The 144,179-nt window shown below is 46.5% G+C and overlaps 1 long non-coding RNA gene across 5 annotated transcripts; it reads right to left on the bottom strand.

Moving 5' to 3' along the window:
* Positions 1–25,897: 25,897 nt before the first annotated feature.
* LOC124096768 (uncharacterized) lies at positions 25,898–91,723 on the bottom strand. Of its 5 annotated transcripts, none has more exons than XR_009227358.1 (4): positions 91,574–91,723; positions 41,245–41,391; positions 27,896–28,883; positions 25,898–26,074 (listed from the first exon to the last, which is right to left on the bottom strand). It is a non-coding gene; the product is annotated as an uncharacterized LOC124096768 (long non-coding RNA). The 5 variants fall into 5 exon arrangements; XR_006852997.2 differs by having other exon boundaries at positions 27,446–28,883; XR_009227357.1 differs by lacking the exons at positions 25,898–26,074; positions 27,896–28,883 and adding an exon at positions 35,355–36,678.
* Positions 91,724–144,179: the final 52,456 nt, after the last annotated feature.

Genomic DNA, 144,179 nt, shown 5'->3' on the forward strand with positions numbered 1-144,179 from the left:
TCTCTCTTTTAATCCCACTCCTGCATTTCAAGTGGCCCCTTCTCCACAGCTACCTGGCTTCCTTGGGCACCTCTGGTAAGAGAGGAAGCAGTTAAGAGTATGAGCTGGGGTCAGTGTGGGCAACCTGCCCCCCTGGGCCCTGGAAACCCAGCAGCGCCTGAAGCAAACCCTCTTCCAAAATACTCATAGCAGGAGAGAGGGAAGGAGGGCTTCCGGGGACCTGGAAAGGGCTGAGTTTGTCCCGTGGCATAACCTCAAAGGCTCATTTAACCTACACCCCGGGTGACATGAGCCAGCGATTCTGCACCAGAGGGGTCACCAGCAGCCCGCCAGGAGCAAGTGCAAACCTCTTTTGAGGAACCCACTGTCAACACAGGTCCCAACAAGTTCTCACCGCCCAAACCATGAAGAAGGTGAGCGCGCAGTTTAAAATCCTGGCACACACAAGGAAATGTCACCGTGTGTAAGAGTTTAAAGAAGGAACAGATTAAAGGACCATTTAGTAACCAAAATAGCAGCATCGCAGTCATCATTATTCAGTCTATTAGTCAGAGTTCTCCATAAAGATGTGTGTGTGTGTGTGTGTGTGTGTGTGTGTCTAAGAATTTATTATGGGAATTTATTATGGGAATTTATTATGGGAATTGAATCATATGATCACAGGGTCCAGATATTCCCATGAAGCAGCCTGTAAACTGGAGAACCAGGAAGGCAGGTGTATTGCAGCCCTTTCAGCCCAAGGAGGGTGAACCTGAGGCAGGAGAAGGGATAGGTGCTGGGGTTAGGATAAGTCCCAGAGTCCAAAGGTGAACCAGGAGGTCCAGCATCTAAGGAAAGAAGATGAAGTCCCAGCCCCAGGAAAAAAGCAGGAAGGGGTGGGGAGGAGAGTGGTGTGTAGGGGAGAATTTCCCCTCCTCTTCCTATTTGTTCTATCTGTGCCTTCCCTGAATGGGACGGTGCCCATGCATGCTGGGGTGACTGCATCTTCTCTACTCATTCTAGTGACTCAATTGCTAGTCTCTTCCAGAAACACCCACACAGATATACCCAGGAAGACTGTTTTACCAGCTACAGGAGGGTCCCTTAACTCAGGCAAGGTGACACATAAAATCAGCTACCACACCCAGTTTAAAAGTCCGTTTAATATGTTTAATGGATTAAAAGAGGATCAAAAGTGTGACAGATTTATGAAGGGCAATCAAAATTCACTGGATAATTTGAAGAAGAACTAACATAACTTTCGTAAGTGAAAGACAATAATTGAAGTAAAAAACTCAAGATTGGGTTTGGTGGCCGCCTGCCTATAATCCCAGTGATTTAAGAGGCTGAGGCAGGAGGACACGGCAAGTTCAAGGCCAGCCTGGACCCCATGGCATGATCCTGTCTCAAAATAAAATAATATGGGCTGGGAATATGGCTCAGACATGGGGCACCCCTGAATTCACTCCCCAGTGCCACCAAAAGAAATAAACAATTAAAATAGAAGGGGAAATCGCAGATTAAGGCATTATCAGAACTAGAATATTTGACCAAAAACAGACTGAATTGACCCCGATGCCTAGAATGAGGAGGTCCGACCTACCACTGAAGCTGGCCCCAAAACAGGAGGTGGCATTAGGGAGGATACCAGGCTCACAGACGTCCCAGAGACTCGGTCAACAGGTACTTACATTCTCTATTGCTACATAACACCCACCCCAAAACTTAGGGGCTCAAACACAATATCAGTCATTTAATTTGAACCTACAATTTGGGCAGGACCTGGTGGGGACAGCTTGCTGCTTCTCCATCTCGGCTGGGGGACTCAGAATGGTAGCTTTGGTCAAAGTGGCTCGCCTGGCCGGTCAGGTGTGCAGGCTGTCAGCCAGGAGCCCAGGGACTCTCTGAGGATTGTGTGGGCTTCCTCACAAAGGGTGGCCAAGTCCCCACAGGGAGGGGCAGAAGTGCATGCCGCTTTCATTAGCTGGTGCTCGAAGGTGAACAGTGTCACTTCAACTCCCTTCTGTTGGCAGAGTCCTAACAGATCTGCCTGGATTCGCAGAGCAGAGGGAGTGGGAAGCTTCTTGAGCAATGGTTGTTCCTGGGCTCTATTTCTTTTCTGGAAATGCATCGGCTGCAGAGCACACCAACCCAGGGTCAGTGAGGGAGACCTAGGCAGGGGGTCACTCAAGCTGTGGTTGCTGGGCTCCACCTGAGTGGTGAGACCAGCCCGGGAGTCAGGGCATCTGCAGGAGATGTAAGCCTCGTGGTGACAACAGGGCAGAGATCTGGAGCTGTGGTGCCTGGATTTGAGAACAGGTTAGCAGTTGATGATCTCGGGCAAGAAAACGTAACCCCTCTCTGCCTCAGTTTCCCCATCTATTAAACGGGATAACCACTGTGCTTACCTCATGAGGCTGGGAGCGTGGGTCCTGGCTGAGTCCCTCCCTGGGATGGAGGGGGCCTCAGAGGCAGGAGAGGCAGGGACTGGTGGTGACTCCTTGTGATGCCAGGACCGGGTCCTTGGAGTGAGACCTGGGGTCCCTCAGCCCTGCCTGGGGGTCCTGCCGCGCTTGGAGGCGACACCAAGTAGTTCAAACACTGTAAAATTCCTGCAATGTGGTTTGAGCAGTGAGCAGTGAGGAGTCCTGAGGCCACAGAGATACAGAGCAGCTGCCTCCCTCACTGAGCAGCCACATGCAGCGTTTAATCAAAACTGCGGGGACATCCGAGAACGTCCACAGGAGGAGGGGGAGGGTGGCCATTTGTCTGTCAGGACTGGGCGCCCCTCAGAGACCAGGCACAGCCTGCCCTGCGTGTCCTCTGCCCTGCCTCTTCTCAGCAGCCCCCTGCTGTCACCTAGTCCCCCAGTGAACTGCTACAAGCCTCTCAACCTGAGGGGGCCACACTCCTCCAGCTTCTAGTATGTAAGGCAGTGTCCACCCAGCAAATGACTTTCTGGGCCTCGGTTTCCCCGTGTGGGAAATGATGAGAAGGGGCTCTCTCCCTCAGTGTTGTTGGGAGTGTCAAATGAGTCACCTGCAGGGGCCACCTGACCTTCACCCGCCCACCCTCCGCAGCAATTGAGGCTGAGCTGAATGCCATGAGGGTTGTAGGCCTGGTTTTCTGAGCCATGTCCTGCAAGGTGCCCCTTGAAAAAGTGGTTCTAAAGTCAGAGAAGCTGGGGAGACCCCGTGCTCCACGGACGCCCCTCCCTGCTCAGAAGGTTGAGATGCCCACGGCATGTTAAAGGTTCCAAGTCTTGCTAAGAAGAGTCGTGCTTCGTCTAACCCAGGGTTTTCTAAAACCTCACTGTGGAAACCTTTCTGAGTTTCACCCATTAGCCTCCTTGAGACAGTCTCTGGAAGACTCTGGGGTGGATAAACCACAAGACTGCTTAATCTTTATTAACTCATTTCTCATCAGAAAAATGGCAGTAATTAATACCCAGCTTTCAGACTGCTGAGGATCTGGCTCGCAGAGGGTGGGCAAGAAGTAGCAGATGTTGGGATATAGACAGGGATAGAGCTGCAAGGAATGACACTGAGAGACACAGACCCTGCAGGTGAGAACTGAGGCAGGGGACTGACCACAAAGGCTGGATGTGGCCAAGGGATCCTAAGTCTCCTGGATCAGCAATGGAGATTGTACTGGGCACATTTCACAATTATTTACAAGCACCTGCTATATACCAGGCATTCTTAGCCCCAGAGAATACTTTAGTGAACATGGAGTTTACACTATCAAACAAATTTTAATACGAAAGTAATATGTTGGACGATAAGTCCTATAAAAAAGCAAAGAGGTGATAGATGTTACGTTAAATAGGGTGGCCAGCAAATGGTGATGTGAGCGGCAAGTGCAAAGAGGCAAATGACTGTAGAACCACTGTCCCATCATCCCCATTGTCATTATAGACGACATCATCACTTTTAAACACCGCTCCCCACCCCCATCCCATTGGGCCAAGCACCTCTCAGGATTGGCTTTGCCGAGATGCAGTTCCAGGAATAGCCACAAGGTGGAGCAATAACTCTAACCCGGCGGGGGCTGAGAGTTTGTTAATGAACCCAGAAGACTTAATGTGAAGTCCCCTCCCTCAGATCCTCCCAAGGTTGCCGGTCACCTTGGGCTGTCTGCTGCCAGCAGCCACCAGTATCACATGGAATTGGCTTGTGAACTTGAGCATGTAGTTGGGGTCTTTGGCTCTCTGACATCTAGTGACTGGGAGAGCCCCCCGGGAAGCCATGTCGGAGAGTCGTGGACAGGCCCACAGTCCAGGTTCCAGGGCTCTGGGGCTGGGGTTGGCATGGCCATCAGGAGAGCAGTTCCAGGCCAGACCTGCCCTCTTCATGACTGCGGGCACTTTAGCACATCCATCTGCCTCTAGCCATGGGCAGTGGGTGAGGGAGCAGGAAGTGGAGAGCCAGCCCTAGGTTAATAATCCTGTTGGAGCCAGCACAGACCATCTGCATGTGGCTTATGACCTGCTCAATGCTCCCATCAGCTCATCTAAGCTTGAAGCAGGGCTACCTGGCAGGAATTCTGGGGACAATGGAACCCGCAGGCCCTGCCCCACCGTCCTCTGCACAGTGGCAAGGACTGGCCCCTGTGGCAGAAGCAGCCAAGACACCCATTTGGGGTCTTCCCTGAAAGAGCCCTGCCTGGCTTGCTCCCTCTGCGGCCGCAACTGGAGGACTGACTCTCCTCTGGACTCATCCAACAGGGAGGGTTTACAGACTCGGGTTTTCCTGATATTTGGTTCCCCCCAGTAACTTGGGAACTGATGTTGCAGGCGGGCTCCCCCCAAGGGTCCCAGGAAGAGAGGGGCAGGGTCTCCTCCAACCAGTTCTTTGCTTTTCTCTGGGAGGAAAAACTCATTTCTCCTTGCTCTGAGATTCCACCTGGAGTCTCTGCAGGGCTGGGGACAGAGGGGGAAGTCCCTCGCCCTGCTTTCCTCCTCTGCAGGTGCCCTGGCACCTGAGCCGGGCCCAGTGAAGGGCAATGGCCTTCATGTCTAGTGAGGGCCTGGCACGGCTTCTATCGCTGGCTGATCTTATTTATTCCACCGAACAGTTCTATTTGGTACATTTATCCTTTTTTATTTTATATTAATATCCTCACATAAAATTCCTGAAAATATCCTCATCGTAACTGTCAAGAGTGCATCAATATTTAAAGTAAAATACTCCTGGCTTTCCTAGCCCTCAGCACTCACCCGGATACCAACACATAATGGACTCTAATTAGCCAGTGGTGGCAGTTTGGTATTTATCTGTGCAAACTTAAATATATAGAGAGATTATATTAGTTATATATTTTAGATACTAAAATATAAATAATATATACTATATATGTTATTAAATAATCATAGATACTATGTAATTATATGTGTGTATATTTTATATATGTTATTTATCACGTGATAAGTACATATAGATAAATACTTTTGTTTTGCCCCCAAAGTCCTGGGAGCTGTGAAGTCTGGCTCCATTTCAGAGAAATCAGGTGGAGGCTGCCTTGGGCTCTGCTTACCAAGGAGTGCGAACACCCTATTCTTGGTCTCCTCATCAATCTCAATGTGCTAAATGAGCTTTATTTGAAAAGCCCCTGAGAGAGGCATGGCAACGCTTTCTAAGTTACTCAGCTGAAATCCTGGAGAGTCCTAGGGGTGTATGGAGGTATGTGATCCAGTTTCCCCCTGAGCGACCCTGGCCTCTATTTCAAGCTTGGATCAGGGATGTGGCTGCAGACCCTGTGCAGAGGACTCTTGCAGCCATTTCCTGTCAATGCAAGGAGCCCAGCAGAGAGCATGTGCCTGGCTGCAGGGAGGCTGGGTCTTGGGCTCTGGGAGCAGAGTAGGCGGTGCCCTGTGGACCCTGGGAGGCGAAGGACCAGATGTGGGCGCTATGGCCAGATCCCTGCTCACCCTGCCCCCAGCCTTCCTGACCCCTACTGAGTGTCTGCAGGGAGGTGATGCAGTCCCTCCCATTCCTTGCACCTGCTTTAGGAGGCGGGTACCATGCTGGGAGCCCCCTTGTGTAGATAGAGAAGCTTGGAGAAGGGAGGCCCCAGGAACAAGGCGCAAGAACACAGCCTTGATGGGACTGGAGCCTGTGGTTGAAATCCCAGCCTCAACCAGTAGCTCGTCCTTGTTCAGTTTATTCCTTCTTTCTTCCTTTCTTTTTTTGTACACGAGCAATACTGATTATATGTCAAATAAAAATGGCAGACTTCTTCAATAACCCCTCCTTTGGCGACCATCATTATCAGTTGAGTACATCCTTCCAGAAGTTCCTTCCTCACACAATCACATATACAGAGTCGCCATTTTAAAAATATAAAAAGGAATGCTTCCAATTTTTCTCCATTTAGAATGACCTTGGCTTTGGGTTTAACCCAGATAGCTTTCACAAGGTTGAGGTATGTTCCTACTGTCCCTAGATTTTCTGGTGGTTTGAACATGAGAGGGGCTGTATTTTGTCACATGCTTTCTCTGCATCAATTGATAGAATCATATGATTCTTTAAGTCTGTTGGTGTGATGGATCATGTTTATTGATTTCCATACGTGGAACCTTACATCCCTGGGATGAACCCCACTTGGTCGTGGTATGCTATTTTTTTAAATGTTTTGTATGTGATTTGCCAGAATTTTATTGAGAATTTTTACATCAATGTTCATCAGGGATATTGGTCTGAAATTTCCTTTCCTTGTCATGTCTCTGCCTCATATGATACTAGCTTCATAGAATGAGTTTGGAAGGGTTCCCTCCTTTTCTATTTCATGGAATAATTTGAGGAGTATTGGTATTAGTTTTTCTTTGAAGGGCTTGCAGAACTCTGCTGAGAATCCATCTGGTCCTGGGCTCTTCTTGGTTGGTAGGCTTTTGATGGTGTCTTCTATTTCCTTGCTTGAAATTGATCTGTTTAAGTTACGTTTGACCTCTTAACTCACGTTTGGGTTGATCATACGCCTCTAGAAATTTGTTGGTGTCTTCAAGCTTTTCTATTTTACTGGAATATAAATTTTTAAAATAGTTTCTAATTATCTTCTGTGTTTCAATAGTGTCTGTCATGATATTTCCTTTTTCATTACAAATTTCAGTAATTTGAGTTTTCTCCCTCCTTCTTTTCATTAGGGTGGCTAAGGGTTTGTCAATTTGATTTATTTTTTTCCAAGAAACAGCTTTTTGTTTTGTCAATTTTTTGAATTGTTTTTGTTTCAATTTCATTGATTTCCACCCTGATTTTAATTATTTCCTGTATTCTACTACTTTTGGTGTTGGTTTGTTCTTCTTTTTCTAGAGCTTTGAGATGTAATGTCAGGTTGTTTATTTGTTGACTTTTTTTTCTTTTAATGAATGAAAAAAAATTGGAAGCATTGCCTCTAAAAACTGGAACAAGACAGGGATGACCTCTTTCACCACTGCTATTCAACATAGTCCTTAAAACTCTAGCCAGAGAAATTAGACAGACAAAAGAAATCAAAAGGATACAAATACAAAAGAAGAACTCAAAACTATCATTATTTTCCAGACAACATGATTCTATACTTAGAGGATTCAAAAAACTCCAGCAAACTTCTAGAATTAATTAATGAATTCAGCAAAGTAGCAGGATATAAAATCAATATCCATAAATCAAATGCATTTCTATATATTAGTGATGAATCCTCTGACAGAGAAATTGGGAAAACTACTCCATTAGTACTCTCAAAAAAAAAAAAAAAAAAAAAAAAAAAAAAAAAAAAAAAAAAACTTGGGAATCAACTTAGCAAAAGAAGTGAAAGACCTCTACAATGAAAACTACAGAATACTTAGAAGACCTTAGAAGATGAAAAGATCTCTCAGGCTCTTGGATAGGCAAAATTAATATTGTCAAAATAATCATACTACCCAAAGTGCTATACAGATTCAATGAGATTCCAATTAAAATCCCATTGTCATTCCTTATAGGAATAGGAAAAGCAGTCATAAAATTCATTTAGAAAAATAAGAGACCCAGAATAAGCCAAAGCAATCCTTAGCAAGAAGAGTGAGGCAGGAGGCATCACAATACCAGACTTTAAACTATACTACAGAGCTATAGTAACAAAATGGCATGGTATTGGCACCCAAACAGACATGTAGACCAATGGTACAGAATGGAAGACACAGAGACAAACCCACATAAATACAGTTATCTCATATGAGACAAAGGCACCAAAAACATATATTGGAGAAAAGATAGACTCTTCAACAAATGGTGCTGGGAAAACTGGAAATCCATATGCTGCAAAATGAAAATAAACCCTTATCATGCACAAAATTCAACTCAGAGTGGATAAAGGAGCTAGGAATTAATCCAGAGACTTTGTGCCTAACAGAGGAAATGCAGGCTCAAATCCTCAACACATCGGATTAGGTCCCAACTTCCTTATCAAGACTCCTAAAGCTCAAGAAATGAAGAATTAATTTAAAATTAAAAATCAAGAATTAATAAATGGGATGGATTCAAATTGAAAAGCTTCTTGTCAGCAAAAGAAACAATCAATGAGATGAAGAGAGAGCCTATATTTTGGAAGCAAATTTTTGCTTCATGCATATCAGATAGAGCACTAGTCTCCAGGATATATAAAGAACTCAAAATACTTAACACCAACAAACAAACAAACAACCTAATCAAAAATGGGCTAAGGAACTGAACAGACACTTATCAGAAGAAGATATACAATCAATCAACAAGTACATGAAAAAATGTTCAACATCTCTAGCAATTACAGAAATCCAAATCAAAACTACTCTTAAGATTTCATCTCACTCCAGTCAGAATGGCAGTAATCAAAATACAAGCAACAATAAGTGTTGGCGAGGATGTGGGGGGAAGGTACACTCATACATTGCTGGTGGGACTGCAAATTGGAGCAACCAATCTGGAAAGCAGAATGGAGATTCCTCAGAAAATTTGGAATGGAACAACCATTTGACCCAGCTTTGTCCATACCCAAAAGACTTAAAATCAGCATACTACAGTGACACAGCCACGTCCATGTTTATAGAAGCTCAATTCACAATAGCTAAACTGTGGAAGCAACCTAGATGCCCTTCAATAGATGAGTGGATAAAGAAACTGTGGTATGTATACACAATGGAATATTATGCAGCATTAAAAGAGAATACAATCATGGCATTTGTAGGTAAATGGATGGAGTTGTAGAATATCATGCTAAGTGAAGTAAGCCAATCCCAAAACACCAAAGGCAGAAAGTTCTCTCAGATAAGTGGATGATGATCCATAATGGAGGCGGGGCATGGGAAAAATGGAGGCACTGTGATTGGGCAAAGGGGAGGGAGAGGAGGGTGCATGGGGACAGGAAAGATGGTGAAATGAGAGGGACATCATTACCTCAGGTACATGTGTGACTACACTTGTGGTGTGATGCTACATTGTGTACAACCAGAGAAATGTACAATTATGTACAATGAATCAAAATGCATTCTGCTATCATATATATCTAATTAAAATAAATTAATAACAAACAAAATAAAAATATAAAGGGATCACATTATACATACACTTCAAAGGCACTGTCCCTTTAGCAGTACTTCTTCCACACTCACATATCTGCACCTGCTTCCTTTTCTTATGGCTCCAGTGCTCCACCATACACCTCTGCCACAATGTCACTATTCCCAACTCAAGTTCAGTTTACTCCTCTGACAAAGAGATTAATAATAGTACCTGCCTCAAAGGATTATCGTGAGAGTAAGTGAGATAATACATGCAGGTTGTTCAGAATCAACCCTGGCACACACCCATGTCTATAGTAGGGGCTACTGCAGTCTTCACTAATACCCGTGTTATTATTGATGGACGTGGATATTTTTCCCAGTTTCTTCCATTATAAACAATGCCATCATGAAGAGCCTCCTACTGCTGTTTGTGTGTCATGAGAGTTTGTGGGTAGATTTCTGGAATGCTGGGACAGGAGATTGGAGGGTGAGAGAAGAGACACCAGGGCATTTTCTCCCTGCCCAGGGCCATGTCTGCGGCACTGCCATGTCCTCAGGCTCCAGCTCCTGCAGGGCGGCCCCACTCCCTGTGCCAGTTCTGCTGGGCTCAGAGGGCCCTCCTTGTCCCTGCCCCTTCAGCCCTAGGATGGGTGGCAGCCCCCTACTTTGCCAGTCTCTGGGTATTTTGTCGTCCCTGCCTGATCCCTCGACCCTGCCCACCTGGCTCTAAGCTGGCCCTTTGTTATCCGCCATCACTCAAATGGTCTGGGCTGAATTCTGTATGCATCCTGACACATTCTAGAAATTTCTAGAAATTTCCTATTCCTATTCTTCACCCATTTTCTGTAGGGTTGCCTTTATAATCATTTATTTAAAAAAACTTTCTGCATCATAAATATCACTATTTTGTTATGATATAAATATGTTGTCTTAGTTTTTATGTATCTTAATTTTTTTGGTAATGAAATACATTTTTGTTGTTGTTGTTGTTGTACTGGGGACTGAACCCAGGGGCATTTACCACTGAGCCACATCCCCAGCCCTTTTTATACTTTACTTAGAGACAGGGTCTCGCTAAGTTGCTGAGGCTGGCTTTGAACCCCTGATCCTCCTGCCTCAGCTTCCCAAACCGCTGGAATTACACTCTGTGCATGTGCTCAGGAAGGAATGGGGGAGGGGCATGTTGACAAAGGGAGGAAGGGGTGACTCTGTGAGCTGGACACCACTACTGCCCTGGCTTTCCCTAGGTGGTCATTCCGTCTCTGTAAAGAGCCCTGTGTGGTTTTAGTGCAGGGATCCATAATGCCCCTGCCAGTCACGCTACCCACAGGGGCTGGGGTTGCTGACAGGAGCCACTGCTTGGTGAACAGTCTCAATTACCTTGACCTTGACCCACCTCCTTCTTCTGCCCCTGGCATTTGTGAACTTCCAGGAGAGAAGTCTCTAGTCCAAGCCTCTAGGTGTGCTGCACCCCCACCCTATGCCGGAAGCCTGCAGGGACCTGGATCCTTCAAGACATGGAGATGCCCAAGGTTTACCTGCGGAGGGGGCTTCACGGGCAGTGGCGGCTCCTCCACCCTGTGCCTCTGGTGCACACACCCACACCACCTGCTCCTCCACCTCCTGCCAGACACAGCTCAGTTCAGGGCTTGGCACCAGACTGTGCACACTGCCACAGAGGGCCCCGCCAGTGCCTGGCTGGTATTGGACTTCTCTGTCACTCGTGCCCAGTTTGGGGGACTCCCAGGCCCTCTCATCCTCTCTGTGAAGCCTGCACCCTTCTCCTCCTGAGGTTCCTCCTGCCCCAGTTCCTTGGCAGCTCTGGACAAATCCAGCCGGCTGCCTGGCTTTGTCAGTCCAGTCACATACTGTGCTACAGTGGCAGAACCGAACCATTGTGACAGAGACCATCCAGCCTGCAAGACTGGAGCGAAATATTTGAAATACTCACTCTGTGGCTCTTGACAGAGAAGGGAGGCTGCCCTTCCTCTAGATGTTCTCCTATAAAGTGTTCTGAAGGGTGAGAGATCACTCTAGGCTCTCCTGCCCTTGACCCTGGGACCTGGTCAGTAGCTCTTCCAGGAGGAAGAAGCAGGTGACTCTTGTCCCCTCCTCCTGATGGTTATAGTGACACACCCAATGTGACCCAGTCTCTTGGCACTTTCACTGCCTGTGGGCTACAGATACCCTGGACACCCGTCACATCAACCCCTGCTTCAGACAGGCTGCGACCCTGTCCTGTGGGAGCTGGCCAGTGTGCCCTCGAGCCCTCCTGGGGACCAGGGAAAGCCATACCCGCCTTAATCCCTAAGACCCAAACTCAAATGCCATAATCCCCAATATTGAAATCCCCAAAGATCAAAATCCCCAAAGTCTAATCTCCCAAATCACAATCCCAAAAGATTAAAATCCAGAACGTTGAAATCCTGAAAGCCAAACATAAACCTCACAATTCCCACCGAAAGAAAAGGGGTGGCAGAGAGGGGCAGAGGCTGGGACCCAGGGAGGGGCAGAGGCTGGGACCCAGGGAGGGGCAAGCGCACCCTCAGTTGTACGCAGGTGGCTGCTGTGGTTCATGTTCCACAAGTACCTGGATGCCTGGCAATGCCTGGGAGAGGGGTGGGCAGTGTGTGGCTGAGGGGACAGGGTGGTGGGAAGGTCCACCATGCAGAAAGGGGGCATGACCCCGTCTGTACCCTCTGGGGGAGGTGCCTGCTCTGTCTCAAAGCAAGCCTTCAGGATGGAGCTTGAGACCAGAGGCCCCAGCGCCCACATCTGGGCATGCTCCATCCTGCGATGCTCTTTTCATGTGTCAAATCTTCTTCTTCATTTTTAAAGGTTATTTTCTCCCATTTTTTCTACCAACATTTTAAACTTCAGCATTAGTTTTTACAATTCACTATGCCATGGAGGTCACCCTTGCATCACTTCTAACGTGAAGGTGGAAATGGTGTGACAACTCTTTGGAGTTTTATTTTATGCATTTTTTGCAAGTCCAACTCAGCAAAAGTGCATTATTACCAAGGTGACTTTGTGCATAAGCACGTACGTAGAAATGTTGAAACTTGCCAACCAAAGGAGAGATATCCTTTTTGTGCATCTACAGTTGTGAAAAATGAAATTTCTCAAAATCCCTGTTGTTTGGACCAGGGGTCTAATATCCAATTGAATGCAGATCTTAACATAATCATATCATCTCAATGGCTTGCTGGCGTCACCTTTCAACCAAAAATGCCATGTGTCACTCCTACTTGGCTATGGCTCTCAGCATTGGACAACTGTTTATGTGATGGTGACCAATTGTGGGGTTTGGTGGGGATACCAGGGATTGAACTCAGGGGCACTTGACCACTGAGCCACATCCCAGCCCTTCTTTGTATTTAATTTAGAGACAAGGTCCCACTGAGTTGCTGAACAACCCGCGGTTGCTGAGGCTGCCTTTGAACCTGTGATCCTGCTGCCTCAGCCTCCTGAGCCACTGATATTGCAGGTATGCACCACGGTGCGGGGACCAATTGTGGTTTTGATTGATTTTGTCAAAAGACCTTGGTTGTCCACTGTGGTATTTCCAATGTCTGTAGTAATAAACCTGGGCATCCACAATCACCAAGCAGAGTGTTTTACCTTTACGCCTTTTGCTTTTGACCTATTTCTTTAAGAATATATTTTGCATCAGACCGTCCACACTGCCGGGTTGGCTAACCCGTGTGACTGCTGTTGTTAGTGTTCCTGAGTGTGGATTCTGCCAATCGGTCTGACATTGCAGCCTATTTTACTGTGCAAGGTGACCCATGAAATGTCATGTTGTATATATTTCTAAATAAATCCCCTTTCGAAAATGTAAATAAAATGACTTCTGAAGAATTTTGAAATTATTTTTGTCCATAATTATATTGTCGAGATTTTGAGATTTCAGGGTTTCAGATTTTATCTAAAGATCTTTCAAGACTCTGGGGAGTTTGCTCTTTCTGCATGTCAACATTTGGGACTATGGTGTTGGGATTGTCTTTGGGGATTGTGGCCCAAACCCCTCCTTTGATCCCGAGGCTCTAACCACCACCTATTTGGTGCCGCTTCTCCAATTTCTGTCCCCAGCCCCGACTTTCCAGGGACTCCAGACGCCAGGAACAGAAGCGCCCACTTGCCACAGCTGCCTGAGTGTTCAATGGCCTCTTGAGTTTAGTATGTCCCCAAGCAGAGGTTTTGATCCCCACGCCAAGCCTGTCCCTCTGCTTGTCCTCCCAGTCTCCGTGTGGCTTTGGTTTCCACCCCCTGCTCAGTCCACTAAGTCAGAAATCATTCCAAGTTTTCCCTCGTACTAGTCCCTGGATTTCTGGGATGACAGAGACGTTCCCTGTCTGTGTCTTCCAATGCAGTCACCACACGTGACCATTTAGCACTTAGAATGTGGCTAGTGTGACTGAGGGACTGGATTGTTAATTACAGCTAATTATAATTAATTTTAAGATAAAATGCCACATGTGGCTACCATATTGGAGACCGCCAGGCTCTGGAGCAGATGCCCCGTGGGCACAGCGTGCCTGGCACGGCTATGAGTCGGCTTTGCTCCTTCCCCCTCCTCGCTCTCCTCTCCTCCAGGGCTGCACCCCTCCCTCTGGGCCCCTCTTTCCCTTCTTGGGCCCCTCTCCTGCCCTTCTCCCCCACTCCCTGGCCTCAGGGGCCTCTTCCTCCAGGACCGCTGGCCTCCATGCCGACTCCTCGGCCAACTGAGCTGTCGCTGTAAATCAGCCCCGATAATTTGCCATCTGGTCTCAGCTCTTAGCAGAGAGCAGAGGGAGCCAGGTGGGTTCTGGCTGGAGATGGGCCGGGTAACTAGGCACCCGGGCAGCCAGGGACACTCCATCATGTCTGAGGCTGGCACTGCCCTCCTGTGACACCCAGTGCCAAGAATCTGTGCCAGATTCTGAGCAGGCCACCAATCACGGAGGCGCCAGGGGCCCAGCGGGTGGAGAGTGGCCGGGAGCCTGGCTGCAGGTGCCTGGAGCAGGCGGCAGATGGGTGGTGCGGAGGCAGCGGTGGTGAGAGGCTGCTGGGCAGCGACGGGAGTCTCCCATCGCCCCGCATCTGGGACCTCGCTATCCTCATTGCAGCTGTGGGGCCTCGGGCGGCTGCAGGAGGGGGCACCAGGGAGGAGCATTGGTGGAGAGCAAAGGATGGGCCAGCCTGGGGCACTGCTGCGCTTCATTGGGGGCCAGCAGGTATGGGGACGTCCAGGGCCACAGCTGGAGGGCAGCACCTTAGTCCTTAGTGAGGGTAGGACACTGAAATACAGTTTAGTGACGCATGGGGGAGTGGGCACTGCAGCTCCCGATTGTCCTCTTCCGAAAAAGCAGGTGGAGTGACTCAGGAAGCCCAAGTGACAGGCCAGCTCAGCTCCCTGCCCCAGCTGTGACACTAGGTGGTCTTCACCTGGAAGTGAAGACGTGGGACTTCTCCACTGATGGGCACCAAGTGGTAGGGCCAAGGAGGCCAGCCTCCTGCAGAGAGCGACGGTCCCACAGGAGGAAATCTCTCCACCCACATGGTGACCACACCCTGCCGAGGCAGTCTCCTTCCTGCCTGCTCCAGGAGGGACCCCAGATGACCTCTGTAGCCACCGTTTTCCACCCACAGGCCACTCCCGGGTTACCTGCAACTGCCCGTAGCAGCACGCCCTGGCCCATGCTTTCAGTGGCCACTGTGTCAAGATCTGCCCACGTGGCCAACAGAATGCTGGGAATGAGGAGCCCAGGGCGGGGGCAGCCCCTGAGCCACGGCTGATGCGAGTTGGAGGATGTGCACCCAGCTCCTTGTCACTTAGTGTGACTCTAAGGCGCATGGCCCCTGTCTCCCAGAGGCCCCAGTGGAACCCTACCTGGGTTGCCCACACGGTTGATCCCAGGCCCATCAGCCTCCCTCCCTCCCTCCCCAGAGTCCCTCCAGCCACCCTCTACCCTGGAGGCAGGCTCAGCTTCTTCTGGAGCCCAGACTAGAGCGGCTGAGAGACCCTCTAGGGACACCTTCCACCAGTCCTTCAAACTTTGTCTGACATCCTATTGGGCAGGATTAATCCAACGGCCACACCTCCCTACAAGATGGGTAGGAAAATAGACCTTATTTCACAAGTCTATGTGAGCAGCTAAATATTGGGGATACTATCACCAAGAAAGATGAAAGGAGAAGAATGGGACATCTAGCCCGTCACTGTCACAAATCTTGGCTGAGAATGAGAGAAGTCTGAGCTAGGAATTTCCACCAGGGCATCTGATGTGGGCCGAGGGGACTCTGTTATGTTCCCTTCCTCACGGAATTTCAGATTGCTTTTAGGGACTAGAGGACGGAACCCTTTGGGACAGGGCTCAACCCTGGGGCTATCAGTGAGTAGAGACAGCTGGACCCACCACCATGGAGGGTTTATTCTAATAGAAGAGACAGCTACTGAACAAACTGTCATGTAAACTACTAGCCCAACGATTGCGATGCACTAGGAAGGCCAAGTGCAGGTGCTTCCCCCAACCTGGAGCTGCAGTGTGTCTAACAGAGCTAGAAGCCACTCTTGTGGGGACCTGTCCATTCATGCAGTGCCTTCTAAGCATCCAGCTGCTGGGGCCTTCATTCACGGAGCCCACAGTGCCGAGGAGAAGACTCAGAACAAGGAGGCGAGGTGCTGTGTCAGGTACTCCGGAGACTTGGCTCCTGTAGCGGTTCCCCACCGACAGGTGAGGAGACTGAGATTTCAGGAGGGCAGGAATCTCTGTGCTACCCAGGGCACAGGAATGAATGACCAATCCCAGCAGATGGGACGGAGTCCAGCCCATCCCTGGGGCAGTCACTGGGCTGCGAGGAAGGAGTTGGGGATGCTGGCTTCCTAAGCCTGCAGGCATCTCCAGGCCCAGGGCAGGCTCATTTCTTTCCTTGATGGCGACAGTTTCCTGGGGCCTTTGGGGGAAGTAATTTTGAACGTAATGATTTCTTTTTACATATGTCTATTGACTTTTCTGCACGCTGCATTGATATTTCCTAACACTTAACCACCAGAACGGCCACTGACACCAAGGCGAAGCTACTGAGGATGCCAAATTCCAAACGTCCCCTGTTCCTTTTTACCTCTTTCTCTAAAGTTTCATCGGGCTGCTCATGGCAGGCTGGATGGACGAGGGAATTAACAGCTGCCACCCTGTGGCTGAGAGACGATGTATAAAAACCCCAGTGCCCTCCCCTCCAGAGAGCACCCGGGTCCAAGGAGCATGTTCTGCACTGCACCTGGTCCCAGCAAGCAGGATTCCACTGGGAATCTGCTCTTTAATGCAGATATTAAAGAGTTCCTTCTCTTCCCTTCCCCTTCCACACCCTTCCTCACGTTTCTGAACTCTCCTAGCTAAGGTACGTGCACTGGAGTCCTAGACTCAGACTAGTCAAGGACAAAAAGACAGAGGCATCGTTGCAAAGTGTATTCAAGTCCTATTTCTGCCACTCAGACCTGGGGCTGGTGACTTCAGTTTTCCTTGCCTCAGTTTTCTCATCTGTAAAATGGGTACAAAGACTGACCCTACCCCATAGCGTCATTCTGAAGGGTAAATGAGTGAGCACATGTAAAGCCTGGGCATGTTACAGTGGCCCTGGGAGGCGGGACTCCACCTCATGGAGCTTTGATTCCAAAAGAGAAGCCTGCTATTACACAAATGATCACATGGAATGTTAGTCAGTGTGGTTGTGTTGGTGGCACAAGGGGACAGCACAGGGTGCTTTATGTGAGATTAAAATCTCACATAAAAAAATGAGTACATATCAGAGTTGTCACAACATAGGCATGTGGCAAATGCTCAAATGTCATTTAACCAGGAGCCCCAGCAGGCTAGGGGACTTTGCAGGTTCCTCCCCTCAGGTGTGCTGGTCACTGCTCCCAACAGGTGGCAGCTCCACTCAAGTGACTCCATGGCCGACAGCCCTGGGCACGGCCAGCCTGGTTTCTCCATGCATTCCTGACCACGTGCTCTGGTGCTGAGTCTGGGTCCCAGGCCCTGGTCTCTGGTTCCTAGCCCAGGCTGGTGCCGTCCCTCAATGCACCGCTTCCCTCACTGCAGCCAAGGCTGTTGCTAGGCAGGGGCCTGAGACCCTGGCCTCTCAAGGCTCAGGACAGGTGGGGAGGTGGCGCCTGGAGGTGACCCTTCATAGGACCCGAGGCACCTGCTCTGGGCTCCTGTTCCCTTCACCTGAGCCAACAAGGGGTCCAGAGAAGCCCTGAGGATGCAGTTTCTAATTAGCCCTGATCTGCGAAGAGTGCGGTGCCCAGAGAAATGCGGGGAACCAGTCTTGCTGGGGTGGGGGCTGGGGTCCCCGGGTCCTCCTGGACCAAGGCCCTGCAATAGAAAACAGGACCGGAAGGTCGTGGACCAGGAGTCCAGGCCCGGCCTGAGATTAACTTGGCCATCTTGGATAGGCACGTCCCCTCTCTGGGGCTCAGTGTCCTCATCGATAAAAAGAGGGCTTTAACGTTCCCCCATCTCCGATTCCGGGGAGACGTCGCCAAAGATTCCAGGCAGGAGGCCAGATCATTAATACCATGATGTGCCACAGGATCTTCACCCACGGTCACCCACGGTCTAATTCTGCACAATGACCCTGTTATGTAATGACTTCCTCCTGTTTTCTAGATGAGCACACCGAGGCAGAGAAATTACATAACTCACCTAATGTCACAGAGTTAGCAGTGATGGCGCTGGGGTGCTCCTTTCCCTGGTAATGAGACCTCCCTGTTGCCTCCGGCCACTGTGGGGCACGTCCTCATTCTCGGCTTGAAACTCAGGCAGGGCGGGCAAGAGGGGACCTGGGCAGGATGGACCCAGCAGGAGGGAAGAAGAGGGCATGCTTGCATTTGCACATGCACAGATGGTTGCATGTGCACACGTGACCTGTGTGTTTTTGTGCACAGGCACGTGAACATATGTGTTTATGAGCCCATGTCTGTGATCACATATGTCACGATGCATGTGGCTGCACCTATGTGGCGTCTATAGAAGTCCAGGTTCCTCTGAGACACCCTGGGTGCCAGGCACTCTGGCCAGGTCTCACCTGGCGTCCTCTCCTCCTTTCGTCCCTCACCCCTTCCTTCCTCCCTCCAGCTCTCTAGGCAGAGTCACTGGAATTGGTTTTCTTTTGCAAGCAAAACAAAGCCTGCCCTTTCCAAACTCCAAATGCTTTTTCCTTCTGGAAAATCTATAACAATTAACCAGATCTGCCAGGAAAGAAAAACCCGGGACCTGCTGAGATGGCTCTAGCAAAGGCTGAATGTTCTCCGACGCTGGTTAAAAATTCAGAAGGAGCCCTGGCATATGATACGAGGCACAGTCTTTTACTAAAGAGATTTAATGGCCCACAATTCAATTTGAACTGAAAGAATCCCCCCAATGACTCCTTATAAAGTCTTCCCAAGCCCTGAGTCGATATCTGTGGGGCTGGTGAGGAGCAGCCATTGATTAGCTGTCTCTGCCAATGAGCACTACAAGCCAAGGAGGTGGGGGAGGGGAGACCCACACACCATTACCCAGTGGCACCTAATAAAATCGACACCTATTGACTGGCTACAGAGCCGTTCAGACCCAGTCAAAGGATGGCTAATGCAGGGTCCCGGCTGCTAACCAAATCCCCTGGGAGCCCCCGTGGACAAGTGAATCCAGAATCTTCTACCCATGGGCCCAGAAATGATGTTCCCCATCATTTCAAATCCAAAGATCCTAGGGAAGAAAGACTAGACCTGATCCTATAAGACCTGAGATTTCACTGTGTTTCCTTTTGTGAACCAAACTGGTTAGAAAGAAAAAATTGGCTAGGACACCCCACTAATCCCAGGACGTTGATTTGGCAGGCTCCGCCACTCCAGAATGCAACAAGGATTTCAGAGGGAGAAAATGATGATTCTGGACATCTAAGAAAGTGGTCACGATAAAGTCCATGCATTAAAATACACGTGCTATTCCAGGAAGAGCCACTTGGGTCCTCACTCAGAACGTGTTAACTCTTGCTTTGCACACAATTATACCTAACTTGATTTTTTCTGGTCGCTCGGGCCCTTTTAATACTGGTAAGCAACAAATAAGACTTAAGTGAGAAGAAGCCAGGTAGCAGTAAGAAGTAGTAACTGACCAGGAGAGTTAAGACCAAAGAAGGATGGCATGGAAATCTAGAACCTTCTAGAAGAAAGGCAGACACAAACAGTTCCTGAGTTCCTGATTCAGCCTACTCAGACGCCACGACAAACCATCACAGATGATGGCTTAATCAACAGACATTTATTTTCTTAGTTCTTGGGTGTCCAGGATTCAGGCACAAGCAGGGCTGGATTCTAGCACTTTCTGGCTGTATCCTCACATGGCCCTGTGGGAATGCAGACACACACAGGGCTCGGGTCTCTCTCTCTCTCTCTCTCTCAAGACACAGTTGTACTAGGGGAGAGCTCACCCTGGTGACCTCACTTAATCTTCATACCTTCCCTAAAGGCCATTCCCAAATAAAGGTGTACTGAGGGTTGGTGCCTTGCCGTAAGCCTCTGTGGAGACACGGTTCAATCCATAACAGTCCTTGAGGTCTGCTGTGCCCCACGTGGTACAAGAGATGCCCGTGAAGAGTTTGTCAAGAGCAGCCTTTAAATCATGTGTACTTTCCTTTAAGATGGCAGGGGACTTAAGGGGCACATTTTATGAAGATTTCCCTTCAAAAGGAAAAGAGTGTTTGCAGAAACGATGGCTTTTAAGACAGAGTTCCAATTATGGGAAAAGAATGTCACTCTTGTGAACGAGTTCTTTTTAAATGATCTCTATCAGGGTCCTGCCAGAGCTATTAAGAGACGTCACCCTCAAATTAGGATCATTTGAAGAGAGTTGACGAAATCTCCAAGATGTGTGAAGACTGGAGAGCAGAAGAAGAAGGCGGGGGGCCAGGGTGGTACCGATAGGGGGCTGCACCCCTCAACCTGAGGGCAGGTCAGTGGATTCTGAGGCAGAAAAGGCCCGGGGAGAGGGCTGTCCTGTAGGTGCTGGACTCTTCACCCTGGTCAGGTGGCCACATCACAGCGAGTCCTCAGGAAGTAACTACCTGAGCCTCTCTCCTCCTCCCTCCAACCTCCTCCATGGCTCCCCATGTGGTAATCCAACCAGAAGTCAGGCATCAAGGAAGGTCCCTGGGTGGAGTGTGCAGTTGGCCCCCAGGGGTGGAGAGGTGGCGTGGAGCCACGGGTGGAGGACGCTCTTGTCCCATCTTTCCTAGGATGCAACTTGGCTCTTCCACAGGTCACCTTGCCGTCCCACTGTGCCTCAAGCGCAGACTGGGAAGCAGGAGCTCCTCTCCTCACCTCTGGGCCCTGTTGGCTTCTCCTATGTCCCCACGGTCCCCTAAAGTGCTTTCCCAGCTCCCACCTGCCGTGTCCCACGATCAAACACACACATCCGTCCACATCCTCAAAAACAAGAAAACTCATTCCACACCACATGGAGCCCACCCAGCTCTGAGGTAAGCCCCGCCGACCCCAGGGACGAGCGCTCCTCGGTGGCCACCGCGTGGAGAACAGAGGCACCTTCCCACACCTGCGCCATTGATTCGCACCAAACTGCTCTAATTAGCACATCCCTCGCTATGATTAGGCTTCCAGGGAAGCATGCCAAATGCTATTAATTATGGATGTGATCTTAAATTATTCACTTGGAATGTTGTTGTTTTTTTCCTTGATGGGCCCCTTTCATTTCCCACTGACTTTTTGTCACATCCAAGAATAGATCCAATTAAGCCTCAAAAAGTTGAAGTTGGTTATGTTAAAGAAAAGGTAAACTGAACATTAATCCCCTCCCCCAATGACGGTATTGGGGAGGATCAGCAAGAGGAAACAGACAGACGTGGTTTCTTCTGTTCTTTCTGCAGCTCTCAATGGGCCATCAATGCCACCTTGCTCATTTCTGAAGGGAGCCTGGGTGGTGATGGCTTAGGCCAGTCCTGGGAAGCAGTTCTGGAGCCGAGGATACCTGTGCAAATGGTTGATGATTAGTTATACATGACAGCAGAATGCATTTTGTGGTGCACAACGTCTCATTCTTCCGGCTGTACATGATGCAGAGTCACACTGGTAGTGCAGTCATACACGTACATAGGGTGTGAATGTCCATCTCATTCCACATCCTTCCCACCCCTGGGCCCCCTCCCCTCCTCTCACTCCCCCCTGCCCAATCCAAAGTTCCTTCATTCTTTCCATGCCCTGCCCCCATTATGGATCAGCATCCACTTCTCAGAGAAAACATTCAGCCTTTAGTTTGCAGGGATTGGCTTATGTTGCTTAGCATGAAATATTCTCCAGTTCCATCCATTTACCTACAAATGCCATAATTGTATTCTCTTTTAATGCTGCATAATATTCCATTGTATACCACAGTTTCTTTATCCATTCATCTATTGAAGGGCACCTAGGTTGGTTCCACAGTTTAGCTATTTGTGATTGAGCTGCTGTAAACATTGATATGCCTTGCAGCACTGTAGTATGCTGATTTTAAGTTCTTTGGGTATAAACCCAGGAGTGGGTTAGCTGGGTCAAATGGTGGTTCCATTCCAAGTTTTCTGAGGAATCTCCATACTGCTTTCCATATTGGTTGCACCAATTTGCAGTCCCACCAGCAATGTATAAGTGTGCCTTTTTCCCCACATCCTCGCCAACACTTATTGTTGTTACTTGTATTCTTAATAGCTGCCATTCTGACTGCAGTGAGATGAAAACTTAGAGTAGTTTTGATTTGCATTTCTGTAATTACTAGAGATGTTGAACATTTTTTCATATATTTATTGATTGACTGTATTTCCTCATGTGCAGATGGTTGATTTAGGAGGCTGAAGGGCGGGCAGTGAGTGGGGCAGCAGAGGGGAGGCGGCCAGCCAGACTGCATTTCAGGGAATTTTCTTGCCTCGGCCCCATCCTGCTGAGCTCTGGGGCATCAATCACTTGAAATGTTTATTTCTAAGATGAAGAAGCTTGTGCGCTAGTCAGTCCTTGGTTCTGGACCACCCACAGCTGAAAGGGATGGAAGCCCCCAGACTTCAGCCTGCTGACCCCACACACAAAGTGAGCCTTCACCCTGAGTCTATTTCTTGCTGTTTGAACTTTTGGGTCTCGGGGGCTCTTGCTACAGAGCAATAGATAACCCAACCCAAAGGCAGTGCTTTGAAGAGGGTATCCAGTGGGTTGTAGGCCTTTAAGAGCAAATAGGCAGATTCTGGAGGCTGGGCACACAGAACCGCTAGAGGGGTCCTGGTCAGGACCACGCCACATCCACTAAAGGGGGAGAAACAGGACCATAGAACAGAAAATGGAGAGTGACTCAGCTTCAGCACCCCTGTCCTTTGGGCTGTTGAATCAGATGCTCTCAATACCCTGGGGACCCAGCCCTGTGACCTGAGTTTTGGGGGAGACACAAGTGAATCCTGTTGGAATTTTCCTCCAGCATCAGAAGCTGGTCTCATGGGACCATCAGTGGGAAAAATTTTTTTTGAGAGTGGCCAGATTAAATACCCAGGTGTGTGTCTGAATCGTAGTCGCCACAGTGTTCCTAAGTGTGAATTTTCCTGCAGAAGCAAGAACTCGAGCTGGTTGGGGACAGGAAGCTGAACTTGGGCTTTCTTGCAGATATGGAGGGTTTTTGTATTTATGAAAAACATTCTCCCATCTATTTGTTTATTTGACCCTTTGAAATAAGACTCTGAGCTGATACAACATTCCCATTTTACAAATGAGAAAAACCAAGGCTCAGGAAGCTCACGAGATTGGCTTACCCAAGTTCCTGAAAGACAGTGTGGTAAAGCCCAGAGAGCTGATGGCCACATGCTTCCCTGCAGCCAAAGTCTTCACCCGGAACCCTGAGTGTATTTCTTGCTGTTTGAACCCTTTGAGTCTCCGGGGCTTTTGCTACATAGCAAGAGATAACTAATGGCAGGACCTGTAGACCTGGAGACGGGCTTTCCTGGCTTCTCCTACGGCACACACCAACATGGCATCATAAGAAAATGAGCAGAAAACCTGGCTCCAAAAGCTTTTGAAAACAAAGGACTCTTTTGCTGAAGGTCCTGTGGAGGAAGGAGGAGGTAGACATGACATCTCACAGCAGAGAGCAAAATCCTAAAGAATCCTCTGTATCCTCCTCTTCCTCCTGGAAAACACTCTCTGGAGGAAAATCCCAACAGGATTTGCATGTGTCTCTACCGCAGCTCGGGGCACAGGTCTGGGTCCCCAGGGCATTGAGTGCATTAGAGTCAACAGCTCTCCAGCCCCTCTGCTTCTCCATCCTGTCCCCTAACTCTTCTCTTGGGTGGACTTATCCCAAGGTCCTTCCCCCACCTAGTACCCAGCACAGCAGAGGTGAGCCCCCGAGCAGCATGGACATCCCTGGATTGTGGGGCAGCTCTGATCTTTTAATAAGTTGGTCATTTTCACAGGGGTAAGAACAGTCATGGACAAATGGCGAGGTCACTGATAGCACCGAGGACCGTGTGTCTACCCATGGTAGGGGGTGACAGCTTCACAGAGGGAACAGCACCAGTACTGAGACGGGGAACCTCCCGAAGCAGGAAGGGTGTCCCGCAGGTTTGCAAACCATGCCAGGGAGGACGGCAGGCTCAGGTGGTCAGGCCCTGCGGCCCGTGCACCTCAACAAGGAGTTCGGGGGCCTCCTGCCAGTCAGGCTTTGAGACTCCGGGAGCAACGTGAGCTCACCCTGACCTTGGGTTATGTTTCCCTTGTTGGAACTCGGCCCTTCCTGGGTTCAGTTTGGTGGCTCATTATCGGTGAGGCCTTTGGCAGCAAGCCCCCTCTCTGGGCCTCAGATTACTCCTCTGCAACACAGGAGGCCGTGGGGGTGGTGCCTCTCCAACTGAGATTAGTTTAGAAACAACTGAAGAACTGGGTCAATCCCCAGAGAGGCTGAGTCCTAGAGCCTGGGAATCTCCATTCTAGTAAGGGACCCAGCTCTTCTGCTGCAGGGGGCCTCACACTGTAGTAGCTCCTTGGCTATCTGGAGGCTAAGGTTCAGCCTTCAGACACCCACCTTCCCGGGGATCCTGGCCAGTGAACAGCCTAGGGCATAGTTCTCAAAGTGTGGTCCCTCAGGCAGCAGCAGCCCACCTGGGGATTTGTGGCTGGTGTGGTTTGAACCTTCTGAAACAAGTTGGGAGTTTAAGCCCCATTGTAAAGTAGTAATAGGTGGAAAATGACTGTCATTATTTATTATTTTGATATGGGAATTGAACCCAGTACTATGCTACTGAGCTGCACCCCCAGCCCTATTTATTTATTTGTTATAGATGGACACAATATCTTTATTTTATTTACTTATTTATATGTGGTGCTGAGGATCAAACCCAGTGCTTCACACATGCTAGGCAAGTGCTCTACCATTGAGCCACAGCCACAGCCCCTTTTATTTATTTTTTAGAAACAGGGTCTCACTAAATTGCTGAGGCTGGCCTTGAACTTATGATTCTCCTGCCTCAGCCTCCCAAGTTGCCGAGATGACAGGCTGCCTACTATGGAATTTAGAGGTGAGGCCTCAGGGAGTTAATTAGGATTAGATGAAGTCATCAGAGAGGGCCCCATGATTGAAAACTGGGGACCAAAAGAAGAGAGAGACCAGGGCTCCCTGACTCTGCCATGCCACGCCCCATGCCACTTCAGGACCCTGGACTAGGGGCCAGAACCGTGAACCAGAGTCACCGTTTGTAACTTCTCGGGTCTGTGCTATTGTTATTAATGACAGGAAATAGACCAACACAGCAAGGCTTAGAAACTGGGGGGTGGGCAGCTCTTCATTGGAACAAGGCCTGCTGGGTGGTGCCCAGGATTGGGGAACACTGCCACTCTCAAGGAACCTCCCAGTGTCTGGAGCTAAGGCTCTAGGGTGGCCTGGATTGTCCTTGATTGGTCTCTGGGTCTCCAGAAAAAGCATCTGGGGAACAGCCAGCATCTCCCTGTGATCACCCAGAGACCCGCAGAGGAGTTGGGAGCCATTAAACCCTGGCCCAGCCCCCCTGCCTATTGGCGCCTGCTCTGTCCTGGCCTCTGGGTAGACCCGAGCTTCCCAGAAACTGCGGCTGGGTCAGGAGGGTCCACTTCCTTTTATTAATTCCTTCCCTCCAGCTGACATCTCATTTTCTCACTGGCAACCCGTGGAGCCTGGCTCCCTGCCTGCCAATTTCCCCTCCACTCCTCTGCCCATCAGGCCAGAAAAACAAGGCGATTAGAGCAGACCTCGGGCCTGCCAGCCTTCAGAAAAAGGAACCACCCACTCTGTTCCACCTTTCAAATACTGTTTAATCCTAGGGCAGCTGAGAGGGGGAAGGGAGGTTCCTGGCCTCCCACCCCCAGGCCTTCCCAGCCCCCCCCCCCCCAATTCCATGCTCCAGAAAACTCTTGCCCTTTCCTCTTAGGGTGTCGGAAATTCCACCATCCGTGCAGCGTTCCCTCTCTCAGGTCCGCACACGCTTCATTTATTCATTCATTCATTCAACATTTATTTACTGAGCGCCTTCGGGCTCTAGGTGCTGTGCTAGGAATCCAAGATGCCTCCGATGGCGTGTGACCTGAAAAACATATTTTAAGCCTTAGCAGACAAAGTGGGTCCCTCATCTCTTCATCAGAACTTCCTGAGGGCTGATCGGGAGACCTTGTAGGTAGAAAGGATGGGACTTTGGGGTGGAGAGAGAGAGGGGGCCATGGAGAAAAGTCTGAATTCAACTTAGAAATCTGTTAATTGAGCAATTAATGTGTCCCAAGACCTTCACTAGGGGCCTCAAGAGAGGCCACACAGAGTCGGATCCTCCCATTCCCGGGCTCCAGAGGGCATGCCCTGTGGAGCTCTCCCTGGAGGCATTGCTGTGTTGGGGGCAGAGTTCTGGCTGAGCTGTCAAGAGCTGACTGCTAGTTCCAGCAGGTTCTCTGACTGTGGCCTTGGAAAAGTCACTTTTATCTCTAAGTGTCCATAGATTCTCTCATGGGAGAGGGAACAGGAGTTGTTATAATTTCCCTGCTGGTAAGAACCCATGGGATAGAAATCGTGGCTGCATTTTGTAGACCGTGAGGAGCTGTAGATAGGTGCTAAATATATTCTTGTGAATAACTATGTGCCAGACACGATTTAGGCACTGGGGACCCATGAATGCAAGGGACGGGAATTCGTCTCCTCTTGGAGCTCCCAGTAGTGGGGAAGATGGACGAGGGGCCAACACAGAGTATGTTGGAGGAAAGGAAACGGAACTGGGAGCCAGGAAGCATGGGTGGGGGGCATGGCGGTCCTACACAGAATGGCCAGAGAAGATCTTTTCCTAAGTGACTAAGAGATGCTGGGGAGGAACTTCAGGGAGGGCCTGTTACGGTCCCACGCTGGTGGTGCCATGGGAGGTGGTGGAAACATCAGGAGATGGCCTAGAAAAGGTGCAAGAAAAGGTCATAGTGGGTGTCCCTTTGAAGGCTCCGAGTTGTCCTGATTTCTCCCTTTCTCTCTCTCTCTCTCTCTCTCTCTCTCTCTCTCTCTGAGCCTCCTGTCTGCCATGAAGCAAGCCTCTCTGCTCAGCCATGCCCTTCAGCCATGAAGCTCTGCCTCACCACAGGCCCCAGACAAGAGAGCCAGGGACCGTGGACTAAGCCTGTGAAGCTGTGAACAGAACACAATTTTTTTCTCCTTTAAGGCGATTTCCCTCAGGGATTTTATCACAGTCATAGAAAGCGGACTCACAGGCCCTGAGGTGGAAGCGTGCCTCAGAGAGCCACAGGGTTCCTAATGAGGGGAAAGCCCTTTGTTAGAGTTTCAGGAATTTTGCCAGCTACTTGTTAAATGCCGCCATTATTGAACATTATAGTCTGTCAACTAATGATTAAGCATTATATCAAAAAGAAAAGTAATAAATATTCAAAACTCATCGTTTCTTAGTCATTTAGCTGCACATTTTGCTCACCCACATGCTTCAGTTGGTGTAGAATGTTACGTTCTACGTGATGGTGGGAAGGTGAAGTCGGGGTTTGCCCGTGAGAATCTCGTCTGGACTCTGCGTGTGAGGACGTAGTGTTGGCAGGTAGATCTTGGCCATGGTGAGACCTCTGCATGGCGGGAATTAGCAGGACTCCCAGCCCCACCCTCTACCTGGGCTCCCTGTTTCTCTTGGAGCTCTCTCGGGGCCTCTGCTTTCCCAGGGGACTGCTGCCAACTGCTTGTTCCCACAGTTCAGTTCAGGAGCCAGTCTGAGCTGCCCAGCCCTGACCTTGCAGCCCCGGGAAGGATGATGATCACAGTGAACAGCTGTCGCCTTTGACAATTCTCTTCACAACCCTACCAGGCAGATGTGGTGATCGATGGTCCTCCTGTCATGGAAGGGGACTCTAAAGCACAGAGAGATTTAGTAACTCACCAGAATCAACCTGGTAACCCAGAGTCTTTGGTTGAGCCCAGGCCACTGGCTCCAGAGCCACAGAGCAAATCTTTGAGATGAGCCAAGAGGACCTGTTGTTAGAGAGCTTCTGCCGAGATGGGGAGATGGGGAGTGTCTGAGCCTTGAAGGACAGAGGGCGTCGTGCCTGGAAGAGGCGAGGCCCAGGGGGACGTTCCAGGTGGAAGGAACAGAAAGCACAAAGGTCCAGGGGGTGAGGAAGATGGAGTGCATGGGGGGAATGGTGGAACGTCTGGATTTAGCTGTCTTTCTTTCTCTACTCCCTGGAGAAGCCCATCTTCAGATGCTTCAAATTATAACTTTCTAAAAATAATTTATTTCTGGCCTTGGCTTGGCAGGGTAGTTCCTTGTTCAGTGATCAGCACTTCATTTGAGTGGAAGTGAGGTCAATTAGTTCTTTGCGCAGAGATTGGTGAATGAAATGCATGTGCCCTGGGGAGGAGGGGAAATGCCCGGATGGAGACTGGCTGAGCCAGCCTAGCCCGGGATCCAGCACTCTCCCCAGATCTGCCTTGGTGAGACCCAGGGGAGAGGAGGCCGGGAAGCGGTGGCTGGACATGGATGTACTATCCCCCTCTCCAGTAGCTCCTAAACTGCTGTCCTGGTCACAGACAGTGGACATCTATGGGTCACTCCTTATGTTATCCAACGTCCTTTGTAAGAGTCTCTACGGAGCAGAGTCCCCCAGAATGACAAATGGCTCTTTCTGAATTCTGAACAGAGACCACCTTCTTTGTTGGGAAAGTCTTCATCTCTCCGACATCAGCTTGCTCACCTCCTTTGATCTGTTTCCACCAACTCCATACCCTGGCCGTCGGCACCATGGCGATGGCATCCTGGAAGCTTGCTGTGGCCGCCAGTGGGAATGTCCACTGAGGCGGGCGTTTTCAATCTTCTTGTAAAAATACGCTTGGACAAGATGATTTAAATTTTTCTGTTTGCCTACAATCTTAAAAAGAAGACCATTGTTAGAACCAGCCCAGGGACTCCCGTTTCTCTAGAAGGTTCTGGGGATTTGGAAGATCTGGGTCACTGACCCCTCTGGGAAGAAGACAAAACCTCCAGGACTGAGGGTTCATGTTTGAGACTAGAGGACGCAAGTCGAGGCACGTTTGAGATTTTCAGGAGGAACGATGCTCCCGAGCAGGGCCCCCAACAGTGAAAGCGGGGTGCATGTGTCTGAGGGCCGGAGAAGACCTTCTGCACATGTAGTGATCGTAGGTGCTGGTTTCGGGTCTAAGACACCAATCAGTGCCCCAGTGTCCCCCGAATCAGAACCCTTAACTACATTGGATCTTTTTTTTTTTTTTTCCCTGAGCAATTGGGACATTCAGAGGTAAAGTTAGTGTCCAGCCAGTGACAGGACGCCCCGGCACCTGATTCATCCATTTCCCTGGTGGCCCCTTTTTTGGGTCCTTGTCAAGACTGTGCCTCAAATGGAATGGAGGCAGCACATGACACCAGAATATGAGTCTCCAAATCAACCCCCTCTCTACTGGAGACTCCGCGGGTGGCCCTGGAGAAGAGAAGCCATGGCCCAGCACCACAGGATCAGTCAGGGGGGCCTTGTCCCTGGGCCTGGTGTTGGCTTCCTCACCTTCAAGGCCCCTACATCACTCATGCTTCCCTCCTCCCCACGTGGAACCTCTAGTAAGCTCACGTCCCCGACACTTCAGGCTCCTCCACGTTCCTCAGGCTTTACAGCCCTCGGGTCCATCATCTGTCCACTGTTCTGAACATCTCTCCTTTCCTCTGTCCTTCCACCCACCCATCTGCCCACCCTTACATCTACCATCTACTACCTACCACCCATCTACTACCTATTCACCCACCCACGCACTCATCCACCCACCTATCCACCCACTCATCCATCTATCTACCCAATCATCCACTTACCCATCCATCTACCATCTACCACCTACCACCCATCTATTCACCCACCCACCCATCCACCTATCCACCCATCTATCAACCCACCCACTACTCATCCATCCACTCATCTATCTACCCATTCACCCACTCATCCATACATTCATCCACCCACCCACCCATCCTCCCATCTACTCACTCATCCACCCACCCATACATCTACCATCTACCACCCACCAATCCACACATCCACCCATCTACCCACCCATCCACCTATCCACCATCTCATCCATCACTCATCTATCCACCCATCCACCCACCCATCCATCTACAATCTACCACCTACCCATCCACCCACCCATCCACCTACCCACCCACTCATCCATCCACTTATCTACCCATCCACCCATCCACTCACCCATCCATCTACCATCTACCACCCACCCATCCACCCATTCACCCACCAGTCCACACATCCACCCATCTACCCACCCATCCACCTATCCATCCATCTACAATCTACTACCTACCCATCCACCCACCCACCCATCCACCTACCCACCCACTCATCCATCCACTTATCTATCCACCCATCCATCTACCATCTACCACCTACCCACCCACCCATCCATCCACCCACCCATTCACCTACCCACCACTCATCCATCCACCCATTCGTCCACACATCTCTCCCTCTCTTCATTTCTCCACCCTGTTCCACTCTGAGCAAACATTAAGCACCTCTCCATGCCAGGAGTGGGGCTAAAATTCTGCCCCTGGCTTCCAGCAGCCTTGGCCTCTGGTGGGGTGGATCTGCCATGGATGTGAGAGTGGTCAGGACCAGGTTTAGGGAGCTCAGGCTTCAGAGCCAGGCTATCTGGGTTTTGAATCCTGGCTCTACTGCTAAGCACTGTGTGACCTTGGACAAACTACTAACTTTTTCTGCATCTTCAGCTTCTCATCTGTAAAATGGCACTCCATTGTGTCCTCCTCCAAAGTGGTGGCTCTGCTTACGGATTGCTCCATAATAAAGCCATTTTCTCCACCCATTATCTGATGACTTTGTGGGGAGGTTACTCAGTCTGAATTTGGCTGGTTAGAGCTTCTTCTCCACGTGGCATCAACTCGGGCCATAGTCAGCTGGCCTGGAAGGTCCCAGATGACTTCAGGCATGTATCAGGCATCTTGGCTGGAATGACTGAAAGGCTAGGCCCCACTGAAACTGCAAATTAGAGTGCTCACTGATGGCCTCTCTAGAGCACGGCAGTCCCAGGCTAGACAGGCTGCTGCTGCTGCTTATTATTATTCATGGTTCTAGGTACTAGGGATTGAACCCAGGCATTCTACCACTGAGCTACATCCCCAGCCACTTTTATATTTTATTTTGAGATGTATTCTCACTACGTTGCCGAGGCTGGCCTCAAACCTGGGGTTCCTCCTGCCTCAGCCTCCCAAGAAGCTAGGATTACAGGCGTACCCAGCCTAATCAGGTTTCTTACTTCATGTCCCAGGACTCCCAAAAGGGCATGCCAAGAAATGGAAGTCTTGCCGGTCTTGAAGGCCTGATCCAGAAAGTGCCCCAGCCTATTTCTACCACATTCTACTAGTAAGAGCAGACGCAGGACTGGCCTAGATTCAAGGTGATGAGAGCAAGACTCCCTCTCCTTGTGAGAAGTGGGAAGACCCAGGGACCTTTCTTCAAGCTGCCACAGTTGCATAGAGACTAAATGAGTTAATTCAGGAGCAGCAGCTGGAGCAGAGGCTGGGGAGTGGAGGCCCCAGGTAGGTGGTATTTGCAGTCTTTCTCGTGGGTGATGTCATGGGAGTGTGGTCTTTGCTAATTTGAAGTAGATGTACACTGACAGTGATAGTCACTGACAGTTCACACGCCTCTTCTAGGACATCCTGGGACAGCAGAGGGGGACAAGGAGGGAGCCCTTGGAGGCCTCTCCCTTCACTTAAGTCGTGCCAGGTAGGCTTGGAGTGTCTACTCCTGCAGTGTCCTGGGCTCACGGGATCCAGCGCACAGACGTGATGCACCGGTGCCAGGCTGCCTGCCCGGGCCCCCGCCGCCCAGAGCTCACAGCCTAATTGGCAAGGGCCATTTCAACATCTTAGCAGAAAATGGAGTTTTTCTTTCCTTGATGTCGTGATTTGACTGGGAGTTAGCAAAGCATCAGTAGAATCCTAAATGTCTTCTTAAAAAAAAAAAAAAAAAAGAAAAGAAATCCAGCCTTCATCCGGGCCTGGCACCGGGCTCTGCTCTCCCTTTGTGGGAGAAAGATAAAACGCTCTCATGCGTGTCCTCCCGCCCGCGGACGGGCTGGTTAAACATCTCTGGTAATGGCTTAGTGGTGCCAAGGGTTTTATCTCTTCCCAGCAACAGTTCCTGCCTTTCAATGGCTTCCGTGGGGAAGAGACGTAACACACATGCAGAACACGGGCTCAGAGGCTGGGAGGAGGCCCTGGCGGGGGCAGTGAGACCACAGGGAACTCGCACCCGGTGCCAGCCAGGCCCTTCCTGTTGGCATCACCTTGTTTGGTCCTCACTAGATGGGGGTGGGGGAATGGGATGAGGATAGTTGAAAAACCCGGAGCCCAGAAAGGTTGCAGAATCTGCCCAAGGTCACGCCCACGGCGTGGGATGGAGCCGCAGTGTCCACTCCAGCATGTCGAACGTCTGCTTTTTACCCTGCAAGGAAGCACGGGGACGTCCCCATCTCTACCTCCTTGACCTGAACCCCATTACCAACTCGTGAACAGACCCAGGAGCTGCTGGCTGACATTCCAACAGGTCATCAAGTCACTGAGCCTGGCTCTCGTGGTGTGGCTGCACAGTGCTCATGAGCTAGCCAACGCTGCAGTGTTCAGAGGTGGAAAGATTGGATGATGAGGGCTCTGACCTCCTCAGTGGATTAATCCACTTGATGGATCGTAATTTGAATGTATTTACTGGGAGGTGGTAAAAATGACAGGCAGGTGGGTCCTAGTTGGAGGAGATCCTAGTTGGAGCATGCCCTGGAAGATTTCTTCTTCTCCCCAGGCACGTCCCCTCTCTCTCCCTCCCCACTCCCCCCTCCTCCCCTCTCTCTCTCTGCTCTCTGGCTGCCATGAGCTGAGCAGCTCTCCTCTGCCATGAGCTTCCACCACGATTTCTCTCCCTTGGAACCGATGGACCATAGACTGAACCTCTGAGACTGTGAGCCACAATGAATCTTCCTTCTCCAAGCTGTTCTTGTCAGGCATTTTTGGTCATAGTGACACAAAGCTGATGAACACAAAGACTTTGAAAAAATCTTTTCTCCACATGGAGCCTCAATTTCTTCCCTTTTAAGTTGAGAGATTATGATCCAGGCTCTCTAGGGTCTCAGAGCTCTGAATCTCTGGGAGTCTTTCAGGGCTGCTATATACAGCTACCCTGGTTGAACACTGCACAACTCCAGATAGATGCCACTCTCAGGCTGTACACTCAAGTGGCCTTAGACTCAATAAAGGGGGATAGAGATAGAGGGGATGCAAAGAAAGGATATGAGAGGGCAGGAAAGAGGTTTCAAGCCCATTGAGGGGATAAATAAAAATGGTCTTTGCCTCTTTCCTCCAGTCAGGAGGAAGACAAGTCTATACTACAAAGGAGGATGAGATAGGTCACCCTATCGCCACCCACCTGGTCACTCAGCCCCGTCAGCTCTGATTCAGAGGGCAGAGTCACTAGCGAGAGATCCCTTTCGTGTGGGGTGACATTCCCCCAGACTGGCGCTCCCGTGCCTGCCCCAGTCTGCAGGGCAGTCCAAGGGCCATGGTCTCCCTGATGCTCCTTCACCCAGATTTCCTGTAACTGGAAAAGCGGGGTCCTTCCGCCATGACGCTGGGTACTGTGTATCAGTGCTTACCTGAGCCAGGTGCCACCCAGCCCCAGACCTGGATCTGGGCATCCCGGGTCGGCTGCCACTCCGTCCGTGCATCCACTCGTTCACACAGTGAGTCAATCATTCGTCATTGAGACCCGAGCACTTGCCCAAGGTCAAGTCTGAGGACAAGATGCAGGCCATGCCTCCCAGCGCCTTCCCACAGGGTGGACGGCCACACTGGCCTGAAGCAATCCAGTTAGGAAACGACCGGAGGCCCTAGGTCACGGATGCTCCCACAGGCCTCAACGTCTTCATCTGAAAATGGAAGGTTCCACCCCATGAAACCACCTCTGGGTCACGTATGGGGAATCCGAGTCTGGAAGTCGGGTGGAGCCCAACCAGGGAACCATCGTGGGCCATGCGAGCCCAGACGCAGGCGCTGTGACCCCACCCTGCTCCCCACCCAGTGGCCTGCTGCTCCTCCAGGCTGCCTCCTCCGAGAGGGCGCGGTGGGGGATCCACCTTGAGCTGGGGTCTGGGCTCAAGGTCTTGGCTGCTCCAGGCTCCAGGGCAGGAGCCTCATCTTTGCCTTCATCCAGACACAGCTGGTCCAGGAGGCCAGGCTGAGCGCCAGGCCTGAAAGAAGAGACATCCACCTGCTAGAAAAATCAGCAAACTCATTGAAAAAGCCAATCACCCACTTTTTCTCACCCAGCCGTGCCCAGGCCCATGACCTTGGAAAGGGCCCCTATCTTTGCTGCAAATAATTGCCAGGAAGATCTATGGTCAGTTAAACAAGTCAATGTTCCTCTTGCACTTTTTACTCTTACTCTCTTAAGTAAGCTTGGGTCTGACCTGCAGGAGAAGATGCTGGATGCTGGCTCGTTCTTTACATCACGTTGAACGTTTTCCCCACAGCATAGACTCCAGGGTTTGGGTTATTAAATCAGCAAGACCCAAATGCTCCCAAGATGAACTCCCAGTGGTGTGATAATAGCAATTACCTTGGAGGATTCCCCTGGGTGCAAATCACAGGAGAAATGTCATCAGTGGGAAATCTCCTGGCTCAGGCAACCCAACAGGAAATTGGCTGGTTTATCACCCAGATGCTAAAAAGGACAATGGGGTCCTGTGGCCAGTGGAAAAGCAATCCTTTTCCTCACCTGAGCCAGGGAAAATCCCAGGGACTTGGAGCACCCCTGGCTGTAGGTGGCTCCTCTGTCCTTCTCCAGTTTGAACCAGTATAAAGGAATACAGAGGCAGACCTGGGTACCTGTGGGGCTCATGTTCATGGATTCAATTCGGTGCTGGTTGGAAATATTTGAAAAAAAAAAAATACTTCCATGCCAGACATATGCAGGATCCTTTCCCTTGTCTTATTCCCTAAACGATACAGTTTAACAACTATTTACATGGCATGTACATTGTATTTTGTATTATAAGCGATCTAGAGATGATTGAAAGCGTACATGGAGATGTTGCCTAGGTTATATGCAAATACCTCATCATTTTATATAAAGGACTCAAGCATCTGCAGAGCTGGGTATCTGTGGGGGATCCTGGAACCAAACCCCCATGGCTACAGAGGGATGCAGAAGGGATTGGGGGTGGAAGGCCAGAATGGGCATCCCTATAATTAGCCAGCCCCGCCCTGACTTTTCCCGGGAAGCAGCCTCTCGCTGTTCTGCCTCCCTTCCCTGAGCTTCCGGACTCAGCTTGTCTGATTCTCTGTCATCTGCTCGGTTTTTCTGCCCTGTGCTCTCCCCTCCTCTGTCTCCTCCTCCCTTTCCTGAGGTGGGTCCCCTGTGTGCTTCAATCCATGGGACTCCAGGCCTTACCCCCAACGAACCTGCTCGCCTGGGTCCCCTGAATCAATCAAGCACAATTTGATTGTCCCTGGTTCCCCAGGGCAGGGACCTAAGATCATTTTGGATTTGCATGTCCTTCAAAATAATTGTATTACTTTATAAGTTTTATACATGTAAGGCTGCGAGCAGGATATTAAGAAATAGAAGGGGAAAAGCTAATGAAGATAAAACATAAATGGAAATTGCAATTTTTTTCTTCCTGCTGTCCTAATTATTATTATTATTATTTAACTCCCAGGGTATGTTCTTCCCACTTTGGAAGCCATAGCCACGGGAACGGGGACAGGAACTTTAGCCATGGAGGACAGGGTGACATCACAGAGGTGGGCCCTTCTCCCCTTTAGTCTTCCCCTTACCTTCCTGGCCCAATCAGCTAAGCTGATTCTCAGGGGGGGGACCCTTAGGATTGGGGTGAGACCTTAAGACTTCTGTGGTAGTCAGTTTTTTGTCACTATGACAACATACTTGAGAAAAACAACTTAAAGGAGAAAATACTTCATCGGTTTCTGAGGTTTCAATCCATGGTGGGCTGGCTCCATGGCTTTGGCCTGAGATGAGGCGGAATATCATGAGAAGGGTGTGACAGAGGATAGCTGCTCAGTTCCCAGCAGCCAGGAAGGGGGGAGGGGGGAGAGAGAGAGAAAGACGGGGGGCAGGATCGGGGAGAAAGTGTGTATGTTTGGGAGCAATATATAGTTCCCCAGGGTATCACCCCCTTCAACTATGACCCCCCTTCTACAGTGGCCAGCACCTCCCTGTGGTCCATCCCACTGTGAATCCATCAGTGGACTAACCCACTGGTGAGGTCAGAGCCCTCAGGGTCCAATCACCTTCCCAGAGCCCCACTTTGGGACCCTGCTGCATGGGGACCAAGCCTTCAACACCGAGCCTTTAGGGGACAGTCCAGATCTATCAATACCCCCCACCTGATAATTCCTCATGATATCATTGCCTTCTAGGCCAGGGGCAGCCATGGTGGGCCGTGGCCGGACACCTGCTGCCTTTCAAGGTGCTCTGTGGAGGCTGCGTGCCCAGTACTGCCTGTGCTGCAGGAGGGTCGCACACTCCTCTCGGGGTGCTCGGCCTGGCCCAGGGTGCTGTGAATCAGGCCCACGCTGATTTAGTGGCATATCGTATTCCTGGTGACAAGATTCCTCACCTGTAAATGAGAGGGTTGGACTGAGTGACAGCCAGGCCTCCGTAAACCCTGGCAGCGTGACACGGGATGCTAGAGGCAGCTTGGAAAGGACCAGGGAGAAGGCAGGGGCTGGGAGGAAGTGGTCTGCCTGCCAGCTCCTTCCACCCAGAGAAAGGCTGTGGGGGCCCCAGGTCCCCAGGAAAGGGCAGCGTCACGTTTAGCCTTGACCCTTCAAGCGGTGTCAGTGGTCACTGTTCTGATTTCTAGTCCATTGCTTCTTTTAGTAACCTCAGCTGCTTTTCACAGGAAAAAAAGGCTGCTTTGCGCCATCCCGTGGGGCTCTCCATGGGTGTAGTTGGAATTTTTTTTTTTTTAAATAAAAGCCATGTATACATTTTAATTGTTTGGTGTAGCAGGGTGGGGCATGGGAAAATGGAAAATGTTCAGATGTTTGTTTCTGGTGTGTGTGTGTGGGTCATGTTTCCAGTGTGCCAGTTAGTATTCCAAGAGCACTTAAATAATATTTAATCCATCCTAACTTAACAAATATTTCCCATTGTTGTTTTGGTAGTACTGGTGATTGAATGCAGAGGCATTCTACCCCTGAGCTACATCCCCAGCACACCCCCACACATGCACATTTTTTTTTTTTGAGACAGGGTCTTACTAAAGCTGACTTCAAACTTGCAATCCTCCTGCCTCATCCCCCCGAGTCACTGGGATCTCAGGTGTTCTCCACCTCACCCAGAAGAGCAGGGTTTACATAGATGAGAATTACAGAGGTGGGGAAGAGGGTCCATGCCGGGCCCAGGGTCTAGCAGCAGACCTGACCCCCCCAAGCAGGAGGTCACAGGGAATGGTGCTTTCTGGAACCCAACAAGGGGGGTCACATGTAGAAAGGTAACCTTGAGAGGATTAGCTTCCTTCAGCTGAAAGACAGTTGGGGACAGAAGCGAGGGATGAAATGTCCAGCCCCGTGTCCCATTTCCTGCTGAAGCTTACCTGTGGCCAGGGTCCCCAGAAGCTGGAAGGCATGAGGTTATTGGTGCAGTACCTGACTGCTTTGGGGGCAGTGGGCTGTGTACCCCAAGGGTCAGCGGAAGAGTTTTGGCAGAGGGTGATGCCCCAAATCTATTTCTTTTACCATAAGTTGCAATCAATAAACACTTAAAAGCCCTTGTCCATAAGAAGTGCATGGAGCCAATTTGGGCTCAGAGTCAGCTAGAGCAAGGCTTGAATCCTGGCTCTGTGGCTTGCAAACTGCATGATCTTGGACAGACTCCTTAGTCCCTCTGAGCCTTCGCCTGTGTGCATGTAGGAAGAGAGATCATAATGCTGGCTGTGTAGGTTTATCCTGGGGATTAGAGGTAATAATTGAGAGACGGCTGGCACATAGGAGTGCTCAGTGGGGACTGCATTAATCCCAGTCCTCAGTGTTAAAACAGGAATTATTTGCGGAGGACAGGCGACCCCATTAGCTCTGGGCCGGAAGGAGCCTGGCTGCTCTGTTTCTTGAGGCATCACCAGGGTGGAGGATAGCCCTGCTTTATTTTCCACCCTCTTTGGTTACTTTGTTCCTTCTGCAGGCAATTGATGGAAGGATTTATAAATTACAAGGTGTTTATTGCCCCTGGAGAAAGTGCAAGCCAGTTGTCAATGGAATTTACTACGAAATTAAGCAGTAAGAAGGATTAAAGCCCAAGGAAGGGACCCGGGCAGGAATAGCTGCTATGCAGGGGGGAGAGCGGAGGTTGGAGCCTGTTTTCTGTGTAATTCTCAAGTGCCGCAGCAGCTTCTGTAAGATAGGAGGCCTGCTCCAGCTCAGAGGGAAGTCAGCCAGGCAGCTTCCGCTGCACCTGCAGACATGGCTTGGGCAGAACCTGCATTTCCCCTGCCCCTGCTGTGAGAAATCCAGTCCACAGGATCCCAGGCTGGAGCTCATGGCAAAGTCACTGTATGGTAATCCTCCTGTGTCCAGAGGGGACAGGTTCCAAGACCTCTAGTGGATGTCTGAAGCCATAGATAAAACAGATAAAATATAGGGTTTGGTGTTTTCTTTTTCCTATATGCTATGTAGTGTTGCCACATAGTACCACAGTATCTCTGCATCACTACTCTTGCACTTTGGAGACTATTAAGTAAAATAAGAGTTACCTGAATACAAGCACTGCAATATCAACTTTGATCCCATAACCAAGGCAGCTACTATGTAACTAATGGGCAGGTAGCATATACAGCATGGACACACTGGAGAAAGTATGATTCATATCCTGGATTGGATAGAGCAGGACAGCAGGAGATATCTTCACATTACTTAGAAGAGCACGCAACTTAAAACTTACGAATGGTTTATTTCTGGAATTTCCCACTTAATATTCTGGGACTCTGGTGACTGTAGATAACTGAACTAGGAAAAATGAAACTGGGGATAAGTGCGGACCTCTATATTTCTCTTTGGTAAACATTGGGGTTCCCTTTGTCCTGATAAGTTGAGCTGGATGGCTCAGGCTTTCATTAATAGATACATCCTATAAGAACCTGTTTTTCCACCTGAAAAATGAGCAAGGTAACTCTGTGAAGCTCAGCATCACATATGTGAAGATCCTGGGGCCGTTGGAGTGACCCTGGTCTGGCCATCCCTGGGCGAGTCCTCCTCAGCAGCACTTCTGGCCTCCTGTCTGCTCAGATTGGTTCGTATGGATTCTCCTATGATTAAACCCTCCGGGTGCCACTGAGGGCTGCCTGTAGTTCTGCTGAAAGACACTGATAATTATGCCCAGTGCTCCGCCTTGGGGAGGGCAGCAGGAGCATGCTCTGCAGGAGCTGGCGCCCCAGGCTCATCTGCATTAAAGTGGGCGGTTTCCCCCACATTCCAGCCACACAGCACGCATGCTCAGGAGCCCACAGCCAGGCGTGTGGCAGAGGCTTTGGTAACAGATGAAGGGGAGGAAGGCAGCCAGCCAGGAGCTCTGCCTTGAAAGGGATGACAAGACAGCGGCTCAGAAGTCACCCTCCATGCAACGCAGCGCCGTCCTGGGTGCCGGCGGAGACGGGTTTCTAGAACTGAATTTCTCAGGCTGGGCTCTCATCCAAGCTTCCCCCCTTTCCAGCTGGGTGGCCTCCAGCAAGATATTTCACCTTTCGGTGCCTTGCTTTCTTTAATTAAAAACAGGGAGAGAGATGTGTTGTGATGAAGCTGTCACACAGGCCAGCTGTCACCACCCTGTTCATCTGCATGGCCATCTCCACCTTCATCCTCATCTTCTCCACTGATGATCAGCGTTCTCTTGGTCCTCCCTGGGGAACAGAGAGGAGCCCTGGACCAGGGGAGTCAGGGCTGACATTCACTCATTATTATTTCCCAAAATGGATTGTTTCAAATAGGATCTGAGGAGAGTTCTAAACATTCTTATACTTCACCAAAAGCAAGCAGAATAAAGACCTTGGGAAATTTGGACGAGGGGCAGCTGACAAGGGGTGTCCAGAACGCCTCTTTGGTACTGGGGAGTTTCCAGAGGTGGCCGCCATTCTGGCTCTGAGCTCCTTAAAAATATGATCGGTTTCAAAATTCACTGACAACTGTAAGCCCGTTGCAAAATGCAAGAAGCTCCCGAGCAGAAGGTTGAATGAAAGAAGTCAGAAACAAGAGCGCATGCTGCGCGTTCCATTTATATAAAGTACAACAACAGACAAAGCGAACGTGAACGGTTAGAAGTCAGGAGAGTTATTGTCCTGGGCGGGGGAGGTGAGGCGTAGCTGGGAAGGGAGCCAAAGAAGGTCTTGGGGTCCAGGTCATGTTTTCTTTCTTGGTCTGGGTTTGGATGACAGGGGTGTGTTCGTTATGAATTCATGATGTCTATGTGTGTATGAGGCACACATGTAGTTATGCTGGAAAATCGTAAATAAAGGCAGTTGCTTGGTAGAAGCCAAGGTGATCGGTGCACTGAAGTCTATAAGTAACACTTATGGTTAATGACAGAAATAAATAGCTGGTCTTCAGTGACGGAGCCTTCTGCATGGGGCCCTCTGGTAACGGGGGTAGGTACTTCCCTCATGGCCATCTGTGGGAGGTGGGGTGGCACCCCACTTTCACAGATGGGGCCACTGAAGCTTAGGGAAAATAACTTCCTGTGCCCCCAGATCTCTTCACAATATGTGTCATGTGCCCCCACAATTCACCTCACAGCACAGAACTTGGCACAGGAGGGAGAAGAGCATGTTCTTGCACTGTCACCAGCCACCGCTTCCTCACATGCTAGAGTCCTTTCTGGGGCCCCTCTGATCCCCGCTGTACCAAATGGCACTTAATTGCCCTCTGTCACTAGGTCTGGACCAGGCCTGGGAGTGCACAGTTGTCCTGGTGATTGAGGCGGGAGGAGCCCTGCGTGGGGGAGGGGAAGATGTGAACTAGGGTGTGCTGGGGGGTCGCCCCAGCCCCAGGGCCTTGGTTCTGTCTGTCCCCTCCTGTGGCCTTCTCCCCACTTATGAGATTCCTTGTCCCAATCCCTGGCCCATTTGCCACCAAGCCCACATACAAACTTTCCCTGCCCCAAATTCTGTTTCTTTGGGAAGACTTCATGGGCTCACCTGGGCTCCAGGTGGGGTCCAAGGAGATGTCATCCTCCTCTGATCCTAGAGGCCCTTTACATCTTTCTAGAAGTGTCAGGGATGTGGCCCTCCAGCCTGTGGAGCGTGGAGTCTTTCCCCAGTGCTTGGGTTACACGGAGTCAACATCTAATAAATAAAGAATTATGATAATAACTTGAGGAAATTGATGCCCAGCATTGAGGAGGTCCAAAACAAAGGGAAAACCCTCTGGGACCAGCGAGTGAGGAACACAGGCGTCCTCCCCAGAGACCGCCAACTCATTTAAATTAATAAATCCCACTTTCCTCGGTGCCTGAGTATCAGACTTATTTATGCATCTTAGAATTGGCCAAAATGTCGAGTGAGGGAACAAAACAATTAGAGCTCCTTCTTTGTACAGAGAGGTTTCTGAGCTTGCTCTTATTTTGGCTGAATGTAGGAAAAGGGAGACAAATTGAATTCCAACTGACAAATAGATGGCTTCTAAATCTACAGGCTGCCAGATAATCAAATTGTTGGAAATTTTCACTTTTTAATTGCTTCTTTTGCCTTTCTGGGTATAGGCCTAAAACCCTAACACAGACTGGTCTTTCTTGAAAACATCCTAGCAGAGCTCAACACTGGAAAACGTGGGTTCGTTCTGACATGTCTCTATATGGAGACTCTTTGCACAAAGTGGGGACATTTAAAATCTTTAGAAAATCATAAAGCATGGCTCTGAGCCCCTGATATTTCTGGGTCTTAAGAAGGTCAGTGTGGGAGAGACCAAGAAAGAGAGGTGTACAGTTAGGGTATGGAATGGCCCTCAAAGGCTCAGGTGCTGGAGGCTGATTCCAAGCTGGAAGTGTTATTGGGAGACAGAGGAAGGAAGTCAGGGACATGCCCTTGAAGGGTTGCTATGACCCCGAGTCTTCCCTCTCTCTCTTTCTGCTTCTAGATCATCTGCTTCGCTAATCCCTCTACCATGATAATCTGCCTTACTGGATACAATAGAGGCAGCCAACCATAGTCAGAAACCTCTGAAATCATGAGCCAAAATAATTCTTCTCTCTTGTAAGTTGTTTTTCTCAGGTATTTTGTCACAACTATAGAAAGCTGACTAACACAAGAGGTGAGACAGAGGGCTTGTGGGGAACTCAGGGCAGCAGTGTATATCAATACCCATGGGGATGGGTATTTCAACAGTACAGATGACTAAATACCAGACCTGCCCACCTCTATTCTTACTGCACAGCTGGGGTGGGGAGAAGGGTCTGATTAGCTTTTTGTGGGTCATTCCTGTTCTTTTCCCTTGAACCTTTTTCTCAGATATCCCTGATAAGACTGTCATGCCTACCCTAACTCACCTAGTTAGGGCCAAAGCAATTCCCAATCTGGGTACCCAGAGTTCATGCAGATTTTACAATACTGCCTCATGTCAGACACCAGGTGTGTTACCAGATTTTCATAGCTGTTACCAAAATTCCTGAAAAGAACAACTTAAAGAGTTGTTTATTTTGAGCTCATGGATTTTAGGGGGTCCATTCCATGGTTGGTCAACTCCATTGCCTTGGACCAACATGAGGCATAGCATCATGGCAGAGGACATGGTGGAACAAAGTTGTGCAGCGCCTGGTAGCTGGCAAACAGAGACCATGAGGAGCTAGGGACAACATGTAACTCCCAAGGGGACACCCCAGTCACCGACTTCCTCCAGCCACACCCCTACAGTTACTTCTTAGCGATCCACTCAAAATAATAATCCATCAAATGGACTTACCCACTGATGAGGTTAAGCTCTCATGATTCAATCACTCACCTCTGAACCTTCCTGCACTGTCACACACAGGAGCTTTCAGGGGATACCTCATGTCCAAATCATAAAGCCAGGCACAAGCTCTGCAGTCCCCAGACCTTCCACACGTCTGACCCACTGGCTACCAGTTGGGGCTTCCCAAGTCTCTCTCAGGCTCCATAATTCAGTAGAACAACTCACAGAACTCAAAGAAGCTTTATACACTTGCAGGTTTACTACACAGGATCCAGGTCAGCACCAGCTAAAAGAGACCCAGGAGCAAAGCAGGCAGGGTCTCGAAGATGAGATGTCCATGTCCTCGGGTCCCATCACCCTCCTGGCACACTGCTGACTGGCATTAGCCATGGAAGCCTATCTGAACTTCAGTGTCTGGAGTTTTCATTTGGGTTTCTTTACCAAAAGCATGATTGAAATGACAGAATGATTGAACCCCAGGAGGCCGGGTGGGAGTGATCAGCCCTCCAGGAGACGCTGGGCCACATGGAGGTGAGGAACCATGGCCTCAAACATAGGAAGTTCTCAAGGAAGCTCTGTGGAGAGAATGGAGGACCCTGGGGGAAGATCTTCTTCATCCCACCTATGGAAGCAAGTTCTGTGGTTCCTCAAATAGCATCTGTCTCGGTATTGAAGATTTGTCACTTTTGGCCACAGAGGAATTTCTTTTCCAGTCTGGGAGCTCTAGAGGGAGAAACCTGGGCTCATCATAATTAGCCCGACGCAGGCTGCCAGTGTGTGGTAGAAGTCATCTTGTGCTTTTTTGCCTCCGTATGTACAAGGTGTTCTCAGAAACACAACTGCCCTAACATTGTCTCAGGACACCCAAGCTCCTTTCTCTTCTTTTATTGGGGAAAGTAATATTATGTTGTGTTATTTCAAAGGGTCAGCAGTGGGTGAAGCAGAAGAGAAACACCTGATCTCCAAAACATTCTTGCTGCAGTGGGAGGGAATAAAGCTTGTTGTGGGCCAGGCTATATGGGCAATGACCAAACAGACTCCATTTTACTCTGAGACTCCATATCATGTAAGAAATGCTTCTCCCATGGGAAAGCCCCGCCTCTGTACCCATGAATAGTTACCTAACATAGCATACTTGGCAACACAAAAGAGCAAGTCTTACACAATGTAAAATTGCTCTCTTTGGTTTCCATTTTTCCTGGGCAATGTACCTTGCCAGAGATTGATTCTATAGACAGTAGTAACCATTCTCTAACTAGTACTGAACTAGGGTCATTTTGACCCATTTCCCTTCTGCTTGCTTGCTGCTTTGCCGACCTGGAAAGTCCCATGGGACATACCAATGTACCCATTGCATTGTCTCGCTAACTGCCCAATTCAGCTTCTGTACCTGCTTGTTTGCAGCTACGTCAACCCAAATGTGGTTTTTGGCTTTAAATATCCTAAAATGCTCCGGCTTGAGGCTGTTACTTGCAGAGACATTTATGGGTCCTGCAGGGGGCAATCACCAGCTGGCTAAATAAAAACTCTTCAATTTGGACAAAACTGGGACTTGGTGTGTTTTCTGAGCAACCTTCCCCACAACATTTGGAGGCCACAGCGAGATCTACTTTTCTTGCATTCCAGAGATCTCAGGACCACCAAGGGAGGTGCTGTGGCAGAGAGATTGCCTAGGGAAAGGCCTCTGAGACGATGTTCCTAGTCCCGGGCCATCCCTCCCACCTAAAACTCCCACCCCCTCCCACCTAAAACTACCAAAAGTCGTCTGTTTCCCTGGGGAAGGTAAGTCTAGTCTGTGTGGATCCGTATCTGGAGAGGCTCAGGGAAAACTGGATGCAGCATTATTTCCCAAAGTCCAGGGCTAGCAAGACATTGCTTGGTCCTCTGGTCCGAGTCTGGTTTTTACTGAGTCCTCTGGTCTGAATCTGGTTTTCTGTCGGTTACATTTCTCTGGTGCCTTACCTGTTGTGTCTGATTTTGTGTTTTTGTCTTGTCTGGTTATTTGTAATTGTCCCCTTTTTGTTGTGTGTTAATTTCTATGTCAGTTTGTTTCTAATGTTAAAAATGGTTAAAAAGGTTTTTAACTGTGCTCACTGAAGTTTGCATTAACATGTAAATGGCTGCCAACAGGACTAAAAATGTTGAAAGTAAAAGCTAGAGGTTAAAAAAAACATTCTGGAGATTGCCTTTATTTAGGAACTGGGCCAGGTGGCTGACAGGGTAGACCAAGTCAGTTCCTTTGAGGGCAGACTAGAACTAAAATGTTTTATAAAATTATTATTTCTAAGTTGTATAACAAAAAGCATAATTTTGTCTAGGAAATTTGGCTTTTGTCTCAGTATTTGTAAGCATGAATAACTTCCAGCTATTAAAAATGGTCCAAAGATTTTTCAATATCAGGCTAAACTTTGGTGGCTACTCTCCAAGAAACCAGAAAAACTAGAATGGGATCCCTACGTGGGGGGACTCTCGAGGAGACCAATGTGAGCTACCTCTTTGGGAAGTTCCTTCAGGGAGGAATAAGACCCTGTCGTTTGTCTATGTTCCCTTAACTTTTTACCTTTGATGAGCAAGACCACCTCAAGACAAAGACCAAGAAAGCTTTTAAAATTTTATATTTGTTAAATTCATGATTCTGATCTGACATACCTAGGTTAATATGTTTTTCTGATTACATTTTGCTTTGCTCTAAGGCTAATTTACAAGGGTTAACTCTCAATCGAATAGGTTTTTGAAAAATGACCTACAAGACCTTTATTTGTTTTATGTAGGGGCACCCGTGTACTCTCAGTACTCTCAGTCTATGTGTATTGCCATGTCTATATATATTGGGTATCAAAAATTGACACATGAGCTCATAAATGAAAATTTAAAAAAATGGATCCAAATGCCTTTGTTCATATGATTTAAAAGGTTCAATATAAATTGGGTAAATAAATAAAAGTAAAAATGTCTTTAAAGTTACTAACGCCCAGTTTTGTTTCTAGGTGCTCGAACAGTTGCTGATAAAATGGTAATGTCTATAAAGTTTCTAATATCCATTGTCTCTAGGATTTTTTTTTTCAACAGGAAAAAAATGACAATGCTATTCAATGCACTTGTCTGATACCTTGGCTTTTTCATTTTTAAATAAGTAAATTAGATCTGACATGTATGGAATTAATTATGGATGTGTTTGTTAGACATCTGATTGGTTTACAGAGTTAAAAATGCTGTTAAATATAATATCAAGTACTCTTAACCTTAAGTATCATAAAATAAAATACTTAATCATTGGTGTTTTCATAAATTGGTAAGTTTTAAAAAGAAGTTGAAAATTACTTTGTGTCATCACTAAAACAAGGTTACTAAAAGTTAAAGTCATAACAGGTGTAATTCAAAATATAAGGGGTCCAAAGTTTTCAACTGCATTTCAATTGGAGTCCTGTAAATAACAAAGTGTTATTTATCAAATGTTACATATTAAAATGAAGTAATTTATCTAAATTCAGAAATTTATAAGGGTTATTTCAAATTATAAACAGAGGGATAAATGGATTAAAATTAAAAGGTTCTAAATATCATATATATTTAATAAAAGGAAAAATGTTTTCAGTTAAGAAAGCCTTTACATGGTAAAATAAAATTGTCATACAGCTAAGTAAAAAATAAGAGTGCCTGATTAAGTAATATAAAGGTCTATAAATAAAGGATAAATATTAAAAGGTTTATGTATAACTAAATTGGTGATACATGTAACACAAATAGTTAAAGCTGTCCAAGTTTTCCCTAAGGCCAAATATTAATGTACTGATATAAACCAAGTTTGGACCTATATATTAAAATGACAAAAACTTCTTAAAATATTAATTACACTGTGTCTGTTAAGTTTTATTCTCTAGAGCAACTACTCTTGGAGAAATTAAGGTTTGAACATCTGTGGTTAAATAGCAACTGTTATTTTAAAGAATTGTACTGTTATTTTAAAGAATTCTGTACATTACAGAGTCTACATTTTTCTTTAAAGGCTAAACTTGGTTAATATAAAAATATCAGATTTAAAGGAATGTTTTATCAAGCTAGTGTTCTCCAAACTAAAGCTGTCTGAAATGATAATTTTAAACTAATCAGGGTAACAGATTTTATTGGGGATTTATTTATATCATTTGATGTTTTGTAACCAAACCTTATGCTACCTTTTACACTGGGATATAAAAATTTAAAGGTGTTTTAAAAGACAATGAGAGCCTGAGCGGTTTAAAACATCCGTATTGTAAAACATTTTGCCACTTTTCCACAGAAATGGAAAGTTAAAAGCTCTCAGCCGTTCCTTGATTCATGTTTCAGATATGTCATATTGTGTTTGCTAACATTCACAGACTCAGAAATCATTTCATAAAGTTTATATATATTGTTATCTAAAGAGACAAAGTTCAGCTTCAAAACAAGAACACTTTACCCAAGATTTGTGAAGAGCCCCGTCTTACCTGAGATAAGGCTCTGCCTCCCACCTGACTACATGTCAAAATGACTCCAAAATGGGCCAGAGTTCAGCTCATTTAAAGTTGTATTCAAAGACTGATTTTATTATAAAGATTACTGTGATCTCAAACAGGGGATATAATGTATAGCTCAGCCAAGGTTCAAGATTATATACAAGCTAAATATATTTTTACCGTTGTTAATTTCATTTTGTATTTTCTTTATAACTTCTGCCTGTTAATGTTCTGCAGAGGTAATATTCAAAACCACACAACCTAAGTTAATTTGAGATATTAAGCCATCATCTATAGACAGATAGTAATTGAAAGGGATAAAATTAACTGTAAAGTTACATACATTAAAGCTAAAGCCCAGTACTCTTACTTTAAGACTGATAAAACTGACTTGCTGGATGTTTAAGGCCAAGGCTTAAAGATTAAAGTTAAAATAAAGGGGCCAAGGAAACCAATATTTGACTCTTGCCCTCTGAGTCAGCCCAAACCCAGGGAACAGGGGAAGAGCTTTGCAACTCTGGGCCACATAACCTCCCAGTCAGGGAGAATAATGAGACCACTGGAGAACAGCAAGCCCACCAGTGCACGTGCTGCAAAAGAGGAGGGTTATTGGAAAGGGGAAACATTCCTGATTCTTCCATGGGAAGCCACATGGTCAGCAAGACCTTGACCCATCCTAACGCAGATGGCACTAGCAGAGCTAAAAGGATGCTCATAAGTTCCCCAAGAGTGACCCCCAAGGAAATTCAGCTGACTCTTAATAGATTGGAACAAGGTCAGTTTGACCAGCTTGATCTCAAACACATAGCAAAAACAGTTAAAACCAAAGCACAGCCATTCCTGGGATTTAAAAAGAAACAATAGTTATTTTAATGTAACTTAAGATGTACACTTGTATTAGCCCCCCAAGAATAAGTAAGACCGGAGGCAACAGAAGAGATTCTTAAACAAGAATGCCTGTTAACTATCAATATAAACTGTGCCAGAGCCAGAAGTTTTTAGTCAGTTTAAGGCCTACAGACCTTCCTAACGTCCTACACAGGTAGACTTAATGTTTGCTAGTATGATTATCTAGCCCTAAGCAACAAGGATAAAGGGATCTCTACTGAACACAGAGGTCATGCCAATAAAAAGATATTTTTCAAAAATCAGATGACATTAAGTAACAAAAAGTTCTGTCTACATTCCTGATAACTCTGACAACATTAAAGATTTACAAGACAACATGAGGGCTGACTCAGAGGGCAAGAGTCAAATATTGGCCTTATTAGGCTTCGCTCGTTAGGCCTTGTTATGGGGACAATTTCTCAGCTCTTCCACCTCCTGGTAAACAATCATTTATTTCTATCATTTTCATGATATTCATTGACAGGTTCCAGATGCTACAACTGCTATTTTGTATTAATCTTATTTCAGTACTCATGTCTTTTTGTTTCTCTCATAGAAGTGCCCACCCCCAGGTGAATTTTCAACCTGTTCTTTCTGAACCAGATTTTTACCATGGACCCCCTTGACCAATCCAGTTTCTAAAAAGGAACTTCAAAGTGTTTGCCCCACTGAATGTCCCCCCACCCCACACCCCAGCTCAAAGCAGTAAGAGCTGTCATCGCCCTTTGTTTCCTTATAGCAGTAGAAGGTCCCTAACATTAGAGGGGAAAATTACAGTCAGTATAGATAAATAATTGGGTTAAATCACAAAATGGAGGCCAGTTTGGGTCCAGAAAATGTTAATCATTTTTTTTTCTTGCTCAGACTATGATTTTAGATCTCATGATATTTGTTTATGGTTTCAAATCATAACAACAACCACTTATGATTAATGTGGTTTTAGACTATGAAAGGTGGACTCAAACATGAGGAGACTTACAAGAACGAGGCTTTTGCTTCTCTTCCCCAGGTTTCCAAATACACAACTCCCCCTATCAACATTCCTGTCTTTCCACCTAGGTGTTAAATACACCCCTGGAGTCTTCTAATTTCTATGTGGCTCCAGAAGGTATTTGGTTTGCCTGCCTCTCAGGAGTAACTGCCCACTTGTCCCTACAACTTTTTGGCACATCAGGATGGAACAAATTTTGTGTGACTATTCATACCTTCCCAAAGTGTGCTACTACAATGGAGAAGCTAGATGAGAATATCTGGGGCTCATATACCGTCCTAGGAGAATAGCCCCCCCTCCTAGTTCCCCTACTAATGGGCCTAAGGGTTGCGGGATCTTCAGCCCCTGGGTACAGCAGCCCTTTTAACTGGAAATGAAGATTTCAAAGCCCTGAGCAAACAGATTTGAGTCTGGGGGAACTTAGAACAATCAGTGAGCAGACTTGAGACCTCTGGTGACTTCCTGGCAGAAGTGGTGTTACAAAACAGAAGAGGTTTAGATCTCTTGCTCTTAAAACAGGGAGGCCTGTGTATGGCATTAGGGGAGCTTCTGTACTCATCACTCAGGAGGCCAAGAGACAGCCTATCTCTGATGGGAAAGTGATTAAAGGGAAGAGAAGAAGCAAGACAACATGAAGGAAATTGGTATCAAAATTTGTCCTCCTGGTCCCCTTGGCTAACTACTCTTATATCAGCTATAGCTGGTCCATTGCTGTTAGTCCTCTTAGTTCTTAATTGGACCCTACATTTTCATAATCAACTGTGTACCCACGATGATTGATCAATGATTTGGTTAGTTCCATAAAACCAGTGGGGAATGTTATGGGCCAGGCTATATGGACAGTGACCAAACAGACTCCACCACAGGCTAGGCCTCAGGAAGGACTTTCTGGAAGTCAGGGAAGAAAGTTATAGGAAAATGATAGAAACTTAAGGAGATTAAGAAACCCTCTCTCATGAGGGCCTGAGTTGGGGTGGATCCTATCAGTGGGCAGAAAAACTGACCACAAGATTTTTCAGGATTCATGGAACCGAATTGAGGGGTGGCTGTCAGGAGTCAGAGGATGGCATGAGAATGTGAATCCATTTCTCCCCATTTCTCTACCCCAGGGTCGCTCAGCCTGGGTACTATTAACACTTTGGACTGGGTCTTAGTGGAGGGCGGCATGCTGTGCATCATTGATGGCTAGCACGTCCCAATGAGTTGGACACTGCCTTATTGCCCATGTTGAGAACCACTGATGGCCTGTACCATCAGGCCAGGAGATGGATGAGGTCCTTCTCAGCACTAATATTTAAGAATTCAACAAAATTGAGCAAATAACACTCCATAGTACAAAATATTATGGCAGGGCCTGATCCCAAAAGAGAGGTTGTGGCCACTGTGTCAACAAACATTGTGGACCACCATGAGGCCAGCCTGACCCTGATTGGAAAACAAGCATTTTTTTAAAAAAAATCAGAGTAGATCTTTTTCAAAGACCACCTAACCTGGGTGGTCTTTAAAAATTAAATTCTAACTTGGTTGGCAGCCACATATCAGTGTGGTCTCCTCCTCCCGTTGGATTCTCACACAATAACCAGTACCCCAAGGCCAAACTTTCACATGAAACTCGGGGCCCAAGGTCCTCATGAACAAATGGAGGTTAGGACTAGACTTCCAGTCCGAGTTATTTTTGAGGCATTATCTCCAGAAGGTCCCTTTAGGTTGGAGAAAACGAAACAGGCTCATGGAGGTGCAGGTTGGGTGACATCTGTAATTTCAGGTGGTGATGTTCTGCTCAGCAGGGATCTCTTTGCATTCATTTTGATTTTTTAGAGATTGTCTTATAATACTATTTGGTTTCTGAGTTTGGGGTGGTCCCCTTAAAGTTGTATCCTAGCAGATGTGTTTCCTCCTGGTCTTGACCCTGATTGTCAAGGTTTGATGATGCAGAACAGCGAGGTCCAGGGTGTGGATTGTGCCAAAGGGAGCCACTGAGGCTTCACCCGAGGATCCTGGACTCCTGGTGTTGCAGAGGTTCCCAGAAGCCATTACTCAGCATGTGTGCCCTGAATATGCCCTGATGGTCCCCGACCCCTAATAGCCAGTGAACACATGGTTCTAGAAACCACACATCATTCATGCAGTGACTCCCCAATCATTTTTGGAGACCCGCTCTGGGGCAGACACCTGAGACCCCAATGGAATGGCGCTCACTTCCCATGCAGGAGAGACAGCTCGTAAACACCGCTAATGCCAGTGATAAGGACTTTACAAAGCACCAGGGGAGCCTCTTGAACAGTGATTCATTTGATCTGATCTTGGAGGACAGAACCCAAATGCAAGATTCATTCTCAGCCCGAGAGAGGTCTTGTCAACCACAGGTCATTTTCCAACTTTGCTAACAAGCCTGCCAGTGTCACCATGGTGAGATATGAGCTGGGGATTTACTTCGCTCATTTCCTTCAGTCATTTAGGTAACCATCAAGGGACTTTCTACCCCTCTTCATGTCTGGTTGGGTGGAAACAATTAATGAAACGCTTTCCACATAACTAGAGGGCTTAATTGATACAAAGCCAGAGTATGGATTTTGAAAGCTCATTCTCTTTTTGTCTGAATTTTTTTTTCTCCTTGGGTAAGGAGGTGCAGAGAAGAAACAGAAGAGATAATAGGCTATGAACAGTGATCTAAATTCCCATTTGACAGATGAAGAAACTGAGCCCCAGAGAGGGCCAGTGACTTGTTCCCAGTGCTGGTTTTAAAAGAGAACTTATAAATCATACAGCCGGGCTGCAGGTGGGGGAGAAGGGCGAGGGGACCGGTTGCCTCCACTCACTAGCTGCACAGGGACATGCTCTGCTTTCTTCATTAAGAAATTAATTAAGCAGCAGCTAATACCTGCAGTGGCAATGGATGGTTGTCATAACCACACATTTGCAGGAGATGGGCTACCTTGTGGCTGGTGCCAGGCCACCCTCTGGGGCACAGGGCCTGAGGTTAGCTCGTAAGAGGTTGCACTTGGATGCATGGGACCTTTGGCCTCCTCCCCAGCATCCCTGAATATGCCTTGTCCCCCGAGTTCCTTGTGACTTAGACGGCCTCTTTCTCACATCCTACTCGCTTTTCCTGGAAAGAGGGAGAGCAGGAAACACCCTAGATTCCACAGTCTGGTTGGGAAGATTAGTATTCAGAAATGTCTGGACATTTGCCAAGAGCAATTTGCTAAGTCAATTGCTGGCAAAGCGCCCCCTGGAGCCAGGACCACGGCCTTTTCCATCTTCCCTGGGCCCTGTGGCTCAGCCCTGCAGAGGTCCTGCCCCTCCTTGGCCACAGTCTGGGCATCTCCCTCGGACAACAGGGCTGGGCGTGGTCCTCTCTCCGTAGGACCAGCCAATCTCAATGGACCTCCTTTGCTTCCCCCTCCCAACACTGTGCAGTCTCTTCTTGAAGCCCTCAGCTGACAAGAAATGGTCATTTCCTGGGTTTGCTTTCTCTGTACAGACTCACTCATCCCCTCTCAAGACTCCCTAAAAGACAGACTTTGTCACCCTTGTTAGTCTCCATGCCTAGCACAGTGCGTGTTTGGGAGACACGGCTCCCTTCCCTCCCCTGAGCCTGGGATCCTCTGATCTCCAGTTACAGTTGATCCATTTCCTGTGAGCTGTCACTTGAAGGGAATAGCAAACCAGTGCCTGGGGGATTCAGACAGGAAGCAGAAGCAGAGGAGCCAGCCTGCTGGGTCTGTAGCAACCCCCAAGCTCCACCTGAGATGCAGGCCCAGCACGTCCAGGAATCTGGATTTCTATGAAATTCTCAGATGTGTCCATGCTGGTGCTAACTTTGTCTTTCAAAAGGGACACTTTGCAATGAAGCCAAGCAAAACACAAGTCTGGGCTGCTGTTTGCAAACCCTGGGCTTGGCATTCTCTTTAGTTAAGGTAGCACGGGCCCCAGCAAAGGGCAGGGTGGGCAGGGACTGCAGAGAGGGGCCACAAGTTGCTCCTTACTCTCCCTCCCACTTTCTTCCCCCCTTGCAGGGGCAGCAGAGGCCCAGGCTCAACCTCTGCTTCCTGCAGCCAGGTTGGGTCCTGGCACCTTGTTCGCATAGTCTCTGCCCCCCCCCACCTTTCACTCTGCTGCCTTCCTCGTGGGTTAACGAGGGGAAAAGCCCATCAGAAAGGCCCTGCGTTTTCTGGCAATGTTCGTCTCCAGTGTCTTCTCAGCAAATCTGTGTTTTCAATTACCTCCTAACACACCTCCAGGGAGCCCAGCCAAGCGGGAGGATTAGTAGAATAATGAGTTTAAATTTTTTAGTCTCCCCCCCTCCCCGTCTTTATTCTGTGGCAATATTGAATCTAATCCAGGTCCAGATGCATTGGATGATACATGACAGGTTATGCCTAATAACTGATCTCATTTTCAAATTAATATGCAAATTCCCCCTTAGAGCTGAGGAATAAAAGAAATGAGTCGGGGACAGCAGGGCAGACAGCACTGTGAGTAGGGAAGGGGACAGGAGAGAGCGGAGCATCAGTGTTCTCTTCCCCCGGCGTCTAATCAGAATTTTCATATGAGAGACAGGGAAGAGGGAATTTGGAAATAAGGTTGAACACGGTCCCCAGGTGTACTGATGTCTCCCTCTGCAGGGAGCATGTGGGATCTTGGAGCCGGGAAAGATTCCATCCCCATTTTACAGATGAAGGAATGGAAGGCTGAAGTCCCACTGTGTGTTGGGAGCTATGGCTACAACAGGAAAACAGAGGCCCCTGTGCCACCAGGAAGCCATCATATTTCTCTGTAGGAAGGAGTAGGGGGTTGGGGACTCCTTCCCTCCTGACTCTGGCAATCTTGGAAGCCGCAAGCCTTTATTTTATGGGGGTTCGTGAGCCATGTTTGGTCAGAGTGTGGACCACTGCTAATAACTGCTGGCTGGAGAACTGAATCAGTGAAGCCGTGAATGTGGGCACCCGCTTTAATTTAGTCACCAATGCCACATGGCATATAGGGGAAGTGGGGTGTGTACCTGCCCAGAAATTCTAAAGAAAGGTGGGCTCCTCCGTGTGTCTGGCACCTGCCGTCTTCCAGGCTAGCTCTTTACTCTCAGATGGGTACCCATGGATGTCATCGTATCTAACCTGGATCCCCTCAGCCCATTTTGCAGATACCCACGGAAAATTGAGTTATCATCCTCTGTTTACCTTGAAAGATGAGGAGCTGAGACAGATGGGGTTGCTGACAGCAGATGACCCTGAACTTGTGAGAAGGAAATGGCAGCTCTCTGGCTGAGAGCTGGGCCCAAGTATGGAACCTCTTCTTGGCCCAGAGATTGACACCTGCCATGCCTCATTAGGCAGAACTGCCTCAGCAGGAGCCCTGTTCCCTTAATCACTTAATCTTCATGGTGGTTTCTTTAATGCCTTTTACCCTCCTGTTTCCCCCTTCTCTGGGCTCACCTTTGCTGTCATGATAACTGCAGATCAGATTTGGGGGCTGTTGGACGTGGGGGGGGGGGAGGCGGCTCTGGAGTGAGGGGCTGCCATGGAGAGAAGGACTCAGAGGACAGATTCCTGGGGGGAGCTGGGGAGGAGAGACTAGGTGGATCCCCAGGCTGTGCTGTCCAACATGATTTGAACCAGCCTTGTGACGACTTCCATTTGTATTTTCATTAATTACAATTTAATACAATGGAAACTGTGTTCCCCAGTCCTGCTAGTGTTCTTGCTAGGGTTGAACGGCTACTGGCTACTGCATTGGCACAGACAGAACAATTCTCTCATCACTGAGAGTCACTGGACAGCTCCCTGTTGGGGTTTAAGAATCTGACTCCTGGTTTCATCCTCAGTAAAGTCTTTCTGGCTCTCTGGACCCCAAGTCCACTTGCAACACCAAGTTCGGGGCTCTTCCTGGGGTTGGGGTGGGGGGATGAAGTGATCCTGTTTAGGCATCTAAGAGGCCATTTTTATTCCAGTAAAAGCCACCCACACAGAACAGCTTGAAAGTGAAAAATTCTCCCACTCATCTTATAGCCACCCCTGGGAGGGAGGGGTGGGGTTCTCAGTCAGGAGAATAGAAAACACCAAAGATGCAGTGGTTTGGGGTTTCCAGGGGCAGCGCTGTGCCTAGGATTTTTTTCTTCCAAGATGAAGGAGTTTCCAAAAGCCTCAGAACCACACAGAGGAAAGCAGGGTCAGGAGAGGGGACAAGGGAGTAGGGAGAAGAGGGAAGGCAGTCGGGGAACTGGGAGGGTCCTGGTAAGCCCCAATCTTGGACAGCCCCTTTGACGGACCTGGCAGGTTTCCACAGTCACTTTGCCATCTGGCGTGGTCTGAGGAACAAGCACATCTGTTACCATCACAACTGTCTGCAGAGGCTGGCGGGGCTTGGCGAACACGACCACAGCCAGGGGCTGAGGGCTGCGGCAGGAGCCTTGTGCAGCTGTGAACATGCAGCAGAGTCTATTTTCTGGCTGGGAGCAGCAGGTGAGAGGCGTTTCGGGGCGGAAGCCACCAAGTGGGCGGCAATGCCGCCCAGGGCAAAGACATGGAGGTGGACCAAGGGCACCACACTCATGCAGATCTTGACCAGCTCTGCATATGGCTGTAGCTGGCCACTGGACGTGAAGCCATGATACCCCAGGTATTGAGGGAGCAGCGAGGCTGCTGGAAGCTTCCAGGTGTACATTCATCACCTGGGGAATTAAGTTAGTCTCCCTGAAATCCATTTTTATTGCAAGTTGTATAGCAAGGCAATTGTCAATGTTCTCCCACACCAGAATAGGAGGCTGGGTATCTCGATTATTATTTTTCAAACAGTTTTTGCAGTGATGCCAACAAGTAGTGTATTTGACATTGTGACCCTGTGTATGCACATGCGCAGATGCGTGCCCGCACTAAGGGAAATGACAATTCCTCGGAACAGTGGCTGCCTCAATCTCTGGGAGGGCTAGAACCATATGGGCTTCAGGCTGGGTCCAGGGGAGTTCCTTGGGACACCTTGGACCTGAGCTGTCAGTGGAACTGCTCCTGAGTTCACCACTGGAGCTATTTAATTCAAGGCCACAGCGACAGCCACGTTGAGTCCAGGAATCTAGAATGGGGGCCAGCCCCATAGCTGTGCCCTGCACCTATCCGTTTTGAACTGCTCTCAAGGCTGGAATGCGATTATCAGCCTTTGTGTCCAACAGCGTTGCTTCTCTGCACCCAAGAAGCTGAAGAATGGGCACCTGGCTATTTTTTCTGGGAGAAAGGAGAGCCCCACCTCTACAACTGCCCCAAGGCAGTAGCTAGGTGGCCTCCATCTCGCTTGTCTTGGAGTCTGGCATAACAGCATTTAATTAGAGAACTTAATTCATATGCTGAACAGGAATCACAAAGAAGTCTAAGGAATGTAGATCTGCAGGCTTGGCAGTGCAAGGCACCCTGGGAGTAGGGCAGATTGAAAGTGAGCAAGCTGATATATCATATTTCACAATTTGATTCAATGTTTTGAACAGCCAACAATAAAAAATTAAAAAAAAAAAAAAGAATGACAAAAAAAAAAGTGAGCAAGCTGATCCACGGTGCCTGCCGCAGTAGCTTTTCTGCATCAGAAGGGGCTGTCTGCATGATTGAATCCCCCTTGGTGTTTGCCAGCCTTCTAGTACCTTCTTCCTTTTTCTGAGGGGTATAGTAGACCCAATATGGCTGGATTCCATATGTTCTATACCCATGTTGGCACAGTTGGGCAATAAATTAAATCTGGTTTGATTTAGTAACTCTATGGTGTGTGTGTGTGTGAGGTCCAGATGCCTTGTGTTCATCTCAATGCTAATGTTTAACTCTTCAAAATTTTAATGTTTCCAAGACAATAGAGGCTTTGGATCTATGAACAGACCTGGGTTTAAATTCCAACTTTGTGATCACATGACCCTAAATAGTTGCTTGACTTCTCTGAGCTCATTTTTTTATCCGTAAAGTGGGACGAACGCTATTGACCTCATAGGGTTGTGACAAACGGTAGATGAGATAAACCTGCTCCATGCCAGGTGGAATGCTGGGTCCATATCACAGGGGCTGTAATGAATGTCCCCATTGTCCTGGCTCAGATATCTTGAAATAAAAACCAGTCTCCATGGCAGAAAATGGTCTCTTGGATTGATAGCCATTGCTGGATAAGAAGCAGAAGTGATATTTTTTTCTCAAGTGCTTCTGGGAAACCTCCACAGACCCTGTCCTGCTGTTGTGTGCAGCACAGGTGACCAGAGAGCATTTCATCCACACAGGTGGCGCAATGAGACAGAAGGGCAGCAAAGGGTTTGCATACAATTCATCAGCACCGGTGTTTGTTAAACTGCAGGTTGAAACCCATTAGTGAGAAGCCAGATCGATTCAGTGGGTTGTGATCAGCATTTTTTTACAAAATGAAATTGAATGAATGAAAAGAGAAAAGACCAGGCAGAGGAGACAAGGAAAGAGAATGTGAATGAGGATCCTAGAGGCACTCAATTCCATGTCTTAAATCTCTTTCCACTTCAGTCTCCTAGAGCCGTCTTTCATTTCTTGCATGGAAGCTGACTGATACATTTCTTAGATTCCCTGAGTACGCAACCCCCTTCTCAATATGCCCATTGAGGAAGTACTCCCTATACAACAAGGATATCCATCCCATCCTCAGGTGCTGATGCTCAGTCTCCATTGTGTTGGCTAACTGATTTCTATAAAGCTATAAGCATCTATTGTTTACAAATCAAAATGCTTTGTCTCATCATGTGTTGGTCAGAACCCTGTTCAGTTCTGGGGAAGCCTTAAATACTCAAAGGGCTTTTGTAAGGGTAAAAGAAATTGAAGTTAAAATGTTAAAAAAACGGGTATTGTAAAGTTTCTAAGCTGCAAAGCCTGAGTTAAAATGTAAAAGGACCAGGTATTGTTAAGTTCCTATGCTACACCTAAAACCTGAAATTCCTGTAGCTGTTAGGACAATTCCCGGGACTGTCCAGTAGATAAATAACCTAGGACCCTGTGCAGCTTGGCACGTAGGCATCGCAGGACCTAAACCAATCAGTTTGAATGTACCCACCTTCTTAGGATTGACCTATCACCCCCGCCTGACCTGTTCCTGCCAATGAATGTGCTAATCAAGTTTGAGAGTTGTTGGACTTTCCCGAGCCTCATGATGATTTGCTCTGATGTATGCAAAGCCCCCGCCCTCCCCAAAAAGTGTACTTAAGCACTGCTCAACCCCTGCTCCGGGGCTCTGGGCTGCTCTCCCTTGTTGAGTGAGCACGGAGCCCCAGCACGCTGGATTGGATCCTCAATAAACCCCTTTTGCTGTTGCATGAGCCGATCTCTTGGTGGTCTCTTCCTCCGACGTTCGCCGGACCCTTACACTTTCTGGCTTCCTCTGGAAAACTGAGAACCAGAAGGCTTCATTTGGAAAGATATTCCCAGGAAAATTCCCATAACCTGGAAAGCCCTGAGGATTAGTGGTGTGATACCAGCTTCCATCTGAGCACTCAGGAAACAATGACAGAGCACATTCCTATCCCCGAGTTCCTAGGAGGGAAAGGGATATGCTTGTAGGTCGCCTGAAGGAATATCTTATCTGTTCCCAGGATGAGAGGGAGCCATGGGATTCTCTACTGAGGACGGGTCCCAAGTGGAGGTGGCTGTCTGTCATGGCATCTTGGATGCAGTCATGAGCAGAGCTATCAAGCATGGCAGCCAGCATCAGTTTAAAGACTAAACAGCAGAAGTGACTGGCCCAGGGTCCCATTGGGACTAGTGGGAAAACAGTACTAACCAGCCAGAACTCCTGGCCCCAAGCCATGCTCCAACCAGCTCTTTATCCAGGGCAGGAGACAGACATCCTCCTGAAATCTGGGAATGGGCCAGCAGCCATCACCGAGGAAATCTGTACGAGTTCCCTGAAAAAGTGTCCCACCCTCCATTTGAATCACTTGGGAGATTTAAATAGAGACTGTATTAATCAGGGTTTTTCAGAGAAGCATATCTTTATGCATATCTTATGGGTTGTAAGAGGAGATCTACCATAAGGATTGGCAGACATGATCATGGATGCTGAGAAGCCCCATAATCTGTTCTCTAGAGTTGCAGAATAGGAAAGCCAGTACAAAGGCCCAAGAATCAGGAGCTCTGATGTGAAAAGGCAGGAAAAGATGAAGTCTCAGCCCAAGGAGAGCGAGAGGTAATTCACCCTTCTTTTGCCTTTTTTTGTTCTATTCAGGTCCTCAGTGGATTGGATTGCTGCATCCTACATGGCCAAAGTTGTGGTACCAGTTAGAGGCCATGGGGGATTAGAAAAGAAAAAATTCACACATGCAGATATCAAGAGCTGGGATCAGGTGGAGTGCTGCTCTGATGGAGAAGCAGATCTAAAGAATTATGCCAGGGATTCCAAGATGGTGGGCCAAATGCAGCATCCTGTGTTGCTCCATGACCCAGATCTCACCTAGTTGAAATACTGTACCTCATAGAGTGTAAGAGGACCACTATACAGCCGATTTCCACAGAAATCACCAGTGCTGTGACCCCCCACGCAGGGCTCAGAGCCTCAGCATTTGAGCAGGACTCCGGACCCCTGGCTCCCAAAATCCAAAGCCCACAGTTCTAGCCCATGTATGGCTCTCAAATGGCTTAGCAGAGTCACTTATCAGCACCTCTGCAGAACTCTATACTGTGCTCTGATCCCACTCAGGTCATTCAGCTACTACCTAGCCACAGCACAACACCACTACCCGGTCCCCTCACCTCAGACACCCCTGCACTGGAAGCAGACCAACTCCATCTTGGAGAACCTTTCTCGCCCCTATTTGGTGGGGGCAGCTCATAGATCGGATCTATCTGGCCAGGTACCAGGTACCAGGTATCCAACTCCCACCCCAAGTGGCAACCTCGGCACAGTGACCACTCAACACAAAAACAGCTCCCAGTAGGGCAGGTGTGCAGTGTGACCAGGGTGCCGCCCACCTGGTATGAGCCTGGGTGAGAGGTCCTGCAGGTGGGACCTGATAAGTGAGAGGGAACAGGACCAAAGTTTGGAGCCTACCAGAGAGACCAGGAGCTGGGAAATATCCAGACAAGATAAACAGACCAATGTCAAGTGATAAAATAGAAGAAGCCATCAGATGCTTACCAACCAAGAAAAGCCCAGGACCAGCTGGATACACAGCAGAGTTCTACAAAACCTTTAAAAGAAGAATCAATACCAATACTCTTCAATTTATTTCAGGAAATAGAAAAAGAGGCAGCACTTCCAAACTCATTCTATGAGGCCAATATCACCCTGATCCCAAAATCAGGCAAAGATACAAAGAAAGAAAACTTCAGACCAATCTCTCTAATGAACATAGATGCAAAGTTCTGATTAAAATTCTGGCAAATCAAATACAAAAACATATCAAAAAGATTGTGCACCATGATCAAGTGGGATTCATCCCAGGGATGCAAGGTTGGTTCAACATATAGAAATCATTAAATGTAATTCATCACATCAAAAGACTTAAAGAATCATATGATCATCAATAGATGCAGAAAAAGCATTTGACAAAATACAGCATCCCTTTATGTTCAAAACACTAGAAAACTAGCAATAACAGGAACATATCTCAACATTGTAAAGGCTATACGTTAAGCCTCACGCCAACATCCTTCTAAATGGAAAAAGAAGGAAAGGCATTCCCTCTAAAAACTGGAGCAAGACAGGGATGCCCTTTTTTCACCACTTCTATTCAACATAGGTCTTGAAACATTGGCCAGAGCAATTAGTAAAGGGATATGTACAGGAAAAGAAGAACTTAAGCTAGCACTATTTGCTGATGATACGATTCTATACCTAGAAGACCCAAAAAGCTCCACCAGAAAACTTCTAGAACTAGTTAATGAATTCAGCAAAGTAGGATATAAAATTAACATGCATAAATCAAAGGCATTTCTGTATATCAATGATAAATCCTCTGAGAAGGAAATGAGGAAAATTATCCCATTTACAATAACCTCAAAAAAAAGATACTTGGGAATCAACTTAAGAGGTAAAAGATCTATACAATGAAAACTATAGAACCCCAAAGAGAAAACAAAGAAGACCTTAGAATTTGGAAAGATCTACCTTGTTCTTGGATAGTCAGAATTAATATCAAAATGACCATACTACCAAAAGCACTAAACAGATTTAATGCAATTCCAATCAAAAGCCCAATGGCATTTCACATAGAAATAAAAAAATCATGAAATTCATTTGGAAAAATAAGAGACCCAGAATAGCTAAAGCAATCCTTAGAAGGTAGCATCACTATACCAGACCTTAAACTAAACTACAGAGCAATAGTAATAAAAACAGCATGGTATTGGCACCAACAGACTGGTAGACCAATGGCACAGAATAGAGGACAGACTCACCCACAAAATTACAATTATCTTATATTAGACAAAAGTGCCAAAAAATGCATTGGAGAAAAGATCATCTTCCACAGATCATCTTCCATGGAAATTCACATGCAACAAGATGAAATTAAATCCCTATGTCTTACCATGCACAAAACTCAACTCAAAGTGGATCAAGGACCTAGGAATTAAACTCTGTCTAATAGAAGAAAAAGTAGGCCCTAATCCTTCATCATGTGGGATTAGGCCCCAACTTCCTTAATAAGACTCCTATAGTGCAAGAAATCAAACCAAGGATCAATAAATGGGATGGAATCAAACTAAAGCTTCTTCTCAGCAAAACAAAAAAAACAACAACAACAACAAAAAATATCTGAGATGATCAGAGAGCCTACATCCTGGGAGCAAATTTTTACCCCTCACACATAAAAGCACTAATCTCTAGGGTATACAAAGAACTCAAAAAGCTAAGCACCAAAAAAAAGCAAATAACCCAGTCCACGAATGGGTCAAGTACCTGAACAGACACTTCTCAGAAGATGATATAAAATCAAATAACAGAGGTAATGAATATTTTTTCATATATCAATTAGAAAAATGCAAATCAAAACTACTTTAAGTTATCATCTCACTCCAGTCAGAATGGCGCTATTATAAAGACAAACAACAATAAGTATTGGTGAGGATGTGGGGGGGAAGTTACATTCATACATTGCTGGTGGGACTGCAAATTGGGTGCAGCCAATATGGAAAGCAGTATGGAGATTCCTTGGAAATCTGGGAATGAAACCACCATTTGACCCAGCTATCCGTCTCCTTGGTCTATACCCAAAGGACTTAAAATCAGCATACTACAGGGACACAGCCACATCAATGTTTATAGCAGCACAATTCATGATAGCTAAACTGTGGAGCCAACCTAGATGCCCTTCAGTGGATGAATGGATAAAAAAAATGTGGCATATACACACAATGGAATTTTACTCAGCAATAAAAGAATAAAATCTCGGCATTTGCATGTAAATGGGTGGCATTGGAGAAGATAATGCTAAGTGAAGTCAGCCAATCCCCAAAAAAACAAATGGCAAATGTCTTCGCTGATATAAGGAGGCTGACTCATAGTGGGGTAGGGAGGGGGAACATGGGAGGAATATATGAATTCTTGATAGGGAAGAAGTATAGGAGGGAAAGGGAGGGGGCAGGGGATTAGTAAGGATGGTGAAATGTGATGGACATCATTATCCAAAGTACATGTATGAAGATACGAATTGGTGTCAACATACTTCATATACAACCAGAGATATAAAAAAATTGTGCTGTATGTCTAAGAATTTTAATGCATTCCACTGTCATTTACTTTTTAAAAAAATTTAAAAAGTTGTGTCAGCATTCTTTATTTAGATATGTCTTATTATCAGGTTAAAGACTATGCAAACATTATTCTTTGTACTCAAGAAAGTTATAGAACTAGAAACATCTATGCAGCTTTTCCACACTTGCAATGTGCTATGTTTGGAGCTTTGTGTAGTGCTCAAGGAGGCCCATTTTTATAGTTCCTGTGAAGTGGGCAGGCTCATGAGTAGCAGAGCTGGTGAAACATTGTGGTTGTCTAGCATGAGAATTCCTCTATCCCTGGGAGCTATGTTCCCAAGATCAAAGTCAAAGCTGATAAGACTTTTGCACAGAGCCTCTTCAGGCAGGGCATTACCATAGCAGCTAGAAATATGGGAATCTAACCAAAAACATTCCCAGGCAGCAGGCATGCCACATCCATGAAGTAAGATACCCCCAATCTTGGTCACTTCTCTCCCATTCTGTCACTACTCTCCACATTGGCTGCCCACATTGGTGGGAGTGGATTTCCTTTACTTCATTTACTCACTCAAATACCAATCTCTTCCAGAAACACCTTCACAGACAAACCAGATATAATGTTTTACCAGCAATCTGGGCATTCTTTAGCCCAGTCAATGAACCATCAGAGGTATTTCCCAAGCTGTGATAGGGTGTGGGAAATGTTAAGTGATGCTTCAGTATTAGTGTGGGGGGTACCATTCCACACTGTCTACAGAACCAAGAGGAGGGAGTGGTACTGGATCCCAGAGACAGGCAGGTGTATGGGAAGGTAGAGATCAATACCCTGACTTTTCTTTTATGCTCTCTAACCCCTGACATAAGCTGAACTCAAAAGTCAAGGGCACGGGAATTACAGAAAAAGAACACAGAAAAAGCAAAGAGGCAGAGAAGGAGTGCCTAGGGATCCCCTCTTGGGCACACAGCAGGGTGGGGACTGGATCTGGAGAGGATGTTTACTAGTCCAAGGGGAATTTGTCCTTGGAGGAGGTAGAAAAGCAATTATCCATACCCTCTGGGTGCTTGCTGTGTGGGAAATGGAGAATGTTTAGGGAACCAGCCTTCCCCTGCCCAATGCAAACCCAATTCCCCTGGGGAGACATTCCCCAGAGGGATACTAAGTCTGAAATGATCTGCAGAGAAGTTAAATGGCTTCAAGGGCACTTTAAAAATTCCTTTTACTCCTTATATTTCTCAGGGAATAGGAAGGAATAGGTTTCAATCAAGGGGGAACCCCCTACTGGTCTAAAGAAAGAGGCATTTAGAGATCGAGATAAAATAAGATCTAACACTCACTCCAGGGAGGATGGGATGCAAACTACACCCCTGGACAATTCCAGAGTAGCTGGATTGGTTTTGGGGGCATCCTTCAGGCTAGGTACCCGCTAACTGTAATTGCCTGCAGCTTCCATCTAAAGAACCAAAAAGATGGACCTAGGTGTCATCAGCTGCTGTGGGAGATTAAGGTACCCTGCAAAACAGAGATAAGTTAACAAATATGAAGTAGCAACTCATTTTAGTGGTGACTTACCACCACTAATACATTAAGTGGTATTGACTCAACTGCACCCATTTCCAAGGTCCTCCAAGTTGCTGGCTGTTTATCTCCCTCTGCCTTTGGGACTGTCTACCGCCCCATCTTGCTGGATAACCTCCCTCCTGCCATGTAGATCCTTCTTCCTCCGCTGGTGCCTTACTAGCACAGCCCCTGTGTGTGAGGGGTACTTGGCCTACCTCCTCAGCTTTAGGTCCAAATGGACATGTCACATACAATATGACAGTCCAGGTCCTCCAAAATGCAGGTACCAGGATGGGATTAAATGTGTGACAATTTGAAAATATCTGGGCTAGAAAATGAGGCAGGAACTGGGAAAGGCTGGAGGAGCCAACAGATCACAAGGTCACACTGGGCCTGACTGAAGGACAGAGAAGGCAGCTGGAGGAGAGCGTCCTAGGCCACCTTGCAAACTAGTGAGGGGACAGCAAGGTCGCTGCCGAGTCCTCCAGTCAGTCTTCTGGAGAGATGTCGCAGTCTCCGGGGATGGCCTGCCTTTGTGTCCCTGCTGTACCCCAACACTGGCTACAGGAGCCTTGGCACAGATGTGGTGATAGATTTTATGGCAGCTGGGGTCCTTGGACAATTAAGCTCCCTGTATTGGAGGGTCTTCAAGACACATTCCCAGGGCTGTCACAGTCCCCCATCATTTCCCCTTGATCACCCCATTCTCCACCGGCAGGAACTTCTCCACTCTCTGCCTGATTCAGTGTCTGAGGCCAAGTCTTCCATCTTGCAATGTGCTCTTGGTGCCCATCGACTTTCCAACATCTATGTGGCTAGCTTTTCCTTCAGTTGTTTCATGTGCCCTTACCACCTGCTCAGACCTTTCACTCTTCAGCTCATCCAGCTACTTCTCACCTGGCTGGATCCAGTCATTCCTGGAGGTCTCAATTCTCTCTGGAGTCTGCAGTCCATCATCATGAAACCTAGTTCACCAGTGCTGGGCAGAAACTCCCTCTTCTACCCGTCTACTCCAGCGAGTGGGTGTTCTTCATTCACCATGTTTATATTTTCACATGGACACTTCTCATTCTCATCTCATCCCACCTTAGCTGGGGTTCCCCTGAAAGGAGAGCCCGAGTCAAGAACTTGGGAGCAGGTATTTCTCAAGAAGCAGGGGCGAGCAAGTAGGGAAGAGATGCGAGGAAGAAGGGACAGATTATGAAAGTTCATTATTAGTCTAGGGCTAGATGGCTGCCAAGGTAAGTTCTACCAAACACTTCCAGAAAAATCAACACCAATTCTTCTCAACCACCACCCGCCTAAAAAAATAAAGAGCAAGGAACACTTCTCAACTCTGAGGCCAGCATTACCCTTATACCAAAGCAACATAAAAACATTGCAAAAAAGAAATTTATAGGCCTATATCTTTTAGGAACATAGGTACAAAAATCCTCCACAAAACATTATCAATCTGAGTCCAACATCATATTAGAAGGATTATTCATCATGATCAAGGATGATTTATCCTAGGAATTCAAGGGTAGTCTAACTTGAGAAAAATATCAATGAACATAATATACCACATTAATAGAGTGAAGAGGAAACTCCCCACGATTATCTGAATGATGCATGAAGGCATTTGACAGAAGTCCACACCTTTTATGATAGAAATACTCAGGGAACTAGAAATAGACGGAAACTTCCTCTGTATGATGAAAGGAGTTTATGAAAAGCCCACAGCTGACATTAAACCAAGTGGTGACAGCCTGACAGCTTTCTCCCCAAGAACAGGCACTAGGCAAGGAGGCTTGCTCTCACCACTGCAAAAAACAGCGTCCAAACTGGTGAAGAAGTGAAACTGTCTTTGCAGACAACATATTCTAGACAGAGAAAAAGATCCCAAAGAAACTGCAAGTAAACTATCAGAGCCCGTGAACAAATTTGGCAAAGTTCAGGGTACAAAAATCAATGCACAAAAGATTGGTTGTTCCTATGCCAGAAATGAATAATCTGAAAAGCAATTAAGAAACAGTTATCACATACTCTCAAATTCTCTAGAAGAGTGCATTATTGAAAGATCAGTAGAGGGAAGGGAGCCCTGGTGGGGAGAGGGAAGGGGAAGGAGAGGTGCTGGGGTCTGATTTAGAACCAGTCTATTCCATGTTTATATAATTATGTCAAAATGGATTCTACTGCCACATATAACTAAAAAGAACCAATTTAAAAAAAATGCATTACTGATATTATTGAGCTGGGGACCAGAGTGGGAAGCTGGTGTTCAATCCTGTGAGGGCCACGCTGAAGAACTATCTGGAAGATGTCTCAGAATTGCCCTTTGAAGGGAGGAAGGCTGGGATAGCTATCCACTGACCTCTGTCCCCCAGTGAGGGCTGCCTTTGGGATTAAGTCCCCCACGTTTGCTGCTTACTAGCTTTATATTTTTGAGCAATTTATCCAAGACTTCAGTTTTTTCACTCTAGAAACACTGGCATATAGAGTTGTTTTGGGGATTAGCAATGACGTATTTAAGTACCTGATGAATAACACATGTTCAATCACAGTGAACTATTATTCCTTGGGAGAAGGGAGAGTAAAGGTTATGGTTCTTTCCATTGTAAGCAACAGAAACTGACAAGTTAGGTTCAATGAAAAAGGAACTTTGAAGAATCCTGGGATAGCCTACAAAAATCCAAGGATCAGCCAATCCAGGATGTGGGGTCAGTAAGCAACAGGACTACTTCAGGTATCTAGATAGCAGAGAAGTACATTCTCTCAAGAAGCCCCTCTTAGGAAAGGTCAGCTCCAAAGAATCCTGTAGGGCAAAGCACACAGCACAGACATGGCTGCAGGAGTCCTGCCCCCTCCTGGGTACCACAGCCTTTACCAGCACTTAGTCTTTGAGGCTAGAGTCCCATCTCAGGGTGCACTTACAGGGATGTCGTCATGAATGACATCCAGCTTTGGGCTCAAACTTTCCTTCTGAGGGGACCCTGGAGGCTGCAGATGTAGACAATGTGACTTCCAGCTGCTGTGAGTGAGCTCTGACCGGCTGGAGTTGCCTTCTTCTCCCAACACGTGCAGCCTTAGCAAGCTCGAGGATGATTGATGGGTGTCAGCCCTGTTCATCACTAGCCATGGCAATTACCAGTAACAAGCACAATTCAGAAAGATGGCGATCTATACTTTGTGTTCATCGATTTCTACATGCTTCCTTTTTGCTTATGGCTCATCAATATAAATAATTGCATCACAGAGGTTCTTGTGTTGAACCCTTTGCATGCTTCTTAGTCCTTTAGAATACCAAAGAACAGAGTGCTACTGACCCAAGGTCTGACTTATTCAGGGAAGTACCAATACTTCTTAGAATTCCAAGTGTGAACACAAACTAGAGCCTCGGAGATCACCTACCTGGTCCAGTGGTTCCCAATCCTGGGTCTACATGAGACTCACCTGGGAGATTAATGCTGATGCACAGGTCCTACCCCAGAGATTCAGATTTAATTAGGGTGGGGTCTGGGGCGATTCTTATGTGTGATTGGGGCTGAGAGCTATGGTTTGGCTGAAACACTTGGAAGAGGATGAAGATAGGGCTTAAGGGCTTTGACTAGGTATTTGCCAAACTAGGATTTGAACCCCAGTGTTCCTGTTATCCATTCAGTCCTCTTCTCCCTGCGTAGTTGATTGTTGTTCTTCCATAAAGAGTTGGAAAGCTTTAGGAAGAAGTTACTGGATTTGGCGTGGAGCCAAGAAGAGGCTCTTCAGCTGAGGGCAAGACCAGGGCAAGCAATCCCTTGAACTGAAAGAACTCTGGAAGAAGAGTCACAGTGAGACCTTCCCCACAAGACCCCTTGTAAACTACATTACATCACAACCATGTCAGTCTCTGGTGTGTCTGGTATGGTAACTGAGTGAGCTCTTGGTTATTGTGCTTTAAACATAAAGTCATGTTAAGAAAAAGGTTGTTAGTCAATATTTGAAACAAACCCATGACCAAGAGGCCCCACTCCGCTCAGCTTCCCCAGAGCCTCAGTAACTGAGGCCATGTAATCTTGTCCTTCTGTGGCCAGGTGCATGCCTGATCCCTAGTTTACACAAACATAGGTATAAAAAGTAAAAAAATAAATGAGCTGGGTGCAGTGGCACACACCTGTAATCTCAGCAGCTCAGGAGGCTGAGGCAGGAGGATTGCCAGTTCAAAGCCAGCCTCAGCAACAGCGAGGCACTAAGCAAGTCCGTGAGACCCTGTCTCTAAATAAAATCCAAAATATGGCTGGGGGTGTGGCTCAATGGTCGAGTGCCCCCGAGTTCAACACTTGGCACCAAATAATAAGGGAATAAAATTTTTAAAGTATAATGGTTACATGTAGGTGTAAGAGCACACAATTGGGAGAATCACATAGGAGTTTGCTTCATTATTTACTTGAGAATGAAGAGAAATGCCGGTTAGGGAAAATCTCTCCAGGCATTGCCGTCTGCTGACTTATGCAAGGTTCTGGAGTCAGGGATTGTTTTGGGATTTTGTTGGTTTTAGAGATGGGAGTAGGCTGACATCAACCTCAGAAGTGCATTTCCTTACTCAAGACTTCACTAGTGTAAGTAAATCGGCTGCTGACTGACTCACCCTCAAAGGTTATCATTGATGGGTTGGTTTTTTAAAGTGTGTTCAATGAAGCAAGTTTTCATGGCTGGATTACACTGAGGCAAGTTGTCACCCATTGATCAGACTGTTTTTTTATAGGCCAGTTTAAAACCTATCTTTTTCAGATGTAGAGGTTCCAATTTTATTCTTTGTTGCTGGTTTGAAGTGATCAGTTAAAAGAGTTGTGTTCCCAGATGAGAAGACCAACCAGAGGTCTAGCTAGCATCGGAGATCCAAGTAGATCTGAGGTGAGATATATTATTGTGAACTTTTGGAAGGCTATCGACAAGGAAAAAAAATCCTCAAGGTTTCCAAGGAGAATAAACCTTACTTATAAAGTATTAGGGATCAGGATGTCTACTGACTTAGTAGCAACTGGAAGCTAGAAAGCAATGAATGAAGTCAAAGATTCTGAAGGAAAATTATCTTCAACATAAAATTCTATGCCCAGCCTAACTATCACTATAAGGGCAGGATAAGATGTTTTCAAATATACAGAATGTCAAAGAATGTATTTTTGCATTGTTTCTCAGTAATATTCTTGAGTGATATACTCTACCCAAAGAAGAGAATAGACCAGAAAGAGGAAAATGGAACATATTATTTCGGAGAGAGGCGAAAAAAAATAAAGGAAGCATTCAGGATACAGCTGTACAGCAGTCATGGAGGACTATTTGTCCAGATGTGTGTGACTCATAATATGTTGAGGACACATAAATGAGAACATGGGAGAGCTGTTTTTTAATCTACAGATGAAAATTTATGATGTGCCTAACCTGTGTTTTTATCTGCTGTAAGTTTGTGTTAGCCGAGTTCCCTGGTTTCAGACTATGATGAGACTGTTCAGCTGTTGCCCTTAGAAAGCTTCATCCAACAGGGCCGTGTTGCCCTCTCCTCACAGTAGGTTTCACACCTACTCGTTTAGGGATACATGCACAGGTGGTAACAAGTAAAAACAATGATGAAACCCAAATGCTCACCTCTGATGGTGAGGGATAAATAGTTAGGATATATAGGGGATTCTCAGTTACAGCTACCCCTCAGTATCTGCAGGGTATTGGTTCTAGGATCCCCAACCCATAGATGCTCAAGTCTGTTAAATGAAATGGGGTAGTATTAGCATATAACCTGCACACATCCTCACATTGCTTTAAATCATCCCTAGATTACTTGTAATAAAATATCAATGCCATGAAAATGCATGTTATACTATATTGTTTAAAAAATGATGAAAAACCATCTGTGCATGTGAGTACAGATGTAAGCTTTTTGATCTGCCATTGGTTGAATCCACAGAGGCAAAAATCCACAGATAAGGAGGTCCAACTCTACTGGTATTTGACATTAAATAAGCTTATAATGCTTCTTTCAACTGTAACTCTATTTTATGCTTTTCTGGATATATGATACATACTTCTAAGATTAAGAAAAGTATCATTGGATATAAATAAACCAGCCACAATGCTTGCTATACTTCTGAAGGTGCATTATTCTCCATATTAAAAAATGCTCAGTGAAAATCCCAAATGTTAAGATGAACAGCTTCACTGTTATCTTGCTGCTGCAGAAGAGATGATTGAAAGAAAAACTGATTTCTGCATGTTTTTCAACCTAAACATAATGAATAATATTAAACATTATCAGCTATATTAATGGCCGAACTAGTGTCCATTCACACATACACATGTGTGTGCACACAGTTATATTGGAGAAGGTGGCAGAATCTGTTACTATTCATCATGAAATGACACCTGGAAGCTCTCTTTAAGTAACTGAAAGAAAATGGGAACAGAAAGCAGAGGAGGGTATTCTCAGTCCCACATGAGCAATGGCCCCACCTCCTAGTGGAGCTGAGATGGAAAGATGTTGGCACTCACATCCATCAGAAGACCAGTAGCAGTCATTCCAAAACTCAGCCATCCTGGAGAATATAATGAAAGTCCCCTTCATGGATCAGGAAGGAAAACTGACTCACTGCCTGTCCATGGTGTGCAATATGCTAGATGCAGAAAGGAGGAACTGTATTAGGATTCAGTGAAAGAAATGGATTTACCTATGGTGACTTTCAGAGAGGAAGCATTACAATTTCACTTCTGCCTTCCAGACTTGACTCAAATTTCTCTTGTAGTCAACTCTAGCCGGAAACCATACATCCTAGAGAATGCAGTTCCAACACAGCTAAGTTGACACATTACAAAGTCACCACAGTGCGCCCCTTAAGACCTGACGTCCACAGACATCTTTCTCTTTTACCGACCATAAATGGAGCAGCACACTTACCGTGTCTTAAAATATCACCTCACCTCCACGAGCCCCTGGTCTTAGTTGTGACCCAGAGTGGTGTTTGAAGTGAAACCAGTTTCTGGAGACCCCAGAGTCATTGTCCAATCCTTGAAAAGCCTGATCACTTCCCTACCTCTCCACATATCCACACTATAGATGGTGTCCCCTGGACCACTGGAAACAGTCATTAACATCTTTGCATCAGAGAACCCATCAATATGATTTGGTTTTCTGGAATCACTTCTGATATCCAGTTCTGTGTGGGTCAGAGACCCAATAAGCCAGTCACAGAATATGGGTGCTCTGGTTTAAAAGCACCCTCTTTGGGACTTAATTGCAACTGATGATTTGGGGGAGGTGAGACCTTAAGGAGCTGTTTAGGTCATGGAGTCTCCACTTGGAAAGCTGAGGCAGAAAAAAATCGGGAGTTCAAAGGCAGCTGTGGGAACTTAGCAAGGCCCTAAGCAACTCAGACCCTGTCTCTAAATAAATAGTAATGTATAAACATGTATAGAGACATGAATTGGCATGAACACACTTTATATACAAAGATGAAAAATTGTGCTCTATATGGGCTGGGATTGTGGCTCAGTGGTAGAATGCTTGCCTAGCACGTATGAGGGCCTGGGTTCGATCCTCGTCACAACATAAAAATAAAGATATTGTGTCCAACTATGACTAAAAAATATAAATACAATAAGAAAGAGTTGTAATGCATTCCGATGTCATGTATTTAAAGAGATAAAAAATTAAATAAAAAATAATTATATGTATAAATAAAACGAATGGGCTGGGGAAGTGGCTCCATGGTTAAGCTCTCTGGGTTCAATCCCTGTTACAAAAAAAGGGCGGGGATTCATACCATTATCACTGGGTGGGTTAATTGAGGGAATGAATGAGTGATAAAAAGGATGTGGTGGTCTCCCTTTCCTATCCCACCCAATCTCTCTCTATCCCCGAGATGCCTTCTGCCATGGGAAGATACAGCAAGAAAACCTTTTGTCAGAAGTGGCCCCTCAATCTGGGCTTCCCAGTCTCGAGAAGTATGATCCAAATACACTTCCCAGTCTGTGGTATTCTGTTACAGCAGCAGCAAACAGGCTGAGACCATGGGTTTATCTGAGGGATTTAACATCATGTGGTAGATGATAGAAGTCTAAATTTAAGTGTGTGTATGTGTGTGTGTGTGTGTGTGTGTGTGTGTGTGTATCTGCCTGCCTGCTGCTGAGCTCAAAGTAGCAGAGCAAGTGTTGGGAAGGATAAAGTGTAAAGCAGGAGAAGCAAATAGAAAAATGTGCAACCTGTGACCATCAGTCCCATCTCCCAGCCTCCACCTCCCTCTGTTGAGGACGTGCAGGAGAACCCGGTCTTTTCACTGAAGGTTGGCACTCACGCCTGGCTCAGGATCTGGGGGAGCCAGAGGTAGAGATTTCACAGGAGCTGGAGGAGATGGTGCTTCTGCTGCTGCCTGTGGCAGTGAAGGAAGTCAGCGGATTTGCAAAAACAGAAAACGTCACCCTGCAACCCAGCCTGAACTTTATCCTTCAGGGAGAAGTGAAGCAGGAGTCACGCTTCCTACCTTCCAAGCTCCTGCACGTTTCCCTTGTGGCTTTCACCAAGAGCACACGTCGAAGGGAATTCCCATCTTCTCCCTCTGGCTTCCCTGCAGGACCCAGAAGATGCCCAGTTTTTACGGCACCTAGGGCTCCACCCAAGGTCTGTTGTTCACCCCTTTAGCCTGGAGGGGGTTGATCAGAAGGTACATGAGTCGTATAAGTGGGTGATAATGGTAATGAGTATACTTCTTGGTAAGTCATCTGGCATCTTATGACTTTCAAATTTCGATCTGTGCTAAGTTTGGATCAGTTAGAAAAAAAATGAGCTGCTTCTAAGCAGCTTGGGTGTCCTGTAAGAGACCCCTATGTAAATTATGGGTAAGAAAATCCTGTAACAGTTGGAGAATCAATGAAAATAACCTCCCCTCACCTCCCCCAAGGGTTTGTTTGGTTCTACTCATTAAATGTGTATAATTACACCTTGAGCTTAAGCTTGTTTTCATTTGCATTTCTTTAATCGATAGGAAAAAAAAGGGCATTCACACTGAGATGATTTACGAACTACATTTCCTTGAGTTAGCACTTTCTTCCCATCTTGTTTGATCTCTTATTTTCTGGAATCTGGCTATCAACCTTATATATTTATCAAGTCTTAATGTATTTGACAGTAAATATTTCTGATTATAGTTATCTAAAAAATATTTCCCCTTTTCTGTTGTCTTCCTTCTGATGTTTATTTTATTGCTTTTTATTGTACAAAAGTCCTTGGTTTTATGGATTTCAACACATCCATCTTGTTCATGATCATAGCCTCCATTTTTAATATTCATAAATTTGTTTCTTCCCAGAACCAAGGTAAATATTCTGTTCTATTTTCCTTCTAGATAATTTTTTATTAATTGGATTTTTATGTGTATCTTTGATCCACTGGAGTCTATAGAAAGCAGTATTCAAGCATCTGGACTCTAGTGTCAAAAAGATGAGTTCAAATTCTATTTTTTCTCCTGACCTTAGAAATAAATCATTTTTTATCTATGAAACCATTTTCTCCATTAGCTCATATGCCATATTTTCTTAAATATTTTAATGAAATATAACATACAACAAGTATGTAGAACAAATGCACACTCTAACTTTTCCAAATAATCTCCTCATCAGCATTCATTCTTCCAATCGGATTCCACTCTACACCCTTCTGTGGAATTTTAACTTGAATGGCATTGAATCTCACATTTATATTGTCCAAGTGCACTAGGGCACTGCTGGGTCAAGTAAGACCCAAGAAGTGAGGGTGTTTGGAGGCTGACCAGTGAGATCAGCCTCCAATGATGATCTGACCATCAGAATAGCTCATGGTGGGAGGCTCAACATGAATAAGCAGAAAAAAAATGAGCCCAAAACTCAATGAACGGGAATCATAACTGGACCTTTCCAGTTAGTCAGTGGTTATTAACAAAAAATAAGTAGATAAATAAATAACTTAAATAAATAAATGCAGTGGAAAGCTGACAAAATTGATGACAGTGTCTACAATTCCAGGCACCAAAGAGGGGCTCCTCTTACAATGACCTTGGCAACATCTGTAAGCAAAGGGTGAGTGCTTCAGGGCTGCAGGAGGCTGAGGAAACGCAGGGAATGCTTACCTTTGTGCATTTGGTATTCCTAGGTATGAGGTAGCTCTCCCCCCTCAGTCATTAATGTCTTTTTGCCATTACATATTTATGTTATTTGAATAAGTCTCTTATGGTACATGTTGATATTCAAAATTTTTTTATTACCATAAACGGCGCTTTGTTTTCACTTAATTTCCAGTGTGCTGCTGGTATATAACACAATTGATTCTGCATCTCATACCCCCATAACTCCAGAGGATTCATTTACTACCTCTAATAATTTTTTGGTTGATTTCTTTTGATTTTCTAGGTCACCGATACAAAGGAATATTTGTATTGTTTTCCTTTATGTATTTATATTGTTTATTGTCTTCCCTCTCCTGCAGCTGGTGGGAGCTCTTCTGGTACTATATTAAATAGATACCAGACACCATGAAAAGGGCATCTGTTTTGATCTTGTTTTTCTTCTTTTTCTTTAGAGGCAATGACTCTAAATGTTTCTCCAGCATGCATAATGTGCCTTAAATCTGAAACTCAGTATAAATGTAGGTTGAAACAAGGTGAATAATCAGTTGTAAATAACTAATTTAAAGAATCTATCCTAAAGAATCATATACACAATGAATTTTTAAACATGTCGAAGGTATTTGGGACACACATTAACCTGATGATACTTGATAATTGACCATATTAGGAGAAAAAACTATGTTGAGGCTTTTAATTTCTATAGGACAGCCTAGAACTCTGCAATTAAACTTGGTTTGGGTTTAGTGAATAATTCTATTCAGAAGGTGCTAATTTTATCGCCTAAGTTTTATTTGGAATTTTTGCTTTTTTTTGGACTGGGGATTGAACTCAAGGACACTCAACCACTGAGCCACATCCGCAGCCCTATTTTGTATTTTATTTAGAGACAGGGTCTCACTGAATTGCTTAACATCTGGCTTTTGCTGAAGCTGGCTTTGAACTCGCCATCCTCCTGCCTCAGCCTCCCAAGCCACTGGGATTACAGGTGTGTGCTACCATGCCCACTTGCATCTGGGTTTTCAAAGTGAATTGTTCTCGTGTGCCTTCATGATTGTTATTTGTTAGACTTGAGAATTAGCAAATACCTTTTAAACAAAATAGGCTAACATTCCATCTTTTTAAAAATATTCTTAAAGACCACATAACTTTCAAAAAAAAAAAAATCAAGGATATTTGAGTTTTAAATAAACCACCTATAGGATCCATCCAGAGATAAATCCTTATCCTTCACAAGGAACTAACAACAGAATTTAGTATTATGCAATCAGACTAGTTTTGTTCTTTCTTTTCACATTAGTTCTAGGAATTGAAAAATATATAAGGGATTGTATACTTTGGTTAGCTATCACCCTTATTACCATGTAACTGAGAATAATTCTACAACTAAAATACAATAAACACAAAAATATCTCCTTTCTCATTTGCTCACTATTGAGGTAGGGGCATTTCTTCAAATTTTTCTGCAAAATTTAAAGTTATATTGTTATAATAGCAACAAATAGACCAATACAACTGAAACCAGTACAACTTTCTTTATAAAGAAAACTATGGGTGGTGGCCTTCTTGGTGGCAGAGTCCTGGGATGGCACAAGGTACCATATAGAGAGAGACAGGGAGCGTGTGTGTGAGAGAGCATTTAGTCTCTCCCCTTCATGTAAAAACCCACCGGGACTCATAGGGACTCTACCCTAATAACCTTATCTAATTCTAATGACTTCCTGAAGGCTCCACTTCCACACTCCAGAGATGCATTCAGTTTTCACCCTTAATGCTTTACAATGGGATTAAGCAGCAACACACAAACTCTTGGGAGATACCTTTAAATCATAACCAAACCAAAGCAAATATCAGGCTTATTGTAGGCACTAAGCAAATGTGTACAGAATGAGTGAAATACAGGCCCATTCCCCTTCTGTGTGCAATATAAATTGAGTCTGCAAAGTTGTCCCTCTTTTATTCCCATTCAGACCCATCTTTATCTTGGGAGACTGAATGCCTTTTATGAAATAATATTTTAATGATTCCTATCTTGCCCACTCAAAAAGATTAAGATAGGAAAGAATATAAAAATATTGCAGATAATAAAAAGTGTGGAAAAATATTTAAGTGTCGATGTGGCTTAGATATTTGTAATAAAGTGGTAAAAATTAGTCTTTACATCTTGCAGTCTCTCCTACCGTGCATTTAGTTTCCTGATGTTTATTTTGTGTGATTAGGTATCGATATTATCAAGGTGCAGAGCTACTCCTCTCAAGTCTATTCTTTCTTCCCTTTGCTTAGTTTTTCCACCTTACTATGAAGGTCTTCCCACCTGGAAATGATCTCCTGCCCGTGTCGGGCTGTGTAGGGGCCAAAGTTCCAGTTGGCTGTATGCCTAGAGATTTATTCCTAAGCAAAGCTTCAGTCTTGCAGTATAAGAGGCCCAAATTTGTTGCAATGCTGCCAGCTTTTTAAAATGCTTTTTTCTTTCCTTCTTGGCCACTTTACAAATTCTTTGACTTTAAAGTGTAAAAAAGATTAGTCAGTTGGTTTCTGGGGAGTGGGAGGAGCTCTCTTGAGCAATGTCCTTACTTTTTTCCCCTTTCATGATTCTTTTGCTTAATGATTTTTAAGAGTCTTAAGAAGCACTTTTCTGTGCTTCTTGTGGCTTCTCATACACTTTCAGAAGTTTTTTTTGGTTTGCTTGAGTTTCATAAATTTCTCTATCCATTTAACAAAAATATATGTTTGCCTGCTATAGTACAGGTTTCTCATGGTGAATCTGAAGGTTTGTAACCCTCCAGAATTCTTGCATTGAGCCTTTTCACCAATGTGATAATGGGAGGTGGACAGGAAGTGGTTAGATTGTGTGGGCAGAGCATCACCTGTGGGATTAGTGCCCTGATAAAAGGGGCCCCAGAGAGCAGTCTCACCTCTTGCACCAGCAAGAGGTCACCATGTATGAATCAGAAAGTGGGTCTTCAATACCCTGCATCTGCCAGGACCATCATCTTGGACTTAATGCTCAGGACTCAAACTGGTTTCAGATAGAGCCTGGAGAATAAACAGGCCCAGAGTCAGAGAGGGGAGTTACTGAAATCCACAGGTTTAGAGTTAATCTGAGTTTAAAGGCGTGCATATCTCATGATGACACCAGATAAGAGGCCAGGGGGTTGGGAGGTGCTGTGTGATCAACTGTGTTCACCAAATATACATGTTGAAACCTAACCCCCCTGTGACGTAGTAGGAGGTGGGGCCCTTGGGAGGCAATTGGTCCTGAGAGCGGAGCCCTCCTCAGTGGGATCAGCGCCCTCCACAGGCACTCTCTGCTCTCCACCAAGCCAGGACACAGGAGAGGGTCATCTGCAAACCAGGAAGTGGGCCCTCCCCAGACATATGTCCTGGCACTTTGATTTTGGACTTCCTGGCTTCCAGAACCGTGAGAAATAAATGTTTTTGCTTAAGCCACAGTCTGTGGTATACTTGTTAAAGTAGTCAGATCAGAAACAGGCCAGAAAGGAACAGGGGGAGTCAATGCAAACCCATAGTGCTGCAAGCCACAAAGGCTGCCTTCCCATCCTCCGGTTGTACCAGCCCCTGTGCCCAAATAAGTATGTGTGACAGCACCCCCGAGTGACTAAGACCTGGCCAGAGATTGCTGGAGGCAATTTTAGGGTGCATGTTGGACCCATAAACCTTATACTTTGGAACAGTTTGCATCTGGAATGTCCCCCAAGGACCCACGTGTTAAATGTTTATTCACCACATAGGCTATGGAAACATGAAGAGCTGGGGCCCAGGTCTTCTGATCATTAGGGGTATGCCCTGGAAGGTAACTGTGGGACCTACTCTCTTTCTCACTGGTCATAAGCTGAATAGCTTCTTGGGCTTCACTGCATGTGCCCTGCCATGATGTTTTGCCTTGCCACAGGCCGCAAAGCAATGAGTCATTCAATCAATGACCTGCCATTTCTGAAAGTCAAAGTAAACCTTTCCTCCTCTTAATTCGATTACCTTCAGTTATTTGTTACAGTAACAGAAGGCCGACTAGCATACTTGATCAGATTTTCCTTTTTAATCTGGAAATAATTCTCATACTCTATCTAGGGTCAGGTGCTGTGGCAATTTGGTGTCCCAGAAAGTGGGTTTGAGATAGAATTTAGCAGGTAGGATGTTTATATAGGGGAACCCTGGTAGTTGGACATGCACTGCAGGGAGGGGAGGAGGCCGGAGAAGGCAAAGGGAGAGGCTTAGCTATGATACCGGCCAAGGAAGCTGTGGGGAGTGCTGGCACTTCAGAGGAGTTCCCCGGACTCCATAGTAGGGCACTGGAGCATGGACTGCTCTGGGAAGGGGGACGAACTTGGCCATGTCTCTCTGCAATAGTAGCAATCAATTGAGTTTCTCTTATGTATTTGAAGGTCTTAACACTAAGAAATCCTTTAAGTATTTAAACAACTCTAGTGAATTGATTGATTTATAAATCAGGCAAACACTAGCATCTTCACAAAAGTAGTAAAATGATTTTGCCACTTTCAACTTTAAAAAATCTCACGAATTTTCAATTGGTTTCTTTAATAAATAGATTACAAGGAAGTTTAAAAAATATGAACCTATGATCCAGGTATTAAATATCTGAAGAAACAACTAATCTTAACCCATTGACCTTATTTACTTGATTCAAGAAACAAAACTTACAACAATATCATAGCAAAAATCAAGGGTTTGGTCAGTGTTCAAATTTCTCATCTCATGAATGCTAAGGAAATTATCATATGACATGCTATGATTCTCACTATAATGTACAATTTTCTTATAGATTAAATGGGAGGAGAGAAGAAGATGAGGATGAGGAAGGATCATCCATGAGCAGGCCGTTGATGAAGGGAGGCAGTGGGTTCATGAATGCTCATTAGACGATACCATAACTGCAATTCTGCTTAATAGAAAAATTCTAAAACATCAAATGGGAATTTAAGAGATTTGTGAGATTCCTTAAGGTATCTTATTTTCAAGAACCCATTCCCTGTTTTTTGCAAGATGTATTTCTTAATTAATCCAAAAAGCACTCATGCCGTAGATTTATTTCACTACCTCTTCTAAAAACCTTCAGGGTTGACAAGACACTGCCCCTTCCAAAGCAGTGGGCCTCAGCCCTGGGAATGTGACCTGTTCTGAGGCTCCCCTGGCAATTCTAAGGTGCAACCAAGGCCGAGCACTTGTGTGTTACTCAGTGTATGAGAGTCACCCGAGGTCTGGGTACAGCATGCCGAGTCTCATCCCTAGAGGTCCTGCCTCCTATGTTTGTGACGAGGAAGAAGAATTGGCACTTACCACAAGTTCCAGGTGATGCTGCTGTGGCTGGTTCAAGGACCACACTTTGAGAATAAGTGTTGTAAGGCAAGTGGATATTTACTACCTCAAGAGCATCAGTGTTACCAAGTCAATAATTCAGGTCCATCACACTGAAGCTGTCATGGTTTGATGTTGGAGTGTCCCCAAAGACTCCTGTGTTGAAGTGTTGAAGGCTTGGTTCCCAATGCAGCAAAGTTGAGAGGTAATAATTGGATCATTAGGGCTCTAACCTCATCAGTGGATTAATCCATTTGATGGATTAGTAACTTGAAGGAACTATTGAGGGGTGGTGGAAACCCCAGGAGATGGGACCTAGTTTGAGGAGGTAGGTCCCCGATTTGTTTCACTTCCTCTTCTACAAACCTTCAGGGTTGAAAACACACCCCCAAAGCAGTGGGCCTCAGCCCTGGGATTGTGTCCTGTTCTGAGGCTCCCCTGGTGATTCTAAGGTACAGCCAAGGCCGAGCACCTGTGTTACTCAGTGGGCTCTGGAAGCCCTAATGTCGTTCCTGGTCCCTTCCTCTCCCCCTCCCCTTCCCTCCCTCCCTCTCCCTCCTGGCTGCCAGAACTGAGCGACTTTCCTCCAACACCCTCTTCTGTCATGATGTTCTGCCTCATTTCATTTCAGGCCCAAAGCAGCTGATCATGGACTAAAACCTCTGAAACTGAGCCAAAATAAATCTTCCCTCCTTAGAGTGGTTTTCTCAGCTTTTTTTTCTCGGTGACAAATAACCAACACAGAAACTATCTGATGGAGGATGAAGTTGTTTAATGTCCTGTCTCCTAGCTGGACCGAGAGGCTGTGGCAGTTCATGGGAACGAGTGCACAGACACCCTTGTTCCTCCTCATGGATGCTGTTAAAATGGCATGGAGATTCCCCTTTACAGTGGGTTTTTGCAATTCATGTCCCCTGCATTCAAATCACATCCTTAACCAACCCTTTCTGCAGAGAGCCACAGGGGGAAAGCGTGGCCGTCTCCCTGTACTGAGCCCACCTCCTACTCTGCCTGCCAAGTGTTTCCATCTTCAGTTCTCAATGCAAGCCTTGGGACCCGAGTGTCCTCACACTTTGCCTGGCGATATATTGTGTCCTGGTTGTCAGAACTAGAGCACCACAGCCTACCTGGGGCACCTGGGAAGGCTTCACAGAGGTGTTTTGAGCCTAGCCTTAGAGGACGAACAGGAGGACAGGGCACCAGGAAGCAGAGCAGGGGGAAGAGGATCTGGAGGTTTCATGATTTCTGGGATGTCAAATGGGGTGTATTGGGGGAGAGGAAAGGGAGAAATGAGGCAGAACAAAGAGGCAGGCAGGGTCCCCGTGTTGTGGAGGGAGAGCCTCTTCTGTCACACGAAAGAATTCAATTTATCTCCAGACATTGAGGGAACTGTTGGCGACTTTGAGAAGGGAGACCCTGTGGGATGTGCCAAGAGGAAGATCCTCTAAGAAGTTCTGTAGAGCGTGGATCAGGACTCATTGTGACCAGAAGCAGGAATCTCCCCATGATCGGGGTGGCTATTTAATAGCAAAGAATAGCAACACATAAGGACCAGAGAGGGGCAGTGAGATGGCAGTGGGAGAAGATGATATGTATGCACATCTGCATTCTGATATGTGGGTCTGTATGTTTTGTTTCAAAGGGATTGAAGGCAGGTTGGATGAATGCATACAACTTTTAAAATCTTAAATATAGAAGGAAGCAGGATAAGTAGAAAAGCAACATAGGAACAATTATGAGGTCATGAAAGAAGTTCACCTTGGGACAGGAAGGTCTTTTACATGTGCCCAAGATAGGCCAGGAATTTGACTTTCTAATACTCAGTATTAGATTCATCACTTGATTTCCAGAATCTGTAAGATGAAAGGACCCCAGCTGCTTGAGAGGAACACGGCAAGTATTGGCTCCAGAAATAGAGAAATTTCTCCTGGGGAGCTTCAGAAAGAGAAGGGTTGAGGACCCAACAAAAACCTCAGCCTCTCAGGGTAAGGGCATCTTGTTTCTCCGAGAAATGGTTCCTCTGGGTAGAGGCTCAGGAAGGCAGAAGCTGGGGTTTGGCACTGTCTTTTCCCCAGTTACCAGGCCAGGCCGTTTTATAGGCAAAAATCTATCTTGTCAAGGAAGGAGTAGATATGTACCTAGAAGCGAAATGATGACAATAAATAGCAGAGAGACTCTGGGTGACAAGCCATAGCCACCAGGCAAGGAAGGCTGAAAGCCTCCTAGGCATGCTCAAAGATGACTGGGGACAGAGGACAGGAAGAGGACAGCGTGCCTCGTGATTCAGGGGGATGGTGGGGACAGGTTGCATGGTTATTCAAAAGCCTAGAACAGGAGCATGGGGATGTAGCATAGTGGCCAAGGACTTGCCTGGCATGAATGAGAAGTCCACAGGTTAGAGCCCTAGAAACAAAAAAGACCAGAACAGAAAATGAAGTGGAAGTAGTAGTAGTTTGGGATTGGGTGATAAGTCAAGCCATGAGTTCACACTGGGGCCATGTTCCTGAAGATATCCAGGTGGTCAGGTTAGCAGGGTTTTGAGCTATAGCTTTGGTTTTAATGGGCTCTTGGTGTCCCCAACCATATCCTCTGGCCTCCCCAGGAGGTCACTTGTGAAGAGTTTTGCTGGCCACTCAAGGTTTCCTGCCTCTCTGCCTTACAGGGGCTGGAGTAGGTGGGTACATGCCACAGCTTCTTGCCCCTCCAGGTGGACAATTTAAAGGTCTATTCCTACAGCAATTCAGTTCCCAGCAGGATTGATGCCGGTGGTCCACAGGGCTGACCTACTCGTAAGTGCTCCTTCCTACGGGCTCCCTGCCCTCCCCCACATCCCCACCTCCCTACTCCCTTCTGAGCTGTCTGCCCTTGTTTTCCAATAACCCACTTTACACACCTCCTTGTCTGCAGAGTTGCCACATCTGGGCAGTTTTCACAGTGCCCGTGCACTTGTGATCACCTCACATGGGCGCCTGTTGTGGTTTAGATGTGAGTGTCCCCAAAACCTCATGTGTGAGAAAATGCAAGAAAGTTTAGAGGTGAAGTGTTTGGGTTATGAGAGCCTTAACCTAATCAGTGTGTTAATCCACAGGGTGGTGACTGCAGGCAGGTAGGGTGTGGCTGGAGGAGGTGGATCCATGGGGACATGCTCTTGGGTTTTACGTTTTGTCCGTGGGGGGGGGAACTTTGTTTCCTGATGCCATGTCCGAGTCATTTTTCTCCACCACACTCTCCTGCCGTGATGTTCTGCTGTGATGTTCGGCCCAGAGCTATGCAACCGGCAGTCTATAGGCATTTCTGGAACCATGAACCAACAAATTTCCTCCTCTAAAATTATTCTCGTCAGGTCTTTTGGTCATGGCAGTGATAAAGCTGATCAAAACAGCACCCAAGGAGCAGAGCCTGGGAAAGGTGCTGTCTAAATGATGTACTGGTGCACACTCAGGAGAGGAATGGGGAGGCCATAGGGCAGGGAATGAGGGGGCCAAGAAGGATGGAGTTCAGTGGAGGTGGAGCCTCACTTCAGCCTGATCCATGGGGAGATCTGGAGCATAAATTGCAGTGTTGGACCCAGCTTGAGACCAGCCCTTTTGTGTCCCCTGTGTCAGTCATTGGCAGAAGTCTGGAGTGGGTAGAGAAAACAGCCTCCTCCAGCCAAGGCCCTCTTTGCTGGTCAACTTCTAGATCAGTCTTGAGGGATGGGGCTTATTGCTACCAGCTACACCTGCAGATGGCAGGTGGTAGGGCACTAGCAGCACCCTCTATAGGCCCCCTGCAGTATTACAAGCTTGGCCTGTGGTCCCCCTGCGACCCGCACCCCAAACCCTATAGTCCTTTTTATATTCACTTCAGGGGACTCTGCCAGGTGGTGTATGAGGAGGAGATAGATGGGGCTTAATTCCTGCACTCAGGAGGTTCCAGTGTAGGAAGGGAACCAGAAATTCACAATGCATACAAGTAAAAGCAAACACTGGGAACGCTTGCTCAAAAGAGGTGGAGAGGGGATTTCCACCCAGGAATGACAAGCCTTTGAGGCTTGATATGGAAACAGCATATTAGCTGGCATCACCTTGAATGTCACCTTGAAGACTTGGCCGATGCTAAAATATCCCTTTGACTCCTTGTGAGGGTCAGGCTGCTGTATTTCTGTCACCAGCTTTCCTTGCACACCACCCACTTGTTCCTAATGTTGAAAATCAGGCATTTGGGTTGGGTAGTACTGTTTTATTATTTCTTTTATCATTAAAATATTGGGTATTTTTCTTGGTGCTTGATATCATCTGTGCGTTTCTGAGGTTGCTATTGTACATGCTCCTTAGCCATCATACATGAGGTTCCCTGTCATAGCCATAGTTGTCACTCAGCTAAGAGTCCCTTTCTTGTTGAGAGGGAAATCAAGGATTGCTTCCCCAAAGCCTCCCCCTGCCTCACCCTGAACAGCAAAATAGGTTTTCCCCTGTCATCGTTTCAACTTCCTGTCTGGCCCCATGCCATCCTGACCAGTCCTTAATAAGGTCCACATGTCAGATCCTGCTGAAAGCCTGTGCTGGGTCCACTGTGGCAGGCTGGGAATCTATTAATGACTTCTTCCCCAATTGTCCCTACTGAGTGTGATCTCCTGACCTGCCCATCTCCAGTCCAGTGGCCCAGGCTGGGGAGAATGTGCCTTTGACAGGAAGTGGGGGCTGGGAATTTCAGGAATGCACAGGGGTCCATGGGAAAGGAAACAGATTCAATCTCGAAGCTCCTGTCCACTTAATCTCTCCAGGTGTCAACCAACCAGTCTATAAAGCCCAACCTGCTTTATAGACTCAGAGCAGCCAGGTTTCCTCTTGTGCTGCCTCTTGAGTGAGTCATTCCACACAGCCTGGCTGCTGCCTTGGAGCTGGCCCCCATACCCATGGGAAAGTCTCCCTCACAGAGCTCCCTTGTCCTGGCCCCCTCCTGGACTACCACACTCTGAGTTTCCTCCTCCTGTCCCAGGCCCAGCAATAGGCTAGGAGCCATGAGAGACAGACAGGCTGATCCCTGTAACATGAACAACAGAGAGATGAGAGGACAGAGGGGTGGCAGCCACTTTAAGTAGCCTTGGAAGGAAAGGCTCCCTAATCCTGATCTTCAGGCTGTTGCCCCTGCTGTCTTCCAACAGGAAAGAGGGAAGGTGGGAGGGGATCTAGAATTTTCCAAATACCCTGCATATAGGCATTTTATATGCACCAGGTCATTTCATTCTATTCTTAGTCTCATTTTTCCAATGAAGAAAATGAAGTGGAGAGCAGTTGCCCAGAGCCACAGTGTTGGCAGAGGATTAAAGACAACCGTGTGCCCAAGTCCAAAGCTAACACCACTTCACTGATCAAGTGGGTGGCGCCTTATTATGCAAATATTGTAGTACCTCACCCCAAAGGCTGTGGGACTATCTTTCCCGATGCCAAACACGAGGGTCTGGAGGAGGAGGGGAGTGGTACTCTCATGAGCAGGCACAGAGCCCCATCATGAAATGTTCTTTCTTTTGCAGGGTGCCGAGCTCTGCTGGACTGGGGGAGAGCTGTCCCACCAGGAGACATGCCATCAGGGCCAGGCGAAATAGGTCTGCATGCCACACACCTCCCTTCTGAGGTCCCCCAGGGAACCCCAGAGACAAATGGAGCTCCTCTCCCTGGTTCCTGTTCCCAAATACTCAAACAGGAGCTGCCCAGAGCAGACCAGCCGCAGAGCCCAAGACCGCCTGATGTTTCTGCATTACTTCAGACTTCAGTGTACACTGTTGTGTGACATTGGATTCAATCCTCACATGCCCCTCCTAAGTTATGCAAGCTTCCTTTTCTACCAGTGGGGTGGCTCTGTGAGGAGCCCCTTGAGGGTTGCCTCAGCAAAAGAGCGTCTTACCCCAGGTGGCCTCCCTCCCAGAGCAGCCCACCTCCCATGACAGAGGCCTGTGGGGACAGATTTTTCCAGACCATTCCCATCTTCGTATCTCCCCATGGGCTTGGCCAGGATGTCCATTGGAAGTACATCGCAGCCCAGCTCCTCCCTCTGCCCAGCCCTGCTTCTGCCCCGTCCCTTCCCCAGGCTCCATCTTAGAATCTGCTCCCCAAGAAAGCTGAGGTCCACACTTGTGACATCCAAGAAAACAGAGGACATTCCAGGAGTCCCAACTTCTGTTGTTTGATCTCACAAAAATCAAGGAATCACATCAAGAGCTGGAATTTGAGCCCATATTTCCAGCACCTTCCAGAATCTTCCCTCTAACCCCCGACTTGGTAGTAGGGAAGGAGGATGCAATTCTGGTCTCTTTAGCACATGGTCCCTGGAATTTCTTGACAGACCACTCCTGGTCCTGAGCAGGCAGCTCAGGGACCATCCCTAGGTTTGTCCCACCTGGTGCTCATCTGCACTCACAAAAGCACCCCTGGCTTGGGGGAAGCCTCATTCTTGGAGCCACTTCCTCTAGCTGGGCCTCTTACATGCCCAGAGGGTTTTTCCAGCAGCCCCCTGCCGATCACAGACCCCTGGAGCATGGTGACAAGGTGGGAGGATATCAGCACCCAGTGGCAAAGCAAGAAAAGGAGGCTTCAATTACAGCTTCCAGTTCCAAAAGATGCTTCAGAAAAATAAAGGCCAACCCTTTGTCTCTCTAGCCCCTTCCCCTCCCAGGCAAAGAGAAAGTTCCATCCCTCAGTCAAAAGCAGATTTCTCTAAGGGACAGTCTGGTCTCTTGTCCCAAGAGTTCTCCAAGTATTTATTGAGCACCCTGCTCTGGTGACAATAGGGAGCTACAAGGATAAAGGAAACACCCTAGCCACATCCTCTGTGGGTGGATCCTCTGTGGAGGTAGAAAAGTAGGCTCCCACCGAATCATGGAGGCTGCTCATCTGTACCAGGGAATCAGGAATTGCAGATGTGCCCTGGAGTGGCCGTAGCCCTATTGTGGGCTCCAGCCTGGCTTAGTAGACCTGGGTAACCCCAACACCCGAGTAGTTCCATCCTCTACTGCCCCGGCTTGTCCAAGCCTGGGGACCTCCTCTACCCTACCTCTACCATGAGGAAGGAGCCGGAGGCCAGGAGAGGCAGGTTGCCATGCTGTGTGAGGGAGAGATGGAGTCAGTGTGTGTGCGCGCTGGTTGGAGGTGTGGGTCTCCAAGGCAATGAGAGTCCAAATGTTCAGCTGTGGGTCTCTCCTCTGCCTTCCCTGTGCCCTTGTGTAGGATGGCCTTCACACACCTGCCAGACCACTCCAGGCCAGGCATTTCTAGCAGCTGCAGAGTTGGGAATGCACTGCTCTTGGCACCAGGACCATGACCTGCACCCAGTCATGCCGTCCTCTACCTGCCCTGTCACATTAATGGACCATGATCCCTCTCCCACACCCCTCCTTTACTTCTTGGCTAGCTGGGCACCGGCCACCTGACCTTTAGCCCTTGGCTTGTTTTTTCCAACTTGAGCATGATGCATAGATTACAGAATTAGACATGGTTGGCGGTCTGCGGAGAGCCCATATTGCAAACTGACCGTGCAAAATGATCAGCCTGTGAGCTGAACATCTGCGAGCAGCTTAGGCTGACAGGCGTCATGTCTTGGCATGGGCTCTCCAAGCACAGAGAAAGCCCCTCTGAGGGCCTTCTGTGGCTCCCTGAAAACTTTGACTCCACAATGCACTAATGAGGACTTGGGGCATTGATGGATCCCTGTCTCAACATTTCTGGGACTGGTCTCCATAATGACCCTTTGCAGTTTACAACCTTAACAAAAAATAAATAAATAAAACAATAACAAAAAAAATCAGCATTTCTGCAGTGCAGGATCCCATCCCACACCAGATTGGGGTTCCCTGAGGACCAGGCCATATCTTGCCCCTCAGCTGGGGCTCCCTGAAGACAGGGCAAGACCCTAGTTGTAGTAGATCTTGCAATGAGGCCAGGCAGACCTGGTCCCTGTGGAGCACCTAGTCTTGCAGAGATGATGGACACACACATATACATACCAGTACGTGTGTTCACTATTAGGAGAGAGGAGTGTAGACTCCTTGTCGTGCAGCACAAGGGACCCAAAGACATGGCAGAGGTGGGAATAGTTTAGTAGATAATCTGTCTCCAGTAAAATGACTAAGGTTCTCCATGGAAATCCAGCCACTGTTTTGCTTGCCTGAAAACGCACCATTAAATTCCAGGTCTGGGCTATTCCTCAGCCCTCTACCCCATGCACACTCTTCCTCTGAATCCCAGGCAATCCCTTTCCTAAGGCCATGCTGCTCAAACAAATTGGCCACAAACCACGTGAGAGACCCAAGTCCCGGGGACCCCATGCCCTCTGGAAAAATGTCTAAAGTCCCTTCCCAGTTGGCTTGCTGATTCTCGTTTGGAATCAGGTTCTCTTTTTTTTTTTTAAATTCTTTTTAGCTATGCATGGGCACAATCTTTATTTTGTTTATTTTTATGTTGTGCGAAGGATCAAACCCAGTGCCTCACATATTCGAGGCAAGTGCTCTATCCCCGAGCCACAACCCCAGCCTTGGGACTCGGGTTTTCAAAAAACCTTGGGCTCTTTACTTCCCTACTGTGTACCTCTGCACAGTAGGCCATTTGTCCTCCAGAATGCAATGTGTCCTAAGCTAGGAGGGACTCACAGGGTGCCAGGTAGCTAAGATGAAGTTACGGGAGATGAGCCAGGGCTTGAATCTGACTTCACTCTTTGTATTCAATCGAGGAGTGAGTCTGAGCTCCTAGCTCCTGCCCTTCTTCTATGTCCAAACCAGAGCTTTCCCTCCTCTTCACCTGGCTCCTGAAAAAGCCAATTCATCATGAAGTCTACTCTCTCCATGCCGTCCTCACATTCCATCAGACTTCACTTCTGACACTCAGAATGATCGCTTCCTACTTGCATGCAGAAAGGACCTTAAATGAGTTCTACCAGGTCCCACTTTCCTGCTGTTCCAAGGTATTCTCTCCACAACCTCCCTTTCTGGTCACATGGTCTTTCTTGTATTTCCTAACTTCTCTTCTGTAGTTTAAAAGATACCTGGCTCATAACGGAAAGGAGATCCAGGTGAGGATATCCACAGAGGAACCACTTAGAATGGTACAGTAGAGTAAGGTATGCTGCAGTGACAGGATGCTGTCACCTCCCCTGGGCCCAATGGAGCAAAGGGGCAGAACTGCAGATCATAGCTCTAGGGAAAAGGCTGTCACGGCAGCTGTGGTCTTTGGGAGGCTTAAATTTCCAACCCACAGAGACTTGGATAGGGGGGTACTTATTCTCTGCCCTCCTGCTGGTGGCTGCCACCTACTGCCACCTAGTTGAAGCCTGAGGGCAAAGAGCAGCAGGCAGAGGAGGGTGCAGAGGGTCAAAGTGGGCCTGAGAGCACAAAGGAAGTGACCAGGTAGGTTTCTTGTTGATATTGGTGTTCTCTCTGACCTGTTAATTACTTTCTTTTCCCTGAACTGACTGGCAGTGTAACTCACATCTGCCAAAGCTTGAGGTAGACCTCTGAGCCTAAAGACAGATCCCGCTCTCCTGGCACACTTAGCCGTTGCCTTCCCACCCCAGAGCTCCAACTGCAGGATTTGCCAAATGAAGGTTAGAAGGGAAATGAACTTCTGGGCTCCACCTGGCTCATCATAACCATCAAACCCAGATCAGCACTTAGTGCTACATGCTTTTTCATGTTATTTCCTTTATTCTTCCTAGCAATCTCCAAACTATCACTTATGTTAGCCTGCCAATGACAAGGACACAGACTCCAATAGGTCATGTGATTTGCTCATGGGTACTCAGCCAGCAAGGGGCAGAATCTTCAAAGCTAAAGAATGGCTTATGTTCCCTCTGTTGGGCCTTGCCCATCTGCCTCCCCTGCACCTCTCCATACAGAGGCTTGTGCTCAGCGTGCACACCGTGTGACTGATGTCCTTTTGTGTGCTCCACCATGCCCAGACACCACGTGGAGTCTGTTAGGACATGCAAACAGACGGTTTCCACTACATGGCTCCAAACACCTCAAAGCCATTCTGAGACCATGAAGTGGAAACCTGGGTGGAACCTGGCCTCTGTGGTCAGCTCTGGCTCCTGTCGGCAATGATCTTCTGACTGGTTAATGTGTACGGAGTGGGCACGATCTGGGTGTCGTAGTTTAGTGTTTAAAAGCCGAGAGATCTTTGCATCCTCACTTAACCCATGCAGAATGGGGGTTCCAAGAGGTTAAGGCTAGATGTCAGGTCTCAGGCTACTCGCAAGTGGCAGACACAGGATTTGAACCCCCGGCCTCCTATTTCCCAAGCCCATTTTCCATGCAACACAGGCTCCCTGGTGGGAAGAGGATTCTTCCATTGAAGGATTTCCAAGTGGCCTCAGAGGCATTGCCTTGATCATTTTCCCATCCTGTCGCTCCTGTACCCAGGGACTGCACAGAGCTGGGTCTTATGGGAGAAGAAACCACAAAACGGCACCAGAGAAATACCAGGAAAGAAGTCTGCAGAATCCCATGAAACGAAGGCTTTCCTACCCTCCCGTTCTCTTTATTTTCTTCTTGCCAGATTTCCCAGGATATTCCAGAGCACACAAGCTCTCCACACTGTTCTGTCCCCTCTTGGGCAAATATAAACAAGACGTAGCTGCTAAGAACAGGTCTAGTCACATTTCATTTTGCTCAAGAAAAATGGAAAATGCTGAAGAGATGTTCAGGTCAAGTTTTCTGGAATTTTGCAGTCTCAGCTACCTGAACAGAACAACTCCTTACACCTCTACCGATTACTAGACAGTCATTTTTCTTCCTATTCCTGGCTCAGAGTACCACGGACACAAACCTACATGGAACTGCATTTTCCTCTCTATTTCCCCCCCAACCACAGAGTCACAGACCCCAATAGAAAGATGGAGGCAACTTGTTAAATGCTAGTACGTTGGCCTGGCCCCTCGACACCCACCTGTAATCACCCTGAAGCCTTGAGCAAGGCATTGCGGTAAAACAGGAAGGAAAGCCATTCATTTATATACTGTGCCGACTTTCAATTTTTCTAAGGTTTCTACACAATCATCTTTTATGAGCTATAGTAAAACCACATGTTTATACCATCTCTCTCCCCAAGTCCCAAACATTTTAGCAACATTATCTTATGTAACACCTGGGGTTTGGGAAACAGCCTGAACAGCCACACTTGTTTATGCAAACAGTTTTGAATTTTCCAGATGTATCCATTTCCCTTCAAGTTAGCAAAAAGCTTATTTGGAAGCTCTCTCTTCTCCCCATGCCCACCACCCCCCCAACCCCTTCCCTCCACCTGCAAGTAATATTTGCATCTAGGAATGAGTTTCTGCGTTTGCTGTAACATGGAAGTAATTTTTCTGATTTGTTTTGCAATTCCTGATGAATACCTTTATCGACGTCTCTGTTAGAGAGCAGCAGGTACTGCCTAAAATTAAATCCTAAAGTGGCTGTTCTCCCGCCCAGGCTCAGATCTGGGATCCACTTTTAACTCTTTGTCTCCTACATTTGTTTAGCTGCTGGGCCTTTTACTCTGTAAAAAGTGGCTTTGTGTGGCTTCTCATCTTCTATGGCTGCCATTCTACTTACTTGTAAATTCACAGTGGGGCTGTCTCATCAGGATCGCATCAAGTCTCCTGTTTCAATCTACCTTGCACATAATGGCTGCATAAATCTCTGGATGCTCTCCTGTGCCAAACACTGCTCAGGGCTGGCCACTGTCTATGACAGGGGCAGGCAAACTACCATGTGGCTGGGGACTAAGTCCAGTCTGCTGGTTGGTTTTGTGAATAATAAAGTATGACTGGAATGCAGCCACCCCCGTTTATTGACACAATGTCTCTGGCTTCTTTCCAGTAAACTACAATGGCAGAGTTCAAAGCCTCAAATGTTGACCATCTAGTCTTTCAGAGATGGAGTTTGCGGGGGGAATGAGGTCTGTATCCCTCAGCCGAGGGCTCAGACTCTATTGCCTGGCCTCTCCCAGCCCTTCCTGCCTGCTGACTTGTGCTTCCTCTGCAGCCCCATTGGGTATAAATGGATGGTTACCTCCCTGGGCCTGTAACCAGCCCATCTTGCACTGGAGGACTTCAGCCCACTGCGGATGTTTGCTCTACCTGGTGCTCTCTCCTGCATGCCCAAGCTCTCAGCAAACCCCAGTCACTCAAAATTCAGCTCAAGGCAAGCCTCTTGGGGGATGCCATTCTGAACCACTACCTGGGCCACCCCCTCTCCAGCCCCCATTGAACTCATTGCTTGTATTTTTGTGCCGACTGAACTCAAATATTTCTTCTACATTCTGCTTCTATATGCATGTCTCCCTCTTTAGATTACAGGTCCCTGGAGGACACATTGCTATGTCTTGATCATGTGTTCAAGAGCTTGATCAGACCCTGGTATGGATCTGGAATACAGCAGTGCAGAAGAACAGAAGGTACACCCCAACATGTGCCTCTGTGGCCAAAGGATTATTTTGAGCTAGTTATTTTGAGAAACAGCAGATCGAGGAGAAACTGAAAATGAAGTGGAAGTTCTTCTTTTGACAAGAGAAATGAACATTTATAAATAAACAGGATAGAAACACTTTATAAATAGAATCTGCATTTATAAGGGTGTTTCCCCATCAGCCTGGAAGAGGATGACAAGTAAATGAATAAATAAAAATTCAACTTATTAATGAAGATAAAACTTAAACCCAAATAACAAGCCTTATTCTTGTTTAGTGCTTTTCTGTGTTATGACCTTCTTGCCGACCCTTGTTTCAGTAAACAACGGTGTGTAAGTCTGAATTTCCGAGTCACCCACTTGAGATTTACTGCATGCTCCAGGTATCTTCTCCTGCATACAGGAGGTAAACCTGGCAATGAACTCCCGGGGTGTTTTTCTGTTGCTAACATGTCTTTTGTTACAAGGGACCCAGGTAATAACTCAAAATGATAAAGAGAACATGATTTTTCCTCCCACACACAGTACATATGGAATGTATGAAGAGCCAACCCCTACATTCCCAGCATGTCCTTCCTCTGTGACCTCAGCCCACCTCACTGGTTCCAGCTCTGAGCTCATCTCCTGGCCCTCTCCTCTGAACCCCAGCTCCCACAGAGGCAGCCTGCTACTCCCTTCTGCCCACATGATGCCCCTTCACCTCTGAACTCCAGCTCCCAGGTGGCTGTGGCTCTCATTGACCTTCACCCCCTGCCCTGCTGGACGTCTGAACTGGTCCCTGTGGCTGTCTCTTGCCCAACCAACAATAAACTCAGACTCTTGAGATAGGGACTTCTTTGAAATAAGAGAATTTGGGAGCCATTTCAGATGCTAGCTGGAAGAGGACCAGGTCCCAGGTCAAGTTCTGTAGCCACCAGCAGCAGGACTAGATACTTGTGAGAAACGGGCCTATTGGACTCATGTGCCAAGAACATTTTTAGAATGAAAATTTGGGGGAGAAAATCATGAAGGGTTTGCATGGCCCCACACTGACTCTATATAACAGCAAAGCGGGATGTTTTGGGACAGTGTTGGTGGAGTCCTAGGCCAGAGGTCTGACTCTGGGGGTTCCAATAGATCAGATCTAGGCATTTGTCCCCCAAAACCAAATAGAAAAGGTAATGGTGAGAAGCAGGAGAGGAGCTTTAATCAATAAAGCCATATTGGGGAGGCAAAGTGAGATCAAGAGTCTCAGCCCTGTGTTTGACGGACTTACAGGAACTTTAGGGTTAAATACAGGAAGAATTGGCACAAGGTGAGAGGTATGCGTAATTAAGCCATCTTGGCCACATTTGGTTTGGTTGGTCAATATCTCAGTTCTGGTTCTTCCAGGCAGCTCAGGGGGAAGTCCTGGTCCCTTGAGGGAGCCATCTCCATCCGCATCTGCTTCTCAGGATGCAGAGTGTTCATCTACCAGACCTGTGATCCTGGAGGGTGCAGTTCAGTTGCTACAAGATACTTGCTCCTGCTTATGAGGACAGTCCCATGGTGGGTAATATGTCTGGAGGCTCCTCTGGAAGGTGTAGGGCAACGATTGAAGATGTCAAGGCACCACTTCAGAAGTCTTGAACAGGATGTTGTAAAAACTAGTCTTGCATGTCCCTGCAAACCTTCAGATGCCTTCATTATTCTTACCTTGGTGTCCTCAGTCTCGAAGGGAGACGAAATTGGAAAGCTAGGGCTAATTAAACCTTGCAGTCCCCGTTTTCAGAGGAACACTCCTTAGAGGATTCACAGGCCAGCAGGAATCTGAGGCCAGGTACAAAAATGGAGGCAGAGATGCCAAGCATGGGGCCCAGAGGAAGAGTTGGTGCTTTTAGCAAAAACAGTTTCTAATTCTGTTATAATAGGAGGAAAGTCCCTAAGGAGCAGTGTGCGCGCTTCTGGGCTGCTTGGGGTTAAGAGTCCAGAAAGTTCATTCATAAGCGTGATGTCCACGGTGGCGGATTGCCTGTGATTTTAAGTCGAGGTTTCAAGGGGCGTTCAGGAATGCAGAGCAGTCTTGTGTTGATTTGGCCACAGCTGTTAACTGATTAGTTACAAGGGCAGGAGGAGAGAGGGGAGGAAAGAAAGTAAGTTATTTAGGACATCTGAGAAATTTTTTCTTTTATCACTAGTCTGAGCAGGGGCTGCAACTGAGACTTCCTTATCAAAACCTGGACTCCATCAATTTCTAGGGAGCTACAGTGATAAGAATCAGCCCCTGGATTCTGATTCCTCACCCAGAATAAAAGATGATTGAATAGATTTTCCCTGAATTGATGTTGAAGTAATATGTGAAAACACCGGACCTCACCCTGGACTCTGGATAGATATCTGTTTCATTGACAGCTCATAAAAAGTAAGGACACCCCCCACCACCACAAAACCCCTGCCCAGATGGGGCTCATTTTCTCATGGAGGAGACAGATCACAAGTACAGATTCAGGAGGAGGAAGGTGCTTAGAGACTGATCATATACGTGTTTGGGCAAGGAGAAACTGCAAGATTTACTTTAAAAAGTCTTAGATGTGATTCTGAAAGAACCTTCCTTATCACTTCTAGGAGTCCGCCCCCACCATGTAAGGCTTCATGATGTTGGCCACGAAGGGGGGGGGGGCTTAATCTTGAAATAAAAAATGCTAGTTGAGTGAAGAAAGGAAGGAACAAGGGAAGAAGCAGAGGGCCCTTTTTTATTCCTTCAGCAAAGAGTCTGAGCATTTTAGTGTCCTCCAGGGAGGGCCATTTGTGTCGAAGTTTCTTCGAGGAGGATTAATTTGGTAGTAGTAGCAGCTACAGGAGGTGAATCAGTGAGGGAGAAACCAAAGGTCTGGAGGCTCATCCAAGCATCCAGGCTGATCCAAGGTGACAGCTGTGGGAGCAGGAGAATGCACCGGGACTGCATTTCATGAGAAAATGCGAGAACTAAATTCAAGTTCCTCTGGAATGGGAACAGGGATTTCCCTAATCCTCAGTTGACATCATGGTTACGGAGAGCATTCTAGATATGACAGGTAGTGGGAGGTAGTGGTAAAGGCAGGGGAGTCCAGGAAGTCTCAGCTTGGCTTTCTGGACATTTCTCCCAACTACCCCCCTCCCTTTCCACCTCACACCAAGGCCTTCTCCAGAGCACATCTGTGGGACCCTTCCACCAGTCGGCCCCACATCCATTAGTCCACCCAGAACCCAGTCTCATTCTCCTTCCTCTTTCCTCCCTTCAAAAAAGGTGGTTGTTAATGGGTGTAAGTTCCACCACCAGTCCTCCACGACACACAGAAAGCAGGGGAGAAAAGATGCATATATGAATCAGTAGGAAATGGCATAAGATTTTTTCCTCCACAAAGTAAGAAAAAGACAGACCCATGTGGTCAAATTCCAGCCCTAAGATTTCCAGTTCTGTGCCCTTGGGAAAAATCTGATTTTCTGGTAAGTAATATTAAAAAATATTTTAAAAAACCATCAAATCATGACTTTCATCTAAGCATAAAACAGTTACATGTAAAAGGTTCAACTCACTGGTTAATAAGGGAACCGGTAAGAAGTGACAAGTAGTTGAAGGGAGAATTTGAAGGATATACATACATAGGCAATCAGGAATACTGAAATAAGTTGACAAATATCTGCAAAATTGGTCAGTCACTAATGAGAAATATTCAGCCGCATCTCCAGCAGAAATAGTTGATTTGCATCTCTAGGATGAAAATCATTTGTACTACTATCAGTTTTCTCGGACTTAGAATTGTAAAATAGCTCAAAAACAATGCACTACACAGGCCTCTGCAGAATCGGATAACTTGGCAGGTTGTACCAGAGCCAACACTCATCACTAACTTTTCTCCTCCAAAGTCTTTTTACAAATTTTCCTGACACAAGTAGAGGGCTATTACCTGAGCCTAGGGTAATACATTTAAAATGTTTCAGCTCAGTTTTTAGCATCTCTTGGGCACTCAATATGGAAAATGCCCTTGTCTGTCTTTCAGTTTAATCAAATCGCAGGGAGAGAATTTCTCTGAGGCAAATGCTGCTAGGGAAATAAGCCATAATAGCTCCAAGTTCTGGAGGTGATAATTTCCACATCTGTCTGTGTTGTGGTTTGAATTCAAAGTGTCCCGAGTCTCATGTGTCAAAGGTTTGGTCCCCAGTGCAGTAATGTTCAGGGGCGAGACTTTTGGGAAGTGAATGGAGCATGAGGACTCTGATCTCATCAATAGAATTCATCCATTAATAGATTTATAATTGGACCCATTACTGTTGGGAGGTGGTAGAAACTGTAGGTGGTGGGGCATAGTTGGAGGAAATGGGTCACTGGGAGCTGCCCCTGGGAAGGCCTATCTTGTCCCTGGCCCCTTTCTCTCTGCATTCTGGTTTCCATAAACTGAGAAGTCTTCGCCCACCACACCTTTCCACCATGATGTTCTGCTTCACTTCAGAGCCAGAGAAATGGGGCCAGCCAACCATGAACTGAAACTGAAGCAAAATTCTTTGTTTTAAGGCATTTTCCTCAGGCATTGTGCCCCACAATAAGTGCACTAACCTAGGCTGGGGAAGTCTCAGTAAAAGGAATCTGGTCATCTCCAATCTCATTTTTGTCTAGCCACACTTTTCTCAGAGAAAGATCATGGAGTCATAACACCCTCGACACATTTCTCTGTCATTTAACAGGTTATGCACGCTGGTCATCTCAGTGTCTCCTGTGTTCCTCAAGTGCATAGAGGTGGACTGCTGAGTGCTGTAATAATTTCCACTTTAGAGAGGAGGCAAGAGGTTCAGAGAGGTCAAGTAACTTGACTGAAGTCATATCACTAATTAGCAACCTGGCTGATTCTGAACAAAGTCCCACGTGTCAGGAGACTTGAAGAAGGGAAAAGATTTATATCCAATATCCCACCCCTCTCCTCTGGGCCTGAGTTTATTGCTTTCTCTCTGCTTCTAGAAGTCTGAATCAAACAGCTTTTCTTGAACAGACAGGTTTAAGTAAGTAATAAGTTTTATATTGCAGACTATTAATCTATTACATCAGTCTAGGAAATGTCTATATAGTATATATTTCATAGCTCCCAAACCAAACCCACAGCTGGGGCACCTTGGGATTCAGTGCCTCCATTGTAGACAAGGGACAGTGTCAGGGGACAATCCCATGCTAAAGCTGGGTGCTGGGTGCACATGACTTCTACCTTAAAGACATAACCTATACCCCATCCCAGCCAAAAGGTCAGCCAGACACAGTTGCCTGCAGTCTCCGCAGCTCACCCCTGGCTCATTCCCCTCTTTCTCCTACGCCAGCCAGACCTGCAGGGTGAACCTCCAGAGGCCCTGACTCTGACCTTCCTTCAGCCAGAGGAGAGCATCTCAGACTTGGACAAACTGCCAACAATAGCCTCCAGACGGGTGCCTCTGTGTCACTTCTCACCTCCCTTCAGTCAGATGCTACATGTGAATCATGGCCATTACTTTTCTGCCCACAACAATCCACTGGCTTCATATTACAGGTTCAGTTCTCTGCAAGCCAACTTGGTATGCAGACAGTGCACTTGGGAGTGCCTTTGGGATCAATATCACTGGAGAAGGAGGGGGGCAAGAACAGGTGGAAGGAGGACTCTGTCCCCCCCAACCCCAGCTGCCCTTAGGACTAGGGATGGAACCCAGGGATTCATGCACACAACGCAAGTGTTCTACCATTGAGTCACATCACCCCTGTGAGACCTCTGGACCACTTCCTGAAGGGCTGCCCCACCATCAGACACAAAAGGCTTCTCTCCTTCTCTTCACCCCAGGGCTATGCCAAACTGATATGAGACAGCAGCCACATTGTCCTTAGTTCTCCGATTTCATGTCTCCACCTCAATTGTTTCCATATTCCTATCCGACAGCTTGAGGAACAATATTAGTTCAATGTATTAAGAGGAAAGTAAATATTTGTTCTGGGGTAATTGTATATAAATTGCATGACAATCGAGCTGGTGATATAATTAGTGAATCTTAATTGGAGGCCCTTTTACAATCAATGTTTAATTTACTAACAACTGTTTTGGCTTAAGTGCAAATTAAATGCTTATCGGTGGTCATCCACACCCATGGCGTTCACAGCCAGCCCACCTCTTGGCTGGCAGTAGTGGACAAACTTCTTTGCTACCAGGCAGCGGTGTGATCTCCAGCGAGTCTGCAACCTCTGGGCGACTCGGTTTGATTATCATCTGCAAAATAGGAGTGTTGGAAAGAACAGTAGTGATAGCAAATATGTAGAGCCTTTCCTCTGAATTGCACAAGTAGGTAACTCATTACAAGTGGGTAATTCACTTAGTCCAAACACAACCCTACAATTAGGTGGTATTTTATTATCCTCATTTTATAGAGCAAAAGTAACTTTTCCAGGACAAGACGTGGGATTTGGCACCAGAGCCCCTCCTGTGAACAGGTAAGGTTCATCTGCCTCTCATAATTTTTAGCCCCCATTCTTTAGACACCCAGGCCTCCCATCTCATGTCATGATTTATCCTTTCGTGGTTTTGACCTTTTCTAATTTGCCACTGACACCCATATGATCCTGCTTTGTCAGTTCTCAACAGCTATTTGGGTCAGTGTGGGCTAGATTATGTTTTGGAATTGTTTACCACCGCATAAACAGATTCATCTTTCACCCACATGCCATGTCCAGATTGGGAATTTATGAAAATTATAGATCCATGTTTTGCCCCGTTTTCTGAACTTTCAATTGTCCCCTTTGCTTCCGTTCCAAGCTATTTTCACTCCAGGAGCCAGGCTGGCGGAGAAGGCCAATAGCATTAGACATTTGGTGAGAGAAAGATTAAAAACAAGGGGATGGCTGGTTCTAAAAGCTTTTGCTTAGAAGTGATGCAGGGGACTGACTTACTTTTGATGGCTTACAGGAAGCCATGTGGCTGTCCCAGAATTCCATAGTAGGGACTTTTACCCCTCTGCAGGGAAGGGCATCCAAAGCCACGTAACACAAGTCTGTCCATGGGGTTGGAAGGAGTATCATGTTACCACCAGGGGGGTGCAAGGACAGGGGCAGCAAATATTTCAAGCAATAATAGGATGTGCCGTATAACTCTTGGTCTCCTTGCCTTCATCCTTGAGCAAAATCCTCCTCACCTTGCCTCTGGGCTTCTGGATTCTGTTCCAGAGCACAAAATTCCTTCTTTCTTACTGGAATGCTGTCTGCAAGAGCATGGGCCTGCTGTGACTATCTCAAGTCCAGGAAACAAGGCAAGACGTTTCCTTACAGTTCTTAGCACTTCCTACATGATACCTGCATCCTTCTCCCTGCCCCAGATGTCCGACTCCATCTTGCCACAGCCCTGAATAATTAAGGCTGGGACAATCCCACAGGTCTTTTCTTCATTTTGTAAGTTTGTACGAGTTCCAGGGTTTCTTATAGTTCCTCTTGGGAGCAGACAATAAACTCAAGATAAATTTATAGAGGCACATCTATCAGACCCATAGATGTACCCCTTAATTATGGTGAAAATCTCTCAAAGCAGAAAGACTTCAAATCACAATAATGGATACATTACCCATACCCTTTCCTTCCAACCAAGAAGGGACGAAGAGTAAATAAAACATAAAAATGATAAAGTAATCAGAGACCTCTGCCACCTATTTCTCAGCTATTCTCTTCAATCAAGTCACCATACACTCCCTTTCCTCCTAGTGTCTCTCTCCCATTCACTGAGACCCTTTCCATACTCTTTGATCCTATTCTAACCCCTCATATTTCCAGGTCACCTTATTCCATTTGCCATGTGTGTCCTTCATCTCCATCTTTTTCTTTGTCTCCAACTGATCTTTCCTAGGGATGATTCTGGGAGTCTGAATAGCAGGAGCAAGAGGGCCTCAGTTATCGTCCCAACTCAGCCAGTGATGCTGAGAAAGTCACCAGGGCAATTTTATGATCCATCTTGACAACTGCTATATCCCAGAACCCAGTCTGGCACATAGTAGGTGCTCAGTCATTGTTTCTTCAATCAGTGAAAATCTAAATGAATGGGAGAAGTTTCCTCTAAAAGCCAAGATCCCTCTCATCTCCAAGGTGCCACAGCTCTAGTAGATTCTGTAACATTTCCACTCGCTGACTCTCAGGACTGGCATGGCAGAGATACCAACTCAAATGGCAGTAAATGTGCAAGCGATTTTATACCTAATTGACAAACTAAATGTAGATAAATCACTAGGACCAGATGGCACTCACCCGAGAGCAGTGAAGGAACTCAAGGGTGAAATTGGGGAATTGTTGGCCAAAACGTGGGAGCACTCATTACAAAGGGATACCAGGGTGCCAGAACTAGGAGGGGAGGGGGCTGTGCCTCCCACAAAAGCCCTGGGAGCTGGCGACTGGCTGTGAAACCAGACCAGATGGTCCCATTTAGAATGAAGAGTAGCATCTCCAGCAAAACCCACTATCCAGACAGGAGGGCTCCTTGGTTCTGGGGGGAGTGGGGCACGGAAATCACTCCTGACACCATCTTCTAGAATCTGGAGACATACACGTAGAGTGGCAGAGTTACCTCTAGAGGAAATGAATCTAGGCACTCAGAATTAGATGCTCAAACCATTAAGAAAAGCAAATCAAAACCAATCATCCAACATCAGCTGTCTTTGAAGAAACCTACTTAAGACAGGAGACTGGTGCTAGGGGATGAGATTGATTAAATTGTGTCATGTGCATGTACAACTATGTCTTAATGAAACTATTTCATATATATTCATGTATGTATAATGCACCAATAAAAAAATTGGGAAGCTAGCCACAGTATGGGACAAATACTAATTTGTAATCAGAAAGGTTGATTCCACTACCCAAAGATAGTCTTGAGAAGTCAATCTTAACAGAGTCATGAAATTGGTAGAAAACATTTTATTGTCATAAAAATTGACACAGAAAATAAAGGAATTGCCCAGGTCACATAGCCAAATGGATAGAAATTCTTTAAAACCAGAATTCTATGCACCATTTATAGTATCTCCTAAATGAGACTTAAGATTTTTGAAGCACATGGATTGCTCATGAAACACTTTTATTCATCATCAGGAAGTATTCCTCATGTCTCACTCTCCCTGGACCCAGCAAGTGGCCTGGCATGTTCTCCAGGTGACAGCCAAGGCACTGTTAGGAATACATAACGCTTGGGCTGGGATTGTGGCTCAGTGGTAGAGCACTTGCCTTGCACGTGTGAGGGACTGGGTTCAATTCTCAACACTGCATATACATAAATAAAATAAAGGCCCATCAACAACTAAAAGAAAATTTAAAAAAAATGAAATTCATGAAGCCCAAGTTTGGAGCAGGCACACCATCTCTTCAGCCTCCTTCTCTTGGGCAAAGCATACTGCATGGTTAATCCCAAAGTCAAGGACTGGGGCAGTTCATCCTGTCCACAGAGGGGTGCCACTGTCATGTTACAGGGTAAAGAGTGAAGACTTGGGCCATTGCCACCAACCACAGAGGGCAACTGCAGCATCATCCGAGTTTGTAAATGATGTCACACTGTTGGGAAAGTCAAGGGCTAAGCAGAGAAGTGTATTATAGGCACTATGCACTTGTATGGGTGGATATGAAATGGAGAGAAAAGTTTAGCATGGGTGTAGATGTTGGAATTAGGTTCAACTGAAAGTAACAAAACAACCCCAAATAACAAGAATGAAAATTGTATTGTTTAAACCAGTTAAGTATAGTGGTGGGCGAGCATCCTAGGCTTACAGATGGGTTCTCCTTCACCACTCTGGCCCACATCCCTAAGATGTAGAATGCTGACACAAGAGTGTCCACGATCCTGCTCATCATTTGAAACAACCCAAGTAACAGGCCAATGCCCATCTCATTGCTACCTTCTAGAATTTCACAAGTTCATATATTGTGAGTGGAGAGACCTAATTTATAACTGGAATCCTAGCTGCAAGGGAGTCTGAAAATGACTAACCTGTCCAACCTTTTTAGTCTACAGAATGTTAAGACTTGATAATGAACAGAGAGAGAGCCCATTAGCTGCAGGCACCATGCTTTGCAAAATGGGAAGGGACATTCCAAGAAGGACATGTGCAAGAGATAGGGTCACAAGAGAGTCCCTTAGCTTTGGGGAAAAAAAAAAAATCAGGGCTGCTTGGCAAGACCATTGACAAAGGGCACAAGCCACTGCTGCTTCCCCTCCCCTTCCTTTCCTCACCTCCCTTGTTGGAAACATGTCAGAACTTGTCACTGGGAAGTGGGGGTGGGGGAAGAGGGCCCAGATTTCTTGTGACCAGCTCACCTAGGATTCATGTCCTGGGGATGGTGGAGAACAGGACCAGGGAGATGAAGAACACATTGGAGTCACCCAGATCTTCCTTAACCCACCCACGTGGGACTCTCCGCACCTCGGAGATGAACAAATAAATACAGGAGCACATACATTAAGTGTAATTAAATTGTTACTTATAGGTTCAATTAGACACTCTGGACATTTTTATAACATAATTTGAGGTGTGATACATGTGGCAATGGCATTAACCTTTAATCATAGTTCTTTCCCTTTGAAATGCAGTAACGACCCTATTAATTAGTAATGAAATGATTAGATAAGAATAGAAGCCATCAGATGACGGTTCCTCTCACCAGGTCCTCTCCCTAGACTTAATTGTGGCCTTTTGACTTTCCTCCCAGAGGACACACATCTCAGGATGTGGGAGAGGGGAGTGTGTTGCAGCTTCTCTCCCAGGGGACAGGTACAAAAGGGGATAGGGTGAGCTGTGTGCAAGGTGGGGTGTGCACTCTTCCATCCTAAGTGTGTCTGCCCCTTGGGGTAGTGATGACCCCTGTTCTGGGGAGCAGCCTCCGAGAATGCAGAGTGATGTGAATTATGCCCTTCTCCAGGGCCTTGATGATATCAGCCCAGTCCTGCTCCCACTGCCCCAGGCCTCCTAGAATTCCAGTAGGATGTTAAAGAAAGCATTTACCACTTATCCCCTGATAGGTCGGAGGCCTCACATTTTGCTTCGTCACCAGACAGTCTCCTCTGTGTGGCTTAAAGGGCTCCCATGTATGATGGGAGTCATGGGGTTCACTGAGGGAATGAGGGTAAACATCATTGTCTGCAGGGGACCCCATTAAGTCTGGTCCCACCCTGGGTGCTGCTGTGGATTGTTCATTACTGCACCAGAGAAAGAGGATCTAGGGGAAGTGGTGCTATGGAGGGCTTCTGGGAGAAGGTGACAGCCAAGCGGAGTCTTTTAGGATAAGTGAAGTTAAGGAATGAAGAAAGTGGCAAGGCAGGTGTTCCAAGCAGGGGGTATATCAGGAGCACCATCATGTCTCATCGTTCCTCTGACTTTAGCCCAGCAGGGAACCCATCCTCTGTCATGCACCAGGTCGCTCACCTTGGTGCCTGGCCATCATCCCAGACTCTGCTTGTTTGGCTGCTCCAGCCCAGTCCCCGCCTCTTGGGTCTGGCTTGGATGTAGCTTCATGCTCAGGCCCCTGTGGCCTGGGGACTTGAAGCCTCTGGTTATCTTCACGGACCCCCACCAGGGGTCTCTCCACCACCTTTCTCTGCCCTCAGCTTCCTTATATGCCAAACTCCTATCCCCTGTCCCTTTGAACTCCACCCTCTAACTTAGCCTCCCATTCAGCCCAGCCAGCTCTGCCCAATTTGAAGAGCTAAGGCCACTCCGTGGTGCCTCAGAACACCCACACATCATGCTCTGTTTACCTGGCCACTCTACTCCCCTCCCCTCCACCCTATACCTATCAGGGGTCCTCGATCTAAGACTTCTTTGGCATATGCCCTCCTTCACTCCTTCAGGACTGGTCAGACTTGTAGAGCAGTTCTGGTTAAAATACAAGTTCAACATTTTTCTTAGAAACTGAATAATAGAAGTTAATTTTTCTCTCACCTAGAATTCTTAGTGGTCTGCTACTGGCGGGTACTCCATACCCACCGGGAATCCAGACTTATTTTGTCAGCCAGCCCCCACTTGGTCCAAGATGGCTGCCGTGGTCCTGCCCTTCCAGGGGATGCAAGGCCATTTCTTTTGAGGACTTAGCTGGTCATTTCCTCAAATTTCTGCTCATATACCATAGGTCAGTTTTTAGTCATAAGGTGCAGAGGCTAGGAAATGTATTCTGTTGGCTGTGTGCATTTTATGTAAAAACAGAAAAATGGTATGGGAGACAAATCGTGGGCTAGGCACAGCCTTTATAAATCTGCAGCTGGGGGGTTCCCAGCATGCCAGGAGGCCCAGTGATCTCGCCTATAGCCTTTCAGTCTCCCTTTCCCCTTCAGCTATTTATTCATGGAAAGCACATTGATCAGGGGCTGGGGTGTAGCTCAGTATGGAGCAATTGTCTAGCAAACACAATGCCCTGGGGTCCATCCCCCCCCACACTGTAAAATAAAAAATAGGAAAGAAATATACTGAGCAGCTACTAAGTGCTGGGCCCTGGGGCATGATGGATCAACCATGAAGACAGTCCTTTCTCTGAAGTCATTCCTTGTTAAAAGAGGAGCCAACTTATGTCCATAACTAGTGGAAATACTTGATTAGAAATGAGCAGCTTTGGGGCTGGGGATATAGCTCAGCTGGTAGAGTACTTCCCTAGCACACACAAGGCCCTGGTTTCAATACCCAGCACTGCAAAAAAAAAAAAAAAAAAAAAAAGGTTCAAAGTTTGCCGATACAGGCTGCAGGAATTCAGAGCATGGAGAGTTCTTCTGGAAGGGTCAGGGAGACTTCCTGAAAGGAGGGAGAAGATTGGGCCCTGGAGGTTGAGTATCATGTGCAGACTTCAGACAGAGCAACAACACACTTTTCTTGATAGAGCTTTTAGTAAGGCTGCAGGTACAGGTCTTACTTGCAGCTGAGAACCTGGCATAGCAGTGCAGAGAGATGGGCATTTCCAGCAGGCGCTGGTGCCAGGCCAAAGCTCTGTCTACTGAAGTGCTGAGAGCCATTGTCAAGTAGGTATGATGCATGGCATGACCCAGGTCATTTGCAGTGACATTGCATGTAATGTGACCTTGCTCAAGGACGACCAGGGCGGACCCAGGTTTAAGGTGTACCCTGCAGGGAATAGGGCGTATCCTGCTGCCTCAGGCACGCCCACTCCTTGAGTTCCTGTTGAGTTCTCATGGGATTCAGAGCCCGGTGGAGTGTGTGAATTTTGCCCAGAACGTGCGTGTAAAGTGCCAGTGACAGTTCGAGAATTAAGAGTTGCTGTTTGAATCTACAAGATGTGTGGTGGCTCGTGATTTTGTGCCCAGCCAGACTGCAGCATTTGGTGGCCTGTATGTGGAACGTCTGAAACTTGGAGGTAAGTGAAATTGCTCGCTTCTGAGGGAAGGCGAGAGAATGGGTGACCATTTCAAAAAACAATGTATTCTTGTTTTGATTTATTTTGTTTTTGTTTCAAGCTGCCTATCCCTAGAAATTTCTCAGGCCAACTGGGAAAAATGGTTGGCTAAAGGTTTGAAGTTTGTCGGCCCTGAGGAAGAGAAAATTGATACAACGATTTTTTATTCCGTTTTTGTTTCATTCAGTTTAGGTTTTGTTTTGTGTTATCTTATTGGGTTGCGTTATCTTTATAGTAGATTAGAAATCAGTAAAAAACAAACCGAAAAGGTGTTAAGTAAATTGTTACAGGTTCAGACCATGGAGAAAGACATTTTAGATCAAGCAAAAGAGAAGGTCTCGAGCTACTCAGAGGAAGAAAATTTAAAGGAAAAGGGGTTATTAGGAAAAAGGCCACAACAGGAGGCTGTTACTAACTCTGTTTTATCACCAGAGGGCATAATTCAACCAACAGCCCCACCTATGGAGACAGCTGAGTGGCCCTCAAACCCCATAGTTGATAAATGGGATCCGGAGACAGGACCTTAAAGATTAGCATGCCCTGTACTTGAACAGGTAGGAGGGCAGTGACTTCACTGTGCTTTAGATTTTAAAACAGTGAAGCAGTTAAAGGAGGCTGTAACAACCTATGGTCCCCAAGCACCCTTCACGGTAAGCATGGTCGAGTCCATTACTAACTTGGACATGACGCCAGCAGATTGGGCTAGCATATGTAAATCTGTGCTAACTGGAGGACAATATTTGTTATGGAAGGTTGCCAATGAGGAATTTTGCAAGTAGACAGCTAGGCGAAATGCAGCAGCCGGTTACCCTCAAAGAAATCTAGATATGTTGTTAGGAAAAGGACCTTATGAGGGTCAACGGCCCTCAATATGAATATGATCCTGCTATATATGCACAAATTGCTGCAGACGCAGTTAGGGCATGGAAGACTTTACAAGGACATGGAGATTTACAAGGTCAGCTATCTAAGGTAATACAGAGAACTAATGAACCTTACGCTGAATTTGTAGATAGGCTTCTTCAAACAGCTTCCAGAATTTTGGGGGATACAGAACAGGCAATGCCATTAATAAAACAACTGGCTTATGACCAAGCAAATCGTTGCTGCAGAGAGGTCATTAGACCATGGAGACATGAAGATTTAAACATATTAAATTATGTAGAGATATTAATGAACAAGGGCAAGTCTTGGCAGCTGCAGTACAACAGGCTTTAGATGCCAGGCCAAAAACATGCTACAATTGTGAAGAAACAGGACATTTTAAAAGGAGTTGCCCCATAGGGGGAGAGTTTAACAAAACTAGGTATCAAAGGGGTATAATACCGGGTATTTGCCCACGATGCCGTAAAGGGAGACATTGGGCTAATGAATGCCGTTCTCAAACCACCATAGAGGGTACTCCCTTATCAAAAAACAGACAAGGACCAGGTATTTACCCACGATATCGTGGAGAAAGGCATCAGGCTCCATTGCCAAAAAACGGACTGGGGGGCCCAATGCTCTGGGGCCCACAACCACAAATATACGGGGCAGTGGAGGAACCCAGCAACACCATCAGGGTAGTGCCCAGGACACATTGTCCATTAAATCCCTCATCTGACAAACCCAAGGGAGCGCAGGGTTGGACATCTGTGCCTCTGCCAGAGCAGTACTAACTCCAGAGATGGGAGTTCAAATCATTCCCACAGGAGTAAAATGACCTCTTCCCCAAGGAACAGTAGGCTTATTATTGGGACGTAGTTCATCTACATTAAAAGGACTTATGATAAGTCCTGGGGTAATTCATCCCGATTATGTAGGTGAAATAAAAATTATAGCTAGTTTTCCAAGAGGTATATCAGTAATTTCACCAGGAGATAGAATAGCACAGTTGTTAATAATACCCAGCCTACATAATAAATTTCCTAGTCATAGTGTAGAAAGAGGTTCCAGGGGATTAGGCTCCCCAGGTGTAGATTGGGCTATGTTGTCTTTAAATTTAGATTCTCGCCCAATGCTAAAACTAAATATTCAAGGACATGAGTTTAATGTGCTACTGGACACAGGTGCTGACCTTAGCATCATATCTCGTCAAGAATGGCCAAAACATTGGCCATTACAACAAGCCACTCAAACGCTTCGAGGCCTAGGAGTGGCGACTAATCCCCATAGAAGTGCAATGATATTAGATTGGAAGGATCCTGAAGGATGTGAAGGAACTATACAGCCATATGTATTGGATCATCTTCCTATAAATTTATGGGGACGAGATGTCCTAGATCAATTAGGTTTGACGTTAACAAATAACATCAATCCTAATGCGCCCACTACTAGGGCTAGACAAGGCTTTAGGAAAGAAAGATTAGGAAAACAAGGGCAAGGTATAGCAGCACCAATACAAATAGATCAAGGAACAGACAGACAGGGGTTGGATTTTCAGAAAGGGCCACTGAGACAATAAAAATTACTTGGAAATCAGAAAGACCAGTGTGGGTTCCTCAGTGGCCCCTGTCTAAAGATTCAAGTAGCCCATGATCTGGTCAAACAACAATTAGCGGAGGGACATATACAACCTTCCGTATCTCCCCATAATACTCCCATTTTTGTCAAAAAGAAATCTGGTAAATGGAGATTATTGCAAGATTTAAGAGCCATTAATAATGAGATGGTTATTACGGGACCTGCTCAATCAGGGATTCCTCAATTGTCTGCTTTGCCAAAACCTGGAATGTTTTAGCTATAGATATTAAAGATTGTTTTTTTTTTTTCGATTCCAATTCATCCCGAGGATAGTCCACGTTTTGCATTTACTATCCCTGCATTAAATCATGAAGGTCCTGATCAGAGATGAATGGAAAGTACTCCCTCAAGGGATGGCTAACAGTCCAACTATGTGTCAAATATATGTTAACAAAGCAATCCAGCCACTTAGAAATCAAAATCCTGAACTACAAATATTTCACTATATGGATGATGTGTTATTAGCACATAGATAAAAACACATTGCTGGAATGTTATGCCACACTTACAAATTTATTAAAAAATTATAATCTAGAGATAGCAATATATAAAGTACAATTAAATTTTCCAATTATTTAGGAGTTCTATTATCCTCAACCATGGTCCGTCCACCAAAAATTCAAATACGAGTAGATCAACTCAAATCACTTAACGACTTTCAAAAGTTATTGGGAGACATAAATTGGTAAGGCCTTATCTAGGCATACCAACAGGAGAGTTGGGACCTTTATTTGATATTCTAAAAGGTCCATCAGATCCAAATTCACCCCGAATGTTAACGCCTGAAGAAAGGCATTAAAAATTATTGAAACATATGGAATATGCATTTGGATAGAATTGATATAAGTTTGCCTTTATTATTGTACTACCAACAAAAAATATTCCTACAGGAGTATTTTGGCAAGAAGGTCCATTATTGTAGATACATTTGTTATTCTCCTAACACTATTCTTACTAGGTATCCTGAGGCTGTAGGACAATTAATACTCAAAGGAATAACAGCAGCAAAGAGAGTGTTTGGAATTTCTCCAAATATCAATTTGATCCATAGTATATGGAGTAATTCTGAGTTAGCTAGTGAGTTAAATACTTGGGCAATAATCATGTGTAAATCTAATGTTACATTTGATACTCACTTACCATCTAATCCTTTGTTGTCTTTTTGGTCTAAGCATCCTGTAGTTTTTCCAAAAATGACAAGAAAAACACCTATCATGAATGCTACAAATATATTCACTGATGGGTCAAATAATGGTACAGCAGCAGTAGTTACACCTTTTACAACTTTTACATTTTTAGTACCCAAACAATCAGCTCAAAAGGTAGAGCTTAATGCAGTTTTACAAGCTTTTGTGATGTCTAAAGATTCTGTATTTAATTTTCTGATATTTAATTTTCTGATAATCAGTATATAGTTAATGCTATAGCATCCCTTGAAGATGTTGATAGGATTTCTCCTTCCTCTACTGTTTTGTTTTCCACTATACAAAGTCTAATCTGGGACAGAAAAGATCCATTCTTTATAGGAAATATCAGGGCACATACAGGATTGCCTGGAGCCCTTAGTTTGGGCAATGATTTAGCAGATAAAACTACACATGACATACATATTTTCTCTACACTAGAAGAAGCTACAAATTTTCATAAAAGATTCCATGTTAATGCTAATACTTTACAAAAAGCATTTTAAAATAACTAAGGAACAAGCCAGACATATAATAAAACAATGTCAAAATTGTGTGACCTTTTTACCACAAGTTAATCTTGGAGTCAACCCTAGAGGACTGATACCTAACCATATTTGGCAGATGGACGTAACACTTGCCAGAATTTGGAAAATTAAAATATTTACACGTTACAGTTGATACTTCTTCTGGATTTTTGATGGGCTCCCTTCATGCCGGAGAAAAAACTAAAGATGTTATAGCTCATTGCTTACAAAATTTTGCCACTGTGGGCGTTCCTAAACAGTTAAAAACCGATAATGGTCCTGGCTATACCTCTACCTCTTTTAAACAATTTTGCTCATCATTTGGCATGACTCATAACAGGAATCCCATACAATCCACAGGGACAAGGCATAGTTGAAAGAGCTCAAAGTATTAAAACGTACTTATTAAAGCAAAAAGAGGGAATTGGAAAGGGGTATATATCTCCCAAAGATAAACTTAAAATAACGCTTTTTACTCTAAACATTTTAAATTTGGATTCATCAGGACTTAGTGCTGTGGAAAGGCATATGTCTCCAGAAAATGTACATAAGCCTAAGGTACTTTGGAAAGATATTCTAACAGGACAATGGAAAGATCCTGACCCAGTGATTGGAGTCGGGGTTCTGTTTGTGTGTTTCCACAGGGAGAACAGCAGCCGATTTGGATTCCAGAGAGATTAACCAAAACAATTTCTACAGACCAAAAAGATGATTTGACTCAAATCCATAATAGCTGATATCCAGAGCTCCAGCTTGACTATTCCTACATCTGTGACAGTGATTAACCAGGATGCTTTTTCAATATCTATTTTTTTATTGCCTTTTCCCACATCGTAAAGTTCTATTTTATTTTTTGAGCTCATACAGACCTAGGTTAATGTTTTTCTGATCAGTTTTATTTTTTGACTGGAGTTTTTAAACATTGCAATGGAGATTTCACCTAGTAAACCTACAAGGCCTTTACTATTATGTGTTGTACATTTGTGTGCACTCTGTGTTTTGTGTTGTATGTCTGTATGTGCATATGTCCATATTTCATATATGAGGAGCGCTCATGAAAAAATGGATCCGAATTTTTTTTTATTCACATGATTTAAATGGTTTAATTTAAATTACACAGCTGTTAAGGATTGTTTTTAAAGTAGGTTAACAGATCTGTTTGTTTACTTTCACCTTTCCTTTTCATTATTTTTAATAATTCTGTTTAGGATAATGTCTCTTTAGCATCATTGCCAGAATTCCTATCTCCATCCCAGTGCCGGTGAAGACTAAGATAAAAACCAAACTACAGCTTCTATGATAGCTAACACAGTAAACTGTATAAACTGATGCATCAATGAATATAACTCAACAAGTAATGCTCAATCAAGGAGTCAACTTACTTTGGGAGGAAACAGACATATTGATGGATTCCTCTGCTTTGAACTGCTTGCAGAACTTGCCTGGACTATGTAACTATCGTTTGGTGCAGCGAATTGTGGTAGTGCCGGCATATATTTGCTGATGGTGTCACCAGTGATGCTATTTTTCCCAAGGAGCCGTCAATTGGCTTGGTGTCATGGCATTTCTGTATCCTCCTCCCTTCTGCTAGTGATGGTCTAAAATTTGGGGGCCAACAGAGGTGAGGCAAAGAACCTCACCCCCCCACACTGGCACCAAGGGCAAATTTGGGGGCCAACAGAGGTGAGGCAAGAACCTCATCCCCCCACTGGTGCATAGGCCTATCCACAAGTATGGCTGTATGCTGGACCGGTAGTCAGTGACGGGTATGATCCAATTGCAGTGGTATCAACCTAAGACAGGAGGCTGACGCCTAGAGGTCAGTTTTTCCCATGACGGGTAAGAACCATATGTTGAATTGGACAACTACCAGGCATGGTCCTTAAGCCACATTGCTTGTCGTTTAATTAATCAGAAGGGGGGAGATGCTGAGAGCCATTGCCAAGTAGGTATGACGCATGGCATGACCCAGGTCATTTGCAGTAAGGTGACATTGCATGTAAGGTGACCTTGCTCAAGGACCAGGGCGGATCCAGGTTTAGGGTGTATCCTGCTGGGATTAGGGATTATCCTGCTCCTTGGGTTTAGGGCGGTTCCAGGTTTAAGGTGTACCCTGCTGGGAATAGGGCGTATCCTGCTGCCTCAGGCGCGCCCGCTCCTTGAGTTCCTGTTGAGTTCTGGTGGGATTCAGAGAGTATTTAGGATTCAGAGCCTGGTGGAGTGTGTGAATTTTGCCCAGAACGTGTGTGTAAAATGCAGGTGACAGTTCGAGAATAAAGAGTTGCTGTTTGAATCTACAAGGTGTGTGGTGGCTCGTGATTTTGTGCCCAGCCCGACTGCGGCACTGAAGAGGTTCAGGAGAGCCAGAATTGGACTAAACCCTGTACTGGGCTCTCTGGGGCCCTAGGCAGAGGCCTGGCCTCAAGGTGTTAATCTCTGTAGGGTTTAGGGCATCAGCTGGACAGGCACTCAGGGATAATTGTTACTGTTATTATTCATCATCATTAAGGAGAAAACAAGAGAGCTGTTCCAAGTTCTCAAAAACGCCAGATCTACCCAGGAAGGGCAGTGGTTCCTGTGGGTTGATGTGATGGCATCCTTCAAGGATCAACTGACATTTCACACCCATCTTAATGCTTTTTTTGTTGCTAATAACTTACCTAGACTGTGGGATTGTTTTTTTTTTAAAACAGGATTATGATTCATGGTTCTGGTCCAAGGTTAAGGGGCTGCATCTGGTGATGACATTTTTCCTGGCAGTCCCAAGGTGGCAAGGACCGAGGGCACGAGAGATCTAGCCAAACTGGCTCTGATAGCAGGCCTGCTCTCCAGAGAGCCCATCAACCCATCGGTTGTATGAACGGATTAATCCATGAGTAAGAGCACCGCCCTAATCACCTCTTATTATCTCCCAATGGTGACCAAAGTTTCAACATGAGTTTCAGAGAAGCCGAGCCATAGTCAGACTGTAGCAGATGGGTAGGATTTTGCAAGGTGGAAGAGAGCCCCTGAGGGAGCCTAGGGAAATACTAGTCTGAAGAAAGGGACATGACAGCTCCAGGGATTCATGGTGTCTTAGTTTGGATTCCCCAAGAGTAGAGACTGAGGAAAGACTCGTGGACAGGTAGCTTACATGGGAGGTGGTCCTAGAGACAGGAGCGAAGGACCAGGGGAGTGAATCAGGGAAGAAGGGAAAGCCGGCTTAGGATGTGCTGTTCAGGTGGCCCTGTACAGGTGCCCCTGTCACGAGGTTTCATCCAGGACACCTCGGACATATACAGGGGATAAAAGAGGCCTGGACTCCCTCCCACCCTACTGGCTACTGCCCTTGAACTGGCAAGCCTGTAGCTCCCACAGGGTCAGTGGGTGCCTGCAAGGGTTGCCAGATTAATCAGAAAAGCTCCAAGAGCAGGAATTCAAGTGACGTAGCCCAGGTGAGGCGCTGTCAGATGGCAGCTGCATGGAGCAGCTCTGAGCCTGCAAGGAATGGGCCACAACGTGGGGGCTGCGAGAAGAGGGGCCTAAAGGATGGGAAGTAGTGCCCAAGGGGTGTCTGATTCCAGAAGCTGGAGAAGTGAGGGCATCTCAAGGATCTTTGGACCCAGAAATAATTCAGCTTGTACAGACAGTGAGATCAGAAAAGAGGAGGCGTGGGGAGAAGAAAGGGGATGCGTGTGATGTGCCATTTCCCCTCCATCATTTACAGCAATTGACCTCCAGTGAGAAGTCTGCCTGTGTGACTGCAGAGGTGGCAGGGGAGAAGCGCTGGAGGGGAGGTGGGACTGCACCCCTCATGAGCACCTGCTCAGTAGTTAGGGGCAGAGGAGGTAGGGCTCGCATTAAAGTCAGAAATGAATACTGGCGAGTGGGGTGGATGTGTAGAGTTTCCTGATATGACAACAGGCATCTCTTTCTTAGGCTTAGCTTCCTCATCTAAGAGGAATTGGATTCATACTCTCAGAGCTACTGACAAATCCTTCAGAGTTCCTAAAGCCAATATAATCAATTACACATTTTGGACAGCATCCAGGGGGCCATATGTCTTGCATAGATCTTTAAATGAAATTACATGGATATGATTTGCTGGGTTGAGGGGAGGATCCACTTAGCAGGAATAGTATTCTGTACCAAAGCTTGGAGGTTGAAGGAGAAGAGAAGGGCATGTTACTTAGAGCTAAAGGTGACTGAACATTTATGGTGGTTCAGACACTGTTCTAAGCCCTTCCTATCAGTTAATTCACCCAGTCCTCACAACAGTTTCAAAGGGGAGAGGCATCTTGGAGATGAGATATCCCAGAACAGGTTGGCACAGAAAAACGAAAGACTTGGATCTTGTTCTTGACAAGGACATGTACAGTAGATAAAAGGGAGCCTCAACTTCTACCCCTGGAGGTCAAAGGCACTAACTGGCCTTGAACTGGTAGGCTATTGCTTTGACAGTGCCAACGGGTGCCTGCTGGGTAGCCATAGCTCAGCATCACCAGATGAAGGATAGGAAATTTTTCTTTCCTCGAAGTCTACTTCCTAATGTGAGCAAGGTGCCCCCGTTGTGCAGATTAGCCTTCTATTCATAACAGCATTTTCCCCAGAGTGTCTGGATCCTCATAGAGGCTCAGCTAGGGGCACTTGAGGGATAGACTTTGGGTACACAATATAGAGAGCTCCAGGATTTTTCAGTTTTGAGAACAAAAAGAAATGTTTGAAATCAGCATCATCCTGGACTCCAAGATATATGGTTTCCCATGGCATTTCATTACTCCAACAATTATCTGTGGGGTGCCACCCGGTCAGGGGCTCAGGCAATGCAACACTGAACCAGGCAAACAGCGCTCCCGAGTTTGCAGGAATTAGTCTTCATGGGTGGTGCAGTCCATCAAATAGCTCCATGCGGGAACAGTTGCAAAACAATGGATGCTACAAAGGCAAAATTCCAGGAGTCAACGGAGGGACTTTGAGGGATCTGGTTGCCCAGAGGTGGTGACATGGGAGCTGGAGATAAGGGGCAAAAGGCTGCCCCTGTGGGTAGAGGAAGGTGTTCCAGAAGGAGGGCAAAGTCAGGTTTTGAATCCCTGTTGAAGGTAGGGTTGGAGAGAAGTCAGATCCTTCATTCTAAGGATGTGGGGAATGCCACTACATGGGATTAGGTAGCCCTGGAGGGTTGACATTCTTTCTACATGTCACTCTGGTTCAAACGTTTAAAAGGGAAGCAGGGGAGAACAGCAAGTGTTTGCAAAACTGGTGGGCAAGACACAACTTCAGCAGCTGTCTGCTTTTGGGTCCTTCTGATTCATTCCCCATCATTCACTGTGCCTGGGGCAGCAGACTTGAACGTCCATCAGTGAGCTCCTGTCCCCTCTGCCTTCTGCTGGGTTTGGCCAAGGGAGAGCACCAGACAGGAGGGAGGGAGGGAGGGAGGCAGGGAGCAGGAGGGTGAGGTCACCCCAAGTAGATGCAGGCAGGCTGTATCCCTTGTTTCCTTAACCTAAGGTCACAGTGTGGGATTGTGGTTTTGCAAACTATCCCTTTGTTAACCTCAACAAGTTATGGAGTCTGAGCATGCCATCTGTGTCCTGCCGGCATCCTGTCAGGGATAACGGCCTGAACTACATACAGCGGCAACTTAGAGCAAGAGAGAAGTGGCCAAATTCAAGTTCATATTTAGGAGGAAGGAGTTTGTGGGTTTGTTGTCAATTTGATTCAATTTCCATTTTAAAAATAAGGAATCTTACACCACAGTGCGAGAGCTCTAGAGGGAGAAATTCCTGTGAAACTGTAGTCGTAGAAATTCCTGGGGTAGGAACGGAACGTCTGGGATGGGTGTCTGACCCTGAGACGGAGGAGAGGAAGGGCCTCGGGTTGCAGTGCAGCTTCCGGGTGCAGGGGAGCCAGAAACCCCTGCCACACTGTCATTGGCTGGGAGCAGCCTGCAGAGGACCTTGACTTTAGAGAACACCCTCCATGAATCCCAAAGACAGCTTCTAGACCTTGGAAGGAAGCCTGAACCACACTTAGCCAGGACTGCCACAGTTCACATGCTAGACCTGTGTCCCTCAGGGGCCTGAAAGAGCACCAGGCAAATCATGGGGACTCAGCCCCAGAAGGAACTCAGGAATGAATGGGCCTTTACACACCAGGGGATATAGGCAAGGTGGACACCCTGAAAACTGGTTTGTGCTAGTGGTACCTCCTGATCTGTATTGAATTTTAGAGTCCTTCCATAACTGATTAAAGACTGAAGGTGGTTTGGATCTTTCTTGAGCACCCACACCAACTTACAAGGACTGCCATTATGGGCTAAGGACCCTCTGTGGACTCTAGATCTCATCTTTTCCCCCCCAGTCTTATAATTTTTCCTTGGTTACTGAGCATTGGAGAAAATTCCAATTCTGCTAACTGACTAGCCTGATCTCTTGGGCAAAGCTAACCCCTCTCACACCAATTCCTCATTGTAACATTTTATTGAGCACCTAATATACACCAGAAAATAGTCGATTCCAAGGAGTGTTATAAACCATTTATAATTAACCTTCACTTGACAATGAGAAGTGTGTCTTGCTAAAAGTCACAACTTAAAAAGGATGGGGTCAGGAATCAAAAGTTGGCTTGTTTGATCCCAAAGTCATTCTCCCTACCTCCCGACTGTCTCCAGATAGTCTGACATTCCTGGTGTGACCAAGAAGCTCTCCAGGATGCCCAATATCGTTCTTTTAACTTGTTTATTGACCTGTTGTCTGCTGGTGTTTGAAGACATGCCTAACACGAGGAGGGACACAATGGGCACTCGTCATCTCTTCTCTCGCACCGTCTTCACCATTCCTCTTGCCCTCTTCCATTCACCTCTTCACAGAAATCTTCTCGTCTTTGCTCCCTTCATTCTGCCAGTTTCCTTCTCTCCCTCTGCTCCTGGCCTCCCCTCTGGCCTCCTTGCTGCTGGGCCACACACTTCAGACATCTCATTGAAGTAATTGTTGACCTGAATTCCTATTCCAATGCATCTATGATTATGCTGCCCAGGGAGACCCTGGGGGATTCAAAACAGACTCTCAATCTATTCCCCATGAATCAAAAACAACTCCCAAGAAAGCAGTGTAATAGCCTCGATTAAGGGAGCGCTGCTCGGCCATCCATGAGAGATGTCACAGCCCAGTGCCGCCCACCTCCCAGGCAGCCGAGCTCAGAGACATCAAAGGTCCTCTCCAGAATGAATAAGGCTTTAGGGTTTAATTTAGTTTTCCTAATTAATTAACTGGATGAGAACATAGCTGGGGAATTTTGTGAAAAGGAACCCCTTGCCCTTTCTTTCTGTCCTCTGGGCACGAGGATCCCACGGGCCATACAGCACTGGGGTGTTTCCTCACGTGGTGCAGAGGCTGGCTCCATCCGGCAGCATGGCCACGTCTGTGTATATTGCAGTGAGTTAGCAGAAAGTCTGGGCAATCCCCCCTCTGTCTGCTTCCTTCCTACCAGCCTCAAGAAATCCTCCTTTCTCCCTTCCACAAAATGCCCAAACACTCCTAGATGCTGGGGGCTAGTTTTGCAGAGATGCTGCATTGTCAGAGTGGGGGACATAGCTGCCCATTCTATGGAGGGTCACAAGAAGGTATGAATGCCAGCATCCTCTTTGAGTCACACCTCCTGAGCAAGGGACTTGGGACTTTCTCTAGAGTTCACCTGAAAGAAAACTTGGTTAACTCTTGGGCAGGTCTACACTAGCAGAGTAGCATTTTTATAAAAGCTTGTCTGTTACTCTCTGGTTACAGCTCTCATGGAGTCTGGAAAAATGGTCCTCAAGATCATACATGCACCATCATTGCTGAGTGGACTGGTTAAAGTCTCTGAGCTATGGCCTGAGCATTTGCATTTCTAGAAAGTTCTGATGGTTGTGACAATGTTCTAGACAAGAGCTCCACCTTACTATTCAAAATGTGTTCAACATCATGAGCATCACCTGGAAATCCAGAATCTCAGACTCCGGCCCAGTCCTACTGGTCAGGATCTACATTTTAACAAGCTACCCAGGTGATTCCCATGCACAGGAAAGTGTGAGAAGCACTGCTGTAAAGAACTGCTCAAGATCCCAGGTACCTATGAATTGGGAACAAATGGAAAAGGATCACTGCCTCCATTCTGCTAGGAAATCAATATTCAGAACAACCTCCTCCCAGCTCTGACTCACCCACCCTCCTCACCCAAACCTCCGCTACTGCCAGCAGGTGGTAATGTAATTAGTTACCTTTTATGTGAAAGCCCCAACTCAGGGGCACATTTTCCAAGTGAATTTTGCTGAGGGAGCAGACTGCTAGTTTTAGGCCTTCTCTGCCTGCACAGAGACCCACCATGCTGCCTCATTTCCACAGTTGCTCCCTGGTTTCTCCTCAAGGAGGAAGTGGGCAGTCATGATGCCCCTTTCACTCCTAGAAAGTTATTCTAGAAACTAATTAGAGACCAAGAAGATAGTTTTGTCATCCTGCAACAGCAGTCTTCAGGATGCAAAGTCATTATGCATCACAGACAGAATTAGTCATTTATAATCTGTTATTTCTGTGCAAAGAAATGAGAAGTCATCATCTCCATACACCAGAATACACAACACATCAATCTGCCTCTGCACCCTGAGCCACACAAGATCCTCTTGTCTTCAGGGCTTGGCGAGGAGACACACAGGCCTAATGGGCTGGGGATCTTTGCCATTAAACTATTTTTTACTGGGGATTCAACTCAGGGGCACTTGACTGCTGAGCCACATTCCCAGCCTTATTTTGTGTTTTATTAGTTGCTCAGTGGCTCGCTGTTGCTGAGGCTGGCTTTGAACTCGTGATTGTCCTATCTCAGCCTCCCGAGCCACTGGGATTACAGGTGAGCACCACCACGCCCAGCAACCCATAAACTTGACAGCAATTCCCAACAAGCCTCTGCCTTGGCTTTGATCCACATCTGTGTTGAGTTTACTTTTTAATTTAGGGTTAAGTGAGTAACTGCCGAATCTTGTTGAGGTACGTATTGTTTAGCCAAGAATATATTCCATGTAATTGACTCATTACTAGGTACAAATCATTTTAAGTGTTTTGTATGAGTTAACTCATTTCAACCTTGTAATAATCCCAGAAAGTAAGTACGTTTATAGTAATAGTCATTACCATTTATTGGTAAAGACCTGAAGCAAGAGAGATCATGGAACTTGCATAAGGTCACATAGTAAGCTATAGAACCAGGTATGAACACAGAAACTGCATACGTAAGCCTATTACCATACCTCCTTCCAAGGTCTCGGCATAGGTAGGCCAGGTAAAGCTTGAAGTAAAGACAGTTTAGAGGCAAACTAATTCCTGCTCAAAACTAATTCCTTCTATCATGCTTGTAATCTTCGTTCTTCCCGATTTTGCAGGCTAGGCTTATAGAGTTAAAGCCTTTTTTATAGCCCAAGAAATTCCAGAACTTTCTCCTGTGTCATTACCAGACCCAACTCTGGGGCTACAGATAAAACACTGTAAGGGGTAATTTCTTCCGTTATCTCCTCTTTCCTTCTCCCCCACCCATTCATCTATCCAAGGAACATCACATTTGCATCACATGTTTTGCTTGGGGTTGAAGTTATTCTACTACCCTTTCAGAAATAAAGAAATATGAAAGTGACTAAAGACAGAAAGTATATATGACATGGACGTGTAAGTAATGCCAGCACAGAGCAAATCAAGAAAAATGTTGATCAGTGTGCAAGGACTCCTAGGGAGAAGACCATACTTTAGCCACCTCCAATTCCCCAATCCCCAGCACCTCAGAAAAACCATAATAAGCACCTAGTGAGCAGGTGGACTCAAGCTGGAAAAATCAGAGGCTTCCACAAAGATTTAGCATCTTAGTTGTCTCAAATAATGCTACAGGACATTCTTAGAGAAACAGCAGGAGGAAAGGCAAGAGGGGAAAGAAGGAAACTTTGTTAATGGATTAACTATTACTTTGATTAGGAAATGTTTATGGAAAGAAAAACTTTCAAGTTATTTCCGAGAAAGTTAATATTTTTTCCTTTCTTGGAATGCTTGCCATCTCAGGGCGGGTATCTTATCAAGTTCACTTGCCAAAACCCTGGAGGGTTTGCAGGGTCCTCTGGCTACTCACGCCTACACTCTTATGTCCTCATACTTTCTCAGTCCATGACAGTTCCTTCTTGTGCCCCTTCCCTAGGCTATCACCTCCCCCGTCTGATAGGGAATCTGAGGCCAAGCTCACAAACTGGTCCAGGTGAGCTGGTTGATAAAGCATGCCTCGAGGTACACCTGTGGCTGGTTGCATTGAGGAGACGAATGTGGGGCCCATGTGGCCCTAAAAATAAGGACAAAACAGTCCCCTCTTGAACTCTGCATTTTTCTTTCAAAGGAAAATGACTTATTTGGGGGAGAGGTGCTAGAGAAACTCAAGCTCAAAAACTAACACATAATAGGCTAACAAAAGCCATTTCGTAGAGGGCAACTTCTGAATTTTAACTTTTTAGTACTATACCAGCATCCCTAAAGACGCAAACCTCAGGGAAGCTCATTAAAGCCCCTGACTCCCGGGTCGTCTCCCAACACCGGAATTATTATTCTCAGGAAAGAGCCCCGGTAACCTGGGGGTTTTATAGGTACTTCTTCACAACAGGGAAGTTCGATGAACATAGAGCACAGTAATGTTCTTCCCATCTAGAGGCAATCCTGCTTTTTCAATTAGGCCTTGGTAGAGATTGGAAGCCGAGTTTTCAGTGGGGGAACGGATACAGCCCGGTAGCAGAGTCTCGGCTCTCTGCTGCTGTTGAGGATTTACAGACCAGGTCTTGAACAGAGTGGGCGGGAGCTAGCTAGTGATTGAGAGGGAGAGAGCCAATGAGAAACCAGAGGGGCAGCTGCTCACCCACAGTGCTTTGGGGCAGGGGGCGGTCTCAGTCTCCACAGCCTATATATTCTAGGGTGGGCAGGTAGAGAAGGTCTCATGCTGCTCACAGAGCGGAAGCATTTGTGTCTCTAGCAGCTCGGAGGGCAGTGGAGTCTCGTGGAAGTGGGTGGGCTGGGATAAGAAGAACGGGAAAAGGAGGGAGGATGGTGGGAAGCTTCATAAAGCAAGGGAGGCCTGGAGGAAAGGAGGGTGCTGGAAAGCCAGTCTCTGTAGTTTCTGGTGTAGATTTCATAAGCTGTGTGCTGCCCCAACCCTCAAAGCCTTCTTTCTCTCTCCTTGCTTCGTGTTCGGGGGTGACTCTAGAGGCAGGAGCCCCTGCTTCCTGGGATTCGTCTGTTTTTGAATTTCTTACCAGGGAAATAAACTCTTCACAGGCTTAACTCTATCAGAACAGTGCCTACAACTGTCTTATAACTGAAGTAGGGCTAGCTTTTCTTCCTGGGGAACTAGTCTTCTCCCAGGACTGAACTTCGTAACTTGTTGTAGGGAAGCGGTAGTTCTGTGCTGGGGCTATGGAGATCTAGCTGTGACTACTAAACTGTGAAGTTACACAAACAGGCTGAACTGGGGTCTGGGTCTGGGGTGCTGACTTCATGTCATCTCCAGGGAAACCTGAAATTCAAGTTTTAAGCTTCTGGCAGGCAGTAAGTTTCTATTCTTATACCAAAGTGATACACTTGGTTTGACTATTCTTGATAGTCAAGTTTCCTCTAGTCTGAGCAAACGTATGGTGTGGCTTCCGTGCCCAGGTCTTGATGATGGCCCTTGCTGGTGTCTCTGGATCCCTCAAGCCTCCTGATGACGTTCTCTGGGAAAGAGCTGTTAAAAGGGTTCCCCTAAACTGGGAGCAGGTATCCTATTGTGAAACACTAACAGAAATGTGAACTCAACCTGGCCAAGTCTTCTAAAGTTAGTTTGGAGAACCCTCTCCCAGCTGAAAAGAATGTTGAATTGGCATAGCAAACTGGAGCTAAAGTACCAGCCTCGAAAATGACTAACCCTGTGGGTATACTACACAAGCTGTTCCTAGGATCTGTGTCGGGAGAATGAATAGAGGTTGGATTGACAGCTGAGTGTGCTCTGCCTAGTGCTCCCCTCTACTATGGGGCTTAACGGCTCCTAAAGGTATCCTTACTGGCCTGGGTATGAGATGCCATGTATCCATCTCCCTCACCTGAGGAAAGTGAATAGGCTGTGGAAGCCATGCCCCAGCTGAGTTCAGTATTCTGGTTTTGAGCCTGACCTGTAGCTCTCATCTGCCTGGATAAGCTCCCCTTAAGAGCTGAGTGCGCCTTTCCTGGTAGCTTCCAAGAACTGGCTTCTGAGTATGCTCAATGCAGTGTGGTGGCAAAATAAAATTCAAGTACAACAGGGGCAGCAGTGCATGAATCTAGAAGAGTCCAGTTCTAAACTCGGATCGAGAAAGTTTCCTTTTTTTCTAGACTATCAAGAACCTCAGGGACCCAACAGGCTTACGCGGCTAGCCTGGGAAGCAGGCTCGATAGAAAATGGCTCAACTTACAAAGCTGGGAAACTACCCTTTGAAGATGGGGCAAGGTAGTGGGGTCTGCCCCTCTGAGCCAGTTGAGCCTAATAGCCTAGAAAAGGATTGTGAAGGTCATACCTCATGAAAGCTACTATAACTGCTTCAGGGGCTGTGAATACTTGTGTTAAGTGGGCGATCTAGGGTCTCTTCTTAAAAGCAGCAGTAGCTGATCAGCTGCCCTGATCAGAACACTGATTGCTGACCACTTAAACTGAAACTTTCAATGTCACGTGACAGTGGGGCTGCGGGCTTGAGCTCACCTGGGTTCTGTCTTTGGCTCTGTCACTTACTAGCTTTGTGAGTTACTGAACAGGGGAAACGAGCTTAGTCTGAGGCTTTATGGTGGCTGGATGAGGCTGATGCCAGACTCCTTGATCTTCCGTAATAAAAATGGAAACCTAGTCAGGTGAAGCTCTAATTGGGGTCTCTACTTAGACCCTATGAGATGTCAGGCTGGTACCTGAGTAAACCAGCCTTACGGGTTACTTGTAAATGTGGGAGTACTACAAATTAGCCTCTTGACTAAAAGCAAGTTCTTGAAGCTACCTGAACACAGGACACCCTGACATGAATGACGAGCTGATGCTGGCTAAGGGTAGGGTGTGCTGAGCATCCCGGGATCTGCTGTCAGAATTGCTTTTTTCCTGTCTCTGTGGCTCCTATCTAGTGCCTGGAGCAATTTTCTTGCACTCATCCCTAGCTTGTATAGGGACATAATACCTAAATAACAAAATGCGATACAAACTTGCCAATAAGCCTGCACCAGTTTATGACCCTGAACAGGGACCCTGCAAGTCGCCATCACCAGGTTGTTTTATTTCCCCCAGTGGACTAATCCTAAGAGATCCTAAGGTCCTCTAGCAGCCCACAGGTGTACTTAAGCTGGAGAACTCTATGCAAGATCAGGTGGAAACTCGGTAGGAATAACCACAGTAAAGAAGCAATCAACCAGGAGACATGACAAAAGCGACTAACGTAACCGGTGAAACCCAGAGCTTATGAGCTCAGTGTAAGGGGGGAGAATGCTCCTGGAGCACAACACAAGAATGTAAAATGTCTAAGGCTCCTCCGTCTCTTCCCATATGCTCTTGCCTGGATCCTACAGGCCTCAGGACAGTGAGGAGACAGAAGTCTTCACTCCAAGTGTAGACAGAACTCCTTCCTCTGCTTAACCTTGGTGCACCTCAAATCCCCTAAAAGGAACAAGGAAACTGATAAATGAACAACCTAGTTCACAAAGCAACCTTGAAATTGTGATTCACAAGATCAGAAGTGTTTCCAGGTCCATCCTGCCCAGCCCTTCTCCGGGGATATCTTAAACTTCCAAACTCAACACAAATCACTTACTCAAGTCCAATTCTGTTAGTCCTTAAAAGGATTGTGACTTCCTCCTCCTGGGAGAAAGCAAAGCCCCCACAAAGAGGTGATCCCCCACTTTCCTGAGAAAGGTGGCAAAGCAACTTGAAGCGTCCAGAAACGTGCTCATGGGCCATGACGAAGTCTATGAAGTGCTTTGGGCCAGCTTTCTGGATACATAATGATACCTGGAAGGTCATGATTAGACTAAAAACAAAGCCTAATCCATGAATTAACCCACTGGATGGAATAACTTGACAACTGGGCATGTGGGGTGTGACTGGAGGTGGCTCCCTTGAGGCAACGTGCCCTTAGGGACTTATCTCTGATCCTCCTCTGCTCTGTCTTAGCTACTAAGACCTAACTAGCTTCACTGCCATGCCCTTTCACCATGATGTTCTGCCCCACCTCTCGTCAAGAGAAATAAAGCTGGGCGAATGGCGGACTGAACCTCAAACTGTCAAACTAGTGCATTTCTAGGACTGAAATTCTTGAGTACTATCGGAGAAATTGTTTTTTCAGTTGGCTTGTTTACCAGCCTTCACAGAAACAAAGGAAACAAAAGGCTTTAAATGGAGGATGGTCAACAACATCCAACATCAGAAGCCAAATGAGGATCAAAGGCTTCCTGCTGGAGTCTCACTGCGAAAATCGCACGGCTTTCCATAACCTCTGGAGGAGCGAGGAATGGAAGCCATAAGTTAACTAACAAGGGAGAGTACCCTGTAGACAAGGAGGGCTTGATCATGGAGAGCACATGCAGACAAGGTAACTAGAAGCAGACTTGAGGTTAGGGCACACGGCCCTTGTCTTCCAAGCACTCCCATTGTTCCCTCTGAAATCATCAGCTGACGGGATGGGGGGGTCATTAAAGGGAAGGATCAACTGCTCAGATGGGAAAGCAACGGAATATCAACACAGTGGAATGATGGGAAGGAAAGCTCTTATTCTTGAGCTCAAGATGCCTGCCTACCTTTATCTCTGGAAGCTGATGCTGACTACAGTGGAAGACAATGGATGGGAAGTGTAGGAAATCTCAGCTGGGAGCCCTAATTCCTGCAGGGATGTAAGAGCAGATGTTTGGGAGAGGATGGTCACTTCACTGGCTTTCTTCCTACAAAACTACCTACAAACCAGGCCTCCCTATCAAGAGGCATTGATAGGAGGCTGTGGAGAAGGGAAGGTTGAATTGAACTCCAGTCTGACTGGAATTGGCTTACTAGTCCACTGACTCTCGAAGGGGTTTCAGGTTGTGGATTAACTGGATTTGGTGTAACATAACCACAGTAGGTCGGGGGGGCTGATGAGTCTTACCTCTGAGCTGGTGATTCACTTGACTTCCCAAACAGGCTCAGATACCCATCCACAGCCAATGTAGATACCAAGGTTAACTCGGAGGCCTCACTAACCAGCAGAATGGCTGCAGCCACTGCTCTCAACTGGGCCGTCCTTCGACCACTGGTCCTAATTACTTGGAGAAATATGCTACTGGCATAGAAATACCAATTTTGGATTAGAACCCCCCCTAAAGCTATAAGTACTCTTTCCAGAACATAGAAGACTTCTGTAAGTTGGCAAAATCCAAAGGGAGGCCACGACCAAGCTCAAACTGGCTCAAATTTCCCACTAAGTCCAGTAAAGCTCCCCGGCCCTTAATGCCAGCAGGAATATTCTGCCTTGGCCCTCCAGACAACTGAGGTGTGTGGCTCTTTCCCTGAAGAGGCTAGTGTAGCTCACCCTCCGTATCAGTCCAGTACACTTGATCGGAATTCTCCAAACATAACTCCGTGTGCAGCTGAAACGTATGTTCTTACGCCTCCTCCCAGATCCGACCGTGCCAGTAGTGTTTCCTTTGGTATCCAACCTTGAATCTCCAAGCTACTGAGTCCAGTATTAAATACCAGTAAAATCCCTCCTAGACCCACCTCACTGAGAAGCTATCTCACCAGCTCTCATGGTCTCATGCCATGGAGCAGTTGGAAAGCAACCTCTGCCATATTCCATACCTCCCCTTAATGCTATCTATGAAGGATAAGGTCTAGAAAATGACTTGTTCTGGGGCAACGTTACCTGAACTTGAACTTTTAACTGATGAACCACTTCTTCCTAACCTGTTTAGAAGTAGGTTCCTTTCTAACAGGGGTAGGGAATTCTAAAACAGGCGGTTTGAGAGGGAACTTTCCAAACAGAACGTGAGACATCTTAAGTCTACCACCTACTCCTGTTACAGAACACACCTGGTTAGATAAGGAAACCATTGGTTGGGACAGAAGCTCAAGTACCAAGTAACTACTCTACCCACCACACTGAGGGTGATGCAAAGATCCTCTACAACGCTGATCCAGAGCTGATCCAGAGCTGTGGGGGCACTCGGGTCTCATCATTCCCTGCTGGTTACCTTCCAGTAGTGCCAAAAGAGGGGGGGTCTGACTTGAATTACCATTGGTCATGGTAACAGGGATGACGAGCATTCACACTGCAAAACCCCTTTACTGGGTAGGGGCACTGATGGGTGCCTTCTAGCTCTAAATGGCTAGAGTCGCCTTGTGAATTGGGTTAGGGAACTCAAAAGCTGGTATTAAGTCCCCGTTTCCCACCTGTTCCCTCTCCAATACCTGAAAGTCCTCACTAACCAAAGAACTAACAGTAACTTGTCCTTGCGCCAATCTGTCCTGCCCGGGGCCGGTTGACTAATGAAATCCATGACTATCCATCGTTCCTACTGAACTAGGATCTACATAGCACACCCTCTGAAGGCTTGTCTGCCTACTTGGGAATATATTTGCACTGTCATAAGGCTTAATCATAAGCCTTGTGTGATAGCTACAGGAAGAGATGCCAGTAGTATCTCTATTTTTCACAGGAAAAACTCGAGCTTGTTGGAAGTCTGTCCCAGAACAAAGCCTCCTGAGAGGTTGGGCATTTCCTGCCAGTTCAGTGAAGGGGGTTTGGTACCATTCAGGGGGTGGCAATGACAGGGAAAGGGAAAAGCAAAAGGGTCAGATGACCGTGAATTCGGCCGCGGTTGAAGGTCTTGCAAGAAATCATCTAGTGTCCCTTTCAGATGGGGAGGGTCCCTCTGAAAACTGAACAAGAGTCTCAGAAGGCTTTCCCTTCATGTGCCAGAGGAATCAAACCACCTTGGCCACATGGGGCTGCTACTCCCGAATAGGTATCTTTCATGGACTTGGAATAGGCCTGAAACTGACATAGCATTTCCAGCCTGACGTTATCAAAGATGGTTGCACCATGGTACACCAAGAACGGGTCTCAAACAGGTCTGAGACACTGCAGGGACCTGCCTGAAAGCTATAAGCAGGCTAGGAGAACGAATGGCTTCTAACCTTTTAAAGGTCTTTAAGGAAATCTGAGGATGAACCCTGCTGAACTGAAGTTCATTAGAATTGGTCTTCATCCCTGGTTCACTTCAACACTGAACTTGAGTGCAGATCAAGGATGGTGGCGCTTGGCCTAAATATCAAGACTCCAGGTTTTCATGGCTTTCTAGACGTCTAAAATCGGTTCATATCAGCATATGAACAATCACATAAATCGAAGTCGTCTATTCTCCAGTGAACCGTAATTAGCGGGAGTATCCTGTGGACACGATTCTACCTGTTGCCTTCTCTTTCTATATTAGAATCCAAGAGAAGCTGGAGATCCTGCAGGTCTATCACTTTCAAGGACAAACATGGTTCCCTCCCTTGACTTGAACAGAAGCTTCTCCCACTTTCATCTGGAACGGCAGCTGAAACTGCAGATGTTGCAGACTTTGCCCACTGTAACTTCGTGACCTTATAAACGGCTGGGTTCAGTGTTCCAGTGCCTTTTGTTTATGGAGGCTAGAATTTCACTGTCTTGGGACAATCACAGAATGAAGTGGAACAACTTTTAGGCTTCCATACCTTTAAACATGGACTTCTGGTAGTCTGACATTATTGGATCGCTGATCTTAGAATGTCTCAGGTTAACTTTGAAAAGTTCCAGTTATCTCTAGCATCTAGAGCTTAGAATTCATTCCTGTCCTTGCAGCAAGAAAGAACAAACTGGAAACATCTTGGAGCCGCTGAAATTGAAGGTGATGTGGCAAACGATTCTTTTTTCTTTGAAACTAGAAAGCTGGCTTAGTACAGAGAATCGGTTTGCCAGGAGTGGAGGTCAGAGCCAGCAACCAGTCAGTGGGGGCATGAAGGGTAACGACTTCCTGAAGTTTGAACTAGTTTGAGTCTTAGATCCTAGGTTCTCAATCTTGTTGTATGTCTCCACACTTTTCATGAGCTTCCCTATTTGAAATGAGGAGAATCCAGGGTTGGCCAGTTCAATAGGAAGAAACAACCTGGGAATCTACCTTGCCTAGTTGAAGATGAACCCAAACCTTAGTCAAGGGGAGGCAGTGGGGAAGGACCACCAAGGGGTCACTTCTCGGGATCCACAGGCCCCACATGGCCTTGGTCTACACCAGCATTGCATATGGCTGGTGTGGTACATGAGCATGGTCGGAGGGACACTGCAAGACTAGGTTCTAAAAGCTCTTGCAGAACTCGGAGCGCCATCTAAGTGAGGCACTTCTGTGGCAGTCCATCCTGTTTCCAGGGTTTCGATAGTAGGCTTCTTCGTGCTTTGCTTCTGCCTTCTGCGTGCCTGGCTTCCGGAAAGCCGAGCTGAAGTGGCTTTGCCAACAGTGCACTTATCTGGTGTCACTAGAGTAATCCCTCAGATGCCCACTCATCGGTTGCAAGCATCCAGATAGACGGGGTAAGTAGGGCATAAACCTTGAGTGGCTAGAAAAATCCCTCTGAGCTCTTCAGGACCAGGTTCTTCCTGGCTCAACGTGCTTTGAGTCTGCTGCAAATTTGTGCCTTACCTGACTTGCTCACCTACAGACTTCGGTCCTTTGGGGGAGGAGACATGGCCTTGTGAATCCATCACACTGGTCCTTTGCCGTAGGTGAACTTGCAATGTGCATTTTCAACAAGCATGAAATGCACTCATCCCTGTCATGAGTGCTGTTTGAACCTGCTACTCGGTTTGCTGTGGAGTTATTTACCGAGAAGATGAAAGTTGAAGCCCTTTAACCTGCCGAAACTTCGAGGTCACTTGTTACACAGGTGGGTGTGCTGGGAGAGGATACTGAAGCTCACTGTCCTGTGATCTGTTCAGCTTTTAAGCATCTCATTTCTAAGCTACTCCTAAACCTCGTAGAACTTCAATACTAGTGCCCTTGGCTAGGAATGCCTCATACTATTGTCCAGGCAAGACGTGAAGTTGGCCAGCTCAATGAACTAACCAAGGAGCTAGATTCTTCCATGCCTCTTTGGATGTCCCAAAGACGGGTTTGCCATGGCATCATACATTTCTCAGGACTTGGAATGGACATTGAAGACTTATTGTCTAAGTCCTAAAGGTAAAAGACTGCTTCCTGCTGCAGTCCAGCTGGGCAAATAACCAAGAGGTGACAAGCAACTTGAAGGTTGAGGCGAACTACTTTATTGCAAGTGAACTCAGCAGGAACTGAGCGAGAACTCAAAGTAGTGGGCACCCGAGGTAGGAGACGCTTTATTGCGGGACAGCAGAAGCATATACCCAACTGATTACACACAGCTTGACTCAATTAACATCTAGACAGCTTCGTTTTTCAGAGTCCTATACGTGGAGGACTTGATTACATGCAAAGACAGGCCTAGGTACCAGACCATTAATGAGCTCTCAATGAGAATAATCTCGTGATCCTACAGCATGGGACTTCACACAAAAGGTACTGTCTAGGCTCCTGATTCTCGGCTTCCCGAACCTAGATTCTAGTCTCTCTTGGCAACTCCTGTCTAATTGGAGTGGGGTATGGAGAGCTTGCCATTCCTAAATCTGGCATGGGTTTTACTGGATCTCTGCACTACAGAATTCGTTGACGTAATATTGGCTTCTAGCCAGAGGGGAATATCTTGTAGATTTTAAGAAACTGGGTTCATGCATGTGGAATTTGAAGTACTGTTGCATGGCATGTCTCATGATGTAAGTGAACCTGTTAAGTCTGACTTTATTTGCACATCTCCCTACTTGAGTGATCCTGAATGAACAGTTAACGTGATTGCCTACTGGCAGTTAGTGCTGTAATGAACATACCCCTCTTGGGCAACTTCATATGCTTACGATTGGGGCCTACCTCTGCTGTACCAGACTTTCGGTCTCAAATGTGGCCATCAGCCAGGGAGCTGCAGTGCAGACCCGCTGCCAAAAATGAACTCCATGCACTTGCTAACAATGCAAGACTAGGCGCAAACTTGAGTACCTTGGAGAACTACCTTGATGTTCTCCAAACCAGAGCTGGGAATCCCTACTCCGTGATGTGTTTTTATACTCTACTGGGAAATTGGCTCCATTTCAACCTCAATTAGCTATCGACATCTTTTTACATAGCCACTGAGAAATGAAGATTCAGACGATCTAACTAGGAACATGTTCCTACCGACCGCCACAAGCATAACAAATCCACCTGCTAGGGTAATTCACTCAGTGGGAAGGTGAGTCACACTTCCATGTGACGGCAGCCCCCAGGCATGCTTAAATCGGGTGAGCATCCCTCAAGGAACTTCATGGGAGAGACCTTTTCCCTGACTACTCAAAGGAGTCGGAGAAACTGGACTCTGCTCTGGAGTAACTGAACTAGAAGCAGAGCAGAGAAACCAAAGGGTTACAGAACTGAAAGTTGGGTTTGTTCAGTTCCTCCTACACAAGTAACCAGGCACCTCGTACAGAGTTGAAGAGCCGCAGGTGGTGTGGCCGTAGGTCCACACAGGACTAATGGAAAACATGGACTGCCAAAGGGAACATACACCACACAAGTACTACGGGGCACTGGCGGAGGCAAGACAAAGCCAAGTGGAAATCGGGTCAAGAGCTCGGGAGCTGGGTGGATTGGCAATGGCTGGAGGGACGACTGATGAACACAAAGTTGTAGCACAAGGACCTCACTGTTAACCCTTTACTAAGGCACTGGTTTTCTTGTAGTTGGGACCAACAAAACTGCCTCAGATGCTTTGAGGTCTCATTTCAGAGAAACCCAGGGGGCCTTCTCTCTACCAGTTCTGGGCTAAGTTGGGTGTGGGTAGAGGATGAGGTTTTTGCCTCTTGTTTGCACACTTGACTCTTGGCCACACTTACTGTCCTCATGACTTGAGCTGTGACTTACATGGCCTGTACCCAGAATTTCCCACTTTCTGCCCAACTATCTAGTCTGAAAGGGAGCACTCTCAAACCGGGAAGAAAAAGGTGGAAGGTAACACCAACTTGGCTGTAACATTGAAAGGTGGCTTATGTTGGAAGTAGAGTCCGAAACTAGCTAAACCTGGATACCTAGTATGGCTCTTACCTATGGTGCACTCAAGGGGGGCATACACTCGGGACTTTGGCATGATTTGAGGTGGCACAAGTCCTAAGCACAACTGTCAGTAAACAGTATGCTACCATAACAAAGCATACTCTGGGTATTTCACAATGAGAATCTGTTTTGGGGGCTGTGAAGTCAAAACTTCGCAACTGGCCATCTACTGAGGGCCTTCTGGCTGTAGCCTGTGGCAGAAGGCAAAGGTAAGGTGTTCATCTAAAAGGTTCAGACATGCCACGGGGTTGTTGCTATAAATGGACACCACTGGGTGCATTCATGAGGGCAAAACCACCTTGACTTACCTTTCAAAGGTCCTACCTCTTTACACAGTTGCATTGGGGATTAAATTTCCAACAGTGAATTGGGAGAAGTCAATCTCACAGCACCAACCCTGAGAACCCTCTAGAAATCTTAGCCTTAAAGCATGCTCTGTGCTCTAAGAGGCACAATGACTGCGTGCTCCATAACCCTCATCCTTGGGATAACTAGATCTAGACTTAACACACTGTACGAAATCTTGAAGCTGGAATAGTTAACTTTCCACCTTGGTTAACATGGAAGCTTGAGAGGACTGGATATTGCCACAGGGTATTCAAAGACTAAAGTCAGGAAAGGTTGAGCAAATAAAACTCATGTGTATACCAAGACCTGTGCATAACTACATGGAGGGAAAGAGCTTGTGATTGAATACAACCTGTCAGGTCATACAAGATCCCCAAATGCAAAGGACTGTCCAGTTCTGAAGTGTTGGACACCAGCAGAACAGAAACATGAGATTTGGGACTGAACACATTTTTTAAAATGAAAGCCACCATGCATTGCCATTTGCTTAGCTACTGGAGAAGTCTTTCCTAGTCACCACTCCACATGTTTCTAACAGACACGAGGGGGAGGGGGTCACCTCACTGAAAATGTTCTACTGACCACGAGCTGGGTGTGTTCCAATTCAACTTGTTAGTGACTGAAGAGCATCAGATCCTACAGGTTAAAGGGGGTTCCATCAGAAACCCCTTGTCCTAGATGCCAATTGCAGTGAGCTATCATACCTCCAACTGGCTACAAACAGCTCCCACTAATCCCTTGACATTAACTTGCTAGAATGGGCCACAGACCTCAACACTAACATCGCTTGTGATTGTTTAACTGCAAGTAAGATGCAGATGATCATCAAACAAGAGGGCTGGGCCAGACATCCTCTAAGAGGCTGGCGGGTGGGGCTGAAAATCCCAAGCAGATCTGCAGAGATAGGCTTACTGGAGGCCCCTAGATTTCACATATCAGCATGTAGGACAACTCTCCCTAAAGACTGCAAGGGTTTTTAGGAGCTGTAAAGACCAAACACTGTACTGCTGCAGCTCCATCAGGTAACAAAGTGACATTACATGGAGCTTGATGCATATAAGTACAATACTTTCTTCCTGAGCTTTCCTCAAAGTACCTAGCCAGGCCAGCTTAAGTTCTTCATACTCACGACTATGCACTCGACCTGCTTCAACACAAACCTTTGAAGTCTATAAGGCAGGTAACTGTCAAATGCCTATATCCGGAAGAGGTTAGAGTCCTCCTCAATCCTTATACCAGTCAAGTTCCATGAAAGAAGCTCTAAATGGCTCCTGAAGAGTATCGGGCCAAAGTTGATGCATAGGAAAGATGTACAACGGCCAAGCAATGACAAAACGGACAAGATGGGAGACTGGAGATCCAGAACTCTCCTTGAGGGGAGGGCTGAACTCACTTGCCTGTCTTTGAGGCACTACAGGTGACCACCTAGTGGAATGTCCCCAGATCTTCCCCCTAGGCTTGATTGGCCATATAATCTGTACTCGAGTGGCATTAGGTCACTGTCTTAACTGGAAGAAGTGGCTGGAGGTGAATACCAAGTGACTTTCTGCTTGGTACCACATCTCAGACCAGTCGCAGACCATGCTGCACTGGGTGGTAGTCATTCCACTGACCCTCCCAAGACAGGGGCTTATACACTCTCTGGCTGGTTACGAAGTGACACTGACTTGGGTTGCTCAAGACTGCAGACTACATGAGGATTTGATATGGGTAAAGTAACTAAATGTGGCCCAGAGAAGTGGGGAGAAAGAATGGGAAGGAGCATTACGATTGAGCACTGCCGGCCAGGTGTACTTGAAGTACCTTAAGGTTTTCCTAGAAAGGATCTTCCCCCCTCAGCTCCTTTAACTCGCTTCAAATCTTAGATCCTGCTTGGATTCATAGTAGCAGGGATCCCTGGAACTGGAGCACAGGGCTTCCCTCTAGGCAAAGGGGCATCAACCTGAAGTGAGTTGTTGCCTGCACTGGAACCAACCAGGCCATAGTGGAAGCTGGAAGTCTGAGCCTGAGTTGATGCCAGAACATAAGTCACGTAACTTGGGGCTTACCTATTCAGCAAAGTATCAAGTGGCCAGAGAACATGGCTTGAAGATGAGCTACTCGGTGACTTGTCGATATGCAAAGTCTTAGATGGACTAACTGTAGTGTGAAGCTAAAATTCCAGAAACTGCAACTAAGGCACTAACTCCAGTGCTCTCCTCCAGCCACACTCCTGTTGCTAGACATGATTCTGATCTGTGCAGCATTAACGTACAAACTGTGCTTTTACTAGACTAAAAGCAAGATGAAGGAAAGCATGCCTTAAATGTTCTAGATTGAGAACAAAAATCCATAGAATTTTTAAACGAATCCCCTACAGTGTTCCAAGCGGAGACCTGTCAGGTGCTCCCTATCAAGATAATGCCTCCTTAATTGGGATTTATCAATCTGACTCAAGGCAGCTGAACTCCTTGATAACTGGACTAAATGATTCTAATTTTTTTGGAAAAGCAGTACTGAACTGGACACACAGCCTAAGCCTGTGGACATTGTGTGAACAGTGAACCCTCAAGGAAAGGTCATCCTGTTAAGCACTCAGTCCCTGCCACAGTCTGTCTGGGCAAAATAACGGAGGTGACAAGCAACTTGAAGGCTGAAGCAAGAACTGCTTTATTGCAAGGGAACTGAGCGGGAGCCCAAGGTAGCGGGAACCTTTCTACAGTATGACGGGAAAATTTGTCATGTAAACTGGGTAGTATTAATAACTGTGCAATCCTATCTCCTGGTGAAATTCTGATACCCCTTGGAGAACTAGCTACAACTTTTATTTCACCTTCATAAGTCCTAGGGTAATTGATCCCGATTATCATAAGTCCTTTAAGAGTAAAAAAACTGCATCCTAATAAGCCTACTCTTCCTTGGGGAAGAGGTCCTTTTACCCCTGTGGGAATGATTGGAACTCCCATCTCTGGAGTTAGTACTGCTCTGGCGGAGGCGCAGATGTCCAATCCTGCGCTCCCTCTGGTTTGTCTGAGGGAGTTAACGGATAATGTGTCTTGGCCACTACCCTGAGGGTGTTGCTGGGTTCCTTCAATGCCCCGTATACTTGTAGTTGTGGGCCCCGGGGCATCGGCCCCCTTGGCCGTTTTTTGGCAACGGAGTAGCCTCTACAGTGGTCTAACGACATTCATGAGCCCAATGTCTTCCTCTACGATATCGTGGGCAAACAAGTCCTCACCGTTGAGGGTGCATTTTTTGAGTTTAACAAAAGGCAGGTCAAGCTCTGACTCTGCTCTGAAATACTTCGGGAAAAGACTGTCCCTATTTTTTTTTTAAAAAAAAAAAGCCCCCTGATCCAGCTTGGGCTCACGCCAGGTGACATGACCTCTGGCAAGTGGGACTGGGTAGAGTCTTGTTGAAGTTGCCTCACATAAACTTCATGTTGTCCTCTCGCGCTGTGACTCTTTCTCACTTTCCCACTGGCTCCTAGGTGAGCCGGCTTCTGACCTTCCGTTACACATACCCACTCCCCACTGTCCTGAGGGGGGTATGCTCTGGACTACATTACTCCGGCTCCCTTGAAAGCTAACAGGCAGTTGGATTTGCCACTTGCAGATATTAGCTAGGGGAGTGGAGTGTTGGCGGGAAGAAGTTGGGCACTCCTTCCCCAAATTTCTTTTCAGAAGGAGCCATGTCTTGAACGGTAGTCCTTCAACCTGCTCCTACCGAAGTTCTCACTGGGCTGAAGTAACTTTATTCTCCCTCTGGTTCTAGGTTTGCTAGTAGCTTCCCACCACTCCTAGTCTGATACTTTGTTCCTTCTAAAGCTTCTCCTCTTCCCAGAAGACTTTCCTCCTTAAACCTTAAACCATCTGATTAGGTTCCTGCTGGAACTGATACATGGACACAGCTCTTGGCTTGGAAGATAGCAAGCCCCCGCAATCCCATTGTCTCAATTTCTGAGGGAAGTGGGATCCTCTTCCCTTACGCCATATAATATGGAACGTGTGCTTGAGACTGGGGTCTGACTTCATGGCTGTGGCATGCTCGGTGCCTAGGAAACCTTCTATGCAAAGGGGCAGGATGCCTAGCTGTGGTACTGCCCTCAGTGAGCAGGCTCAGTAGTCCTACCAGCCTCCTGCTTGATCTTGGGCACACAGCTCCTTGAATTAGAGGAACTCTCTTGCTAGACAACCACCGTGTTTCACCAAGCTCCTCGGCTCCTGAACCTGCCGGCATAACGGTAACTTTAAACACTCAACTCTTGAGCTACATAAAGCTCCAAACATTGCATGCTGCAACTGTGGAATATAACTGTAGAATAAGTTGCATAATGTTGCTAGTTCTACAACTTCTGAATACAAAGAAAGCTTGCAGTCATCAATCTGACATAGATTGCTGGCCTAACTCTTCAGTAGATCTGCTTCAGAGCAGTGCTCCCTTACCCCAGCTGTTCAAAACCAGTCTTATCCCCTTCTGCCCCTCACTCATACATGCTAGATTGGCAGTGCTGATCACGGCATTAGACTAAAATTTGTCTCGGGCATCTGGAGGATGGGTCAGGGAATTACCAACTAGTGGTTCCAGGTGAACGGTTCTGCAGAAAGCGGAAGACACTTGACCATAGATGGGGGGGGGGGGGTTGGAGAGAAGCGATGGTCTACCAATCGCCTAAACCATAACCAACACAAAGATCTGAAGGTCATTGCCCAAACACTTCCACATTAAAAGATGAAGCTAACGTTTGAAGCTGCAGCCCAAGGGTCACAACTCTGAAAAAGGATGTTATCTACTAAGTTCCTGGTGATGGTCTAGTTTGAGCTCCTTAACTGGGATATCTGGTTCAGAATACTCAAAGGTCTATCCAGACCCCAGAAGGCCCCAGGGGCCAAGCACAAGGTTAGCAGCCTTTGGAGAGAGAAACTTGTGGGAAAAGGCATGAGGCTTTATCTATAGCCTTTCTCTTGGGGAGCCTTGTCTCTAGGCTCTTGGATCTTGACCATGTAGCCAACCATGAGTCATCTTGCCCCCGAGTCCACATTCTGGTCCGATTCATGATTCAGATGAATTCATACAATGCTAGAGCATCACTGTCAGAGCCATGAAAGGCTGCAGCAGAAGTACAACTTCTGTTCACAGTATCTACCTGGCCACCTCAAATCTGATCCTAGTCTTCTCAGCATAACGTGAGGAAATGCTTTAAGGCCTGGTCACACGTGACGAGGCTTTGGGCCCCTGAGCTGTGCCTGCTGTACCATATTCAAGGAGTTTGATCTGTGCACATTCCACACAAGGCCAAATAGAAAGATAGCTCTGGCTTCAAGGTCACATGTCATCTCAGTCATCCTGCCTTTATCAGGGGACTAGAAATAGGGTGGCAGGAGTTGATGCTTTCAAATTCCTGTAGCATTCTGGAATTGTCGAAGGCATGTACCTTGAGCACCACTAGGATGGAGGGTCATAAACACATTGCAGAGAAACTTGTTCTGAATCTCGGATCTGAAGTGGATCCCTTGTTCCAGGAGTCGAAATGATTGCTGAGGTATTCAGGAGTTACAGCACTACTCCCAAGCGCTTCCCTCCTGAAATCTGAAGCCACCTACCAAAAGTGAGGAGGCATGAGGCTTAACTAGTCTTCAGTCTTGCAGTGAAAATTGGAATCCCCGAAACCACTGTCCTCCTAAATTGGACAACCCTCTGAATATCAAAGGCTTTTGACTTACGTTATGCTGAGAAGACTCTGGCATGCGTGTGTCCCAAGGCCATGGACCCCTCTTGCTCAACAAGCTGAACATTTCCTCACTTACGGAGGACTAGAATGGAAGTCCTCAATCTCAGAACTGTAACTCAGATTATTGTGGCAGTCAAAACCTGACAGAACATGAGGGTGAGATGAATATTTTTTTTTCCAAAGGCTTCTAACCTTGTGCTTGGGTGTTGGTGTCCTGCTTCCTCAAACCACGACCCACCTGCCGTGGTTGCCCCCAACAATTCATTCTAGTCAACTTCATGGATTAACTATTAATCCACAGGTGAAGTCGGAGCCCTCATGATTCGACGTCTTCACCCTGAATACAGCTTTACTATCCAACATGTTCCAGGCCCCCGAAGACTCTCGTGTATTTTTTTCACGAGTTACAGTGCTATTGGGGAACAGTCCAGATCATCCATATCAGGAGTTTCTAGAAGACTGTAGACTTGCCTGGCCACCAAAAGACAATCACTAACAGCCTCAAAATGCCCACAGCTAAGTAGAGAGCACCTCTGGTACAGCAGTTACTGTTGACCACTTGGCTGAGTAGTCTATATGCCAATCAAGTGAATCAAGATGGGAACTGCCCATCTCTTTACAGTTTTAAGATGTGGTAGTTATGGGAGTCAGAGGGCGAAGATTCTCTCTAGGGAATTCAACTTGGTGTTTCCTACCATAACTCTGCCACATGGGTCAAGGAAACAGCATGAGGAGGGTTGAGTTTGTCAATGCTGGTTAGATTATTGGAGAAATGATCAACGTCTACAGACGTGTTGGAGCCACCCTGAGATGTCCTTGGTTGCATCTCATCACCTAGTTTCCACCCCCTCCCTGCTCAATCAAGGGTACTAACCTGGCTCTTGAGTCCTTGATGCCAGTATTGTCAGACCCCCTGTCAATAGTCCGTCATGGGCCTTTGTTCCCTTTCCGTGTTTCTAGTCACCCAAGCAAATGGGCAGAGATGGCCCTTGGAAGTGAAAGAATTGCATATCTGTGACACTTCACTTTTCGGGATTCGGGTCTTCCCTTCAACTGACAGAAAACACAAACAGAACTTTGGCAGGGCTTGACAGAAGCAAAGCCTACAGCATGGACACACCAATGGGATGGACTCTGACCTACATAGCTGAGGTTGAGGCAAGTCTGAAATCCGTGGGTGGTTAAGGGACTGTCACAGGCAACTTGGAACTTAGTCCTGTGTCATGTGATCCATGTTCAACTAGCAGGAATGAACTTTTAACTAGTGAAATACTCAGACAAAGCCCCTTCTCATTTGATTTTTGAATTAATCGTGTCAATCTTGACTCGTTTAATACTTGGTCAAATGACATGAAGTTTAGCTGAGCCGGCTGCAAAGCTGTCAAAAATGATGACTGCTTCTAACTGCTGACACCTCATCTGCTTACTGATTAATACATATATAATCGGAATTATCGTTGCCCATCTATCTTGCCCCTAAGTATACCAGTCAAGTTCCTGCTAAATTCCTGCAAGTTGAGCATCCTGACATGGCTACCTGGTGTGGATGCCATGCCTACTAAGCATCGACTATGCAGCCCCCTGACCCCTATTCTAAAATGCCATCCTCACAGACACCAGGAAGCCTGGATCTATGGCAACACTCCTATCAGCTGTGGCTGACGTAGGAGAGCCCCATGGAGATCCTTGGGATGCGTTCCCCTTTTAAGGAGAGATGTTCCAAGGAACATGGCCAGGTCATAGGATTCTCTGGTCTTAAGTTGCTGTGATCACAACTGAGTCTTCTGACCAGTTCCAGAATACTAGGGAAGAAAAGTTCCTACTATAGGCCAGTTGCATGCAAGACATGAAATAACAAGTGCTATTGTAAAATACTTGCTGAGATGTTAAGTGCTAAGCCATAGTGAAGGATTTATGATATATTCTTGTACAAGTTTATCTGCTCTTCCCAAAGTTGTAGTTCCTGGCTACATCAAACAGGTTCTAAAGTTCTAGAACAGGTTTCCCTATTGCAGAAACCTTGTTGTCTCTAGTGTGGCCTGACCCTCTTAACAAGAACTGCCTGCAGTTAAATGTAGGTGTTCACATAGTAATGAATCCTGGAAGCTGCCTGGGCTGGCACTAGAGGTCTCCTGGAAATTACCAAAGGCCTGGGTTCGAGACTACTTCATCACTGGAATTGAGCCCTCACGGATGGCCACTTGTGACCATACAAACATGTCCCATATTACCCATGAAAGTTTTCTAAATGGCACTTCTACAAAATGTGTTGTGTGCCAACATCCATGCTAATGACTTTGGCTTAGGACATTGTTCAAGAAACCTTAACTCGAGGTTGAGGGTGTCAAGGGTGGCTTTTTAATCCTGTGTATTGGTTGGCTTAACCAAGTGAATGCTAGATCTTAGATTTTTAATTAGAAGTTAAGGGATGGTAGCACTCTTGTTAAGTCTCTGGAGCAGAGAACCAACCTCTTGACTGAACTAAATAGCCTTAGTTTCAACCATGGACCAGAACAAAAACTTAATAGTTACTCTACATGTCAGATGTCTTAAAGTACCTCTAAAGTCTGGGTCTTGGTCAAGACGGCAGCTGACCTTGGGAAAACTCTCAAGGCAAGTTACCAGGGATCAGAATGAAAGAATCACAAGTGGTCACGAGCAACAAATGAATAAAGACGCCACCCGACTCCTCGTCACTTCAAGTGTGTCCTCCTTTATCCCCAGACATGAGAACTCTCAGTAGACTCAAAAAAAACACGAGGTTAGGGCACTGACAAAGAGGCTTCACGTATGGGTGTTCATGCTGTACATCTAACAAGTAGGATTTGCCTAGGTGACCCAGGACCCCAGCCCTGTCTCTTGTAGACAAGGATCTAGAACTCCGTACCAGATCGCAGTCTGAATGTTGCAATGTAAGGCAGCCTTGTAGGCTATATCGGCCTACCAGCAGAATCTACTGTCACGTTACCACTGGTTTCTGTTCCTGCTTGAAATGTGTACAGAGAAACTAGACGTGGGTTTTAAACGTGAAAACTGAGCTCCAGTACAGTAACTCTTAACAGAACCAACCTCTTAAGTAGTCCTAGTTCAACCATGGAACAGGAAAAGAACTTAATGAAGATGTCTTGAGGTACCTCTAAATTAGGTCACGTTCAAAGCACTCAACACTAGGAAAAATGGGAGAATGTGGTCCTGAAAGGACATTCTGCAACAAATGTACTTAAATGGGTGTCCTCAGAATGAGCATCCATCTTATCCTTCATGGACCAGCTTGATGACTAACACACTGCATTGACATAAACTTATTGTGCTCTTGTGTCCTTTCACAAACAACCTTCAAATGTTGTAATGAACTGCAGAGAGTCCTAAGGGCTTCTCTTGTTAGGTGCTCACTCATGGCTTGTCGGCTGCAATAGCCCATCGACTGAACTTGATGGGCACGTAGACCTAAGTGTAACTCTTAAATTTGATCAACTTGTCTCATACTTTTCTTTGATTTCTTTCTGCTCCAGAGCCCTAGAACAGGATCTTAGAGAAGCTAGAGCTCTAACTACTGGTGTTTGAAGCCTATCTTGGCTAAAGATCTCTTGTGCCAGAGTCAGATTGAGTCTAGCAGGTGTAGGTTTCCCAAGGCTAGGAGAATCGACTTAGGGTAGATGGATTTAGATGGTCCTTTCAGAAAACTTGTTTCAGGTCAAGGGATCCCTGCCAAGGAAGGCTAGGGCATGATAATTCAGACTTCAGTCATCTTGATGAACATGGAACATGATTCTGGTTTGAAGATCCCAGATTCACCAAGGCACTTTAATCCTACAATAGGCTACCTGGTTTTTTAGTCTACTATTCTGATATTTAACAGTGCCCTACCATTCCATGGGAAGTGCACTCTAGATTCATTGAGTTCCCTGGGGCTTCTCAAGATACACAAGCTGCTATACGCAGGGGTATATAGAAATGGCTGTTGTCAAAAAGTGGCTTCAACCATGAAGTAGCGCTGCAGAGAAACTAATGGAAACCTGGCTGCCATGTTCTTCCAGCTTTCCATAGATTCTGGTCGGCTGGGATACCACTGTACCCTGACTATCCCAGACACAGAAGCAGCGGTTTCAAAACTGGATCTTCCAATCTAAATCAAAAGACAACCTAATCATGAGTCCAAGATCAAGTAAACTTCAGAAGCCGGGAGGGTGGCACACAGAAGTTGCTTGGATCTGGTTGAGTCTCTGGCTCTGAAGCCTTGGGAACAGACTAACTCTGGAAGAGTAACTTAAGCAACCCAGTGACGCTCCTAAACTGAAGCTGTTACTACTAGACAGTAAACATGGTAGACTACCTACACATCACGTGGCTTGTCTGCTTCTACTCACATGTTGTAAGTTCATCTAAAATTGGACCAGAGAGTTTGTCTACGCAAACCACACTACATTGTGAAGGAAGCATCACTATCGAGTGGGTAAAGGATTAAGTAATGACTGTATACTAGTTGGAAATCAAAGTAGGTTTTGGTGGCTGCCTCTTGATTTCCATCTTGTTAAAGGAAATCCTAAAGCAAATCTCGGATATTTACTTCAGTTGCTTCTCCTTGAAGCAACATCTTGCCTATCCTAAAATGGTAGAACTGTGGATCTCTCAGGCTTGATCTGAGAATATCCCTAGGAATAATCAAGAGGACATGTGACCAAGAGAAATGACAGATTCACAAGTGTAGCTGGAAGCTTCCAGAAGAAAGGCTTAAGTTCCATGGTAAATGGCTAGCTTAAACAAGGAAAGCAACATCTGAAGACATAGAAGGTCCATCTCTGCTTTGGACTTGATTGGCCACTTATAGTAGCATATAATCAAACTCTTCTTAGAGGCAGCATTGGTAGTCCCTGGACTCATCTTGATCTCTTAAACATGGTTGGAAAAACAACCATGTGCATCTGTCACTTAGATTTATAGCATCTAAATTGGCCCTTGTGAACAAACCATGGCATCTGTTAGACTTGCCCTCGACACAGAATAAAACTAGTGGTGACAGGGATGTGTGTGCCTGCTGCCTGATAAAAATAAAATGAGCAAAAGACACTTACGCTAGAATTGGGATCACTAAACCCCAAAATTCACAGGTACTCCAGGCTGGATGATGGTGCTATCATCTAAATCAAATGACACGGATCTCTTGAGGGTAAGAGGAAGGAACTGTTGTCACACAGTTCTGATTTCTTCCTTTCCCCCACCTCGGGAAAGGTTCCTGTTGAACGGTCAGAGGGCTTCCGTTGTTGGCTCAAGATAAAGTAATCACAGTTGGGGCTCTGTCGGCTTCAGTGTCTGCTTTCTTTGGTTTCAGCCATTTTTCCATGGCACTGCCTTGTTGAAGCCTCATCTGGCATTAGGTATTGCCCTGCTCCCTCCTATGAGCTAGTTGTTCACCTCCTCTTCAGTTGGTGGTTAAGACCTCAAACCCCAGGCCGACATCCTGATCAAGGTCTTACCTTTAACTTCTGTTCACAGGCCCTGTATCTAAGCTTACAGTCAGCTCTTCTTGACTTGGTTACTGTTGGCAGTAGGCCCTGAAGGAATTTGGAATAGTCCAGCTCAGAAATCCCATGAGTAGGGTGCTTGGGAAAGACTTGGGTGTTTCCCAACTTCCTTGGCTAAAACTAGTCTTGATAGTAGTATATATCCAACTTCCATCTGCTTCTAAACTGTACTTCCGTTATTCTTGGCAGGACTAGGTGGAAGAATGGTACAGGATGACTTGTGAACAGGTCACTAAAAACAGGGTGGCCAAGTGCCTTGCTTTGCCTGAGAACAAGACACTCCAAATCTGGAATGAGTTGGTTTCCCTACATAGTTGACTACGGATAAAGGCATGTCTTAAGGCACAATATCACTTGTCCCCATGACTTGAGTATTACAAGTGAACTACTTGGTATTCAACAAATGTGTGCTACAAATGAACGCTAGCACTGCCAATCAGAATCCTTTGGCATCCATTGCCAAACAGTAAGTGCTGTAGACTACTTTGTCTAAGTGAGCCTCCCAGACACTGATCTATACCTGGGGTTAATGTTGGTCTCCAGTGACCTTGGAAACTCACGGATAGTTGGCCCCTACATTGCTGTTCAGGTGTCTCCACAGGTAACCAGGGTCAGGACTGAGTTTCATACACTTAAGGCAAAACGGTTCCTTAAGCAGAGTCTTGAATAAAAAAAAAAACCCTGAGTGCACTGAAAAAAAACTGGAAATCGTAGCCCATAGCTAAAGGAAGAAACCAAATCCTATAAAGGTCAGAATCTGGATGAGAAAGCATAAAGAAGCAGGCATCTGGTCAAGAGGCTTACTATAATGGGTTTAGTTTCCATGGGTCACCAGTTTTACAAAAGTTGATAAAGGTGGTGTGATTGGAGGAATGTCATAGCAAAATGGCAAAGGGCCTGAGGATATGGGATGAGTACTGACAACTGCTGTAACCACTCAAGGAAAGAGTTCCCATGAGCCTTTCCTAGTTGGAGTGTTGCAGACTATTTCCCTGGATTTCTAGGGAAAGCTACATAAGTCTGGTCTACGAAGCCACGTGTCAAGGTAAATAAAGACTTACACTTGAAAATGAGGTCGGTTATAAGCCATCTGGATGGGAATGATGTCATCCAGATTTTTGGCTAGGTAGTTAGTCCTGGTTCTCAAGACATACAAGCCTATTGTTCACTTGAGCATTTGGCCTATTAGAAGGTAAAAGTTAATGTCAAACTCTAAACTGTAGGCACTACAGGAATCGGCTTGATGGCAAAACGGTGAAATATGTACACTACCAGGACAGTCTAGAAGAATTGTGTTCAAACTGAAGTTGGAGTAAGAAATGAGAATTGTACTCAAACCTAAGAGCACTTGATTTCTCTCTAAAATGGGAGAAACCTAAAGCGCACTAGTTATAC

This window comes from Marmota monax, unplaced genomic scaffold (genome assembly GCF_021218885.2).
Source record: "Marmota monax isolate L192 unplaced genomic scaffold, Marmota_monax_Labrador192_F-V1.1 WCK01_AAM20220418_F8-fsc00127, whole genome shotgun sequence".
Lineage (NCBI taxonomy): Eukaryota > Metazoa > Chordata > Mammalia > Rodentia > Sciuridae > Marmota > Marmota monax.